Here is a 115,467-nt window from a genome sequence, read left to right on the forward strand (position 1 = left end):
ATTTTTCATAAATTAGCTGTTTTGGAGTCGCTAAGCAAAATCGTATCTCCTGTTAGCTTTGTATGAGGAAAATATAAATACAGAGGCATGACTAATGCTAGCTGAGGCCATAATTGCACATTCATCTGCTTTTATGGAGTCATTCTATTTCAGTGGTTCCCATACTTTTTGCCAACCTTTGTCATCTGAAGAAATTTCCTGGACTCTTCATTTTTTATAGACAAGTTTCGTGTTATTCTATTAGATTAGTTTATTTTTAAAACATTTTATAATTAAGACTCCCAAAGGAACCAAAAACAAAAAAACCCTCTGCAATTATTACAGGTTATCACATCACCCCTTTTTCACTTATAACTAAAATTTTATGATGTAGTCTTGAAGGGGCAAGTACTGGTAATACCACAGTGCCCCTCCCACCAGCATGATTTCTTGTGTGTGAGAGGTAACACTGTGCAGGATGTGCTAAAAGTGCCTGAATGCCATTCTGGGTCCACTGCAGTACTCCTTAAGGGACAGACCCCCTGCATAACACATGGTGAGACCCCACTTCTGGAACCACTATTCTATTTTGTATATCACATGCACAAGCTACATTAAAAGAACACTAAGACTGCAAAGTCAAGCTCTCAAAAGTTAGGAACTACCACTTTTAAGAGGGCCTATGCAAGGAGAGGTTGGTACTTGTACAGTAATAATTCTTTGACATATTTGGTCTGTAGGAGTGGTTCACATGAGGGATGTGCACAATCCTGTGCACTCAAATGTGTTAGGGAAGTCTGTGCCTGTGCTGTACATCTCCCCTTGCTTGACTACAAGGGCATATAGGGAGGAGAGGACCTGCACCATTCTAGTTCCTTCTCAGCTGTAGAGCATGGTAGACTCTGAAGCAGAGGGGAAAGAGTGGGATAGTGGAGCACCCCATAGGGACAAAATATATCAAAAAACTCCAGTTATGGTACAAAGTAAGTAACCTCTCCTTTTTCAGTTATCGTTCCTTGGGGTGCTCCATGTGACAAGACTCCTGAGCAGTACCTTAAGGAGGAGGGTGATCCAGTATACAGTGTAGAACAGCTTCACCAAAGGCCATGCCCATTCTGGAAGCATGGAGTAAGGCATAATGCTGTGAAAACTTGTGAACCAAGAGCCAGGTGACTGCCTTGCAAATGTCATTAATGAGTGCCATCCTATGGAGGGCAATTGAAGTGGATTGAGCTCCAGTACAGTTAGCAGTGAGACTCTAGGAGGTGGGGTGTACACCAGTGGACTCATAGCATGCCAAAATGCAACCTGAGGACCACTAAATCTGAGAAGAGATGTTTGACCTCTCAGCAAAGGAAACAAAAAGCCTTCATGGGGAACTCTGAAGAGCTCAGTTCAGTGAAGGTAGGAAGCCTGGGCTCATCTTCCATCCAGTAGGTGGAGGCTGGTCTTTTCCCTGAGCAAGTAGGGCTTAGGGAAAAAGCCAGCAGTTAAATATCCTGATTGATGGGGAACTCTGACACTTTAGGTAGAAGTGAAGGTGGGGATGCAATATAATTGTCTGGCTAAACTGTATATGGGAGAGGAGAAGTCAGCTTGAGGGCTCCTAGTTCCACTAGCCTGGCTGAGGTGATTGCCACCAGGAATGAAGTCTTGAAGGACAGATGGAGCAGTGAGCTGGTCACCTTGGGCTCAAAAGGAGGCCCTGTTAGGTTATGTCTATGCAGCAATTGAACACCCATGGCTAGCCAGATCAAGTGGCTCTGGGGTTGGGGGTAAGGGGGTACTGCAAAATTGCTGTGCAGCTGTTTGGGCTCAGGTGGGAGCCCAAGCTCTGGGGCGCTGCAAGGGGGGGGGAAGGTCCCGGAGCCCAGGCTCTAGCCTGAGACCAAACATCTGCACAGCAATTTTTAGGCCTACAGCCTAAGCCCCATGAGCCTGAGTCAAGCAATCTGGACCAGCCATAGCCAGGGTCTTTTATTCTAGTGTAGATGTACCCTTAATATGTAAGGCACTGAATTGAGGTCCCAGGGTGGGGTAGGGTCCCACACTGAAGGCAACAGGTTAAGGAGTCCCTCGAATTTTGCTGTAGGATATGTGAAGAGTGAGAAACAGTCAATTGACAAGTAGAGTGCAGTGATGGCAGCTAAATGAATCAAGGTCAGGGACAACCCTAGCAATTTCAGGTCTAGGAGGTAGCTGAGGATGGATATCAGAGGAGCACAAGTAGGAGATATGGAGCGTTGGGTGTACTTTCTGGAAATGCTTCCACTTCTGCAGGTAAGTCTTTTGTGTGGTAAATTTTCAATCTAATAGCACTGACCTGGACGTCAGGAAAACATCCCTGCTTTAGGCCTGAGAATCATCAGGAAGCCAGGCCTTGTGGTGGGTTATGGAGTTCAACTCCTTGGGTTGGTGGGGCTTTCACTAGAGGAAAGCAAAGAGGCAGACATGTTGCCAGGTCAGCCACATCAGGGCTATGAAAATGGTCACTACTTTCTCATTTCAGTTTGAGCAGGGCTTTGTGGATCAGTGGAATTAAGGGGAAGGTGTATAAGAGACCCAAAGGGCAAGGAGGGGGCTCCCAAGGAGTTGCAACCATGCTCCACCACCTTAAGAACTGATGACATTTAATATTGGAAAATATGGCGGCGACCTACAGGAGACACCAGGTAAGGCAGCTCTTGCCTGTGGTCTTGATGGAAAAATCTGCTCAGCAAGTCTGCAATCAATCATGTTCTATAATGCCATCAAAGAGACTGCTAAGATAAGTATTCATGGAGCTATGCACTAGTTCCATAGCCTCACCAGCTCTGTGTATGGATCAGGATTTTGCTCCTCCTTGGCAGATTATATAATACATGCTCATTCAGTTGTCCAACATCACTGTGGTTGGCCTTGAAGGAGATGGAAGTAATGCCTAAGGTACTGCTCAAAGTTTGAGGACTGATGTGTAGCAACAACTGTCATGGAGCCCATCTGTATCATCTTTTAAATGAGTGCCACAGCTGAGAAAAGAGGTGGATATGAGAAGGGGATTCCCATGCAGACTGACATCCTTGCACCTAGGTGTCTCAAACTGGGTACCCAAAAACACCTTCGAGGAGTTTTTGGTTTAGTGACTTGCCTAGCATCACAGGAATAGGACAGAACCCAATTCTCCAGAGCAGCATTCAACTGCCTTAACCATAAGACCATCCCCTCTCTTTCTACCTTCCACTGCCTTTTTCAGTGTATGCTTTCCAACTTCTGCAACAAATGAGGCTGGGTCCTATCGGCAATAGCCTCTTTCACTACACAACTCTGATTCATTGCCAAAGGATGTCTATCCTGTGCACTGACAGGAGGAAGGGGTTCCTGTGGAAAAAACAGAATGTGATCATGTAATTAAAGACTCTCCCAATGCATGCACACAAGGGGAATGAACTGACATTGCACAGGAAACCTTAATTCTGGCATTTCCTAACTTGAGTATTTGACTCTGCAAGGTTAATGTAGTTTGTGTATGTAGGTTCCTAGGTTTTTAAAAATCAAAATTCCATCATGTGGCATATCAACACCCACACAGGTTAGCAGCAGTGTTGGAACCTTTACATCTACCACACCAACCTCTGCCAGTTCAGCTAACACAGTAACTGATTAGCAATAGTAGGGTCTCCTCCTTTCTGTGGACCAGTGCTAGATGGGGACTGGACACTCAGCCAGTGGGTTTCCCAGATATTAGCTGACAGCTGAGGAAAGCAATCTTGGGTTCCATTCCTGACTCTGGAGGAGACTGTTCTCTAATGGTCACAGACTCCTTTCCATCCCTTCTGTGTCTCAGTTCCATCTCTTCCCTGCTCCTAATCCCACTCCCATTTTCCTTACTTAGCCATTCCCAGTGTGCCCATCACCTCCAATCATTGTCCCAGTCTCCTTGTCCAAACAGTCCCACTTCTCCCACGTATACATGCTCGTTCCTTATCTGATCTCATTCCCCAGCTCCACTGATCTTCAGTTCCATTCTCCCTCACCACTCCAACTCCCAGTTTCAATTTCCCTCTCCCCCTTCAGTCCCAGTTTCTGTCCCCCTCTCCTGAGCTACCTGTCCTAATGACAGCTTTTGTTCCCTCTGCATTCAAATCAGGCAACTTCCTCCTATGCGTGGGGGTGGGGGTGCGTGGTGCGAGTACAGAATTACCCAATGCAGTCCAGAGCTACAATTGCATAGATAGTCCTGCCAACACTGTGCTGGAGCATGCCCAATGTGGACCAAATAGTCAGGGGATGTAGCTGCTAAAATCTATTGAAACTGAGCAAACTGTAATTTTTCAAAATGACTTAACTTGAACAAATTTGGGCAGATTTTCATAGGAAAGGCAAATGGCACATCCCTGACATAAAGGCCACCTGCCAAATTGTGTGCTAGAGATTTTCAAAGAAAAAGTCATCAGAAATGTTTTAAATGTGTGCAAAACAATGTACATTTCCCTAGCTGTGTTCTTGTAAATGGCTGAATCATTTGGGCTGAAGTTTTTCAAACTAATTCAGCCTGAGGCACATTAAAGTTTTGGCAGAGTTGTTTAGAACTCTGAAAACAAGGTCTTATAATGAGAAGGGTCAGGTAACCTTATTAGGCAGAACTACCCGTTCCACCTGAAACAACATGGCTACCTTCTAGCTTGTCTTTTTTTTCCCCCCCTAACAAATGACACACAATGAGGTTTCAGTGCATTCTCAGCCCGTGCTGCTTTATTGCTAAAAAAATTGTATACAGGTGCAGAGTTTCCAAGTTCATTTTTAAACAGTTCCTCTTTACAGTGTCAAAAGAATAAAGTCTTTTCTTCAAATCCCCAAAGATGCATAGATATAAAAGCAAGCTGCCTTTTGGAAAACTTCAGCTATATACAGGGAGAAATTTTCAGTATAACCACATAAAACACACTATCCAATGGAGTAAATAGGTTCCAGTGTTGCCACTAAATTCCTTCTCTAATCTTTCCTGTGCATGGTCTATTGAATACAATAAAAATGTGATCATGCTATTAGACGTTCAGTATTCTCTAACCTAGTTTCCAAACTTAAGGACTAAACTTTTTTTTTTTTTAAAGGCATCTACTCTATCCCCTTCCTATGTTGGAGCTGAAGACCACCTTCAACATTTCTCCTCTGCTCTTCCACCATGCTCCTCAAAGAGATTATTTACAAGGAAGTTTTATTTCCTTTTTGTTTAGAAGGGAAATAAGTGTGTGTTTGTAAATACACTAACTGCTTACCGCTCAGGCAATGTCTACACTACAAATACTACAGTGACAGAAAAAACTCTTCCATTGTTGTAATGTACACTACAGTTGTGCCACTGTAGTGTACATTACAACAATGGAAGAGTTTTTTCTGTCACTGTAGTAACTCCACCAACTTGAATTCTTAACCTCGCTACTGTCACTCTTCTGTCTACCTAGCCATAGGGGGTTTATGTCAGCATAGGTGCAACATTCAGGGGTGTAGATTTTTCACACCCTGAGTGTCGTTACTATGTTGACCTGAATTTTAAGTGCAGACCAGTCCTTATTTGTGGTGGTGGTGGTGGGGGGGGGGGGGGGAAGGGAGATACTAATGCAGGATTTTAAACTGAAGAGTAGTCCTGAAGGATGTCCAGTAGGGTTAAACATGTTTTAACTATTCCTTTTTGCCTACAGAAGTTGGCCCAGAGGAAAAATTTCAACCATATTCTGATACTATAAAATACAGTCATCACAGATTAAACCTTAATATTCCCTTTTGCATTTGGCAACTACTGTATATCTAAAGAAAGAACAATGAGAAAAAAACATATGGCCCCCACACCAAGCCTGCAGTGTGGGTGTGCTTGTATTACACTGGCTAAGAATGTAGACAGGTGTTAACTTGACCCATAAACCCTTCCTCTTGCCCCATTTTGTTTCTTCAAAGAAACAGGAGGGAATTTCTGACAGAGGGATTTTCACATAAACTAGGTCCTCCTGCAAAGTTAGATGTAGCCATAATAAGATAGAAGTAAGGAATCTCGCAAACTACTTGTCTCAGTCTGAGAGCTTCTATGAGTTTACATGCTTCAGTCTAGGAAAAGCAGCATTAGTTCTTGTGCTCTGCTACAGATACCATAACTTTTTTTTTTGTACATTCTCAGCAGAAATTTTCCCCAAACACCCACAAAATGGCTCAAGAAATATTCTTTACAGAAAACATAGTAAAAATTTGCAAACAAATAGATGGCACCTGATTTCCATTAGTTCTCTCATGTCACTCTTTTTAATCAGTGAAATTAAGAACAAAACATATTGTCACCTATGTTGCTAGAGGTCAGGACACCCATTGAGCAAATCTCATTTTGTAACTTTTTAAAAAATTTTAGTCTCAGAGCTCAACAAAATAAACACACAAGTTTGTCAAAAATTTCAGGTTCATTCTTACAGGGTGCCATTACTGCTGGTTCATACCAGTATGCTTCAGTACAGCAGCCTATGAGGCTAAAGAGTTACCTGAAAATACTATTAAAAAGCTATTCAACACCTGAAATATGTGGACTGTGCTTATTGATTTCAACCCCCTCCAAAGAATTTACCTCCCTAGGTCAAGACCTCTTTCACCTATTGTCAGGCAAATCCTACACTCAGTTTACTATGAGTCAGTTTTTATGTTATCCAACTTGGATTTCACCTGTTGCCCTCCCCACACCCTGGGAAACTCTGCACCTTTCTGTTTGCTACAATTGCAGCAGCTGAGAAACCTCATCTCGCCACTAAACATGCTTAGTTCATGCCCTGTTTTTTACATGCTCAGGGCACTAATGTGAACCAGGCAAGAGGTTAAAAAGGCGAGTTCTGATCCTCGTTCCTGATATGCAGTTTTGGTGCCATGCTTCTGTCCCTATCTGTATAATCTGCCCCTTTCTCTACAGAGGCAGTGCATTCTCTAAAAACAACATTTGAGAATCAAAGCAGTAAGTTCAAGCTATTGGTATATTAGTTCCTATTGCTTCATTATGAATAAATGCATATCTGAATTTACTGGTAATAACTATGTAACACTAGACATTTTGAATCATGCATAATTAGAATACTAGCTCTATAAGACTTGATTTGTGGGCCTGTGCCACTCTTCCTCATTTTGTCCATGCAGTTCTTTGTGCCTAGGGCTTCACAAATGAACATTCTCTTAGTTGCCCTGCAAACACACATTCAGTTTGAGAGAAAACAGAATTTACACAGGACATATGCTACAGCAAGTTAGAACATCTGACAGTAAAGATAAAAGGTAAGCCTTAGAGAATTTGGGTATACTGTGACTGCTTGGTACTTAGGTTTAGTGCCAGACATATCCTTTATTTATGCTGTGTATGTATACACATTATTCTGAAGTCAAACTTCAGGAAAAAGTGCAAAGCAGACTGAAGGAAAACGTATGTGTGTGGGGGTGTCCATAGGTAGCATTCTGCACTATGTGAGACACCCAGGTACCACTGTTGGCCCTTCGTGCCTTAGCCTGGCCATACTGTGGAGGCAACATGCTGAACCTTTGGGAGGAAAGGCTACACCTTGAACTGCCCAACATATAGCCCTCTGGCTCAAGTAAAAAGCTGTACGAATGGACTTGGGAGGAAATCTCAGCTAGACTCCATTCACAGCTGAAAGGATGGTCACTGCAATGCAGGGGAAAAAGGGGTCTCTAAGAGCACTGACAAACTTCCCCAGAAAAGGTTCTGTTCTCCCATTATTACGGAGAGGTAATTCCATAAAACCCTGAAAATAACCTTGACAGCAGAGCTGGTAGTGAAGTCCTGTTTAAAATATCGTTGTCCTGAAACTTGCCACAGCTCTCTATTCCCAAAAACTTGCCACATGGATTTCTTAGTGCTGTGAAGGTCCTTAACAGCCAGCTGTATCAAGCAGGAGCTGCAATTCACAGCATAGGTACTGGCTAGAACTTCTCCAGCAGCACCAATGAGCAAGAAAGCAGACCACAGGTTCCTGCACAGTCCACACTTCTGATCTAGACTTAGCACTGCTTAGACCTAGTATTAGCATGGCACTACTTGACAACCACCACATTATCTGAACTTTCTGCTTTGTTTTGCAAGCAAGGAAATCAAGGGCTTGGGGGGGGGGGGGGGGGGAGAGGAGAAAAACCATACCACAGCTCAGTGGCCTTAGGGCAGCAGGATCTCTGACATTGCTGCTATGAGCAGTCTTTGGAAATTTAGTCACCCCTGGAGAATAGTACACCAGAAAGTCTGCACTGGCAGCAACAAGCCGATAGCCTTCAAGTTTTCATTGTAACTGTGTAACACAGTCTTGCAAAACTCTACTCAGCTAGGAAAGTACATATTCTGGAAATATGAGCAAGATAGTGTTTTCATTATTATGGTAAAAGACTGGCAATTAGACTTTCGTAATTGTATAAGGCTGGTCTAATACCATCTAGTATGTCTAGGACATGATCAAGTTAAGGTCTTCTCTGGGTATGTTTCCTCTTTTAATAATAATTTAATGGCTGGAATTTATTTCAAATCACCATCTTTTAGATCACAGGTTTTCATGTCCAAGACTACTATTGGATATGCCCTACTTGCCAACATTTAACGACTTATCCATACATCCATCTTGGTTACATTATATTAGTGGTGCCCACATTTTGCCTCAACAGAGGGTCATGTTATCAACTTGCCAGGGGACAAATGGCCCCACCGAGTTTACTAAATAATGAAGCAAAGTTCAGCCACTCTCAGACACTACAGATGGTAGCATGCAATATCCCATCCTGATCAAAGATATTAAGCCACCACATGGATCAATACACACTTTGGTTTAATAATTCAATTCAGGACAGAACATGGCATGCTGAGCTGTATATTCTCTGCAGGCTACACTTCTGTACTGAAGACAAGGTCAGCTGTGGGTTATATTTTAAAACTCCATGGGCTCTTTTGAGTGCCCCTCCAATAGTTGCCAGGGACAAATACCGCAGCAGCAGATCAATTCTCCTCTGCCTTACCAGAGAATCTACTGCAATTGGCTTTGCAAAACTCAAAGGGTGAACAGAAAACAGTTTTAATCTTAAATGGAAGCATATGGCCAGTTTGTACTTAAAATTTTAAAAGAGGAAGTAGGATAGTCTTTTGAAATAAATAAATCCTGCAATTCTGTCCCTGCAGAAGAAACATTTGGGTTGTCAACATTTTGCAATACTTTCTTTTCAGGACCTGTCACAGCTCTACTTAGTTTCTTTTTACAAAAAACAAAAACTCCGCTCTCCAATAAAAGTTTGAATAAAAGCTTTCCAACTGTGGGAAATGGGTCTTCTTCATATCTCAGCACTTTCCTCTCAGAGGCACTGCACATGCTACACTACAAAACAAACAACAGGGAAAACAGTCACTCATACACAACTGCCCAGTCTTCCCCTATATGCACCAATTCTGACGCATGACCTATAGTTACCCAGGTTTTATACCAGGCTCATCACCATGGTATTCAAGCGCCATATTCCCTCAAAAGAGGGGAACAGTAAAAGGAATTCTTCCATCTTCTTAAAAAGAGAGACACTGTTCTCTTCATGCAACTCCCTGCAGCACAGACCACAAACTTATTTGGTTATTACCACTTATTCTACTGTACAATCTTGGTAATGCAAGTTAGTTACTATTACATGCAAAACAGTTATTGCTACTAAAATTCTAGTTTTATTAAATCTTTTTATGGCTTTGTTTGCATCAGGGATATTTCCCCCTACATACTGTGCTATTTTGCATTCCAGTTTCAGAGGTATTTTTTATCAATTGATTCCCCCAAGCACTAAACTACTTGATTCAATGGTATAGCTACTTTTGTTCAGAACTGAACTAGCTTTGAGCACAGTTCCCCAGAGCTCTACTGTAAACAGCCCACCTGCCCAATATACATGGAGAGACGGAATATGCAGAGACTCTGTTTTTTATTACATAATTAACTCTGCAAGAATCACTGGTTTTGTATCTCAATACATTTTGCCCATTTAATTAATCTAGATCAACTCAGAAACCCAAACTACCCATTTTTCCCAGGTGGCCATTTACAAGCAGGTCTCAAGAAAAGATGCAGTATCCTCTCTTAGCTGACAGCAGCCTGTTATTTTTAAAACAGAGGTGGATGAAAAACAATAGTGACAGAAATTAAAAAGCTATTCCAGGAAATCAGATAGATATGATACACAGATTGTTGCAAACCTGGGTTGGGAGTCATTTCCATCTCTTGCTTCAGTAGCCTAAACTGCCTGTTTGAGAAAGTGATAAATAAAGTTAAGATTTTGTCACAGTTATTTTTAGTAAAAGTCAGGGACAGGTCATGGGCAATAAAAAAAATTCAGGGAAGCCCATGATCTGTCTCTGACTTTTACTGAAATAATGGGGATGGGGGAACTGACCAGGAGACGACTGAAGCCCAAGCCCTGCAGTTGGAGGAGGGGGGAGCTCCAGCACCCACTGCGGTTGACAGCTTCAAGGCCCCTGCAGCTGCTGATGGCTCCAGTGCCAGTGACTGAGAGCTCTGGGGCCCCCACTGTCCACAGCGGCTGACAGCTACAGGTCCCCTCTGCTCTCAATGGCTCAGAGCTCCAAGGCCAGTGGCTCAGAGATACGGGACCCCCACTGCCTGCAGTGGCTGACGGCAGTGGGGCCCCTGCACCCGCAGCGGCTCAGAGCCCCCGCCAGCTGACAGCTCTGGCCCCACCACCCCAGGCACAGGGCTGAAGCTGAAGGGAAAATGTCACAGAGGTCTCTGAAAGTCACAGAATCTATGACTTCCACGACAAAAAATCTTATCCTTAGTGATAAACCATTTGGATTTCACCTAGCTCAGCTTTAGTAGAGGGAGAGGCGTTGTAGAGAGAGAGAGAGAGAGAGAAAATTGCCACGCAGTTAAAAAAAGAAATCAGATAGCTGGGAAAAGTATTGGAAGGGTCAATCTATAATTTAGGATTCTAAGTGTACAAAACTGACAAAAAACGTATAGACCTCAATTTGAATGTAATGATTTAACTAGTCTTACTAATTAAGATTAACATTAGTATCATATTTTTTAAACAGAGTTATTTCTGCAAAATGTTACTCTGCTCAATAGTTAACAGAGCTCATTAATTATACCCATATGAGAAGGCAGCAGAGTTGCCTATAAAACACGTACAGTGGCTCTTCAGCTTCTGTATGATGGAACGGATGGGTAGTAATGAAGCGGTCTACATAAAGATAGAATCTGCAAGAACAGTTTAGGGTGTTTCATTAAGACTAAAAGGAAACAAATGCCACTGTCAATTTGGTGTGTGTCCTGGATTTGTCTTGCAGTTCACCTTATATGGACGAAGAGAGGATTAGTCTGGATGCTCACAGTCTACTGTTTAGCCTAGATGGACTTTACCAAAAACAATACAAAAAAGTCAGCTATTATTCCACAAAGCCCATCAATTTAATAAATTCTGGTTCCAAAGATAACCTTGTCACTACGACTGCCTAAGAAGGATACTGCATCTTTAGACCACGTTCATAACATCTGTTACTGTCTGCTTTCTACTGTTAAGTTACATTGTTTATTATTGTCATTAATAATTTGCCACTCTGAAATTGTAAAAATACTACTAGGCTCATGCACTGATCCTAACATGGCACTACAGTTTGCTACAAAGCACTAATGCTTATGGAACTATACACATCTCAAAATGGAAGACATTGGTGATTTTGTTGTTTTCAAACAACTTGTAACATCATTTTGTCCACAAGTATTAAAATATATATATGTATATATATATCTATTGCACATGCCCCTTATTTATTTGTTTAACCTTTCATACGGGAAGATTTCCAACCAACATGGAGAAACAGAAGCGGAGCAAAGAGTAAAGTCTAAAGGCTGAGGCAGTATTGCTTGGCACAGCAGTTTCATAAAGAAGCTGGCAGGAAGCATACTGCAGTGGGGTCTTTTGGGCATGCACAACTGCATCCTGTGACAGCCACAGAACATTAGCCCTATTGTAATTTTATCTTAAAATTTAATCAAGTGGTTACATGTTAGGGGGCAGGCAGGGAAAGTCAACATTTGTTTCCATTTCTTGTTATCAGGCAGAGCTTGGAGACAATTATTCCTATCATGTGGCAAAGTGGGCTAAAGTGTATCCACCTTCTCCAGAATCCATTCTCTGCCTTTTACAATATATAGAAAACAAAATCAAATTTTCTATCAAGCTGTGCTAGAAACAGCTGCAAGTGGTTAAGTCAGAAGGGGGACAAATAGGGGTCAGGAAGGTGAAAAGAAGAATCACCAGGCTTAAGACGACATATTTGCCATAATGGATGCCTTCTAATCACATTTAAACCTGTGAAATTGACAGCAGATATTTTCCTCACTAATGGTCTGAGCCTGCCTCTACTTAAATAAATTCAAAAATCACATTGACTTCAGTAAGAGGCCCTAAAAGGGAACGTATTTTTCCAGTTGTCTTTAACACTCAAAAATCTGAATTCTGTTTGGCAAGGGACTGCACTGTATTGAAAGGAAATCAGCCCAACTGCCTACCCATGACGAATATAATCATTTCTCCAAGTGAACAGATAAACACAGCTGACTGTGCTGTACTGGTGCTTTTTATATTCTGATGCCATTACATCTTGTGTTATTTTCAGCATAAAATGTACAGCTCAACATTCCCTACCCAATGAGACTGATTTTCTCTCCAAGAGAGCACAAAACAGGAAAAGATGTAATTAAACCTTATTGTCACATCACAAGTTCACTGTGGCTCTTCACAACTTTATTCCCAGGAGGGAAGAGCAGGACCAAAGCCAGTGCATGGGTTTGTTCAACTCCAGAATTTGTTCTCCTTCAACTTCCACTATGATAGATTACACAGATATAAGAAAAAGTTTCTTTAGAGATTCTCTCTTCCCCATCCTTATATAACCCCTTCCCTTCTCTACCAGTCTTAAAATGTTGCTCTTGCTACTTGTCACCAGGAGCTAAGTAGAATTTCGTGGTTTTTTTTTTGTTTTTTTTTTTAAGCCATTTTTAGGCTGCCTGGCTCTCTCCAGTGGTTTTCTAAAAGAAAACAAAAAATAATTTAAACAGAGCCTATACCCCTTTTTTGATCCAGATTTGAAATTGTATTATTTTAAATCAGCAAATCACATTTGCTAAATTCACATTAATACAAGCTTGGAATAAGGTGCACTATGAAGAGGTCCAGGTTCAAGTGGAAGAAAACACAAACCAATTATGGCCTTTCCACCAAGAAACCTCATTGACCATACAGACTACCACTGCAGGGAGCAACTAAACAACATAAAGCTTCTATCTAAAATGGAAGGAAAACATCCCGTATAAGTCACAAGTGATGGAGACAAAGAATCTGGTGTAAACACGTAAGAACCATGATCTCCTCCTTAGTTTGGGATGGAGATACAGGGGGAGCCAGAAAAAGAGCACACTTCCTTCAGCATTTCTGCTCTCTCTGAACTTGTTTCTCTATCAGACCTCCCATCTACACCCTGGAAGAGTACTCATCCCAGTTCTCCAGTAGCCAAAGGAGAGTTAAAAACCAACTCCATCAGCAGTATGAAGTTATAAACTGCACTCAGGACGCTGAGGGGATGAATTGGAACATTATACTTGTAGCCTCTCCCATCCCACCAGAGGCCAGTTCCTTTATTAAAAAGATGAAGTTCTGTCCCATCTCTTGGATCACAGAGTTTTTTTGTTCCTTTTGCTGCTAAAGCTGCTGGAGAAGACTGGAGATACAATGTAAACCCAACACTATAGGATTAACTTTAGCAGTAGGAGGTTCTCAAAGATTCATCTTCTTAGGGAAGGGGTTTGCTACAAAAAGAGACAGTGCAGAGCAACTTCTTTTCCTGGTGAAAGCTCTTCACATTCACTAGTTATGTGGATTTACACATGCAAATGCTTTTGATCACAGAATGTGATGATTCATTCATCCATGATGGACAAGGTAATTCTGTATTTGTTTTTGTGCATTAGCTGCTTCACGAGGTGACATTGAGACATTTATCTACAAAGTCAGTTCTTTGTTCTGGATTAGGACATCTTCGTTATGGGGATTTTTCAGGATTGTGGTTTGTTTTTTTTTAAGCTTGTTCCTCGTTTCAGGGTGGAAATGTATTCTTGCTGCAACCTTTCACACATGTTGAAATAGCTTGGCACAGCATCACATGCAGATGCATTATCCATTTACTTGGACACAGTTGGAGAAGAAGTTACCCTCCTAAGATACAGAAAGGAGACTGGTTTCTGTGTGAGCATTCTTGTAAAAATCTTCTCTAGGGTGCAAAAACAGAGCTCAAAAACTCTGAAGACATCACTTCAGGGACATATCAAACATTGATTTCAGTTGCTCGCTTGTAAGGGTTGGTAAAATGCTTGCTGTGTGCTCCTATGGGGGAAGCCAGCTGCTGCAGGCTCCATACTTCAAATGTTGGTTTAAGAAGTTGAAACATAAAGAGAAGAATATTTCCTCATTACACGCCATGGAGATAAGGAAAAGACTTTTCTTCACCAGTAGTGGAGCATCCACCATTCACTGTCTCTGATCAGTTTCTAAGCAAAAGGAACAGAGTAACTTCTTCTGGGATGCCAGGAACAGGCCTGAAAACACAAAAGGAAAAACAGAAGGAATAACTGAGAGAACAGAATGAAATTAACTCAAAATTAAAATGCTCAAAAGTTCACTTCTTCAAAATCTGATTTCAATTTATACAAGATCAGAACGTTGCACAAACGGCAATGATAGCTAGACTTGAAGTTCTTAAGAGTTCTAACTTTAGAAGTCTCTAGGCTGGCTAAGTAAACACTACAGATACACCTCTACCCCGATATAACGTGACCCAATATAACACGAATTTGGATACAACATGGTAAAGCAGTGCTCCAGGGGGGCGGAGCTGCGCACTCCGGTGGATCAAAGCAAATTCGATATAATGCGGTTTCACCTATAATGCGGTAAGATTTTTTGGCTCCTGAGGACAGCGTTATATTGCGGTAGAGGTGTATACTGAACTAAAAACTTACTTGCTCACACAGAAGCAGTGTGTCCAGCAACAAATATCACACTGTTGGGAATGTGGTAGGTAGCTATGTTGTTTCTTAATTGTGACACAGAAATATACTGTAGCAAGGGAAGTGTGGTGCCGGGAAAAGAATACACATATTGCACCTTGATTGTGTATTTGGCCACAAGTTCAAAATGAACAGGTACCATAAACCAGGAGCTAATTAACCACAATCTACAAGTCTATGAATACCACAAGTGAAGAAAGGTGTTCATAGTGGCTGTAAGATCACACAAGTTAGGTACTTTTCCTGCTCTCACTTGCTTTTCTTCATTCACTCAAGAGTGAGAATCCCAGTGCGACTACACCTATGCTCCTGCACCAATAGAACTTCCTTGACATCACTGATCATTAGTGGCAGTTTGAAATGAAGTTTTTGTTTTAAACTGATGATGCCAGTGTTGCTGGCAAGATGAAATGGTGTAGGGTCACAACCATGTTGCTACCAAGAGATCATTTTTCTCTTCTATAGCAGGAAGCCCATCAATCACCCTCTCTATGCTGCAATGTGGGAAAGGGGGAAGATTTCATATACACACCAGTTTTTATTCTTCCTCCATTATCCTCTTCCCCCCCTTTATCTGTTTTTTCCTTGCCTATGTCTCCCTCCCTGCTCTATATCACTTTCATTCCTTGCTTGGCAGGTAGCTGAAATTAATCTTCTCGTTAATATTTTAGGGTCCCATATTGAAAGACTGGGTGGATATTAGGTGGATAAGAAAAACACAACTATTGTACACATCTCTCTAACTTTCTCACCAAGAAGCTCAAAGCACTTCACAAATATTAATGAATTTCACATCATCATACCCATATAAGTAGGAAGGTCTTATTATTCTCATTATACAGATGGGGTAACTGTGGCAGAGAGGATGAGTGACTTGCTTAATGTCACACCAGAAGTCAGTGGTGACCTGGAAACAGAATCCAGTGTTTCCTGACCCCCTGTTCTATGCCTTAACCGCAAAAACATCTTTCCTCATTGCAAGAGACAAAAATGAAATCAAAGCCCTGGAATTGTTTAGTATTTGACATTTTGACTAACAATCAGCATAAAAGAGAATGCAAATAGCATTTATTCTTGCTGGAATAAATCATTAAATCAGGCTCAGTTATCAGGAGCAGCCCAAGCAGACACTGTGGTAATAGTCCAGTACCCCTATAGCATCCCAAGGAAAGCCAAATTCCCCTGGGACTGACTTAAAAAAAAAAAAATCAGAAACCAAAAAGAAACAGTTTATACTTACCCTTAACTTCATGGCCACATATGCCATCATTTTCCACCAAGAGCCCTTCCTTTTCAGTTTGCTGATTGGCACTCAAAATGGAATACAAGTGAACCTGACTGGCACAACAAGGTGGATAATAAATAAATAAATAAAACAAAAGAGCAAAGCAAGAACAAAATTTCTGTCATTCTGACATTTTGCAGGGTACAAACAACACTAGGAAAAGAGCAACAGTGGTATCTTTCAGGGATTAGTTAAGCAAGAATCATGATGTTACTCCATAAATTATTATACAGATGAATTAGTCTTTCCTCCCCCCCGATAGGAAAAAAGGCCTACTGAGCCACCCTAGAAATAGCTCATACATCCCAACAAAGACCTCATTCTAAATAGTAGCAAAATGCCATTGGTTTTAAAGTTTAGTTTTCAATGGATTAAATGGGAGCAAATCAACTTTCCCCTTCACTTCTGGGGAGAAGAGCACCTACCCAAGACACTTACAAAACGTTTTTGTTCAGAAACCATTCTGTACCCTGAGGTAAGAATATGCATGTTATTCAATAGATCAGTTGGTGAAATCTTTCATGTCAGTCAGTTTGTGCAACACTTACTCCTGGGGGAATTCTGCGCTACTGCGCAAGCACATATTTAATGAGCCCAGCAGATTTATAATTTTTCACACAGAAAAAAGCTGCTGCCAAAATGTTGCTGCAGCTTTGCCTTTTGCGCACCAGAGGGCGCTGTGGCGATAGAACAAAGTTGCAGCTCCCTGCAGGGAGGGAAGAGACAACTGCTTTCGCAACCCGCGTCAGGCCAGGTCAAGAGATGAGCTGTGGGGTGCTGGGTGGGTGAAGGGGGTCAGACAGGGGCTCATAAGAGCTAGTGGGGGAGGACAGGACCTCTGGGGGAGGGAGGTGCAGAGACACATGGGGATGGGGAGGGGGCAGAGCTACACAAGGACAGGGGAATGGCTGGGTGAGGGAACAGAGGCACATGGGGACGGGGCAGATGTGCCTGACTGAATGGGAGAGGCTAGGGTCAGCCAGGATCTGCAAGGGGAAGCTCCCCAACAATCCTTCCCTGCCCCTCCACCCCCCCAAAAAAAACTGTTCCATACTTTTCCACCCATACGCAACAGCTCTCCAAGTTCACACCTAGACTCTTTCCCAGCAATTTATTTCCCTCTCCCTCAGCTCCTCCGTTACCCCTGACTCCCCCAAGCCTTTGCTCTGCTTCTGAGGAATGTGGGAAATACGGTTCTGTATTGTTGTTTAAATGAATTATTACTCAGAGTTATGTATTAATATGCCTAGTAAGGAATCTATTTGTCAAAAAACATTTCCTGAATCTTTTTTGTTGTCTGTATTGTTACAGACATACTTGCTGATAGGTATTTTGAAATAAATGATCAAAAATAATTGAAACTTGGTGTGATTATATTGTGTTATTTTGACAAATAAAATATGCAGACTTTTGCAGAATTTTAAAATATTGTGCACAGAATTTTTAATTTTTTGGCACAGAATTCCATGAGGAGTAAACACTGTACTCCTCAGCCTCCTAAAATGTATATACCCATAACTCATGTAAATCCATGCACAGAAGAGCTCACCTAGAGAACTAGATATACAATACATTACTGCCCACATTGCTTTTAATTGTATTTGTTCTGTAAGAATTTTTTTTTTTATGGTGATAATTGCTCAACACACTGGGACTGAGATTTTCCTACAGACATATGTCCAACTCCATTTCCTTAGAAACTGGGGTGAATGGAATTATTGCAGATTGATAAAACAAATACATCTTTAATGCCTGTCTGAAGAGTTGGAGGGGGAAGGAATAATATCAGGCCTCAAGAATGTGATGCTGACAACCCAACTGGTAGAATGATGGATCACCTGTAAGCAGGGTTGCTTCATTACACTGAGCTTACACAATTAAAACACACTCCCAACAGACACATGAAAGCATTCTGATCCTTTTTATTCTCCTCCTCCTGTACTGCAGAACATTTTCACAGGCAGAGAAGAGCCAGAACCTTTAGCCAAGATGCAATCCACTGATCTATTATGATTTCTAGCTCTATTTTCTCAAGCTAGTCCTTACATTTTCACATTGTAAAGGTCAGAATTTGACAATCTCAAATCAAACTACAATAACTAAATACACAATAGATAATTTGAGAGCATGTGAACACAACATTAAATCCTTCATTGAAGGATTCATTTGAGAAAGAATAGTGATCCCAAGCTCTCAGAAGCCTATGCATCATGACCAAAGAGGAGACAATTTCCAAGAGATGTTAGAATGAGCAAAGTAAGACCCGAGACTACAAGTGAGTGAACTACATATTAAAATAAGTCACATTTTAAATATTTCATCTGCTGCTGCCTTTTCATAACTACATCATGCAAATGAGTGCCTCAACTAGTAATGTACCTCAATTTGCTAGGGGCAAAATTTTCAGACATATTCACTAACTTCATATTCAATTTTTAGGGTGCTCAGCTTGACATCCTTTCTACCTGATTTTCAGAGGTGATGTGGAACCATTCATCAAACTAACATCAATGGAAACTGCAGGTGCTCTGAACTTTTGAAAATCAGGCACAAGTGAATGAAGTTTATTTAAAATTAGTGAACACTTCTTTAAAAAGTTGCTACTTACAAAAAGAGGATTGTTTGGTCATAAGATTAGTAATTTACAGGTATGTTGCATAGGATTTAATTTTAGTTGATAACTGTCAGTAAACATCCATTTTAGCTGACACTGAAATCAATGGAAAAAAACAAGTCCTCTGCACCCCTGGTGTCACAGGAGTAAGAGGTGCAGCTGAATCCCTGTGCTGCCTCAGGGCCTGTGACACCTGATCCTTGCAGGCATAAGGTGTGGGGGGAGGTTGCGGACCTGGAGGGGCAGAGCAGAGACCCCTGGCTAGGACTACAAGAAGAAGGACTCACCTAGCTGAGGGTGAGGTCACAAGGTGCTGAATGGCTCCTGCGGCAGTGGAGGGAGCCCTCTGCCCCGCTGCTAAAGACCCACTCTCTCACTCACCATCAGGGAATGCCAGGGGTCTCTGCTCTGCCCTGACCAGACCACAGCCTTCCCCACAATTTGCACCTGCAGGGATTGGCAGCTCCCCTGTGGCAGAAGTGTGGCCATGACATGAAAGGTGCAGACGGCTCCCTACATGGCTGCAGAGATGTGGTGTCCAATCCCTGTAGGCACAAGGTGCGGGACAGGCTATGCTCATCCTGGCCCAGCGGATCAGAAACCACCCAGCCAGGGGTGCAAGGAGAAGGACGAGCTTCCAGCTGCAGAGGAGGCCATCCTGCTGCTGAACAGTTCCAGCCCAGGATGGCTTCCACACATTGGCCAGTGAGGTAGGGAGGGAGTGAGTGGGGCCGTGACACCCAATCCCTGCAGGCACAAAGTGCACGGAAGGCTTTGGGTCCTGGCCCAGCGGCGCAGAGATCTCCAGCCAGGACTGCAAGGAGGAGGAGGACGAATTGTCCCCAATGACAGAAGAGCCCACCCCACTGCTGAATGTCTCCATCCCCGGGGCAGGAGCCATTTCAGCAACAGGGTGATCTCAACCATGGCTAGGGACTCATGGTCCTCCACGGGGGGGTTCTGCTTCACCCAGCCAGGATGCCAGCCTCCCCCACACCTTCTGCCAAAGGGACTGGGTGTCACCAGCCCCACAGCCATGCACAGACCACTCTGCAGCTGCATTGTCATGACCGCACTCCCTCACTCACGTGCCAGGAAGGTGGGAGCCATCTCTGGTCAGGACTGTTCAGCAACAGGGTGACCTTCCTCACAGCAGGGGAGGAGCGGGGGGGCCTGGCTTGTCCTCCTTGCCGCTCCGAACTGGGAGTCTCTGCTCCACAGGCCAGGACCACAGCCTCCCCCGCACCTTGCACCCTGGTGTCTTGGACCCCTCAGCCACTCAGGGAGGGGCCTGTAGTCCTGCTGTTAGCACTGCCCTAATCCTAACCCCAGCCTCACCCGCCACAACTGTAAAAATAAAAATACTTAAAAATGGGGGCGGGGGAGGAGGTTAAATTGATAAAAACTGTCAAAATTGTAAACTAAGCACATCTTTTTTCTAAGACAATCAGATTTTCCAGCTGCCAGCACTGAAAACTTAAGGTGGTTTCTAACATACCCCAATTTGCATGCAAGTTCTCTCACTCTCTCCTCCATACAGCATAATTAAAAATTAAAGTTAGCCAGCACATACGGAAGCATGAGGCAGAATAAGATACAGCTCACCTTTAAACTTAAAGACTTATTTTGTTGCCAGTAAACAAAGCAGTTACAACTTGAAAGCTCTGTATGGAACACATATAATAGTAAGGTGTCCTTTTTATAATTACTTTTCTGTTAATTATGGAGGGGTCAATAGCAACTCCAAAGTTAAGATTAAGTAGCAATCACAACACAAAGCAGAACTAAAATTCCTCTGTTTTATACTTTTCATGAGTGAATATAGTCTATACATTTGGAACAATAACTCACAAGACAACTGAATTGTCTATGTAAGTTTTGCAGTAAAAACATTTACTAACTGTTGCTATGGAAATATTTTTAAAGTGTCCTCTTTATGGAATGTCAATCTGTTTCCCCATATATTTCTTTGGTTCTCTCTGCTAAACCACCCTATTCCCCCACCAATTCTAAAAGTCACACTCACACAGGTAGCATCTTGGACATAAGCCACTGTTGAAATTTCAAAATTAAAACACACATGAAGAGTTGGAGCTTATTTACATGGGAAAATTTACCAGCATAATTATACTGGTATAACTCTTCATATGGACACTCTTATTAAGGTAAAACAGTGCACTTTTCCAGTTAATTTATGTTACTTTGGAAATGGTATAAGCTAAACTGGAAAAAGGTACTCATACTAGAACAAGACTGTCCACACAAGCAGTTATACCAGTATACAGTGGTATAATTATGTCAGTGAATTTCCCTGTGTAGACAAGCTCTTAGTCTCCTAATTCAAGACAATTTAATTAAGTTTTGTCCAGATTAGCCAACAGAACTGTTCAGATCCACCAGGTACTTGTTTTTCCAATACCACCTGCCTGACCAGCTGTGCTTTGCCAAGCAGGGCAGCAAGGGCTGATATCTGTGGAAGAGAATGGAATTGGAATGGCTGGGGGTGTGGGAAAAGTAGTAACATAGGTTTGTGAGTGCACACAAAGGCATAGTGATTGAAGGTCATGTGTGATGGATGTAGGCAAGGAAGTGTGGAGAATGCAAAAATCAAGATTACAAGAGACTGCTAACTACGGATTTCCTGTTTTTCATGGTTGCACTGGTGGCATGGTCACATGAGCAAGTTAAACCAGAGCTGGCATGGTATTTATGAGAGGTGGTTTTTACCACCATGGGAAAAAGCAGTTAGTCTCAGTTTAAGGCATTTTCTATTTCTATTTTCTGTTTCTTCAATGCACACCTCATTTCAATTAGTTTTAGATACATAAGGCAGTAGATTTGTAATTAATTTAGGGTAATACAAATAAAGTAAAACTGCAGTGGGCATAATACAAATATATGTAATTATAATACTAAATATCAGAATGTTTGTATACAATTTAGTTTGGTATTTTCTCAAGGAAGTTATACGTTATCACATATTTCAGTTTTCATTATAATATAAACAAAAGTAAAAAACATTTGATTATCTGAAAGTGACAATAATGCAGAGTTGCACGCTTGAAGCATTAAGCGATCAGAAGCACACAAAGTTGCAGACTACCAGTCTAGATCCATTTGGTCAGGCACCATTCTGTAGCAGAAGACTAACTTTGATGTAGTGGACAGACCAAGCCTATTCCTCCGTTTTTAATGGATGTAGCCATAGTTTCAAAAGATTCATTCTGTGTTTGCTGAACTTGCTGGACACCAGTACAATTATTTTTCCAGTTCAAACCAAGTTTAAGACAGTATTTACCAGCACCTTGTCCTAAACTAGTTTTTCCAGGAAATTGCCAAATGGAGTTTAACTGCTTTTTAACCATGTTTTTGATTTGAGGGAATATACATGAGAGCTACACTACCTGCTAGGCTCTAATGGTTTCATAAGCAATGGTCCCCAGAGTTAATTTTTCCTTCAGATCCTCCTTTTCTATCACAAGTATTGATTTAAAATGCAGTTTTGGTCAGAAAACTGAGCAACTAAAAATGGCAGCTTCTTGATTGATCTGCTTTTTGCATTGCTTCTAGTATTTTCTACTGTATTCTTTGATAAAAAGATTTTGCTTGTGTTCTCCAGCAGCATAAGTTGGATTCCATTCTGCCTTGTGCATCAGCAACAAAAAAGTCAACAAACTTCCAACTACAGATTTATTTATTTTTACTGGCAATTAGGTAAGAAGGAGTATCTTGATTTTCACATCAGTGCGGAATGGAAACAGATATGGAATCACATAGTAAGGGGAAAGTTCCTGTAAAAAACACCATCTGAACTAGGATTCCATTTTTTCGCTGAAGAAGTTAATGGCATCTCAAGCACTTGAAGCCTGGCCACAAAATGCTCCAATAGGAGCTTACAGTCAGTACAGAAATGAATGTCCTTCACTCTCCTGCCATTGTATTCTAGAGAGAAGTTTTAAAAAGAAGCCAGAACACCATTCTATGCAATAATGGGGAAAAATAAAACAGAAGCAAGGTCAGAAAAAAAGTTTTAGAGAACTTCCCTTTCTTTTATTTTTCCTTCTCAAAGACTATGTTGACCTATGAAGGTAGGGGGCTGGACATAGATAATCTCCTGAGCTCCTCAAACAAATCCTCCAGACGGAAAGGAATGTAGAAATTGCTCAACAGCAACTCTTCAGATTCAGGCAGCATTTTTAGCCCCAGCTGGCCAGGGGAGTTTAGAACACAGACAGTCAGGTCCTCGGTCCCCCCAACGCCTCGCCCAGGGGAACAAGATTATTAGGTTTTATTTTCTGCAGCTCTTGGGGAGCCAAGGCAGCTAAATATAACCATTAATCCATGTTCAACGTACCTACTGCTATCATGGGTTGAATGGAAGTGGTGAGTGCACGCATGTGAAGGAGAAGGGAGTTACTTGGCTTATTATTATTCTGTTAATTCTAGTCAGAAGCATTACCATATTTATTCTGGAATATCCAAGCAACATATCCACTTCTTGCAGAATTGAAGAGAACAGAATCTAAGCTTTAATTTGAAAAAGAATGATTCTCTCAGTTTGTATTAGGAAGATTTACTTACAAGAAATCTATGTGAGTGCAGTCTTCCTGAATATGCACACAACCTAAAACAATAGTTAACTCAAACTTAAATACAGTATAATTTAATTATGGACATGGATAACTATTTCACTTCTAGTTATTTTATTAGTAACATGCATCTAATTTCAAACTCAGATGTCCAAAACTCCAAATGTCCTCTACCTACCAAGACTTCCACCTTCCTCCTGACATGTACAATGTAGTTATGTATTTTCAACATCAAATTCTACAGCAAACTGAAAATTTAATGACTGCATTAAACAACACTAAGAATTCTATACTTATTGTATTAATCATTTACAGATTTAACTAAGTAAAAATTGTGGAAGTTCTTTCGATGGAGGTTTTCAAAAGGAGGCTGGATAGCCATCTGTCATGGATGGGTTACACAACAAATCCTGCATCTTGGCAGAGGGTTAGACTAGATCAGGGGTTATCACAACATTTTTGGGGACCTCAAGAGTGTGGCCACCAACTCTTGCTGGTGGCTGCTCTGACAATTTTTCCTAAAATACTTAATTAACTTTAGGAAAAACAAATAAATATGCACATACACACGTCCGAATCGTAATTTATTTACGTAGGGTTTGTTTTTTTTTGCAGATTCAACAATAAAAATTAGGTCCAGTAAAGAATAGAGACAACTGTACATTAATAAAATAAAAACTCAAATAAGGTGTCAGATTACAATCATTACAATCAAATAAGGTGCTTTTCATGTTCTTGTCTTTTGTTATTATTTCTTTTGCTTTTTTTTTTGGTTGCTTTTTTTTTTTTTTTTTTTTTTTAAGACTTGCTAGCTAGTAAGTCTGCCGCTGTGAAAAGTGATATTTGTATGGTTGTTAATATCACCTTTCACAGCTCTCAACAAGCTACCAAGTCTGCTGTGGAAAGTGATATTAGCAACCATACAAATATCGATTTTCACAGCAAAGTCTTCTTAGACCTGGCAAGCCAAGGAACAAACTAAACTCTGGATGGGGAGGTAGGTAGGAGGCAGCAGGGGCCGGGGTGATGGGCAGTGGTGGTGAGCCTGTCATGTGGCTAGGGTCAAAGCCTGGAGCCTCATGGCTGTAGCCCAAAGCCCTGCAGCTAGGGCCTGGAGCCTGCAGACTATCACACCCAGGCTAAAGCCCAAAGCCTGAGCACCAATGCCCCCAGGAACTCACACTGGTTGCCTGCTCCTCTGGCATCTGTGGCTCCAGAGGGGGACAGGGCCCAATGCCTGCTGGCAGCCTTGGGGGAGGGGCCACTGTGTGGCCCCTTCCCCAGTCACCACCACCCAGGAGGCTGTGGCAGCAAGAAAAAGCCCTTGCTCGCCACATTTGAGACATGCTAGACTAGATGACCCCATAGTCCCTTCTAACCCTATGATTCTATGAAAAACGTTCTTTTATCACATCAGAGCAAAGGCCTAGGTGCATAATTTAGTAAGTACATTGACCTTGGCAACAAGTTACAAATCTGGAAAAGGGGAAGCTTGTTTTTAAATAATATTGTATTAGGTGAATTTTCTCATTGTTTTTAGAATACTTTCCTGCTTGCGGTCTTCAATAATCATTTGGAAACTTGAAACTGAAATCAATTTTCTTGTTAACATTTCCCTCTCTCCAGGGTGCATAAAATCTCCTTTACTGCTGTAGGATTGCTTGTGAATCCTGACTTTGAATTTTTAAGCATCTGAAATCCATTCCCTTGTGTGCACCCCTCACACAATGCAACACGCTCACAAAAAAAATAGAGGAAGAAAAAATAGATCAAGTCATCAATTTAACAGAGTTCCGCTAAGATCCAGACTTCATGAATCTTTTAATAGTGTAATTTTCAGTCCTCTCTCTATTTTTATAATCTGAAATAGTCAGCACTCTTTTCACCAGTTGAATAGACTAAATTCAAATTATGGGTTTTGATTTTTCTGCCACATGCACATCCACAGTTGCAGCTGTTCTCTGAACATAAATTATAGCTGATTTACTATGCAGGAAATATGTTCTTTTAACCATCTGCTGCAGCCTACTAAGAACTCTGTATCTAATGCATTACTCTGGGTTATCCATACTTCCAGCGTCTCTAAAGTTATTCAGATTTCTTCAGGGTGTATTCGAGCTCTCCTCATTCAGACAGACTTGAATTCAGCACCCTTTAAACCAGCACTCCTAACTATTTCTGCTATGGTTTTCTACGAACCCTTGAACTACAGTAATATTAAAGTACAACAGTGACAAGCCCAAAGATAGACAGACGATATAAACCACAGCAGACGGGTAGCTTCTGGAGGAGCATTATCAACTTGAGTAAACTACCGTGTGTGTGTGTGTAACATTCAGATACGGGGAATCTAATTAAACACTCCCCCTGGAATGCTGAGGCTCCAGTTTTGGAGCATCGCTAATGCACACAGTCTGCCAGGCCCAATCCGATTCGGGGGGTTGAGGGAGTGGGGATGAGATGGTGAGGAGGGGGCACGCAGACACCCATCCCAATCAGGGGAACACCGTACACACAAACACACACACGGCGCGGGAGGGGACTGGAGACAACGAAGACGTACGTGCCCAGGCCCAGCGCGCTCAGGGATTAAAGGTGGGGGGCAGGTACTTAACCTGAGCGAGTACCAGCCGGAATTCGAACACGGCCAGGCCCAGCCCAATCAGGGTGCAGGAAGGGGAGGCGGGTACACACACACATACGTACCCGGGCCCAGCCCAAGCAGGGAGCGGTGAGGTCCCGCCACTAGCCAGGCTCAGTCTCGCTCCTCAAGCAGTCGTTCCCCGCTCCGTTTACCTGCCCCTGGCCGAGGCCGCCGGGCCGCGGCCGGCCCTCTCCCCTCAGCCTCCTCCTCTCACTCCGCCATCTTCCCCCGCTCACCTCGACCACCCGGCTGGGGGCTCAGGCGCCCGCCGCCTCCAGCCCCACCCACTCGAGAGCTAACCTATCGGGCACCGCGTCGTCATCCTTCCGCCTTCGACGAGCATTGGTCAGTGGACGCATCCGTCAGAGGTACTTGGCGCCCGCCTGCAAAACTCTCTCCTCTGATTGGTCAGAAGAGGAACACCCTTTGGCGAAAGTATTGGTTACCCCGTGGGATAAGACCTCCCCTCTCACTCATTCTCTCACCCCTCCCCCGCACCTATATTTAAAGGGGCCGTTTCGAATTAAACGTGTGTTCCTGTGACTGCGATTCCAGCTGGCTGGCGCGTGGGAAAGGCACCGGGGGCGGGGCGGGGCGGGGCGGCACCGCTACTGGGGAGCGAGGTCATAGGACCGGAGCCCAGCCCTTACCGGAGGCGTCGAAGGTTATGGCGCCCCCCTCACCCAAGGCTGTTTTACCGCGAAAGCCCCACGCTGCCTAGAGCACGTGGAGCCAGCCCCGGGGGACCTGAGCTGTTCGCCCGCATGGGATTTGAACGTGTAGTACCACTAGCAGCGCCTGCCCCACCTTATCAGCTGGGACAGACATCCCGGAGCCGTCCTGGCAGCTAGGCCCGTATTCCCCTCAGTGATAATACGAGGGAGGGGTAAAATTATGCGCACTTGTGCCCCATTCCCTCCTTTTATAAAAAAAAAAAAAGCTAAAGCTAAATCCTAGATTGGCTCTCTGCTAGTTTTTCCACAGGAACGCCCCTGGGTTGTTTTAGACCTTTACCCACTGTCTAAAATACAGTTGTCCTGATTACTCTAGACAAAAAGTGTTAATTTTTTTAAGTATATCAAAAGTAGGAAGCCTGCCAAACAATCAGTAGGGCTACTGGACAATCAAGGCACTAAATAAGTACTCAAGGAAGATAATGAAATTGTGGGAAAGTTAAATTAATTATTTCCCTTGGTCTTCACTGCAGAGGACCTAAGGGAGACTCCTATACCTGTCATTCTTTTTCAGTGACAAAGGTGAGGAACTGTCCCAGATTGAGGCATCAATGGAGGTGGTTTTAGAACAGACTGAAATTAAATAGTAATAAATCACCAGGACCAGATTGCCTCTGAAGCATCTTCCACTGGAACACCATTATCAGAAGACACTGGGATAGATGGATAATTAGTCTGACCCAATATGGCCATTCTTATGAATCCACCATGGTCGGTGGTAATTTGTTCCCATGGTTAAATTAACCTCATTGTTAAAAATGTGTGCTTACTTTCTGATTGGAATGCATCTGGTTTCAACTTCCAGCCATTGGTTCTTGTTATGCTCTTCTATATTAGATTAGAGCACTTTTAGAATGCTGTATTCTCTCCCCAGGAAGATATTTCTACACCAATCAAACCATGCCACCCCTCAATCTTTTTTGATAAGCTTATCAGAATGAGGTGTCAGTCTCTCATTGTAAAGCATTTTCTCTAGCCCTCAAAAATCACTTGAGTCTTTCCAGTTTTTCCAACATCCTTTTTTAAAATGCAGACACCAGAACTATACATGCTATTCTAGTATCAGGATCAATGCTATAAACAGAAAATCTTCCTACTCACTACTTCCATTTATACATCCAAGAATTATTTTAACCTTTTGGACACACAAAGCAGTAAGGGCTTATGTTGAGTTACTTGTCCACTATGACTCAAATCCTTTTTAATCTCTGCTTTCCAAGATTCACTTCCGCCCTTCGATAGGTCTGGTCTGCATTCCTTGTTCCTAGGAATCCAATTTTGTATTTAGCAGTATTAAAATGTATTATTTGAATAGGCCCAGGTTACTTAGCAATCCAGATAACTTGGTATGACTGCCCCATCCTCAACATTGTTTATCACTGTCATCTGCAAATGTAGTGATTTTATATTTACTTCCAAATCATTGATGAAAGTGCATCAGGCCTATTACTGATCCTGCATAACCCCACTAAAAACAGACCCATTTGATGATTTGCCCTTGACAACTGGTAGTGTAGTGCTGTTTTTTAATCAGTGTGTCATCTGGTACTAAATAGGTCTAAGAATCTCAGAACATATCTACCCCGATATAACGCGACCCAATATAACATGAATTTGGATAGAACACAGTAAAGCCGCGCTTGGGGGGGGGGGGGGGGCGGGGGGGAGAGAAGAGGGGGACACGACATGGCTGCACACTCTGGCGGATCAAAGCAAGTTTGATTAACATGGTTTCACCTTTAACACAGGAAGATTGTTTGGCTCCCAAGGACAGCGTTATATCGGGGTAGAGGTGTATATTGTATCTATGCAGTTATCACCTAAAATTGTCATTTCCTCACAGAATGAAACCAGGGTAGATGAGCTTTCCCTGCTCCTGCGCTCCAGCCGGGGAGCGGGGTTGGGGGCTTGCCCTGCTCCCTGTGGCTCCCAGGAAGCAGCCGGCAAGACACCCCCTTCCCCCGGCTCCTACGTAATGCAGGTCTGTCGCATCTTACGTGCATTTAACATGCGCAAATTCAGCTTTACGCGGTCAGCAAAAACAAAATAAAAAGAAGAAAAATAATTTAAATACTATTCCTGCAGTGCTGGCGATTCCACCCACCATTACATTCAGTGTAATTTTGACTATATGCAGTTTTCGCTTTAGGCGCTGACCGTGGAACGTAACCCCAGCGTAAGATAGACAGACCTGTACACGCAGGCGCAGCCACGCGGTTCTGTGCGGTGCCCCGCCTGCAGGCACTGCCCCCGCAGCTCCCATTGGCCATGGCTCCCGGCCAATGGGAGCTACAGGAGTGGTGCCTGTGGATGTGGCAGCGTGCAGAAACACCTTGCCATGCCTCTCAGCCCGAGAGGGGACATGCTTCCGGAAGCTGCTTGCTAAGCGCCACCCGGAGCCTGCACCTGAGCCCTCCGCCCCAGCGCCCCAATCCCCTGCCACAACACTGATCCCCCTCCCACCCTCCAAACCCCTCAATCCCAGCCCAGAGCCCTCTCTTGTACCTCAAGTCCCTCACCTCCCCCCATGCCCCATCAGCCTGTCCCATCCCTGATCCCCCTTCCCACCCTCCGAACCCACTGGTCCCAGCCCGGAGCACTTTCCTGCACCCCAGCCCCACCGAAGCCTGCACCCCCAGCCCCAGCTGAGCCCCCTCCAGCACCCCAAAACCCACATCCCAGAGCCCTCACACCCCATGCCCCAACCCAGAGCCCCCTCCCACACCCTGAACTCATTTGTGGTCCCAGCCCAGAGCCTATACCCCCAGCCGGAGCTCTCACCCCTACCCCCAATTTCATGAGCATTTATGGCCCGCCATACAATTTCCATACCCCAATGTGGCCCTCAGGCCAAAAAGTTTGCCCACCCCTGAACTAGTGGGATGGTGACAGGAAGGAAGAAAGGATAGTTTAGAACAGTGGAGAGATTAGTATAAAGCAGTAGGCTCAAGTTACTTACATGGGTAAGTACACCTCTACCTCGATATAACACTGTCCTCGGGAGCCAAAAAAAAAAAATCTTCCTGCGTTATAGGTGAAACCGCGTTATATTGAACTTGTTTTGATCCGCCGGAGTGCGCAGCCCCACCCCCCCCAGAGCGCTGCTTTACCACTTTATATCAGAATGTGTGTTATATCGGGTCGCATTATATTGGGGTAGAGATGTACTGCAAGTCTTCCTTTTAACCAATGCCCTATTATGGAGCTGAGGCTTAGAATAACATTTCTCTCAGTTTGAACTTCCTTGCAGGGTGGATAGGATGGCAAATGACAGCTTGTTTCAAAGTCATGACTGCTTCAATTAATTACAGGATTTTTCATAGATAATCTTCTTGAACAAAGGAGATCACTTTAGGTTTCTTTCTGAAGTGTGTAGAATCAGACTAACTGTAGAGCCTAACAGCAACCTGTGCAAGTGAAATGAATATTAAAGAAATAGAATGAATTAAAGAATGCTGTATGTTCCTTTAAGTAGAAATGAGAAATGCTACAATCCAGGTGTCAGGAAAGCAGACATTAACTGTTAATCAGTTGCTCCACTTAAGGGCGATTGGTGAAGCATTAGCCTTAGATCGATAAGAGTTAATAAGGAAGCAGGATATGCATATTGTGCCCCAGGCAAATTTTACAATTTTGCTCTCTCTGACCCTTTGTTTAGTTTGCACCCTTTTATCTGTATAAATAAGACTGTTTGAATCTTGCATGGTGCTCACATTATCTGAGTGTTATTAGCAGAGTGCTGTGCTAGTAAAACAGAGTGATCTGACAAACTGAGTCCTGAGTCTAACTTTGACAAACCTTAAGATTGTTCTACAGGGAACAGAGACCGTCACCACCACACAGGCACAATTTTTACAGTGAAGAGGTTTATTTATGGATTGATAAATACAGTATATGAACTCATTGGGACAATAAGGCACAACTGTTGACTACAACTACACAGGCAGAAGAAAAAGAGAAACACCTACTTTTAAATAAGCAAATCAAAGCCTATAAAATCTTGTGTACCTTTCCATGTTAATATTGTCACATTCCTTTCCTTTTTACAATTCCTATTTTACATAATATGGTCATAAAACCAGAATGTTTCCTTCTTGTACCGAACAGAAATCTTTTACATTTCTCCAGCCTTACTACTAAATTGCAGTCTGAAAATTTCAAAGTGCAACATTTCTTTCTGCAATTCAATTAAAAACAGTGTCTGAAGAATCCACTGAAGGATTCTTTAATATAATTGAGTAAAGGAACTAAAGAAATCAATTTGAGGGTTGAATCTTAGCTCAATACTTACAGAAACTTATGTTAACACATGATGTAGAGGTGGGTGGAAGCACTTAAACACTGATTCTTCAATAGAGAAGGACCTCCAGGCCAATTCAAGACACTCCACCTGTACTGGTTGTCAGATCATTTGTTGACTTATCCACATAGTGCACAAAAAGCTGTGTAGCCAATGAATTTGGAGGTTTACAGCTGGACACATTCATTGCTTTTGATTCTTGATTTAATATAGTCTTGCTGTTAAGTTTTTAATTTAAAAATAGTTATCCTTTCAGTTGTGTTAGTTTCATAAAGATTTGTGCAAAGTATCTGATCAGAATATTATATTCTAAAATCTCACCTTTTAATCTGAATTGGGATATATTAGGCAGTTCCCTAAAAACACTTGTATCTAAACTTTCATGAAAGTGTTCCAAGTGCAGCTAAACTAACACCTACAGTGCAGATCCACCAGCCAGGGTGGGGCTCTGATAGATGTTAAAAAAAAAAAATCATTGGTTTTCAAATTATCCAAGGATTAGTATGAAAGCAGCACAAGGTGTCATTAGTGTTATCACCACTGGACGGTGACAATGACATGAAATCAAGAAAAGTAGCCATGCACAAAGTTTGAATGATAAACACTGGTAAATAAATCTGCACTAATTAAAGCAATAAGTTGTGATGGTGGAGGTATGAGTGCCCTGTGGGAAGGAACGGTCATACAGAAAAGCAACCTAGGGAGGGGTGCTTTGTGGTCCACTGGCAGTCAGAGCCTGCAAGCTTAAGGAAAACACCCACTTCTGCACCTGGTACTGGGGTCGTTTGAGGTTATGAATTACAGTGTGGAGTCCAGTTTGTTCCACAGAAGTTGCAACCTGCAATCATGACAGATTCCTCTCACCCCTGTGGATTAATTCCAAAGAATTCAGTCATAGCATTTGAGACTGCTCAGACCTGCCACTACTCCCAATCCTACAGTCCTGCAAAAGAAGCCACAGGACTTAAATTAATCATTTAAGATAGCTCTAAAGGGCAGATCTGGAAAGAGGGAAGAAAGTTCTTGAAAAAAAAACAAGTGGGGAGCAAAAAAAATACAGCTCTGTTGTACTAGCATGGGAGGGAATAAGGCAGTGCTACTCTGACACCTACCACTTACTGAAGGAATGATTTAGCTGAGGTTTGTTTCACACTATACACTACTCCCAGTAAAAAAATTCAGATGGCTTTTCTGTGGGATATTACCCCCTCTTGGCTTCCCAGATGTAGAGCTCCAGAAGAATAAGTCTGCAGCAGCAATACATAGGAAGGAAAGGCAATCACAGTCATACAGCAATGGAGAGGAAGAATCTGAAATAGGGAATTTTTAATGCTTCATTCCGAGCTGCACTGCAGCCACTTCCCTTTGTTCCTGCTACACAGGGAATATTCACCTTGGTGGAACAAGCTGGTGAGGGGTTGCAGATGTGTTTTCCATGCACCAGTAACAACACACTAAGGAAAGATGATGGGGAGAAAATGGTGTTCTAGTCCTTAGAAATTAGGAGTGGTAAGAAATGGGTCTCCCATCCATCAGTGAAGAAATCGAATGCTCATTTTCTGCTCTACATCCACCTTCTCCAAAACCTGCAATAAAACCCAGAGACAGCTGGTTAAGTCACTTATGTACACAGTTCTGTTCCAGTTAAAATGTTGAATGATATTAAAAAGCAAGCAAGAGGAGTATGGGGCAGCCTGGCAAGCCATTCATTCATCTGGAGGCTGCTAATGCTGTGCCCCAGAAGCTAAGCTTTCCTTTTAAAAATTAAGAAAACCACAATGAGAATTAAGTGTAACTCATCTAGCAATATCAATCTCCAGACAGCCAGAAACCGCTAAGAGAAGTGTGGACTATCCTCATTTGTTAGAGGTTGTTAACCTTTAACTCACGTGACAAGTATGAACACTGCACAGTAGAACCTCCGAGTTATGAACACCAGTTACACAAACTGACTGGTCAATCACACTCCTCATTTGGAACCAGAAGTACGCATCAGGCAGCAGCAAAAACAGGCAAATATAGTACAGTACTGTGTTAAACTACTAAAAAAATGAAGTTTAAAAAAGATTTGACAAGGAAAGGAAATGGTTTCTGTGCTTGTTTCATTTAAATTAAGATGTCTGAAAGCATTTTTCTTCTGCATAGTCAAGTTTCAAAGTTGTATTAAGTCAATGTTCAGTTGTAAACTTCTGAAAGAATAAACATAACATTTTGTTCAGAGTTATGAACATCCTCCATTCCTGGAGGTGTAAGTAACTGAGGTTCTACCGTATTTCACTACTGGACAAGGCATAAGGACTGGTCTACATCAGGAATTTGACTGGCACAGATAGTGTAGAAGAATAATTACTCTGCTTTAGTTATGCTAGTATAATTCCCCTGTGTGACTATTTAAGAATATGGAGTAATTATTCTGCTATAACTGTGCCAGTCAATTTCACCATGTAGGCAAACCTCAAGGAATGAAGTGGATTATCCTTTTCTGATCTAGTGTGATTAGAGTCTCACTCTGGGATCTCAAGTGGACCTTGGAAGACCACCACTGTTTTTTCCCTAGTTTGACTCCTGGCAAAGGCTATTTAACTCTCTCCCACAAGGAAGTTACCCTTGTGGTGGGCCTCTTGCCTGCAAATCTACTTGACTGAAAATTCAAAACAGATCCAGCTACATAACCTCAGAAGAAAAAGCTGGCAGAAGAAGAGGTATATAGGCTGATTATGAGTGATTATACACTGACAGCACAGCCCCAGAAGTGAACCCTGCCCTTCAAGAGGCTATGATCTCATTCTCTCTGCTAGGGCACAGGGGAATCATGATATACTGGGAAGGGCTGCTATAATAAATGCAAAAGTGAAGAGTAGTATCTTTTTGGCTCATTTCCAACTGTTTATGTGACTGCTCAGTGATGACCACGTTCAATCACTTCTGTTATTCAAAAGGTTAATTCCCGACCTTGACAAACTCTGTGAAGGAGATGGCACTATCTCCATCCTGATCGGCCTCCTGGATTGTCCTGTCAGCAATACTGCCCAGCTGCTCGTCTGAAATGTTTACACCAACCATCATCCGCAATACCTGCAAGATACAAAAACCCCAGGAAGTCTGAATATCCCCTTTAATAACCTTTAAGTTAAGAGTGTTATGGGAAGATGATTCTGAAAGTCTCGTGCAGAGTTTATTCACAGTACTCGGAACTAGGATACCATCCAAGTACCAACCCTGTATAGGCAGAACTCAGGAAGACCCTTGTTAACTGTCTGGAAATGTTTTCTATGATCAAGATTTTCAGTTCCTTTTGTACACCAAACCTATTGGCCAAAACTGCCTCCACACAAATACAAGATATACTAGGGTGCCTTTGTGCACCCCCTGAACACAAGTGCTAGCTTCTTCCTCATTCCCAAAAAAGTGGAATTCAAAATGGCTCCTACAAAGTGAGTGAACAGGATTCTCGGAAGTTTCAACTATTTTTCACAAGATTGACAACTGCTTGATTTGACCTTTCACTGTTTAGGATTGTTTGGTTGCTTTCTGAAGCCTTGCAAGTTGCAAACAGGCAATCAAAACTGGACTAGTCAGCTCTTCTCCTTCCTGCCAGTTTGTAAGGTGCTTTTCTGTGCTGCAGACAGAAGTGAGCACTTTTGATCAAATGCAGTTCCTTGCTCAAGGTGAGCCACAAATTACTATGTCTACTTGGCAGGATTAGTAGAATGCAGTTACTCCCAACTCAAATCTAGCCTGATATGCACATCCATGCCATTACAGTAATGATTTCTTGTTGCTTTTCTCCATCGAGGAGGAAGGCAACAAAAGCTTTATCCCCATGGGAAAGAACTGGTCAGATACTAATCCACCTCAAAAAACAGACTCTTATCTAGTCTTTTTGTCCCTGCCATAAAAACTAAGTATGGTGTTTTTTTGTAGTGGCAGGTTACATCTGCTGATGTCTTTGTTCCAATGGAAGTATAGTCATCCATAAATAATCAAACATGTTAAAAGTTAACTTAATACTCTGTTGAAATTTCTGATGGAGTAGGAAGTCTATGCTCTTAACGGAAATTGAAAGACAAAAGTCACCACATATTTGAAGCTATAGGTAGGCAGAGTCCAGTCAGCCATACATTTTAGAATGGTCTGTAAGACTGGTCTAACCACGGTCACTTGCAGATGCATTAACTATTGGATCAAAGGCTGCCATTCGACATTTTCCATATTCTGAAGCTGTTTTAGGTGAATGGCACTTTTTTTTGGGAAAGGTCACCCAAGTACCAATAAAATCTTTCACAAGTTATCAATGCAATGAGCATGTCAACTTCATTCTTTTACAAAAAGCATTCATAGGGAAAATTTAAGGGTTAAAGTTGCAAGCTAGATCGTCTAAAGACCAACAGACTCATTTTAAGTCCCATGTTAGCCCATAGTGCTCTTTACCTGAAGCAGCTCATCTCGGGATATCTTGTCATCTTTATCCAGGTCATATAGTCGAAAAGCAACTAGAGGGAAGGTGAGAATGAGTCAACTGAGTTCAGGTACTATTTGTTCATCTTCCCCATCCACATATGTAAACTTAAATGTTATGCAGTCAAAAACACTGTTGTCTCAAAGCTGGCAGCAATGTAGGTGTTGGGTCATTTTATAATGACTGTTGATGTAAATATTAGGCTACAGCTTTTATATGATCCTGTTAAAAATGTTTTATTGAATTATATAATTCAGAGTTCCCACCTACCATGAAAATCAGTTTGCTCCTGCAATTTGCCAGTGTCAATATATATAGTCCTCTTCAGAGGATTGCACATTATTGTCAAGAGACAACAGCCACTTAGAAATTACCTTTCAAGATCAAACCAGTAGTCCATCTAATTGAGTACCCAGCATGACAGTGGTCAGTACTAGATTTACAGGAAGTCAAGAGCGTCCCTAATGGACAATTCTATAAATAGCCTGCTTGCAGGGGAAGTTTCTTTCTAACTCTGAAGCATGAGAGTTTATCTATCCCTCCTAAATGTATTTAATTCTTTAATTCCATAAGGAATCTTCTTTGCACTGTTACTTCTCTGACTGGCCTACACTTTGCCTGAAGTATATGGTCAAATCAGAGCCTAGAATGCGGATCAGAAGACTGTGCAGACTATCTAGGAAAGTGGATTACTCCTATATACACTTTGACCATATGCTTCAAGCAGAGTAAGGAACAATCATGAGGGGAGAGTGGGATGGAGGTGTGAAGCTGAGTGGCAATACCACATCACATGAAGGACTAGAGAAATAGCAAGTGGTATGAGGAAGGGAACTGGAAGGCCCATTCCAGGGAGCATCTCTCAGAACTGCTTTGACACCACAGCATCCTATCATGAGACATTTAGGAAAGAGCTGAAATTAGTCCAGCATAATCAAGTCTCCAGTGAGCTATGAGAATCCCTGTAAGTAACTCTCTTTTACTGAGCTTCAACATATCCCAGTAGCTTCTGAAAGGTCTATGGCAGCCTCTGTTACAATCTACTACTTACAGGTTTTACTAAGTCAGTTTGTGTTTAAAAATAAGTACTGCAGTATGTCAGTTCAGACAGTGTCTTTGTGTAGGGTCACTCTCTCAGGAAACATAAGGGTGGAAGACTAAAGAGAGGCAGGAGGCCAAGGAATGGAATTGTCCAGGTAGACTGAAGTTCCTTACAGTGCAGCTTGTTACTCCTGCTGTTGAGTGGTTCTGGTCCATTCTGGTCTTTGCTTTTTTCATTATCTTCAATGGGTCGGAAGTGGGCCAAAGTCCTCATGAATCCACGGAAATTCACCTGGTCCTCTCTGCATGGTATTACAACAGGTCAATTGTGTAAAATTTAGCATAATACATGTTATCTATTGCAGATGTGAACACAAGCTTCAGTGACCAAACAAGTCCCTTCATGACATTTCTGTAGGGGCAAGTTAATTGAGTGTTCTATAGAGTTTTTATTTAGATCCAGCAACCCCTTGCCTTCTTGGTCTCCTTCAGTAGAGGGTGACCACAAGAAATTTCCTTGTGGTCATCCAGGAACAGCAAGTGTTTTCAAGAGCGGTAGCAGAATTACTGGTAGATACATGATACAATGTAGAGAGGAGATGTGGTGTGATGTAGTAAAAAGAATCAAGATTTCTTAAGGTGAGGTTTGATAAGTCACTTAGTTTCTATAAAATAGGTATATTTACTCACCTCAGAAGCATTGTAAGGGGTTTACGGTTTCTAAAACATTTTAAAGTCTCTTAGATGAAGCACAAAATGTGGAACCAAAATTTAGAAATGAACACAAAGGTTCGTGCAAGTAGAATCTCAAAATCTCAGGCACTGGTTCTTAAAAATGACTACTAGCTTTGGGTGTCAAATTTGACACCTTAAAAGAGCTCTAAATTCAGGAAGTGTGAACTCCCACTCTCTGAAAATTGTGCCCCTTTAAGGTGCCTCAAGTTGGGCAGCTCAGAAGTTCCAGATCCCCAAAATAAATTAAAGTTTTGTCCAAAGCTTTTTACCATAGGAAACCACACTACCTATGACCACCTCTTCTCAGGCCCTTTTTATCCAACAAAAGAGGAAGAAAGGCATAAGCCAATCTTGTTTTTTCCTTAGTGGGTCAATGCTGAGGAACTGGGAGAAGGGTGAAGATCTGACACACTGGACCAAAAAGGGAGTTCCAGGTGCATAAGACAGCTTGGTAGGAAAAAGGAGAACACAGAATGATGCAAACATGCTCTGAACAAATTGAAGTGGTTAGGAGACAGATGAAATGCAGTTTATGCTAGACATTCAAGGCAAGAAGCTTACTGAACTGGAGGGTGAGAAGCCAGTGAAGCAACTACAACCTGTGCAGAGTGTAGTCAGAGTGACAGGCAAGAAAGATTTTGCAGCAGATTTCTGTACAGATCAGCTGGGTGTGTATGGGAGAGAAGAACATCAGTGAGCGCAAAGGAAATTACAAAAGTCAAGGCAAAAGACATCCAAGGGCTTGGACAAGGGTCTTGGTACTGGCAATAGGAATGGATAATTTTGGAGATGTAAAACAGTTTGAGGGGAAGAGAAAGAAGAGTCTGGTTTTAGTCATGTTAAGTTTTAGCTGGTGGTATGGTATCCAAGATGTCAGATGCAGATTTGAAAAATCAGTATTCAGGTGGCAGCAGAAGCCATGTAGCAGGTTGACATTACCTACTGAGAGAAGGCTAAGGACAAACCCCTACAGAGAAAGGGAAAGAGGAGGAGCCCCCAAAGAAGATACTGAAGGATCAGACAGACACCGAAGTAATTTAGAAGAGCAGTGTCTGAATCCCAGAGAAAGTGTCTCTAGGAGGGTCCAACTGACTATGTCAAGACAGCAAGAAGAATGAGGACAAAGAAGAGGCCTTATAGCTGATGGATTGACAGTCTGCCAAGCTGGAGACTGGGGTGCAGGATAAGGCAACTTACACTTGAATGTCACTTTTCATTGAAGTTTATGATTCTGGGAGGAGGGTAAGATGCTTTAAAGAAAATCCAAAGGTGGAGAACCAGACAATTAGGGAGTAAAGCTGCTTGATAAGAGATACTAGTGCTAGAAGTGAGTTCGTAGCTGATAAGTCACTATTGGCTCCTCTATGCAGGGTTGTTGTTGCCATGTTGGTCCCAGGATATTAGAGAAAGTGGGAGAGGAAATATCTTTCTTTGGACTAACTTCCGTTAATGAGAGAGAAGTTTTCAAGCTTACACATAGCTGTTCTTTAGGTCTGAGAAATCTACTCTGTCACAGCTAAATACAAGATGGAACAGATTGTTTAACATAAGTAAACACATTTCAAGGCTCCTGGACTTTCACCAGAGGCATTCAGCAGCATGACAACAGAAATGGAGAATAGGTTGACATGTGAACCAGAACTGAGTATTGATTAAGGATCATAACACCCTGGTAAGGTAAGCAAGTGTCCCCATATTACCAGATGGAAAACCATTCAAGAGAGGTTAAGTGACTGCCCAAAGTCTCACAGCAAATCCATGGCAAGACTGAAGATAGAATCTAGGTATTCAATTCCTACTCCCATGCTTTAGCCATAAACGTACCTCTGATTAGAACGTCACAATGTTTGTCATAAAACTTGTAGACCATTTGGAAATGCATTCAATAGGAACTTACCCCTCTGGGAAAAAGGCATTGATAATCCGGTCTCCCAGGGGGTTGATGGCAAGCTCAGGAATCCGTTGGAAGTCTTCACGGCTAAGGGAAGCAAGAATGAGAGTCTTCATAAACTTAGCTGTAGAGAAAGTTGCAAAGACTGAGTAAAGTCTAATGAAAGGATCCACAATACAGCATACCCGTTTGGATTTTACTTCTTCGGAAAAGTACTTTGCTGTTTGCTTTCCAACCATAATAGTGCAATAGCTGTTAAGAGTTTATTAATGGCACCAAGATAAGGAGACTAGTACTGAGCTTGTATTACATTACACGCCTATAATAGTGCTAATTTATCAAGTTAATACCACTTCTCAGATACAGCAAATACCAATTTGTGCAAGCAATTCTACCAAAGAATTTTAGTTATCCCTCTAGAATGATTGGGCAATACGCAACTACAGTAAAAGAAAGCAACATAATGAAAAGCAAGTAACAACTAAAGTAAATTGTGTTTAGGAACAAAGTCACTTGAGTTGGAAGGAACTTTAGATTAATTCATCTGGAGCGATGTATCATAGCCTTGGTATCCCCAAAAGCCACTAATCAATTTTCAGGTTTTAAATTTTAATTTCTTTCTGTCTGGACTCTTTGTTGTATGAGCAAGATATTTATATAATGCCGTGGAAGTTAAAGCTGAGCTTGTTTCTGTATCAAACAGGAAGTTTTCCCTACTTTAGAACAGTAGCCATTTTCTATAGGCGCCCATCTAAACTAAATAGCTGTGCTGCTTAAAAACTACACTGGTGGATGAAGTTACATTAGTATCAAAGAGTGCACTTGTATAGCTTATTCAAATTAAGAATGCAAAATAAGCAACAATAAAGCACCTCTATAGTTATATTGCTATGTTTGTAACAAAAAGTCTGACCAGTATAACTGTCAGTAATTGGTACAAGACTTCCTTATTCATTTAGGCCTGTAGCTGGAAAGGTATTCATTAGTGGTAGAGATCAAGATTTACTAAAATGCTGGCTGAAAATGTAAACACATTTCTGCCAAGCAGCAATAATTTCAAACTCTTCCTTGTTGGGTGCCCAATTGTGACCTTGTGCCAGATTTGCAGAAATACTAAACACCGACAATTCCACTTGAAATCAACAGGGGCTTTGGGCACTTAGCCCTTCTGAAATTCAGCTAAAAAGGTCTCAAGTTGGGGACCGAAGAATTAGTTGCTTTTGAAAACTGTCTTAAGCAAATGAAGTGGCAATACCAGATGACAGTCAGTTCAAGCTTCTCTAAGCACCAAACCTAGTACTGCAAGAACCTGAACATGAGGATATTCTGGAGGCAATTATGAGCTACCACTTCACAGAACTATAAACATTAGACAGAAAGACCCATGGAGTCTAATCTCACCTATTGCCAGTGGGGAACAACTCCCCACAATGTTCTCTAGTGCTCTTCCAGTCTAGTTTTAAAATTTCTCCTCCTGCTGATATACTTGAGGACCCAGCTGTAGTGTAATTATTGCTGGGATCCCAATTTAAGTTCCCTCTAAGCTGTGCGGTCATGCAGCTACCTATTAAGCCTCGAGCAGGGGCTCAGGGCTGCGGCAGGGAGAGATTCCTCTCCCCCAGCACGGATCTGCTGCAGCAGGAGAGAGGAGCCCCCCGGGCCAAGGCTACCGGAGCTGCCGGGGAAAGGAGCCCAGCCCTGCCAGTGCTGTTGTAGCCGGGGAGAGGCACCTCTCCCCTGGCCCGGAGCTGCTGCAGCAACAGAGGACTGGGGTGAAGTCCTCTCTCCCCACTGCAGCCCCAGGGCAGCCTGCATCCCAAACCCCACATTCCTGGCCCTACCCCAGTGCCCACACTCCAACCCTCTGCCCCAGACCTGAGCGCCCTCCTGCATCCCAAACTGCTCATTCACAGCCCCACCCCAGAACCTGCACCCCCAGCCAGAGCCCTCATCTCCCCCACATCTCAACCCTCTGCCCCCTCCCACACTCCAAACCCCTCGGCCCCACCCCACGTATTTTGTTACATGCACCAATATGGAGGTGATGGGTCACACAGCACCTCCATACTTGTGCACATAAAATTCATTCCGCACATGGATGTAAAAAATTAGAGGGAACACCGGTCCCAATTATAGTATATTTGTCACAACATGATTAAAACAGACTATGGTCTTATAGTGGTGAAATGACCAGGTTTTTTGACCATCTCCGAACAATGCTACTGACCTATGCATGCCCATGCCTGTGTTATGCTTCAGAGACATGATTAAGAACCATCTATACATCAAAAATAGTCATGTTGTAACCCAAACCCCTCAATACTGTTCTATTTGAAACAGATGAGGAACACAACATATTAGTGATTTAAACAAAGATGTAGTGAAGCATCCACACTGGGGTAAGAGCCATTTTAACTAGTGCTTTGGCTCCAATTTCAACGTGTAGGGCCCTACCAAATTCAGTCCATTTTAGTCAATTTCACAGTCATTTTAAAATTGTAAATTTAATGATTTCAGCTCTTTAAATCTGAAATGTCATGGTGTTGTAATTGTAGGGGTCCTGACCCCAAAAAGGAGTTGTGGGGGAAAGAGGGTCAAAAGGTTGTTTTGGGGGGGTTGCGGTACTGCTACCCTTACTTCTGCGCTGCTGCTGGCCGTGGTGCTGCCTTCAGAGCTGGGTGCCTGGCCAACTGCTGCTGCTCTCCACCCAGCTCTGAAGACAGTGTTGTAGTAAGAGTGGCAATACTGCAACGCCCCTAAAATAACATTGTGACCCCCTTGCAACTCCCTTTTGGGTCAGGACCCCCAATTTGAGAAAAGCTTGTCTCTCCCATGAAATCTGTATAATATAGGGTAAAAAGCACACACAAGACCAGACTTCACGGTCCGTGATGCATTTTTCATGGCCAAGAATTTGGTAGGGCCCTACCAATGTGTACAAGCCACTGAAAGCAACTACTCCCACATCCTGTCTAGAATTTTCCATTGACATAACATCAGATTCCTTGCTTGTTAAATTTCAGCTTCAGAGAATTTACATTCAACAGTTCAGCCTCATGTTGTGCCTGGTTTATGGCAAGAGATTAAAAATTAACTACAAGTAACCCCTAGGTTTCAAATCCACTTCTATTTTTGTACATTAAGGGGACATTATGGGGTAGGGATTATAATTGGAATAGCAGCAACAGTCATAAAAATAACAATGCAGAAAGGCAAGTTGTACTTTTTATACACCAAGGCCCCTCAGAGTCATTAGGGACCTACTTCACCTGGCTAAGGCTGGAGCCTACAGGAAACTGGATGTTCTATTTCTTCCTTGTTCATGTGCCATAGCAACAGGCTTCTCCCAGTGAGACTTTCCAGGAACCCTGTTTCTACTAAAAACTTGCTTAAAGGTTGCTTTGCCTATGATCTTTAACTGCAAATTGGTTAGTCTGCATAATAAAGAGCATCCATGACATTTTTCAGTACTAAACAAGCGTTTCTGCTGCAAACAATTAGTAGCTTTTAGATAGGCTATGTATTTCTGAACTGTGGGATGTGTCTCCTGAAGGGAACACAAGAGCCCAACATGGGGGAAAGACACCCACCTCATTGCCTTGTCCCAAGCAGTTGAAGGGCCATTACTGGCCACTCATTCTTTCACAGGCTACTGCTCTTATGTTCTGTCTTCCTTGACTAGGTGGTTATACAGAGTGCTGTTTCCCTGATGTCTGACAAGACAGTGAGCACCCCTGTGTAGAACAGAGTGTGACAGTGTACCCCATAAGGCTTTATGGGGAGGGGGTGCTTATAAATGTATGTATGACATAACTGGAATATGTTTTGTGCTGCCTGTGCCATGTAATATATCTCCGTAAAGGTTATGGTCTACTATATCTATTCATCCTATTTGTACATATATATCATTTTCTACTTGAGGTTAAGAATATGGGCTGTATGCTTGCTTGGTTTCAAAGTAAGCTTTGGAAGGCATTTGGTCAGCTTCTTTAGGAAGGAATTTGCCAGGTTAAGTACCTGATCAGGAAACACTTGGAGAACAATGCATCTTGGAATGCTCCAATCCACATAAGAAGTCTTCCTGGAGACATGCAAGATACCATGTGGACAATGGCTTCGGCCTGTAAAGACTGAGTCATGCAGGGACATGTGACTTGCCCAGGTGACTCCAGAACTCCATCTTGGAGCTGGACTTTGCATAGGAGGAAGGAAGGGGATCTCCACCCACGAGAGAGAGAGAGAGCGAGAGAGAGAGCGCGAGCGAGCGCGCCTATTTAAACCCATGGGAGACCCCTCCATTTTGTCTTCAGCTGGCTAAAGAAGGAGCTTCTCCACCCCCCCCAGGATACTTGAAGGAAACTGGAACAAAGGACAGTAACTACAGGGGTTGTGAGTGATTGCTGGACCCAGGCTAAAAGGAGATTAGCTTGTAAAAGGGAACATTCTGGAACTGGTGAGGAACTTATCTGTATTTAGTTTGATTAGACAGATTTGCGCATTTCATTTTATTTTACTTGGTGACTTACTTTGTTCTGTCTGTTACTACTTGGAACCACTTAAATCCTACTGTCTGTATTTAATAAAATCACTTTATTTAGTAATTTACTCAGAGTATGTATTAATACCTGGGGGAGCAAACTGTGCATCTCTCTCTATCAGTGTTATAGAGGGCGAACAATTTATGAGTTTACTCTGCATAAGCTTTATGCAGGGTAAAACGGATTTATCTGGGTTTAGACCCCATTGGGAGTTGAGCATCTGAGTGCTAAAGACAAGCACACTTCTGTGAGCTGTTTTCAGGTAAACTTGCAGCTTTGGGGCAAGTGATTCAGACCATGGGTCTTTGTTGGAGCAGATGGGAGTGTCTAGCTCAGCAAGACAGGGTGCTGGAGTCCTGAGCTGGCAGGGAAAACAGGAGCAGAGGTAGTCTTGGCACATCAGGTGGCAGCTCCCAAGGGGGTTTCTATGATCCAACCCGTCACACCGAGGAAAACTGAAGAGAGAATGTGACAGCAGTTGTGGGGGTAGATAAATGGAAGACAGTTCCCAAAAGTGAGGAAAGGGGAAACAGGAGGAACTACTGGAGTAGTGGGGAGAGATATAAAAGTGAAATAAAGGGAGGAGAAAACTGGCAAGGAGATTAAAGCTTGCTTTATGCCAGTTTAAAAAACACAAACAGAATTTGAGGGAAGTTTCCCTGTGCAGACCAGGCCAGAGAGCTAGGAAACAAATGTCAGAAGTGGAAGAGAACTAGGAGAAGAATAATGGGGAGAGAAAATGAAAAACAGAAAGCAAAGCAGAAAAATACAAAGGAGATCAAATGGGTAAATGAGTCAGGTGAGATGGGGAGTGGCACTACATGCGAAAGCAAGTATAGAGTCAAATATAGTAAAAAAAATTAAGTGACTGACACTACTGTAGAATCTCTAGAGATAGAAATTCCATGCTTGAATAAGGCGACTAGCAGTAGGAATATATTACAGCCCACCTGACCAGGATGGTGATGGTGAAATGCTTAAGGTGATTACACTGGTCTACAATTTTTGAGAAGTCGTCTGCTTTAGAGATAAAATGTGCTATTTATTATGTATTTTGATGTGCTGAATTCAAATGACAATTAAAACAACTGATTGGCTACTGTTTCTAAGATATTTAAGTTTTTACATTTTATGTCTATGTATATTGTGTAGATAGAGTTTTAATCATAAATTGTAAACCTAGGTCTTTTCATGTGTTTATGGTTGCTTTACATGATAATATTTCACCTGTCCTATTTATGTAACACTTTAAAAATCATCAAAAAAGGGTTATATAAATATAATTTATTATGAAACAAAAAGGCAAAACACTATTATGTATATAGTTTAGTCCTATTCAGTGTCTACTCGGTGCTTCTTGGCTTGTCTCTTGTATTCATTAAATGGAGCATCTCTTGTCACTGTCCAGCAATAGTCTGCAAGCATTGATGGGCTCCATTTGCCTTGATAGCATCTCTCCATTGTTGCAATGTCCTGGTGAAATCGCTCGCCGTGCTTGTTGCTCACTGCTCCGCAGTTCGGTGGAAAAAAAAAAAAAAAAAAAAAAAGATCTAGATGAGAGTGCAAAAAATGTATCTTTTAGTGACGTTGCAACCAAGGCTTTTGTATGCCTTGAGGAGGTTTTCCACCAACAACCTGTAGTTGTCTGCCTTGCTGTTTCCGAGAAAATTTATTGCCACTAACTGGAAGGCTTTCCATGCTGTCTTTTCCTTGCCACGCAGTGCATGGTCAAATGCATCCTCTCGAAGAAGTTCACGAATCTGAGGACCAACAAAGACACCTTCCTTTATCTTAGCTGCACTTAACCTTGGAAATTTTCCACGGAGGTACTTGAAAGCTGCTTGTGTTTTGTCAATGGCCTTGACAAAGTTCTTCATCAGACCCAGCTTGATGTGTAAGGATGGTAACAAAATCTTCCTTGATTCAACAAGTGGTGGATGCTGAACACTTTTCCTCAGAGGCTCCAATGACTGTCAGAGTGGCCAATCTTTCTTGATGTAGTGGGAATCTCTTGCACGACTATCCCATTCGCAGAGAAAACAGCAGTACTTTGTGTATCCAGTCTGCAGACCAAGCAAGAGAGCAACAACCTTCAAATCGCCACAAAGCTGCCACTGATGTTGGTCATAGTTTATGCACCTCAAAAGTTGTTTCATATTGTCATAGGTTTCCTTCATACGGGCTGCCTGACCAACTGGAATTGATGGCAAAACATTGCCATTATGCAGTACAACAGCTTTAAGACTAGTCTTCGATGAATCAATGAACAGTCTCCACTCATCTGGATCGTGAACGATGTTGAGGGCTGCCATCACACCATCGATGTTGTTGCAGGCTACCAGATCACCTTCCATGAAGAAGAATGGGACAAGATCCTTTTAACAGTCACGGAACATGGAAACCCTAACATCACCTGCCAGGAGATTCCACTGCTGTAGTCTGGAGCCCGACAGCTCTGCCTTACTCTTGGGTAGTTCCAAATCCCTGACAAGGTCATTCAGTTCACCTTGTGTTATGAGGTGTGGTTCAGAGAAGGAGGATGAGAGAAAATGTGGGTCCTGTGACATTGATGGTTCAGGACCAGAAGTTTCATCCTCTTCCTCATCTGACTCAAGTGAGAATGATTCTGGTGCATCAGGAACCGGCAGTCCTTCTCCATGGGGTACTGGGCGAATAGCTGATGGAATGTTTGGATAATGCACAGTCCACTTTTTCTTCTTTGACACAGCTTTCCCAACTGGAGGCACCATGCAGAAGTAACAATTGCTGGTATGATCTGTTGGCTTTTCCTGTTCAACCACTGGCGAAGATTTGTTGCACAAGTGTTGCAGCATATGTGTGGGGCCCACCTCTTGTCCTGATCTCCAATTTTGCAGCCAAAATAAAGGTGATAGCCTTTCTTAACCATAGTGGTTATGCTGTGCTTTTGTGATGCAAAAGTCACTTCACCACAAACATAGCAGAAGTTATCTGCACTGTTCACACAAGTACGACGCATCTCTGCTCACTTTGGCTAAACAGAAATGTGTCCCTTTGCAAAATCAAACACTGACAAATAAGAGCACAAGACTGTATGATTTCTAGATATAGGGGCAATTTGTTCAGCAGAGTGATGTAAGCTTCGTTATGATTGCATCATCCATGACTTCTAGGAATAACATGATGCAATTCATATAATGTATGACGCAATACCAGCTTCAGATTGCATCATTCATTGTTTTGCCTAAAAAGCAAGTACTGTCCAAACCCAGTCATAGATTTATTCATAGATCCAGTCAAAGATGTATTTTAGTCATTTCTGGTTTAAATTGAGATCCCTTCCCTTTATAACTCACTTATCCCCCACCATTCCCAAGTCAAGGGTTGTATATACTGACGCAATAGCATATCTTGAAAACTAGAGCCAATCAACAATTTTAAGCATCATTTTCGTTCTCAGTGACCCAGAATTAGTACAGTTTAACTACATTTATTTCAGAAGCATTTTGGCTGTAGAGCAGTGTTACTGGTTCTGTTTTTGTAGCCTAATGGGGGATTTTAGCGGTTCCCATATTGAATGGGAACATGTCACCTCAGTACTGGATACAGAGAAAAAAATTGTACACACCATTAATGAGAGCTTCTTGGAGCAGCTAGTCCTAGAAGCCACAAAGGGAGAGGGAATTTTTGACTTAGTCCTAAGTGACTCAGGATTTGGTCCAAGAGGTGATTATAGCTGAACCACTCAGTAATTGTGACCATAATGTAATTACATTTAACATCCTTGTAGAGGGGAAAATACCAAAGAAACCCACCACAGTAGCATTTAACTTCAAACAGGGAAACTACATAACATTGAGGTGGCTAGTTAAACAGAAACTAAAAGGAATAATCACAGAAGTAAAATGTCTGCAAGCTGCATGGAAACTTTTTTAAAAAATACTGTAACAGAGGCTCCAACTTTATGTATACCCCCAAATTTAAAACAAAGAAACCACAGTATGAGGGTCAAAAAATGCAACCATGGCTAAACAAAGTAAGAGGTTGTTAAAGACAAAAGGACATTTTTTTAAAATTTGAAGTCAAATCCTACTGAGCAAGAAAAAAGGAGCATAATCTCTGGCAAATCAAGTATGATTAGGCAGGCCAAAAAAAGACTGAACAACTAGCAAAAGACCCCAAAAATTAACATAAGCAGGCTTCCTGCTTAACAATCAGAAGGGCCACTGGACAATCAAAATGCTAAGGAAACACTCAGACAAGTCCATTGTGAAAAACAACAATGAGTCTGGTGGCATTTTAAAGACTAAGATTTATTTGGGCATAAGCTTTCGTGGGTAAAAACCTCACTTCTTCGGATGCAAGTGAGGTTTTTACCCATGAAAGCTTATGCCCAAATAAATCTGTTAGTCTTTAAGGTGCCACAAGACTCGTTGTTGTTTTTGTAGATACAGACTAGCACGGCTACCCCCTGATACTTAAGTCCATTGTGGAGAAGCTAAATGAATTCTTTGCATCTGAGGTCACTGCAGAGATTGTGAGGAGATTCCCACACCTGAACCATTCTTTTTAAGTGATAGTTCCTCAAATTTATCCCAGATTGCAATAGAGGTGGTTTTGGAACAAACTGATAAAGAGTAAAGGCACCACGACCAGATAGTATTCATCCAAGAGTTCTGAAGGAACTTTAATATGAAATTGCAGAACTACTAACTGTGGTACGTAATCTATTGCTTAAATCAGCCTCTGTACCAGATGACAGATGTGTAGCTATGATACCACCATTAAAAAAAAAAAAAAAACACACACACACCCTCCCCAATTTAGGCCAGTAGGCCTAATTCAGTACCAGGCAAACTGATTGAAACCTATAGTAACTAACAGAATTATCAGACATAGATGAAAATTATATACTGGGGAAGAGTCAACATGGCTTTTGTGAAGTATGATTTCCCTTTACCAATCTATTAGAATTCTTTGAGGGCAAAGGTGATTCAGTTTATATACTGTACTTGAACTTTCAGAAAGCCTTTCAGAAAGGTCCCACACCAAAGGCTCTTAAGCAAAGTAAGGAGTCATGGGATACATTGGAAGGTTCTCTCTTGGATCAGTAACTGGTTAAAAGGTAGGAAAAACTGGTCAGTGGAGCAAGGTAAAGAGTGGGGTCCTCCAATAATCTGTACTGCTCAGCATATTCAAATGATCTGGGGAAAGGGGGTAAATAGTGAAGTGGCAAAGTCTGTGGACAATACTAAATTGCTTGAGAGTTAAATCCAAAGCGGACTGTGAAGAGTTAAAGGGAGCTCACAAAACTGACTGACCAGGCAGGAAAATGGCAGATGAAATTCAGCATTGATAAATGTAAAGTAATGCACATTGGAAAAAATCATCTCAACTATGCATCTGAAGCGATGTGGTCTAAATTAGCTGTTACATCTGAAGAAAAAGATTTTGGAGTATTTGTGGATGGTTCTCTAAAAACATCTGCTCTATGTGCAGCAGCAGCTCCGCACCCCCAAAACCCCAACAATGTTAGGAACCATTAGGAAAGGGTTAGATGATAAAGACAGAATATCATAATGCCACTGTACAAATCCATGACACCCATATCTTGAATACTCCATGCAGTTTTGGTCAATCCATTTCAAAAAAGATGTTTGCCTTTCTCAATAACTAGGGGTATGGAACAGCTTCCACATGAGAAATTAAAAAACAGACTGTTCATCTTAGGAAAAAAAGATGACTAAGAGGGGATATGACAGAAGTCTATAAAATCATGAATGGTGTGGAGAAAGTGAATAAGTAGTGTTATTTACTCTTCACAGCACAAGAACCAGGGGTCACCCAATTAAGTTAATAGGCAGCAGGTTTAAAATAAACAAAAAAGGATTTCACACAACCACAGTCAGCTAGAATTCATGGCCAGGGGGTGTTGAAGACCAAAAGTATAACTGGATTAAAAAAATTAGATAAATTCCTGCAGGATAGGTCTACCAATGGCCATTAGCCAAGATGGCCAGGGATGCAAGCCCATGACCTGGGGCAGGAAGAATCACGCGATAATTGCCTTGCTTGTTCATTTCCTCTGAAGCATCTGGCACTGGCCATTATCAAAAGACTGGATACTAGGCTAGATGGATCATTGGTCTCATCCAGTATGGCTATACTTATGTTCTAGATGTGGTATTTGCATCAGTGCATGAAAAAAAAAAAAAAAAAAAAACAGTAAATTTGTTTATTTTAGACAAAACTAGAATCCTTCTTTCCCCCAGTACATTTGTAAAACAGGTCATGTCGGACACAAGTATTCCAACCAATTTCATAGAATCATAAAAGATTAGGGTTGGAAGAGACCTCGGGAGGTCATCTAGTCCAACCCTCTGCTCAAAGCGGGAACAACCCCAACTAAATCATCCCAGCCAGGGTTTTGTCAAGCCGGGCCTTAAAAACCTCTAAGGACGGAGATTCCACCACTTCCCTAAGTAACCCATTCCAGTGCTTCACCACCCACCTAGTGAAATAATTTTTCTTAATAGCCAACCTAGACCTTCCCCGCTGCAACTTGAGACCATTGCTCCTTGTTCTGTCATCTGCCACCACTGAGAACAGCCTTGCTCCATCCTCCTTGGAACCCCCCTTCAGGTAGTTGAGGGCTGCTATCAAACCCCCCCTCACTCTTCTCTTTTGCGGACAAAATAAGCCCAGTTCCCTCAGCCTCTCCTCATAAGTCATGTCATGTTCCCATCACCCTAATCATTTTCATTGCCTTCTACTGGATGTTCTCCCATTTGCCCACATCCTTTCTGTAGTGGGGGGGCCAAAACTGGATGCAATACTCCAGATGTTACCTCACCAGTGCCATGTAGAGGGGAATAATTACTTCCCTCAATCTGCTGGCAATGCTCCTACTAATGCAGCCCAATATGCAGTTAGCCTTCTTGGCAACAAGGGCACCCTGTTGACTCATATCCCCAGGTCCTTTTCTGCAGAACTGACATTTAGCCAGTCGGTCCCCACCCTGTAGCATGGGATTCTTCCATACTAAGTGCAGGACTCTGCACTTGTCCTTGTTGAACCTCATTTCTTTTGGCCCAATCCTCCAATTTGTCCAGGTCACTCTGGACCCTATCCCTACCCTCTAATATATCTACCTCTCCCCTGAGTTTAGTGTCATCAGCAAACTTGTGAGGGTGCAATCCACCCATCATCCAGATCATTAATGAAGGTGTTGAACAAAAATGGCCCTAGGACAGACCCCTGGGGCACTCCGCTTGATACTGGCTGCCAACTAGACATCGAGCCATTGATCACTACCCATTGAGCTCAACAATCTAGCCAGTTTTCTAGCCACCTTTAGTCCATTCATACAATCCATACTTTAACTTGCTGGCAAGAATACTGTGGGAGACAATATCAAAAGCTTTGCTAAAGTCAGATATATCATGTCCACCACTTTCCCCATATCCCCAGACCAGTTCTCATCATAGACGGCAATCAGGTTGGTCAGGCATGACTTGCCCTTGGTGAATCCATGTTGACTATTCCTGATCACCTTCCTCCCCTCCAAATGCTTCAAAATGGATTCCTTGAGGACCTGCTCCATGATTTTCCCCAAGGACTAAGGTGAGGCTGTAATTCCCCAGATTCTCCTTCCCATTGTTAAAAATGGGCACTACATTTGCCTTTTTCCAGTCATCCGGGACCTCTGATTGCCATGAGTTTTCAAAGATAATGGTCAAAGGCTCTGCAATCACATCAGCCAACTCCCTCAAATGCATTAGATTTGGCCCCATGGACTTGTGCATATCAAATATTGACAAATATCCCAGAAACAACACCCCGATGAAGGCAGTAACTACTTTTATTGATTGCATCATGGTACCATTCTCTCATTTTATAGGACTTCATTGTGTTTCTCCCGTTTCTAAGTTAAAATAACTTAGCTGACTAACTTGTTTTCTGTAATAAGGCATAATTATTTAAGACCGAGCCTACGGGAGACCATAAAATCATTGTTATTGTTATTGTTCTAATAGTGCTTTAAAATATTTGATAGGTGAACTGACCAACTCTATTCTGTACCATGAGCAAGTGTGCTGCACATCAGTGCTAATTTTCAGAATAGTAATTTATTCAACAGATTCAGTTTGATCTGAACCAATTTCTCTTCAAAATTTTCAAAACTGCCACTTAATCAAAAAACCCAAAACCAATTGTTTGCCTAGATGTACTACAGAGCCCACAGCTTGTGAATCTGACCTGGAATTGTGTATTTTTTCCCTTGCTGGTTTAGTGGGAACTTATCTGTCTTATAAATTAAGTGTTTCAGAGCCTCACGTTTTGAGCACTGGAACAGAAGGGGAGTGCAATTCCATTATCCATGAAGTCACTACTCTGTGACTAAATGTATTTAGAAAGTGGGAGATTCTACCTGTGTCATTGTTTGTTCTGGATGATTTTTCTGAGCACAGAGCTTCCTACTTCAGACTCCAAGACCTTATTGGCACTGGAAGTTAAACTGTTTGCTACAGTCATGTACATACCCTTTGAAATCAATAGTTAGGCAACAGATGTGACAGGAGTTTGACACTGCAGGAGTAGTTTAGTAATTATTCACCCTAGTAAAGGCAAATTAACTCCCTTTTCCACAAAAGCTTCTACTCTTAAGCTACACACTATTACAGACTGGGCCACAACTAGCAGTAATATATTTGTATAAATAGATTAATTTTAAGCCTCGACAGAGAAAATAGGTGTGAATTGATCCCAAAATGTCTACCACCTTCGCATGCTAACTTTGATGTTTAAACTGTTGGGTAGTGTAAAAAAGGTTTATGTTCATTTGTGTAGGTATTCAAGATTAACATGAAAATAACTGGGGTTAGAAATGGTTTCCCAACACAGTACACTTCCCTGTTTAGCTTGAAGTAGAACTGGCAAACTTATGGATCAATGGCTTTTCAACTCATATGAAAACATTCCTGAAAAATTCTCATTCTGATAGTCATTTTTTGTTAGAAAAAATTAGTTTCTAAGAGTTTGGTTCTGTTTGTGCCCAATGCAACACTAAAACTTGCATCAAAAGGTTAACCTGTTTTCAAAGTTTGCCTGTGAAAAGTTGCTAATTTTAGAGGAGTCTAGCTTCAATCATATGTCCACTCCATGGAAAATGACAGCTTCAACAGCCTTCCCATTACAACATGACTGAGGACAAAATACTAGGCTGTTGAAGCTGTGCACAGCCTTTTTCTCTGTAAGATATCTCTGTTGGATATCTATTGGTGTGAAAATTTTTGACAAACAGATTTGCAGACCTCCAGGAAGAGCTCCATAGATTGCATTCAGTGGACCACTGTCTCAGAATGAATAACCTAGATCACTGACTCATTGATCTCGGTTGAATTAGCCAAGTGGGATCCTTGCAAATAGCTCTAGTTCAGCCTTTGTCTTAAACTTCAGAGATATGGTTTACAGTAAACCATAGCTTTTGGGGGTTTGCGTCCTGAAAAGATGAGTGCTAAATCTGTTTTGAATTATTTCAGCTCCAAGCAAGATGTTGTCATGATCCTTATTAGAATAAGAAGGTAGAATGTCGTGTTAGTCTTATTTTTTCATTGGCAAAGACATTCAAGGCTCCCACTCTCGTTTGTTCTTTTCTGAGCAAAGTATATAAAATACATTTCAAAGGTGCAAATGAACTACAAGTGAATGATTTGCAGATCAAAACAGTATCAAGTTAACTAGGCACCACCAAGACAATTAATAGCCTGTGACTCAGCAGCAATACAAACAATCCTTTTAGTCACAGAAGCAGCTGCAAAGAGGGTATCATGGAACAACTTTTGTGATAAGTATTTATAAAAGTTAGAGGTGACCTACAAAAGAAAATATGGGTCCTTATAATAAGGCTTGACATTTTTGTTGTTGTTTAAATCTTAGAAATCTCAGGAATGTTAAGTCTGGTCTTGTATTTTTCGGAGAGATTTCTTGCATGGCTCAGACTGTATATTCACATTTCAACGCTATGTAGCTAGAAGAGTTCGTAAGTCAGTTGCAGCTTTCTGAAATCACTTCTAAAACATTTTGGTTTAAAATACGTTTCCACAAAGCGTCAGGAAAGTTTTTCTTCAACACTTATATCTGCAGCATGAGGGACCCACAAAACAGCAGCTTCCATAGTTAAATCTTCCACTTATAGCCTCCTCTTAGCTTAGAGGGCCCTGGGGACAATGAATATTTAGAAGGATCTCAATTAAGTTCACAGGTGTTAGAGCTTTAAGCAATCTGAACAAAAAAAAAAATTGTATCTCAATCAGGTTCTCACTTGCATGGTTTACCTGATGCTATACCTATCAGTTCTCCACAGAATTTCATACAAGACAAGACCTGAATTTAATGTAAACAGGCAAAAAGAAAACTTTATAACTGTCTTTTGCACCTTCTATAGAGAAGAAAAAGAATGGCAGCAAAGTAGGGCTGTCAATCACATTTAACTCATGCAATTAACTCAAATTAATCGCAATTAATTGCATTTTTAAAATTGCACTGTTAAACAGAATACCAATTGAAATTTATTAAATATTTTTGGATGTTTTTCTACATTTTCAAATATATTGATTTAAATTACAACAGAATACAAAGTACACACTGGTCACTTTATATTTTTTATTACAAATATTTGCATTGTAAAAAATGATAAACAAAACAGTATTTTTCAATTCACCTCATTCAAGTACTGTAGTGCAATCTCTATTGTGAAAGTGCAACTTACATGGTTTTTTTTGTTACATAACTGCACTCAAAAACAAAACAATGCAAAACTTTAGAGCCTACAAGTCCACTCAGTCCTACTTCTTGTTCAATCACTAAAACAAACAAGTTTGTTTGCATTTATGGGAGATAATGCTGCCCACTTCTTCTTTAAAATGTCACCAGAAAGTGAGAACAGGCATTTGCATGGCACAATTGTAGCTGGCATCGCAAGATATTTACATGTCAGATGTGCGAAAGATTCATATGTCCCTTCATGCTTCAGCCACCATTCCAGAGGACATGCTTTCATGCTGATGACGCTTGTTAAAAAATAATGTATTAATTAAATTTGTGACTGAACTCCTTGGGGGGAGAAGTGCACGTCTCCGGCTCTATTTTACCCACATTCTGCCATATATTTCGTGTTCTAGTACTCTCAGATCACTTAGCATATGTTGTTCATTTTACAAACACTTTCATTGCAGATTTGACAAAACGCAAAGAAGGTACAATAGGTGATTTCTAAAGATAGCTACAGCATTCGACCCAAGGTTTAAGAATCTCAAGTGCCTTCCAAAATCTGAGAGGGATGAGGTGTGGAGCATGCTTTCAGAAGTCTTAAAAGAGCAACACTCTGATGCGGAAACTACAGAACCCGAACCACCAAAAAAGAAAATCAACCTTCTGCTGGTGGCATCTGACTCAGATGATGAAAATGACCATATGTCAGTTCACACTGCTTTGAACTGTTATCGAGCAGAACCAGTCATCAGCATGGACGCATGTCCTTTGGAATGGTGGTTGAAGCATGAAGGGACATATGAATGTTTCGCACATCTGACATGTAAATATCTTGCGATGCCAGCTACAATTGTGCCATGTGAACACCTGTTCTCACTTTAGGTGACATTGTGAACAAGCAGCAGGCAGCATTATCATCTGCAAACATAAAAAAACTTGTTTGAGTAATTGGCTGAACAAGAAATAGGACTGAATGGACTTGTAGGCTCTAAAGTTTTAGATTGTTTTGTTTGAGTTTTTTTTTTTTTTTTTTTAACATAATTCTACCTATGTAAGTTCCTTTCATGATAAAGAGATTTCACTACAGTACTTGTATTAAGTGAATTGAAAAATACTATTTTATTTTTCGTGCAAATATTTGTAATCAAAAATATAAAGTGAGCACTGTACACGTTGCATTCTGTGTTGTAACTGAAATCAATATATTTGAAAATGTAGAAAATATCCAAAATATTTAAATGGTATTCTATTTTTTAACAGTGTGATTAATCGCAATTAATTTTTTTATTCGCTTGACAGCCCAATAGCAAAGTGTTTTAGTTAGAAGTTTAGCATGTCTTGCCCCCATATCTGTCTCTAAGAGCATTGAGTAAGTGGCAGAAAATTTCCAAAACTCACAATAAGTGGAAGATACAACTATGGAAGCTGCTGTTTTGTGGGTCCTCGTGCTGCAGATATTAGTGTTGAAGGAAAGGCTTGCTGAGGCTTTGGGGAAGCAATATTTTAAGCCCAACAATGTTTTACAAGGAGTTTCAGAAAACTGCAACTGACTTATGAACTCTTCTAGCTACACAGGGATGCAATGTGAATAATTTCTGTAGGAAAAAGAAAGTCTGCATAGCATCATTAGGGGTGCATAGTGTTTTACAAACATTAGAGCAGGGGTCGGCAACATTTGGCATGCTGCTCGCCAGGGTAAGCACCCTGGCGGGACAGGCCAGTTTTATTTACCTGCTGACACGGCAGGTTTGGCCGATCGCGGCCCCCACTGGCCACGGTTTGCCGTCCCAGGCCAATGGGGGCAGCGGGAAGCAGTGCGGGCAAGCGATGTGCTGGCTGCGGCTTTTCGCTGCCCCCATTAGCCCAGGACGGCTAACTGCGGCCAGTGGGGGCCGCGATCGGCCGAACCTGTCGCGTCAGCAGGTAAATAAAACTGGCCCGGCCCGCCAGGGTGCTTACCCTGGCAAGCTGCGTGCCAAACGTTGCCGACCCCTGCACTAGAGCCTAGAGGACCTTTTCCCCCCTCCCCCACCATTTGCGTTAGGTATTTAAACAAAAATAGCCCCTGCTGCAGAGAGTTTATAATCAAAATGGTCAAGACTCAGTTGAGTGTAGAACACAGCTGCAGAGGGAAGGTAAGGTAGAGGGATAACAAGGGTGACCAAATACAAGGTTGCATATATTAATCGGCATGCTTTTTTAAAAGTTAAGTGAACAAGATATATTAGTGACTGAACAACAGGTTACTTGTCCCACTGCCATTAGGCCATTAACATGGGCAGAGATGGGTCTTAAAGTATTTGAGAGAAATCAAAGCAGTGGCTCTGAAAATTGATTTGCAGGAAGAAGCCTTTTGGTAGGGTCGGGCATTTAACTGGTCAAAAAATAATTGGTTAACTGACTGAGTCAAACATTGATCAAATCTGGTCAGTACTGTCAAATATTTTAAATTACTAGTTTATTAGAAGAGTAACAAAAAAGTAAGACTTTATAGTCTCCAATATGCATAGCCATGGATAGACATTTATGCCTAATTACAAGTTTTCTTAACTGGGTTATTTAACTCAGAAAAACTGACTCAAGCAGTAACAGAAGGAAAAATAGCAGGAAGGGAGGGGTCTCTCCACTCCCCTCACTAGCACAGAACTTTTAATATGATCAGCAATGTTTGGCTGGGGACACAGGTAGGGCACGAGGATTATAAATGGGATATTTGTTGAGGGGGAGAACTGGGTGTTTATTTACATAAGCAAACAACTCTGCATTAAATCACTATGAGGGTGGAAGAGTTAACAGTTGTGATGCATTTGAGAAGAAAGAGCTTTAATGGCTGTGCCACTTTTCTTGGTTTTGGGAAAGGTTTAGTGACTGAACCCTTCTTCTCTCCTCAGCTTCCTTCTGAGTTAATTTCTGTGCGTCTAGTCAGTTTAGATCAGATTTTAAACTCTCAGGAGCAGGGAATGACACCTTTTAAAGGTGGTTTATAAAGCACATGTACACTAAAGGCTTGATATTCAAATAAATAACATGTTTGAGAAAATTCCAGACAACCAAGATGCTCAACTTTCTATTAGTTCACCTTCTCCCCCCCCCCGCCCCAACAGCATGTAGTAAGTGATCAAGACATTTAAGTAGGCTTGCTAACAAACAGTACCATAATGCAATCCAAAAGGTAGGCCATCATCAACATCAGGGCATTCTTCCTAGAATATCTGACATTATTTGACCAGCCAATTGACTGGCTTGTCAAGCTTACCATTTGGTATAATTTTTTAAAAAGATGTCTGACTTTTGTTGACACTGATTTTTATATGCATTTTAAAACATTGTCTGGTTTACTGTGCTTTAATTGTAATTGTTTGCTGCTCTCCAAATATCTAACTGCTTTATACACATTTAATACATAAATTTAAAAACTGCTTTATTTTAAGATGTTCATTTTAGGTCAGTAGAAAGACGACTCCTGATTTATCAGGTGGGAAGATCTGTGTACAAAATCTTATTACATTAACCATCATAACTAACTTGAATTATCACAAGCTGAATGGTAGAAAGTACCTACCTAAGAGTCCCATTCTCTCCTTTGTCCAGGCTGGTGAACCGACTGTACAGACGCGTGATCTGACTGTGGGAAACTGGAAGGAAAAAGGAAATTAGACAAATCAGTTAAACAATAACCTCGTACCCAGATTGGTTCATTACACTGAACAAGTCATCTGCAAACAGACATATGACAACACTAGAGCACTGGCAAGCTTGTCAGCAGTCTGAGCTACACTGCCCCTTCCCACCTCTCCCAATAGCAGGGAGTAAGTCTGGGGTTCTCCCATGAAATCAAAAGAGTAGAGGCCAGTGCTGTACATCTGGTAAGGGGGATCGGTTAGCCTGTGGTCTTTAACAAAAATATCAGTGAGAAGTTTTCAACCCTGGCAATCTGCTTAGTTTACATTTTCAAGGCTAAAAATGTAATGATAGCCAAGATCAACCCCAATATGTCTCTCCCCACCCCTAAATTGTCAGAATCCACAATCAAAAGCCTTTCATGCCCAAAAAGTCAGTTCTGTTCACTGCATCAACCCCTTCCCAAATCCTCACTCAAGTTTGAAGAGTGGAAGTTCACATTTTTATAAAACTACATTGATACAGATTAGACTTGTAATTTGCTTTCAAATTCACTTTCTAAATTCATACAATGTGAATATCCTTCAATTGTATTTTCTGTATTGCCAAGCTAACAAACCAAAGCTCTTATCTCTTGCATATTTCTGATGACCAAAACATTTTAAAATCTGGCTTACAGCTAGGGTAGTTCCTCTGGAAAGCTAGCTGGCCATGCAAGGGAAAAAAGGCAGCAAAGAATGCATCAAACCTACTTGCCTCCTCCCGCAAAAGTCTGCCTGAATCTGAATGCAACTAGTTTCCAGGGTTCCCTGCTGTACTTGTTTCCATCTCTAGGACTCATTCAAATTAAATAAAAGAGACCATGCAAAAGAGCTCAGTTTTGAGAGAGCAGAGCAATAAAGCTTTCAGATCAGAAAGTTTAAGGGCACCCATATGCAGACAAGACAAACATTACATACCCAACAAGTCTACAATTAGTGGTAGAAATGCCAAATTCAAAACAAACTATTCAAATCAGGCCAGGTATTGGAGGCAACAACTGATATGGCGCTGCCAAAGAGGTTGTCTAACATCTTACAAAGACACTAGTGAGGGAGTTCTTTCTCTGGAGTCCTGATCCCCCAAGTCAACAGGCAGGTCTGCATTGGCAGCACAGCTCAGACCTTGATAGGTATTTCAGATGTGTACTAATTTAATACACACCTAGAGAAGGCGTTTCCTAAATCCTTATGTTAGTCTACAGCCCTCTACAAGACTTAGTTATAAAAGTGACAGTAAGGGCAACTGTACACTACAAAATTAAGTGGACTTAAGTTACGTTGACTTACAGCCACCACAATAATTCAATTGGTTTTACACATCCACGCTACACTCCTTGTGTCGGCGGTGTGCTGTAAGGAAAAGAGCTTTTCCTGTAGCCATATTATATGGCCGAAGGCCTTTGTCTGCAGCCATATTAGGAGAGCAGCAGCCATTAGCCAAGCAGCAGAAAGTTGCATCTTCACATTCCATCTAAATTACATTAAAACAATGTAATCTCAGGCTGTTAAGAAGGCGACCCTGTCCTAATAGCAACCACCATCACCAGATAAAGAAGCTGATCTTAAGATGGTTAAAGAAAATTTAGTTTGATAGCATTCTGTCTGGCAAGAAATCACTTATCAATATTTGTGATTGTGAAATCCTCATTTCTTTACTGTTTGGTCTTTACGGTCCCCACTTCTCTATTATGTGTCTGTATGATCTTGGTCTGGTTCTTCGATTGTTTCTGTCTGTTACATAATTTTGCTAGGTATAAATCAATTAAGGTGGTGGGGTATGACTGGTTAAAGGATTGTTTTACAGTATGTTAGGATTCGTTAAAGAACTGTTAACCAATCATTTTACGAAAATATTGCTAAAGGTATAGCTAAGCAGGACTCAAGTTTCACTATATAAACTGGGGTCCAAGGAGACCAGCAGAAGAACTCACCTCTAGACTGACATGCAGCAACCAGAATCCAGATGAGACTGGCCTTGCCTGGCTAACAGGGAAAGTCTGCCTACATGATCAGGATTGGTGAGCATAGCATTGCATGCTTAGCATGTGTATTTAGCTTGGTGATTGTTAATAAATAGAAGATAAGGATATTACTGTGTAAGGCTCTTTCACTGGTAAAAGGTCCTGAAAACCTGCAAAGAGTACACCTTGAGCCCTAGGAACTGGATAAAGGTGGGCACCCCTGGAGCAGTGGTGGGCAACCTGCGGACCACACGCAGTCTGTCAGGATAATCTGCTGGCAGGCCACAAGACAGTTTACACTGACTGTCGGCAGGCATGGCCACCCGCAGTTCCCAGTGGCCACGGTTTGCCGTTCCCAGCCAATGGGAGCTGTGGGAAGCAGTGACCAGCATGTCCCTGCAGCCCACGCCGCTTCCTGCGGCTCCCGTTGGTCGGAAACGGCAAACCACGGCCACGCCTACCGATGGTCAGTGTAAACAAACTCTCACGGCCTGCCAGCAGATTACCCTGATGGGCTGCAGGTTGCCCACCACTACCCTAGAGTGTGCAAGTAACAGAATTTTGTGCGGGTAACAGTGCGTCCTCACCAAGAGCACTTGCACTGATTTAACTGCCTGTGTGGGGCATTGTGGGATGGTTTCTGAAAGGCAGCATCAGTTGCTGCAAGCAATGCAGTGTCTACACTGACATTGCATTGACCTAACCACATCAACTTAATAACTCCACCTCCAACATGCCCTTAAGTCAGTGTAGTGAGCAAGTTACATCGGTGGGAGCTACATTTTATTGTAGACTAGTGATACTCAGATCTCAGTGGTTTAGGAGCCAAATTAACAAACATTACCCAAGCGAGCCACAGTAGTGTGAATTCATTTTTTCCATTTACTATTGTTTTTATATACATCTTATTCCCACAGCAAAATGACTGACCAAGTATTCTACAATTGGTCATTATAAAAGCATCCTGATTAGTTAACTGTTTTATCATCATGTGCTGCAAAAAGCTTCAGGAGACACATTAAAGAGATACTTATGGCTCCCAAGCCTCAGTGAGTATCACTGCTGTAGACGCTTATGTCAACCTGACTCTGTAGCATAGACCAGGCCTTGGTGTGCTAATAAATAGGGTTTATTAATAGCAAATGTTTATTCCTACCTGAATAGGTTGCACAGCAGGTATCAAGTCTGTATGATTGGGACACAATAACTGAATTCTTTTATCAGGCTTCTGCTTTCACTGAGTTATTTGTTTTAACTCTGCTGTTCACTTCTCTAGGATGGGCTGCCAACAGCAGTTTGCTCCATGTTTCCTTGACAACCTTGTGTCTTAGCATGGTTGGGGAATATGACAATTCCAAATAATGCAAGCACATAGCAAATTGGCTCTGGTGTTTCAAATATTGAAGTTCATTGTATTATAGATGCAGTCGATAGGTCCCAGAGCTTTAAATATTTACCAGATGCATACTTTTGAGGAGTAAAGTTAAGTGATGGGGAAAGAGGGATGCACTACCATCTAAGTCCAGGCCAGCGTCCAGAATTAGAAGCCACTGGAAAGGAAGAAGGTGCCAGGATTTCTACTCAGGTACCATCTTTTGGATCACCTTCCAACTAGGAGAAGTTTGATAAATTTGAAAACTGTGTCCTTGCTACTAGCTGGGTTAGAGAGGGCATTGTCTTCTCCCCATTGAGAATCTCATGACTGCTGCAAAGGGGAAGCAAGTCAGGCCTCTGCTAATATGTTCTGCCCCCAGCTTATCTTTTTGGCTGACTTTCTGAGTTCCTGGAGGGGGCTTGACCCCCGCTCCACCCTAGGCCCCATCCCTGCTCCTCCCCTTCCCCACCAGCACCTCCTGTAGGCCACTAAACAGCTGATCATCAGTGGGTGGGAGGCGCTGCGGGGAGAAGGTGAGTAGCTGATCAGCGGGTGGTGCTGAGCACTCACTATTTTTTTTCCATGGGTGCTCCAGCTGCAAGTTTATCATGGAGGTCATGGATTCTGTGACTTTCTGTGACTTCTGCAGTGGCTAGTGCAGCTGGCCAGCTCAGGCAGCACCATGGCCAAACACACCAGGCTATGCTGGGGCAGTCTTGAGCCACTGCATCCCCCTGCCCCCCCCCCCAGCAACAGCAGGAGTTTGGGTCTGAGAGATGGCTCAGGGCTGGGACACAGGAGGGGGTGAGGGCTCTGGGAGATGCTTACCTCAGGGGTCACCACTTTCGGGAAGCCATGTCCCTCCCTCAGTTCCTAGCTCGGCCTATTGCAGCTCCTGCAGCTCCCACTGCCTGCGGAGTCATCTGGCAGAGCCAGCACTTGGGGCGGAGGCAGCCCACCTAAGAGGAGCTTGCCAGCATCAGCAGGGGTCCTGGGCCATGCACTGCTGAAATTAGCAGGGTCCTGCCCCCCTCCCCTCCTGTTTTAGTCAGAGGTATATAGTACAAGTTATGGACTGGTCACAGGGACGTAAATTTTTGTTTACTGCCTGTGACCTGTCCATAACTTTTACTAAAAATATTAAAAGAGCCTTACCTATGCTCCCCCATAAAAATCTGCAGTGCTCAACTCTGCTGTCCTCAGCATTCTTGAATGGCAGTGTGAGAATGACAAGATTCTTGGCATATTCACTACTATCCACAAAATGCTGAAAGGCAACAGTGAAACTGATTCGAGTTGTGTTAATTTCACTTTGATTTTAGCTTTACCAAGCAGCATCAGTGGTGGTCCTTGAGCAATCTGCAGCCTCAGGAAGATAACATTTCCTACTTTAGTCATCCTTATTCATAAAATTTAAATTCTACAAGTGATCTTAAGTGCTTTGAGGTAGAAACTGTGTCTTGTTTTTTCCATTAAGTACTGATGGTGCCCCAGGATATGCTATCACTTGCGTATGTTTACATTTGTTTCATGTTTGGAAAGGCCCTTGCAATCAAGAATCCACTCGAACTTTTCTATTAAAAGTTACATTTTACACATATCTACAAACTCTTGCACTCTCTTTAGGGAAATCCCCGCCCCCCGTAGCCAGTAAACTGCTTTTAAACACCCTGATTGGGACTACTACAATAATCCTTTTGGTGCACTTAAAAACATGTGATGCAGAAATATTAAATGTAAGAGTCTTATAGTACAGATGTATTGTTTACATACAAGACTCTTAAAAACATGTGATGTTTTGAAGTGCATTTTGAGAAAGCAGGTTTTCCGTGTAACAGATATTCATTTGAAATGAGTTTTCCCAATTAGTTCTCTTTTGTGAGCTTCTGCATACAAGCCTAACTTGCTCTGTAATCCCCGCCCACTGCACATAGACACAAAGGAAGGGGACAGATCAATAGTAATCTCTGATTAGTCATGAAACAAGATAATTATGTGATCAAAAAATTCAAAGACACAGGTCACAGGCAGGGCATAGATATTCTGTGATCGAGGTTATACCCTAAGTGTTTAGGTGCATTACTTCAGCACAAGGGGGAAAAGGGTGTGACCTAATAGTTCAAGTACTGTAACATTCCTATGTCTATTCAAAGACCTGTAAAAACCAAATGTCAAACAAACAACATTTTCCAAACCAGGCATCATTCCAGACTTCTCCCCTATTTCTTACACTGGCTACTGAAATTTGCACTTCAGGGGGGATTCTTAAGATAGTCTTGAAACAAAGTTCCAAGCAAATTTCCAAGTTGATCAGCGTGAACTAAGGGGGGGAGGGGAAAACAGCAGTACTGTAAAATGCCATGTAAGTTCTTAGCATGGTACTACCACTACCTTGGACTAAGGAATTCAGGGAGCAAAAGTTCAGAAGTTACTGTGGTTACACAAGAATCTACTGATGATTACTTGTCAGATGGCTGGGTTTTAAGGGACATTTAACCCTTTTTCCTTCTTGAAAGCCTTAACTATACAGGTATAGCAGAATTACTATTATGCACAGAATGAATCTCAGACTGTCAGCACAGACTCTAAGGCTAGGTCTACACTACCCGCCTGAATCGGCGGGAAGAAATCGATCTCTTGGGGATCGAATTATCGCGTCTCGTTGGGACGCGACAATCGATCCCCGAATCAATGTGCTTACTCCACCAGCGGAGGTAAGAATAAGCGCTGTCGATGGGGAGCCGCGGAGGTCGATTTTGCTGCCGTTCTCACAGCGGGGTAAATTGGCTCCAATACGTTGAATTCAGCTACGCTATTCGCGTAGCTGAATTTGCGTACCTTAAATTGACCCTCCCCCCTCACCCCCCGTAGTGAAGACCTGCCCTAAGTATGAAACAATCCAAAACTTGAACCGAAATTTTAAATTCAACATGTGAGGAAATAAAAACAGGCTGCCACAAAGATATTTTTATCCACTCCAGGTACAAAAGCTAATATGGACTATTGTGTAGTGTTAATTTAGCTATCAGCTGTGGCTTTGCATTGCCTGTAAGGGGTCCATTTTCAGTGGTGGGAAAGACACCCACAATTGAGAGAACGGCAAATATCCACCAATAGACAATGTTTAAACCAAATTCACTTACTTCTTCCTATCCAACAGAAACTGGAGAAAATACAGTTTAGTAAAATGGAGACAGACAAGTATAGAGTCCTCAGAGTAATTAATAGTGTTAGCATTTCTCAAGTTGGACATTTAGTCACAACATGCTGTTCTGCTTTAGCTGGGTTCACTTTAAGAACTATTTAGCAGAGGAAGTATCAGCTGCACCAAGCTGTTAAGAGTTGGTGGATGTTACAGAACCTTCAGAATGACCCACATTCACAGCAATACTAACAGTGTTTTTCCACCAAACTTTGTTCCGGGTACTTTAGGATTGCTTTTTAACTGCCCTTTACTTGTGTAGACATTTACACAGGTGGAAAGCAAGAGTAAGGTGCTAACCAACCGGTGGAATTTTCCATCTAGTGTGCAGACTACACAAGGTAGAGCAGAATTAAGCTCCTAGTCTATAATTAAAGACTAGAAAAATGAAAGATTACTAAAGTGAGAAAAAATGTAATAGCCTATGACAGTCCATATAGACATGAATCAATGTAAATTAATCTCACTGACAGCACAGTTTTGTTTTATAAATCCTTAAACAAAAATTAAATCCTAAAAATAGACATTAACATTTGAACTTAGACCACAAAAAACAGAATCTGAAATTTAAGTTGCAAACCACAAATATAAGTCTCACACTAAAAAAGTTAAATGAAGCGTTTAAGGGTAAGGAGGGCAGGAACTCTCCTAGCACCGGTTCTGTCACTTAAACAGTCAGTCTCTATACATATTCTAAATGTTTATCAACCAAGCCCATTGCTCAGTAATGATTCTCCAATATTTGCTGAAATATTAACAACAGTATAATGCACCAAGTGTCAGGGGCCTGTCGGAGAATCATTCCCAAATATTTGCTAGTGGTACTGGGACTAGCTAACATTCGGAATGTCTAGAGGCTGACAATTTAAGTTAAACCTTTGCTTGCTTTTAATTTTTGCTCTTTTTAGTGAGAATACACATGCAATGATCCGCTGGGCAGCGCAAATTCCGGCTGACATTGTGCAGGGCGCTGCATGATAAGCTGGTAATAAAGAAAAATGACAGTTGATGAATCCAACAAGCATGGAAACAGTCTATGTGCTCAAACTATTTGTGACAGTGTACCCCATAAGGATTTATGGAAATATGCTTATGAATGTGTGTGTTATATATATATATATATAACACACACACACACACACAACTGGAATATGGTTTATGCTACATATGCCATGTAACATATCTCTGTAAAGGTTATGATCTATTGAATCTATTCATTCTATTTGTATGCATGTGTCATTGTTGTATTTGAAGTTATGAATATTGGCTATGTACTTGCTTAATTTCTAAGTAGCCTTAGTAAAGCTTTTGGTCAGCTTCTTGAGAAAGGAATGTGCAAGTTAAGTGCCCAATCAAGAAACACTTAAAGGACAATGAATCTTGGAAGGTTCCAATCCACATAAGAAATCTACCTGAGGATGTTTAGGGTAGCATGTAAGCAAGCAATGGCTGCTGCCTGTAAAAACGGCATCATGCCTGGACATGCGACTTGCCCATGTGACTCCAAAACTCCATTTTGGAGCTGGACTTTGCATAGGAGAGAGGAGAGGGTCTCCACCAACAAGAGAGTCTATTTAAGCCCGTGGGAGACCCCTCCATTTTGTCTTCAGCCGACTAAAGAGATAGCCGCTTCACCCCCAAGGATACCTGAAAGAAACTGGAACAAAGGACAGTAACTACAGGGGGTGTCAGTGATTGCTGGACCCAGATTAGAAGGAGACTAGTCTGTAAAAGGAAGCTTACTGGAACTTCTCAGAGGGTAAGATTTTATCTGTATTCAGTTTTATTACTGTATTAGGCATAGGCTTGCGTGTTTTATTTTATTTTGCTTGGTAATTCACTTTGTTCTGTCTGTCACTACTTGGAACCACTTAAATCCTACTTTCTGTATTTAATAAAAATCACTTTTTACTTATTAATACCTGGAGGGGCCAAACAGCTGTGCATCTCTCTCTATTAGTGTTAGAGAGTGAACAATTTAGGAGGGTAAATTTAGAAGGAGCTTTATACAGGGTATAACGGATTTATTTTGTGTTTGGACCCCACTGGGAGTTGAACATCTGAGTGTTAAAGACAGAAACACTACTTAAGTTGCTTTCAGTTACGTCTGCAGCTTTGGGGCACATGGTTCAGACCCTGGGTCTGTGTTGGAGCAGACTGCCATATCTGGCTCAACAAGACAAGGTGCGGGAGTCCCAAGCTGGCAGGGAAAACAGGGGCAGAAGTAGTCTTGGCACATCAGTTGGCAGCCCCAAGGGGATTTCTGTGATCCAACCCGTCACACTACTTGTGTCAGGAATATGTATGTGGTGGAAATGCATCTTTCTGGAAGATACTGGGAGAGAGACCATACCCTCGGAGGCAAAAACAAGAGGTAGGGAAATGTTTAATTTGGAAAGATCTTAGTTCTCTGCAGGGACTTAGCAGCAAAACGATACCTTGAAAAAGAAATGAAATCCTGGAAGTCAAAAATGTGATTTCTTAATTCTCGGGAAGGTGGCTGCAGTGAATGATTGAAGTTCTCAGAGCTGCAACCATCATGTCTAGTCCACAAAACACCCAATTTTACCAAGACAGTTTCATTTACTAATACATGGACGATTAGTGACACCACTCATATTTTGCCCAGATTCTGTATTTATGGAAAGGCAATGGTTCACAACTAAAGGATGAGGTAGGCTATACAGAGCAGTTTTACTACAACAGTTCTTAAAATGGTCCATCTGAATTCATAGTACAAGGATTTGCAAACTTTTCTGTTGTTGACCACATCTTCAAGTCTAATGGATCACCTCCCTCGCATACCTGGCACTTTCAACCTCCCTCTTATTTGCAATCGTAACATTCCTAATGCAACTATGCAATCACTTCAATGGCAAAGTAATACTAGGAAGCTATTTACTGTATTTTTAGCCTTTTTAAAAAAGTTTAGTAGCTAGAAACAATGAAAACCAGAAACATGCAATAAGCCAGTTCTCCAATGACTACCAGAAATTACCCCATCAATTTATATTTTGGTAAATACAAAAGTAGATTGACTGCTGTCTTCTCCCTTTGCATCTCAGGCAATGCAAAAGCAAAAACTATCTGCATCTTCTAATGTCCATAGTAACAGCTCCTGTGCTTCCTCCCTACCACCCTTGTTGTATTCCTGATATTTGCTCAATAGCAATAGGCCACTGGTGACACCTGCCTTAGGTTGGTGCAGTCCCTATTCAGCACTTACATGTTACCTGAGCTACAACAGAGAATCAGAGATTTGTACCCAGCTCCCTGGCAGTCTCTGCTTTCTATTATGCCATGCAGGTCTCTGCCACAGCAGAGAATCTGTCTTGCTCGTTTAGGCCTATCAGGTTAGGAACTCTGCTAGCACTAGGAGTTAAACAATGGCTGGTACTAGCACAGTTTACCTATGAGGCGGGTAGGATCTGTGCAGACAAAAGGAGGCTTCTCTGCAAAGGTAATTGATTTTTACAAGAAGTGCTGCAGTGCTTCCACCCTGCGTGTTCCTCCTTTACAAACACCAAATAATAGGGGCGGTGGGGTGGAGGTCGCGAGTGTAAAGATCTCCGATCCCCTACTGCAAAACCCCATAATCCTATAGTGATGGTCGGCCTCTTTTGCTGGGATCGCATCCCCCATCATGACGGGTTCACACGGGCCGGTGAGTCACATCCCTCTTCCCCCCGGGAGGGTCGTTCCCGGGACGGAGGGAATGACCAGGGCGGGAAGGGGCCTGGTCATGCAGAGAGCACCTGTCCACAGGCGGGCGAGCGGTCCCCGCCTGGCCGGAGCGGGAAGGGATCGAGCCCCCGGCGGCCCAGCCAAGGGAAGACAAGGGGCTAGCAGCATGCCGGAGCGGAGGATTGTCTTCCCCGGCACCCAGAAGCTGCTGTGCCCAGCCGGGGAGAGCCAGAGGCGGTGAGGCAATCTCCGCACTGCCGCTGGGAACAAGCCTCCAGCCCGGCAGACGGGCTCGCAGTACGATTGCAGCATGGAAGCGGCGCTCAGGAGCGCAATGCCCCGACCCCCGGGCCTGGGCTCAGGTGACCACCAGCCCGAGTCTTCGCCGGCGCCGCAGCGCCCCCGCTGCTCCACCAGCGCCACCTCCTGCAACTCCACCAACCGCGTCGCCCCGCCTGCCGGCCAGCCCCAGCTGTGGGGCAGAGACCGGCCGCCCGCTCCCGTCCAGCCCAGCCCAAGCCCGCAAAGCCCCGGCCGGCAGCCCGCTACTCACAGCCCGTCTCCTTCTTGATCTCCTCGATCTCCTCGTCCCGCAGCAGCGAGGATGCTCGCGAGCCCATCTCTGGCCGCCGCCTCTGGCCGCAGCGGACCGCACAGAGAATGGAGGGAAAGGCAACGGCGGCCTCAACCAATCAGCGGCTCCCGGACTCTGCGGCCGGACACCGACGCGGCTGGGCGCCTGTAAGGAGAAGGCCGGTCAGAGAAAGCCCTGCGCTTCCTCTTATCAACCCCGGGCGCGGGGGGTGGAGCGCCCCTCCCGCCCCACGCTGTAGCCCCGCCCCGCAGCTCCTCGCCTCTCACAGAGGAGAGCTCATCAGCGCCTGCGCGGAGCGGCTCCTGTCTTCCCGCCCGCTAACGGTCACACTTAGGACTGTTTAACGTCATCACGAGAGGCCCTAAAAGCGCGGGCCATGGAAACTACTACTCCCAGCATTCAGCGTTGCGCGTAGCACTGATTACTCACCGCAAGGTGCCGCATTGTACTCTGGGAGTTATAGTCCTCAACACGGCTCTGATGCCAAGCTAGGAGCAGGGAGTTTGTATGTTCTAAGGTGCCCGCCGCCCTGCCTGCGCTATCTACTTGCGAGTCGCTCCGTGCGGGTCCGGGGGACTCGGTAGTGGGGAGGGAACTTAGGAGCTGTTCCTGTGGGGTCCGGGCCCCTGGTGTGATTCCTTGCCCCATGCAGTGACCTTAGTGGTGACCTATTTACCCCCAGGGCTGTCTATGGGTTCCCCCTGCCCCGCGGGCCCCAGTGCGAGCCCTTCCCGGCTGCCCTGCACCTGCGTGCGGGCTGAGGGGCTCCCGACACGCGCTGTCACTCCAACTGGGTGAGCTGCGGCTCGAGGTCACTCCCAAGGGCGGCGTTGAGGTCACAAAAGCAGCCCCAGCGTGGGGCGAGTTAGTGCGCTGCACAATAGGGAGGGCGCACCGGCTGGCAGAGAGGAGGGTTTGATCTGGCAAACCATTAGAGATGTTCGTAAAGGTTGGGAACCGCTGCCGGGCTGGTTGGTCCCTGTATAACTGCTTCTTTGCACCTAACAGTGCACGGTATTTACTTTTTAGTGAATGGATCTGCTTAATCTTAGTGTTAACAGTTCCCATTTAGGAGAGAAACTCGTGATCTGTTCAGCAAAATTTCTGGGATTGTTATACTTTTCTACAGTAATAATAATTTCAATCCTTTAGTGTGTAAAGGGTCTTCAGATTTTGGCATTTATGCTCCATTTGACAGGGAAGCATACAGTACTGGTTTTTAGAGCTAAATGTAATGCATTTTATTACCATTGCCCCATGTATGCAGTTGGTAGACAAATGTGGTGCCTGTATGTGTATTATTATATGCTGGGGTGCTTTCCTCCTCAATCTGCAGCTTTATTCTCCTGGATGCTGAGTGTCACAGCTGGAGAGCATTAAAATGATTCTGTCTCTAGCTTTTCATTTTTCTTCTTGGATTATCCTGCAGAGGTCCTAAGAAAAACAAATCTTTTAACAGAGGAGTTCCCCTTTTCATTTCCTACTCTGCTTTGAGAACCAGACTATTTGGGGAGCTAGTTTGGGGATATACCAGCATGGATCCAAGCAGCGATTACCAGTTCCTCAATGAGATTCTGGGAAAAGCAGTGAAAATCACCTTGAAATGTGGCATCTTCCAGGGAATATTGCAGCATGTGGATTCCAGCAGAAGTATCGTTCTGAGCAGAGGTTTAACTCTTGTTCTGTACTTGTCACCTAAATTAATGTAGTTCTTCAAATGCTGGGGGTGGGGGAGTTCACGAAGGAGTATTTACATATTCTATATTGGATAGGGTACGGGCTCATTGGCATGCTATATCATATGTTGGAAGGGTGTGTGGGTTGGAACCTCATATCACATATTGGAAAGAGAACATTGTTTCCCACATGCGGAAGAATAGATTCATGTGATAGATGTACAATTTTTGATGTGCCAGGACTGAACGGAGTGTTTGTTCCATACCATTCTCTGGTCTTTTTTGAGACTATTTAGACTGAGTAGATGGAGGGCATTGCTTGCCCAAATTCTGAATGTAGTGAACAAATCTGAGATTCTGTTTATTTTAAAGATATCTGAGATTTTAAGTGACATAGAGGCATAATCTACCTTCAGGATTTATCTTGAACAAGTTAAATCTGCATGTAGTCTTCATTTCAAGAGAATAGGAACAGGAGAGGGTTCTGATGTACTTATGCCTTGCTCAGCAATAATTATGTGTAACTGGAATCTGTGCCACTCAAATTACTCAATAGCTGACTTTCACTGATAATGCCAGAATAATTAATCTTCAGCCGTTCAGAAACTAAATAGAACTAGGCTGCTCAGTCTTTCATGCAGACTGCACCTGCTGATTGTACCAGGCACAGACTAACCTTCCATTGATTTCAGCGGGGCATTGTTGTACTCATGCAATGAAAAACAAGCAGCAGAAGAGTGAACACTCTTACTTAATGTAATGTTACAAAGGAAATGGGCCCAGCTGTGCTCTCAGCTTTGGGATTGCAAAAGAATAACTGAGTCCAGAATTTGCCCCGTTGTGTCCACCAGACACTTGCATACTACACACTCATTGTTTTTTGTATCAGTTTTACTCAGTACAGTCATTTGAAATTGTTTATTGCTTTTGCCAATGGTCATTAGCGAGGACAGTTCTCTGGCCTTATTTGGTGTGTAATCAGTGCGAAGTTCAATGTTTCTGATTATTTATCTACCTATCTTTTAATTATTTCAGTGAAGAACTTGGAAACAGGCAGAAGCATGGCAGGTGTGAAGATGTTTTTTGGTTATGAAATTGTGAATGGTGAGAACTTTCTTTGTTCTGCAAGGATGAGGTTCATGGGTACTATCACATGTTTAGCACTTTTGTTTTTCTTTTCTAATGATGGGCCCTATTCAGGCCTTCTTATCTGGATAAAAGTCTCATTTTAGTCATCGAGAGTTTCGGCTGTGTAACTCCTCAGTAAGGAGAGGAAAGATGCCCAGTGGTAAGGGCCCTAGTCTAGGACTTGGGAGATCTGAATTCAAGTCCCTGCTGTGACGAGCAAGTCACTAACCTATCTGTGCCTCAGTTTCCCCATCTGTAAAATGGGGATAATAGTACTAGTTTTCCTCAAAGGGATGTTGTGAGGATAGCTGCATTAAACATTGTGATGTGCTCAGATGCTACAGTAATCAGGGAGGGCCATGTAAGTATCTCAGGCTTTGTCTACACTAGCACTTTCGTCTGCAAAACTTTTGTAGGTGAAAAAAACAAAATTGAAAAAGATTCAGTGAGAAGTCTCTCGTTTAGATTTTCACTTTCCCCTGGAGCGTTTAAGCCAATAATAGAATTGTGTTAAAAATTAAACAGATTATAACAAATGAAACTGACTATAATAAAACTTTATAATCCAAGTGTTGAGTAAATAAAAACTGAAAACATTTTAAAGGGACTCATTAAGACATCATAATTTGAACAGCACATGAGAACTCTCTCTTCAATATTTCATTAAACTCTGCATTCTGTAAAACACACAAAATAGATGATGTTTTCCTGTCTTTCAAAAATGTAATAGTAGATGTTATAATGAGGTCTCTTACTATGATTTAAAAGGACACTGCCAACTTAAAAATCATTCTTCTGTCTGAAAATGTACTTAAAATAATAGATAAAACCTAAGATTACTATAGCTGAGAGGTCAGGGGGAAAATATTTCCTGTTCCTCTTTCCCCGCTTCCCCACAGCTTATTTACTTCGTGCATATAACAGCACTTAGCATATCCTCAATTTTGCTCTGTTCCCTATATAATGAGTCAGTTTTCCCATTTGTTTGTTTTGGGCCTGTCACATAGCAATATAGGTGAGAAGAACATTTAAAAAAAAATAGGAAAATTTGATTATGCAACGATAAAATCAGCAGGGAAGGGAAGTAGTATCCAAAACTGCAAAAATTATAAAATGGGGATAGTAGTACTTGATCATCAATCTCAAAGGGCATTGTTAGGATTAGTTAATGTTTATAGAGTTCTTGAACATATAAAGTGCTATATGGGGCTGATCCAAAGCCCGTTACAGTCAATGTAAAGATGGCCATTGCTTCAAACCGTGGATCAGATTCTTTATTTAAACTACTTTAACGCTTTTTTTAAAAAAATTGACAATATTTCAAGTTGATGGTCTCCCCTTAAGTATTTTTATAAAGTATGCTACATTACATTGGTTAATCTACTGTGCCACATGATACAGATTAATATGCTCTGAAGTACTATCTGAATTAATTAAAACTAGGCAAATTAAATGATCAAAGTACGTTTTGAGATTTATTAGTCTTGTTCACTTCATTAATTCATGGAAACACCTTGTGGAAAGGCTGTGTTGGGGTGATCACTATTGCCTCTGCTTGTCTTCTTCCCCAGATCCAAAAAGACAGAGGAGTCCGAGCACTCCATTCTCAGACAGAAGAATTTTACTGATGAAACAAACTGTGGAGTCAAACTGTCAGATAACTTTATTTTGAAGCCACTCCCACAGATAAATAACTCATGTGCAGTATGCTACTCCTGAGGCTTTTTTAAAGCTTCATTGGGGATAGCCATTGTGAATTTTTTAGAAATGTCCCTAGTGTAGACCGGCCCATCTGTTTCTGTGTACTGCTGACACTCTCAGTTTTTCATTGGGGGCAAGGAGATGGAAGGCAGCTCTGAGGGATCTATGTACTGTACATCCTTGCCTCCTCCTTTGGTTTATCACATTTACAACTAAATTTAATCTGTAAACTGTGGTGATGCAATATTGGCCTTATGCAGGGCCATATAGGTTTCAGTAGAGATGCTGTAGCATCAGTTGGTTCAACTTAAATGCCACTGGTGTAAAATATTTCTACTGCATGCTATTGCCTGTGATATCTGATCTATGATTACTTTTTACAATGAATGCCCCATTTTTCACTATGCCCTGCCATGACTGTGATCCAAACTGGTCAGTACTAGTTCTGGCTCATCTTCAACTTCTTGGGGATTAAATGTAGTTCCTAGTCAAAGAGTTGCTGATGTTAGAGCTGTAACAGAAGTTGTTGTTTTTTATTACAGTGGAACTGCTGGAGGAACTGGAACAAGATGCAGCAAGAGGAGCTGCAACTCCCATCAGGTATGTTGGAAGGGACTTATCTTTCATGACTGGAAAAAGAATGTACCTATTAGAATAGCCAACAAATGGATGGAAAATCTTATGAGTGTAAAGTTAGGTGACACCAAGATTGTGTTGAACTGTTCTAAGAGGGAGTGGGTAAGGAGATGGCTGGGGTGCTTCCATTACTGAAAAGACTCTTCTAAGATGTTCCTCCTTCCTCCACCAATGAATAATGTGTTTGGTTTGTTTTATAATGAACTTGTGGTTTCCAGGGAATATTTCTCACAAAAAAAACCCTTCATCCATGGCCAAATAGTTGTACAGGGGAAGCTACATTTCAAACCTTATCAAATGTAGGTGAATGTGACATCTGGAAGCTGGCACAGATGTGGATTTGTACTTAAAACTCTTTCATTTCTACTCGGAGTTGCATCTCCAACACAAATTGTGTTAGGTTACTTGGTTTTCAAGTATTTCCCAAGGCCATATTTGAAACTATTTAATTTCCCTCATAAGGGAAATGGGGATTGACTGGCTTTTGCTAACTGCTCCCTTAAACTGGAGTTTGCAAGGCGAATACCACTCTGTTTAGCAGCAATCTTTTACATGTACAAAAAGTCTAACTTAGTCTTTTAACAAAACTTATTCCTGTATTCATCAATCCTTTAAATAGAAGCTTTTTGATAAATGATCCTTTATGTCTTTAGGGGCTTGTCTTCTCACTTGTACTGCTTTAATTATACTGGTGTAGAAACAGATATTGTTCAAGAGGTATAACCCTCTAGTGTGGATGCAGTTATAATGGTGTAACAACACTTATAGCGAGATATCTTATAAACACCATGAATTGTACTGATGTAAGTGTTTTGGTATAAAAGCGTACCCCTAACCAAGATAGTTAAATCCATAAAACTGTGTGGATCAATCCTAAGCCAGGTGCTTCAGTATTCCTTGAAAATACGGGTAAGATCTGATGAGAAACAGTCAAATGAAAAAGAATCCCATTCAATTACATCATGTAATGGTAGACAGCTAAAAAGTGACAAGTTTTTAAAGTGCTTTTATACAAATGCTGGAAGTCTAAATAATAAGATGGGTGAACTAAAGTGCTTCGTATTAAATGAGGTTATTAATATAATAGGCATCACAGAAAATTGGTGGAATGAGAATAATCAATGGGACATAGTAATACCAGAGTACAAAATATATTGGAAGGACAGAACAGGTTGTGCTGGTGGGGGAGTGGCACTCTATGTAAAAGAAAGAGTAGAATCTAATGAAGTAAAAATCTTAAATGAACCAAACTGTACCATAGAACCTCTATGGATAGTAATTCCATGCTCTAATAATAAAAATATAGCAGAAGGGATATATTACCGACAACTTGATCATGATGGTGATAGTGACTGTGAAATGCTCAGGGAGATTAGAGAGACTATACAAATAAAAAACTCAACTATCCCCATATTGACTGGGTACATGTCACCTCAGAACGGGATGCAGAGATAAAGTTTCTTGACACCTTATAAATGACTGTTTCTTGGAGCAGCTAGTCCTGGAACCCACAAGAGGAGAGGCAATTCCTGATTTGGTCCTAAGTGCAGCACACAATCTGGTCCAAGAGGTGAATATAGCTGGACTGTTTGGTAATAGTGACCATGATATAATTAAATGTAACATCCCTGTGGCGTGGAAAACACCACAGCAGCCCAACACTGTAGCATTTAATTTCAGAAAGGGAGACTACACAAAAATTAGAAAGTTAGTTAAACTGAAATTAAAAGGTGCGGTGCCAAAAGTGACATCCCTGCAAGCTGTATGGAAACTTTTTAAAGGAACCTGAATAGACGTGCAATTTAAATGTATATCCTAAATTTAAAAAACACAGTAAGCGAATGAAAAAAGTACCACTGTGGCTATACAACAAAGTAAAAGAAGTAGACAGAGACAAAAAGGCATCCCTTAAAAAGTGGAAGTTAAATCTAAGTGAGGAAAAATAGAAAAGGAGCATAAACTCTGGCAAGTGAAGTGTAAAATACAATTAGGAAGGCCAAAAAAAAATTTGAAGTACAGTTAGCCAAACACTCAAAAAGTAATAGCAAAAAAAAATTGTAAGTACATCAGAAGCAGGAAGCCTGCTAAACAACCAGTGAGGCCACTGGATGATCAGGATGCTAAAGGAGCACTCAAGGATGATAAGGCCATTGCGGAGAAACTAAATGAATTCTTTGCATCAATCTTCACGGCTGAGGATGTGAGGGAGATTCCCAAACCTGAGCCATTCTTTTTAGGTGACAAATCTGAGGAACTGTCGCAGATTGAGGTCATTAGACGAGGTTTGAAACAAATTAATAAACTAAACAGTAAAAAGTCACTAGGACCAGATGGTATTCACCCAAGAGTTCTGAAGGAACCCAAATGTGAAATTGCAGAACTACTAACTGTAGTTTGTAAACTATCATTTAAATCGGCTTCTGTATCTAATGACTAGAGGATAGCTAATGTGACACCAGTTTTTAAAAAGGGCTCCAGAGGTGATCCCGGCAATTACAGGCTGGGCAACCTGGTTGAAACTATAGTAAAGAACAAAATTGTCAGACACATAGATAAACATAATTTGTTGGGGAAAGAGTTTTTTGTAAAGGGAAATCATGCCTCACCAATCTACTAGAATTCTTTGAGGGGGTCAACAAGCATGTGGACAAGGGGGATCCAGTGGATATAGTGTACTTAGATTTTCAGAAAGCCTTTAACAAGGTCCCTCACCAAAGGCTCCTAAGCAAAGTAAGCTGTCACGGAATAAGAGGGAAGGTCGGATCGGTTCCTATTTAAAAGATAGGAAACAAAGGGTAGGAATAAATGGTCAGTTCTCAGAATGGAGAGAGGTAAATAGTGGTGTCCCCCAGGGGTCTGTACTGGGACCAGTCCTATTCAACCTATTCATAAATGATCAGGAAAAAGGGGTAAACAGTGAGGTGGCAAAATTTGAAGATGATACAAAACTATTCAAGATAGTTAAGTTCCAAGCAGACTGTGAAGGGTTACGAAAAGATCTCACAAAATTGGGAGACTGGCCAACAAAATGGTAGATGAAATTCAATGTTGATAAATGCAAAGTAATGCACATTGAAAACATAATTCCTCCTATCCATATAAAATGAGGTCTAAATAAGCTGTTACCACTCAAGAAAGAGATCTTGGAGTCATTGTGGATAGTTCTCTGAAAACATCCACTCAATGTGCAGTGGCAGTCAAAAAAACGAACAGAATGTTGGGAATCATTAAGAAAGGGATAGATAATAAGACCGAAAATATCATATTGCCTCTATATAAATCCATGGTACGCCCACATCTTGAATGCTGCATTCAGATGTGGTCGCCCCATCTCAAAAAAGATATATTGGAATTGGAAAAGGCTCAGAAAAGGGAACCAAAAAGGATTAGGGATATGGAATGGCTTCCATATGAGGCGAGATTAATAAGACTGGGACTTTTCAGCTTGAAAAAGAGTTGACTAAGGGGGGATATGATTGAGGTCTATAAAATCATGACTGGTGTGGAGAAAGTAAATAAGGCCTGGTCTACACTAGGAGGTTATGTCGAATTTAGCAGCGTTAAATCGAATTAACCCTGCACCCGTCCACACAACAAAGCTATTTAGTTTGACATAGAGGTCTCTTAAATTCGACTTCTGTACTCCTCCCCAACGAGGGGAGTAGTGCTAATTTCAACATGGCCATGTCGAATTAGGGTAGGTGTGGATGGAAATCGACGGTAATAGCTCCGGGAGCTATCCCACAGTGCACCAATCTGTTGACGCTCTGGACAGCAGTCCGAGCTCGGATGCTCTGACCAGCCACACAGGAAAAGCCCCGGGAAAATTTGAATTCCTTTTCCTGTCTAGGCAGTTTGAATCTCATTTCCTTTTTGGACATCGTGGCGAGCTCAGCAGCACTGGCAACGATGCAGAGCTCTCCAGCGGAGATGGCCATGCAATCTCAGAATAGAAAGAGGGCCCCAGCATGGGAAGTCTTGGATCTGATCGCTGTGTGGGGCGATGAGTCCGTGCTTTTGGAGCTGCAATCGAAAAGACGGAATGCAAAGATCTATGAGAAGATCTCAAAAGCCATGACAGAGAGAGGATACAGCCAGGATGCAACGCAGTGCCGCGTGAAAATCAAGGAGCTGAGACAAGGGTACCAGAAGACCAAAGAGGCAAATGGACGCTCCGGATCCCAGCCCCAGACATGCCGTTTCTACGAGGCACTGCATTCCATCCTAGGTGCGGCCGCCACCACTACCCCACCACTGACCGTGGACTCTGAGGATGGGATATTGTCGACGCCCGCTTCCTCGGAGATGGTAGTGGACGGGGAAGATGAGGAAGGAGATGAGGAGGACGAGGCAGTCGACAGCGCTTACAACGCTGATTTCCCAGACAGCCAGGATCTCTTCATCACCCTCACAGAGATCCCCTACCAACCATCCCCAGGCGTTAACCCGGACCCAGAATCAGGGGACGGATCGGCCGGTAAGTGTTTTAAACATGTAAACATTTATTTTGAACAGAACATTAATATTAACTGTGGGTTTTTCATGATTAGATTGTCCTAGGCACTTAAAGTTTTAGTCTTTGGCAGTGCAACTGCTGCAAAAAAATCAAACAATGTCCGGTTTCTCTTGATTGGTTTGCCCTAGGCGCTCTACTGTTTAGTCCTTGCCAGTGCAGCTACAGTAAAATTCGGTCTATATGTCCGGGGATAGAGCAGAAATCCTCATGGGACATCTCCATGAAGCTCTCCTGGAGGTAATTGGAAAGCCTTTGCATGAGGTTCCTCGGGAGAGCGGCCTTGTTGTGTCCTCCGTAGTATGAAAAGTTTCCGCGCCAGGCTATCAAGTACTCCGGTATCATTGCCTTGCACAGCATGGCGGCATAGGGCCCTGGTCTTTGCAGGCTTTCACGAAGCATGCGTTCTTTATCGTTGTCTGAAATCCTCATCAGGGTGATGTCGCTCATGGTCACCTGCTTTGAATTAGGGGAATGTTAGTATTGGAACTGCTTGCCTGTTCCTTTACAGAACTGCAACCAGTGGTTTACAGCCATGCGGTGGAGGTGGGAGAGGGGCAGCATAGAGGGATCTTTCCAGGGGACAGCCGCGAAGGGGTGGGATAGGGGCACAGTTCATGCTTGCCGGATTGCTGGCAGCAGGAACTGGCCAACGCTAGGAGCATTGCTTTGAACGTGAAAGTAGGGCAGTGGTGTTATTAAAGTTTTAAGCTGCCACAAGTCTACGGCTTACCATGTCAGCCTGCTACCCAAATTCCGCTGTCCTGTTCCGCTTGTGTGATCTGCACTGCAAGACCCCAGGGACTGAATGCGAAGGCCGAAAATTTGACCTTGTCCTGAGTGCGCATGTGATAGGTGCTGTGAATGGTCTTGTTCACAGAGAAAGACTATTTTCTTTGTTCACCAAAAAAATTATCTTTCTGAGGAATTCACTCCCTTTTTCCCATCCCACAGCTGTGACTGTCTCCCGACCTACCCAGTCATCAGACTCCCAGAGGCTGGCGCAGATTAGGCGTAGAAAGAAAAGGACACGGGACAACATGTTCTCAGAACTTATGGGCTGCTCCCGAGCCGAGGCAACCCAGCAGACCCAGTGGAGGGAGAACATGTTGCAATACCAGCGAGCACACAGCGAACGGGAGGAGAGGTGGCGGCAGGAAGACCAGCAGGCGACTCAAACGCTGCTTGGACTAATGAGGGAGCAAACGGACGTGCTCCGGCGCCTTGTGGATGTTCTGGAGGCAGGAGGATAGAGCCCCGCTGCAGTCTATCTGTAACCACCGTCCCCCGCCGCAAAGTCCCATACCCCCCTCACCCAAAGTACCAAGAAGGAGGGGCTGAAGAGTCCGTGAAAACTGTCACTCTACCCCTGCAGAGTGCTCAAGTACCAGAAGGCTGTCATTCCCCAAAATTTGAGAAGTCCTTTCCTTCCCACCTCACCCAAGCCCCCATCCCAGTTTCATCCCCTAACTGTCTAGTTGCTAATAAAAAATAAGTTTCTGTTAATTACTGTTTCCATCATGTTTTTTTAGAGGACACTCTGTTTGAAGGGGGAGAAGGGGGTTGGTACAGACACGGGGGCAGGTTCAGCAGCAGGTCACACACACAGTGCAGTCACTAGGCACCCTGGTCAGTCTGGGAGGTGGTTTTCATTTTCTGTGGGGGGGGGCGGTTACAGATCTTATGCAGCGGTCCTTATCCTGGATCACAGAGCCATGCAGCAGGGGATCTGTAACCGCCCTCAAAGTCACATAGCCCCCACACACAGAGTCCAGAACAGGAGGGGTGGCAGGCTCCGTTGAAACAATCAGTCCACCAGTGCGGACCACTGTAGAAGCAGGAGCGTGTCATTCCTTGAGTTTAGAAGCGTCCTTTGCAACACTACACTACACCCGCTCCCCACCACAGTCTGTGTCCCAGTTTCAACACTTTACCGCGAAAACAGTAATAAAGAAAACATTGTTCATTAACAAATTTTCAGTGATTTTATTTTTAAACGTGGGTTGGAAGGGGGTGAATGGGGTATGAAACTGGAGAGGATAGTGAACATTCACTGGGTAAAGAAACGGGGGCAGGTTCAGCTTCTCTGTAAACAAACGAAATAGTCATAGGTTACCCTGCTCACTCAGGAACCTAGCTTTCAGAGCCTCCCGGATGCACAGCACGTCCCGCTGGGCTCTTCTAATCGCACGGCTGTCTGGCTGGGCGTAATCAGCAGCCAGGCGACTTGCCTCAACCTCCCACCCCGCCATAAAGGTCTCCCCCTTGCTCTCTCAGAGATTGTTATTGCAGCTTGCTGTGTGCTCCACAATGGGGATATTGGTTTCGCTGAGATCAGAGCGAGTCAGTAAGCTTCTCCATCTCCCTTTGAGACGTCCAAAAGCACACTCCACCACCATTCTGCACTTGCTCAGCCGGTAGTTGAAGAGTTTCTTTTCAGTGTCCACGGCGCCTGTATAGGGCTTCATGAGCCAGGGCATTAGCGGGTAGGCTGGGTCCCCGAGGATCACTATAGGCATCTCCACAGCCCCAACAGTTATTTTGTGGTCCGGGAAGTAAATACCTTCCTGCAGCCGTCTAAAAAGACCAGAGTTCCTGAAAACACGAGCGTCACGTACCTTGCTCGGCCATCCGACGTTGATGTTGGTAAAACGTCCCCTATGGTCCACCAGTGCTTGCAGCACCATGGAAAAGTAGCCCTTTCGGTTAATGTACTGGCTGACCTGGTGGTCTGGTCCCAGGATAGGGATGTGAGTTCCATCTATAGCCCCACCGCAGTTTGGGAATCCCATCGCGGCGAAGCCATCTATGATGACCTCCACATTTCCCAGGGTCACTACCTTTGACAGCAGTATATCAACGATTGCATTGGCTACTTGCATCACAACAACCCCCACGGTAGATTTGCCCACGCCAAAGTGGTTCGCGACTGACCGGTAGCTGTCTGGCGTTGCAAGCTTCCAGAGGGCTATGGCCACTCGCTTCTGGACAGTCAGGGCTGCTCGCATCCGGGTGTCCTTGCGCTTCAGGGCAGGGGACAGCAACTCACAAAGTTCAAGGAAAGTTCCCTTCCGCATGCGAAAGTTTCTCAGCCACTGGGATTCATCCCAGACCTGCAGCACTATGCGGTCCCACCAGTCCGTGCTTGTTTCACGTGCCCAGAATCGCCGTTCTACGGCATCAACATGACCCAGTGCCACCATGATGTCCACGGCGCGGGGTCCTGTGCTTTGTGACAGGTCTGTGCCACTCTCAGACTTCATGTCCTCATCGCGCTGCCGTAGCCTCCTCACCCGATTTCTCAGCATCTGCCTCTGGAAAAGGTGGCTGATAAGGTGCGAGGTGTTGACAATGGCCATAACTGCAGCAATGGTCCCAGCGGGCTCCATGCTCGCAGTGCTGTGGCGTCCGCGGTGTCACTCAGCAGAAAAGTGCGCGAACTGATTGCCCGCTGGCGCTTTCAGGGAGGAAGGGCGGGAGTGACGGTTAGATGATGACAGTTACCCAAAACCACCCTAGACACATTTTTTTCCCCAGCAGACATTGGGGGCTCGACCCAGAATTCCAATGGGCAGCGGGGACTGCGGGAACTGTGGGATAGCTGCCCACGGTGCACCACTTCCAATGTCGACGCTTGCCCCGTGAGTGTGGACTCACACAGTCGAATTACTGTCCTTAGTGTGGATACACACGTTCGACTTTGTAATATTGATTCCACATATTCGATTTAAGTGAAATCGAACTACTCTCGTAGTGTAGACATACCCTAAGGAAGTGTTATTTACTTCTTCTCATAAGACAAGAACTAGGGGTCATCAAATGAAATGAATGGGCAGCAGGTTTAAAACAAACAAAAGGAAGTATTTTTTCACATAATGCACAGTCAATCTGTGGAACTCTTTGCCAGAGCGTGTTGTGAAGGCCAAGACTATAACAGGGTTCAAAATAGAACTAGATAAGTTCATGGAGGATAGATCCGTCAATGGCTATTAGCCAGGATGGGCCGGGATAGTGTCCCTAGCCTCTGTTTGCCAGAAGCTAGGAATGGACAACGGGATGGATCACTTAATGATTACCTGTTCTGTTCATTCCATAGGCGCCAACTTCTCCTGGCACCGGTGGGTGCTCGGGCCCCCCCCCAGCCCCGCCCCAACTCCACCTCTGCCCCGCCCCCATTCCGACCGCTTCCCTAATGTCCCCACCCCAACTCCACCCCCTCCCTGCCCCTGTTGGATCCCTTTCCCAAATCCCGGCCCCAGGCCCCGCCTCTTCCCCGCCTCCTCCCCTGAGCGCACCGCGTTCCTGCTCCTCCCTCCTGCAGCTTGTTACGACATGTGGGGCAGCTCACCACATGTCTGTATGTATGTGTAGGATACTGGATGAAAGTCAAACAATGCCTTAGAACATATTATCAAGTTTATGTTGTATGTCCCAATGTGTGTTCACTGCAGCACTGTACGTGATATCTTACACTGTTTTCTTGTGCAGGGACAGTCTAGTTACTGGAGGAACTGGAATGCACAGGGGAGAACCAGCAGAGCACAGCCCACAGAGTTCTACTTGCATTTCCCCAGAGAGCCGGTTCACCACCCTGAGTAACTTAAAATATACCCTGGCAGGTAACTGTGGTATTAGGAATGCAAGTTCAGTCTTTCTGCAAGCCAAACACTTAGTATGTGACACTAGCTCCTTTCCCAGGTTCTATATCCTTTTCACACTCTATATACAAATTGAATCCAAAATAACTAAATAGGTTTTTTTAAATTCTCACCTTTAGTTATTTTAGGGCAAATGTGTGTATGGACTCCTATATTTTGGAATAAGAGTGCTTGTCTCTTAAGTCAAATTGAAATAATTTTCAATTTGTTCCAATGTATGGCAGTCCACACACAGACTTGCCCTGAAATAACAAACTGTGAATTAAAACCGATTTAGTTATTTCATTTCCATTTTGTGTGTAGACAAGCCCTTATTCATGAAGCAGCTTGAAACCTTAAACAGAAGTGCAAGTTTACATCAGAATGGTACAAGCTCCTTGGCTTGTCATAAACGGAAAACAAGAAGATGGCACTGGAGCGGCTATTAAAATACTCTCCAATTTGTCCTGGCTAATGAGGAAGAAAAAGTTCTCTCCATAATAAATGTATTTTAGTACTTGTGCCTTCAAGAGGCACTTTGAATAAACTTCATTAAATGGGCTCCAATTATCTCATAGATCAGTTAACACTAAAGCCTAATGATGCCAATTTAAATGTCAACTTTGCTGACTATTTCACTGTTGATTGTTTCAGCATCAACATGCAGCCATTCTGGGACTGTGGCCCTGTAGTCTCTCCCTCCTCACCTTTTGAACTCAAGTGGTTCACAACACCTTTTCCTCCCATGTTCAACTGCAGGCTCATAAGGAGCAATATGAAAATATACAATATATATTATATAAAAGGAAATCTTAGTTGTCACATTATACATTTTTCATAACACTTATACTATGGATTTCTCCCAGCTGTAAAATGACTCTTTTACAAAGCAGCACAACTACGCTTGCACAGAAGTCAAAGTATTTCATACAATAAGCAATACATCTTGTGAGTGTGTTAATCTGATGTTTCATTATTTTGTGGTGTCAACTAAAAACTTAAGCCTGATTGGCCATTGATGATCAGCATGAGGCTGGTTATTATACTTGGAGAATACTTGCAGTGCGTTGGTATTCAAGTAGAGCAGCTCCTGCTTTGTGTGCAAGTAGTCCCAGGTTCAAAATCTGGCTAATGTCTTGCAAGGGGTTCAGATACCATGGCACTACAAGAATCTTCTATTCTGTTCAGTATTGGAAGTACAGTTACAACAACCCAGTAAGTGGAAGAATGGAGCAAAGTTTGAACATGATGACTTGCAAAGGATTTTTTAAAGTGAAGCTTATGTTCTTTTTCAGTTCTTAAAGATGGACAAAAATACTGAAAGGAAGGGTTTTTTTAATCTCCTGCATTTAAAAAAAAATAGAAATGTCAGGATTGTGTCAAGTCCAGTCTTTCCTAGCTTTGCTAGAAGATCTTCAGGGGGTGTCAGAGGTGTGTGTTGTGAGCTCTCACACCTTAACTGAAAGAAAAGGGAGTGCTCAATCTTTTCAAACAGAGCCTTTCTCTAGGTGTTTGTTAAGCATTATTGTTAACTAGGTATTAACAAAAACAAAAATATCAGAATTTTAAGACTGGCTAAAAATCCCTTTCTCTCTTGATTGCTTAATTTTCACTCTCTTGTGATGTCATCACTTAGTAGTTCTGCCCTCATTATAACATGTTCCAGGTTGGACAGAAGCTGAATTTTTAATGTTAAAAAATCTTTTTACAAAACTTTTCCTGCCTCCTCTCTATTTCATAACAGAAACTAAAATGGGCACCTACCTATTTTTTTTTTACATTTAAAGTTTACTTTTAAAACTCATTAGTGGTTTCTGTTTCACATTGAGATCAAAATCCTGGAGGCTGGAGTTGCTGCTGACAATCATTGTGCATTTGCTGGGCATAGTTGCAGCAAACTTGGTTTGGAAATGCAGTAATGTACTTGGACTTTTTTGTTTTGGAGGAAAGGGAAGATGGGACTGTGTATAGCTATTGTAAAAAATGGGACTTGAGTGTGGATATGAAATATACGTCCACTGTGATTACTGATGCAGGAGAAATCTCTAATGTTGTGTTTTTCATTGCAGAGGAGGAAGAAGAGGAAAATATGGAGTACATAGTCATTGATCAATTCCAGCAGAAATTTGGTCCTGCTGTGAGTAGTAACAATGATAACATTCAGGCTATGTCTACATTACAAAGTTAAATCAACTTAAGTTACATCAACGCTCATCCACCGCTGTAATTCTACTGCTTTTGCAGTCCACATAACACTCACTATGATGGCGGAGCGTGTCCACAGTTGGCGCTCTTGCATCGACAGACAGAGCAGTGCACCATGGGTAGATATCCCACTGTGCAACTCGCCACCATCTGCCACTGGGTGTTCTGGGAAGGGTTTGCAGTGCCTTGTGGGGGGGGATTCACCGTCCCATGATGCAGTTTTCTCCATCCCATTATTCCATGGGCTTCCAACTACATTTTGCACGGCTTTTCAACAGCCACTGTAAACTGCGTGCCTGCCATCTCTGTCTCAAAGCATGGATCCTACACTGCTCTCCAGTATTGTGATGAGCATTATGAACACAGTATTTCATTAGCTGTGAATTCGATGATGACTCCTGCTCTATGTCATGGAAAGAAACAATTCAAGATTGCTTTTGGCATTCACGGAGCAACTGCACATGGTGGACTGTTGGTTCTGTGCGCAGGAAACAAGCACTGAGTGGTGGGATTGCATCATGATGCGTATATGGGATGATGAGCAGTGGCTGCAGAATTTTTGGATGCACAAAGCCACCTACCTGGAACTGTGTGTGGAGCTCGCCCCTGCCTTTTGGCGCAAGAACACCAAAATGAGAGCTGCCCTAACAGTGGAGAAACAAGTGGTGATCGCTGTGTGGAAGCTGGCAAGTCTGGACTGCTACTGCTCAGTCACAAATCAGTTTGGAGTTGGGAAGTCCACTGTGGGAGTTGTAGTGATACAAGTGTACAGAGCCCTTAATTGCCTCCTGTTATGAAGGACTGTGAGTGGGAAATAGTGGATGGCTTTGCAGCAATGGGATTCCCAAACTGCAGCAGGGCGATAGATGGCACACACATCCCCATTTTGGCGCCAGACCACCTTGTGACGCAGTACATCCACAGAAAGGGCTACTTTTCTATGGTATTGCAATCTCTGGTGGATCACTGGGGTTGTTTCACTGACATCAAGGCGGAATGGTCAGGGAAGGAGCATCGAGATGGATTGTCAGTCTGCTGATTTTGAGCAGCCAGATACTAAGGCTATTACTTAGTACTAAGGATACTAAGAGGGGTTCAACGAGGGGGGCTATTCAAATCAGAGAAGCTTTGAAGGAACATTGCCACTGGGTATGAATTTCAGCAGCAATCACTGTTTGTAGGAGACAAATGAAAATTCCATATCTTTCTATAAATACATTTTTTATTCAACAGCAATACAAACATTTATTTGTTCTGCATGGGATATGAAAATGAAGAGCACATTTTCAAATGAGGTTCTCACAGTTGGGTATATGTCCAGTTGTCATTGTGATACATGTCCTTCGGGGCGGAGTGCATGGGGTACTGAGATGGCCTACGAACATACGAGGAGTGTGTGTGGGGAGGGCATGGAAGGCAGTTCTCTGTGGGCTGCAGGGGGAGGCAAACATGCATTTGTTCCATCTGCAGTTCAGTCAGGGACCTCAGAATGTCTGTTTGGTCCTGTAGCAGCTGTATCATCTGCTCCTGTCCTTGTTTCCTCTCTTGGCTATCCATATGCATTTTCTCACTGATATACTCTCCGCTAACAATCCGAAGTATCTGAGGATTGCTGCACTTCCCGGAACATGTCTTCCTTATTCCTCCTGTTTCATTTCCTTATCTGACAGAGCCGCTCAGCCGGTGTGCAGAAAGAGACCGTCAAGGGCACATCTGCAGAAGCTAAAGAAATAATAGGCAGAGGCACTATTGTGAGTGCATTCACAGCCTTGATTCAAACTAGTTAGAAACACCACTTTCTCACTTCCCCTTGGCAGGCACACAGCACGGCGGGAGCCCCAGCCATGGTGAGTTTGGCCCTGCGGTAGAAGGGGCAAGATGGGACTAAGGGTGGGGGGCTTCAGAAGGGAATCACTATAAGTGCCTAGGGCCACTATTCTGAATACTGGCACCATTTTCCACAGGCTGGGGTGATAGCAGCTGATATCTTGCTCCTGAGGGTAACCGAGGATGCAAGATTGCAGCTCCTGCTTACATGTGGCTGCAGAGCAGGTCCGTATGCTGCTTGCCTATTTGCTGCTTTGTTGCCTGCAGAAATTATTGCTGATTCGTGCAGCAAAGTTTCCTATAGCAGGGGGGAAAACAAAATAGCCCTCCCAGGCAACTTTTGGCAGAGGATTGCAGAGAACCTACAAGAAAGTTTCCTAGCGATCTCTAAGGAGGATTCCTGGGACATCCTGGTGGGCATCAACAAACTTTTCCACAGGACCCCCTCTGCCTAGGTGCATAGGGGAATGAGAAGCATATACTGTGCCTGTGTTGGTTATTTAAGTCCTCCTTTTACCCTGATTAAAAAAGCAGAGCTCTACTTCTTGTCTCCCTGCAGTATCAAAGAACAAAGTATTTTCCAGAGCTCCCCTTTCTTGCATCAGGCGTGCCACAGCCGGAGTGCTGGGACTGGCTAGGTCCCTCTGGAGTTAAGAAGAGGTCCTGGCTCACCATGCCACCGGACGTCCCTGTCACCTGTCCCAATCCTCCTCTAACTGCACTTCCTCTTCCACCACATCTTCCTCGGGGTTGACTCCACTGACCACTATCTCCAGCTCCCGTAAAGCTCCTTGTAGAAGCAGCAAATCTTTAGAAATGCACCAGACCAACGAGTGGCCTCCCTTGCCTTCTGGTATGCCTGCCTCAGCTCCTTGAACTTGGCATGGCACTGCTGCGTGTCCCTATTGTGCCCCTTCTTCTCCATGCCATGAGCAATCTGCCCATAGATATCAAAGTTCCTGTGGCTAAAGTGGAGCTGTGACTGCACAGCTTCCTCTCCGCACAGACCCAGCAGATCCAACCACTCAAGTGTACTCCAGGCAGGCTCACGTTTTGTTTCAGGGAGCCAGCATGGTCAGCTGGGCAAATGCTATGTGAGCTCTCCATGCTGAGCAAACAGGAAGAGGAATTTCAAAAATTCCTGGGACTTGAAACTGGTGGTCAGAGCGGTCACAATGGGCTTTGTGGGACACCTCCTGGAGGCCACTTAGGGTGACATAAGCAACACAGTGTTTACACTGACACTGCGTCAGTCTAACTACATCCCCATAAGCCCTATACCTGTTGCCAAGGTGGTTTTATTAAGTCGGCGTAGCAGGGGAGTTAAATCAGTGGGAGGAACATTGTAGTGTGTATACCTCCAGGTAGGTCCATGTAAGCTGCCTTATGTTGACTTAACTGTGTAGTATAAACATGACCTTAGAGAGGTGATCTGTGACCCTATCTTAGTCCAATAGCCAGTAGATTTTGCTATGCAAGATCTTGACCAGTTCTCCATGAGATCTTGTTCTGGAGTACACTTTACAGCTTGTGTTCCCTAACTCCTATGGAGATGTGGTAACCACTGTTTGTCTGAGCAAAGTGGCAATGACCTCTTTGATGACCACCAATGACTTCTTACACCAGCATAACAATGATGTGGAAAGGTGTATGCACATGTATCAAATGTGGTGGGGTTCTGTGCATGTTGGGGTTTGTAATCTTTGTGAAGTCTATCAAATATGGGGGTCTATGTCTATTTTGTGTGTGTGTGATTTATATCAATTGTGTATAGCAGTTGTGCAAGGGGCCATGTGTGTATGGGGGTCTATCAATTGTTCTATCAATATTAAATTGATGTGTTTTGTAGGAATTAAAATTAAATGGCCTGTGTTGTGGGGAGCATCAGAATTACTTGGTGTTGGATGACAGAATCAGCTGTTGGTCTTTTCAGTGGTGTGTGTGGCTTTTGCAAGTTACCATCGCGTTCTTCTTCTTTTTCTTTTTTTCTCCCCAATCTGCCCCGGTCTGGAAACTGGCTTTGCTGCTCTAGATCAGTGGTTCTTAAAGCCGGTCCACCGCTTGTTCAGGGAAAGCCCCTGGCGGCCCGGGCCAGTTTGTTTACCTGCCGCATCCACAGGTTTGGCCGATTGCGGCTCCCACTGGCTGCGGTTTGCCGCTCCAGGCCAATGGGGGCTGCGGGAAGGGCGGCCAGCACATCCCCTGGCCCGCCCTGCTTCCCACTGCCCCCATGGGCCTGGAGCGGCAAACCGCGAGCAGTGGGAGCCGCAATCAGCCAAACCTGCGGACGCGGCATGTAAACAAACCGGTCCGGCCTGCCAGGGGCTTTCCCTGAACAAGTGGCAGACTGGCTTTGAGAACCACTGCTCTAGATTCAACAGCAGGCTTAAGTAGCTGGTGGTGAGAGGGTTCTGTCATAGCACCCTTTGAACTAATGGCAGATTCGTGATTAAAATCCTTATTTGGGGGAAATGATCTTGTCCCCTATATTTATGTTATACAAACGGCTATTGTTTTTACATGGCAGTAGGACCTGTGAGGGCCCCATTGTGCTAGGCCTTGTACACACAAATAGCAAAAAGATTATCCCTGCCCCAGAGAATTAATCTAAGCATTGTTTGAAAAGGAAGGTGAGATTTTTTTTTTCTAAAAAATTATAATGTTGGCCTTTGCTGCTGTGAATGGCCTGTGCTCTGAGACTTGCTTTATTATAATACTATAATGGTCCAGACCCCTTTTCCTTCAGTGCCTCAACTGTGCCTCTCTTCAGTTGCTTTTTGTGATATTTAGTACTGCAAAAGATATTGAGAGAACTTGACAGTGGCTAGGCTGCTGGTGTACTGAGACCACTGACAGTCATGCTGACCAATATTGTGTCATTGTTTCCTTGTACTCCACCATCTGTTTGTCTGAATCCATTTTGCCTTATACTTAAATTGTAAGCTCTTTGAGGCAGGGACCATCTTTTTTTGTTCTGTTTTTGTACAGCACCTAGCACAGTGAGGGTCTTGGCCAGGAGTAGGCTCCTGGGTGCTACAACAATATAAATAATAATATGTACAGCTTTAGAGGATGAACTCCTTTTAATCCATGGGCACTGGGTATCAGAGGCCAGGGAAGGCTGAGCCTCCCCAAACAGCCCTGCGTGGCCCGGACACACTCCACCCCTAGGTCCTCTCCTGCTTCCTGGCACTTTGCGTCTCTTCCCCTGTGGCCGAGACCCTGGGCGGGGGCTGGCCTGTGGCCAGGGACTCTGGACATCTGGATCCGGTGCTCGCAACACCTGCCCCACACTCTGGAGGGGACGATCTGGGTTCCGGCAGGGGAAGGCGGGCGGTAGGGGTGGGCCGGGGGCTAACCTCACTGAGCCTGTGGTTCACCCACCACCCATGTTTTAATCCATGGAAACAGGTAAAGTACAGGGAGCAAACTTATCTATACTATCTCAACAATATGCCTCAAACCTCCTCTAGTGATGAGAGTTGTTCATTATCTATGCTCCATACAGTCCTTGAGCTCTCTGCTGAGCCTGTTAATGAGGGCACTGATTATAGTATATGTTGTGCTTCATATGGCTGTCTTCCAGTAATTGGACTGAAACCTCCAGTGTATGTCTCACAGGCCACTGAACACCTGTCAGATGCAAATTACTTTTGGTCACTAATGACTTCTGTTGAATTTGAACCAATGACTGAGAGGTGAAAGACTCCCTGTTTTTATGACCAGTCTCCCAAGCCATCCAATTTCTATATTCCTTTCCTTTTTGTTCTCCCTAGATGCTGCACATCAAAAAACAGAGTGTTTTTGGTGTGGCAGCAGAGGGTGTTAATCTGTGTCGTCATGGAAGACTCTGCTGGCTTCAGGTAAGGGGCAGTTAAAGAAAGAGAGAATGTGTTTTTCTAGATGTTCCACTGTTAAGAAGGCATAATCTGGGGGGAAATCTTGGGCAAGGTCTACACTTAAAAAAATATACCTGTATAACCCACATAATTAAGCTGGAGAAAGACATTTTATAGAAGCGATGATACCGATATAAAGTGTTTCATATTGGTATTACTTATTTTACTTTGCTGAACCAGAATAAGCTATACCAATGTAAGCAATTCGATATAACTGCATCTACACTAGGAGGGTTTTGCTGCTTTAACTATGCAGGCATAAAAGCAGCAAAACTCTTATGTGCAGACAAGGCCTTGATGATAATTGATCTTGAAACAGGTCAGAATATGGGAAGATTAGCTTAAAAATTTGAGTCCAGAGATGTTTAGATTCATGATAGTAAGGCCTTATCTAAATTAAAAGTTGCATTGGTTTAACTTTCAAGATTTAAAAAACAATTTATTTAAATGTGTCCAAATCCTGTGTGGATGCTCTTAATTCAATTTTAAATCTGGTTTATGTAAAATTAAGTGTCCACACAGGGTTTGAATGAGTTTCATTAAATTGGTTTAAAATAAGCCAGGGCAACTTTGAATATAAGCAAGGCCAAGCCTTGTATCAAGGTCTGGTGGAAGAGGACAGGATACAGTGTTTTCATTTTAACCCTTGCAGTGAAAGGGGAGACAATGAAAGGAAAAGTTCAGGGGGGCTGTTATTCGCTTTGTTTATAGCCAGTGAAGGAAGTGAGGAAATGGAAGGTTGGTTTAATTCAAGCATTGTGGATAGGATTTCTGATATGCATGTTCTTTGCATGTCTGAAAATGCCCATTGTGTAACTGCACACAATAAACTACTGAGTTTGATCCCTTATTGCAAACTTGTCTGCGAGTATCTGTTTGAAAACATCTGGGATTATCTCCAGATTAATATTCATGAAACTGTAACCTACTGTCCTCAAGGTACTTTTTGTGAACAATGTTTTTTTACAAAGCTGGGTAACAGCAGACCCTTCCCCTTCTTTTAGATCCCTCTCTGGCCTCCCCACCTGCAAATAAATTGGGATTGGTTTGTTTTAGGTAGCCACAAGGAGTCGGGTTTTTTTATTTGATATTTTCCTTCTGGGGCCTCGAGTTTTCAAAAATGGACTGCAAATGGTGCTGGAAGACAAGAACATTTTGAAAGTAAGTGTTCAGAAGGGTGGCAGGGTGCGTGTGAAATGGTTGAACCACATCAGTAAGAAATTGCAATTGGATATTGAATCAACAGCCATGTTCAAGCATCTTTCTTCGGTTCTTCAGGTCATCCATGACTGCCGTTCGATCTCAGACTGCCTGTCACATCAGTATGGAATCATTCTTTCCAACGTGTTTGATACACAGGTACCCTGCTAACTAGTTTGGTTTGTAACCAGAGAACAGTTTCAGCAAGAGAAAAGCTTATTGGCTTGGTGTAAGGGTTTCTTCTGACTCGGATACAAGCAGGGCCGGCTCCAGGCACCAGCAAAGGAAGCAGGTGCCTGGGGCGGCCAATAGAAAAGGGCGGCACTCCGTCTGTTTTTGGGGCGGCACGTCGGGACTTCAGCGGCAGCTCAAGCGCTCCGATTTAGTCTTCGGCGGCAATTCGGTGGCGGGTGCTTCACTCCGTCTCTTCCTCTTTGGCGGCAGCTCAATCTGGTTTTTCTTCTTTTTTTGCCGCTTGGGGTGGCAAAAAAGCTGGAGCTGGCCCTGGATACAAGCATTTTGCTTAGAATGTATTAGCTGTCACGTTCTAACTAACATACTCTAACACTCCAGTACAGGCAAGGCAAGCTGTATATATGTGTGAACAGATGGTCAAAGGCTTCAATTTGACCAGCCAGCATGTGCTAAAGCAGGGGTAGGCAACCTATGGCACGCATGCCGAAGGCAGCACGCGAGCTGATTTTCAGTGGCTCTCACACTGCCCGGGTCCTGGGCTCTGCATTTTAATTTAATTTTAAATGAAGCTTCTTAAACATTTTAAAAACCTTATTTATTTTACATACAACAATTGTTTAGTTATATATTATAGACTTATAGAAGGAGACCTTCTGAAAACATTAAAATGTATTACTGGCACGCGGAACCTTAAATTAGAGTGAATAAATGAAGACTCGGCACACCACTTCCGAAAGGTTGCCAACCCCTGTGCTAAAGCATAGCTTGCCTTGTCTATATTGGACTTTTTGAATGTGTTAGTCAGAACGTGTTAGCTACAGTTCTAAGTCCTCCCCTCACCTTTTTATCCTAGTCAAGAGAAATCTTAACCTACGAAAAAGGTGTTTTGTTTGAGCGCTGGTTTAAAAATATGTTAGGACTTAGTGTAGACAGGTTTTAACACCTTTAAAGATATGTTAGTTGATCATGATCAACCTTGGTGGGAGCTTGAGGCTTACTCCCACTTACATGGGGTTCAGATTGGCCCCTGGATACAGTCAGTGTAAATCTATTTTTACTCTTTCCATCCCTGTTGTAAGTGCAAAAACAGAGTAAATGAGTTAGGCCGCATATGTCTACTGCTGGTGCAGCTCCACAAATGCTAGCAACAGTGAGAGTGATAGAGTAGACCAGGCAGCGGTAAAAGCATCTGGTTCCACAGTTGCTAGCTGTGATAGAGCTGCATCAGTACTACACATGAGGCTTGTCTTGACTACAACATTTTATTGTATTAGAACTTGATATTGAAGAAATGAATTAACCAACACTATGCTAACTATGATTCCACTCAGTATAGACAGGGACAAATTGTTTGGCTAGTCATTGTGCTAAGCATGACTTGTGAAAAGACATAGTCAGCATAGTATAACTTGTCTCAACTCTTAAAATCGTAGTCTAGCAGGATAATTTTTCTTAGTGTATGCAAGGCTTGTCTCCTAACCCATCCCCAAACATATTTAAATGCCTTTTGGAGCAGATGGATGAACTGTTATTGAGAGTCACCCCCAGCAGCCAAATATCAATCAGAATCACCAAGCCAGTGGTAGGCTTTGTTTGCACAAGCAAATTTTTGCAAAACATTTCCTTCAGTACCTACCATCAGATAACCTGCTCTAGCATGGAAGGTTTTCTGGCTCCTGCATGGTTAACTGACACATTGTTGAAAACAATTGGCAGGGCCATCTGCATAGTGAGTGTCTGGTCTAAGCAGACAAGTTGCACTGGAAGTGGGCTGTAGCCCACGAAAGCTCATGCTCAAATTTGTTAGTCTCTAAGGTGCCACAAGTACTCCTGTTCTTATTTTGGTGGGAACTAATATGCTCAATATTCCCTCCCTCACCCATTGATAGATCTCTTGACTGATTCATAATTAGCCCAGCTCTGTCTTGGTGGGAGGTAAATTGGTTTAGTGGCGGAGTAGATGCATTTCACATCCAGTATATCTAAACTGATGCAAACAGTCCTTCCACTGCTGTCTCACTGCACCAGTCACTGAAGAATCAACTTGTTTTCCTTTCTGCACTCCATTGCACTGGGGTCAAGGTGCCCAGAAGTCATCACATCTTAGTGCAGGCAAACCCACATAGACCTCATTTATGAGTTACTTTATAGCAAGCAAATACCAGTTCTTACAGAGCCACAACTTTTCAGAGGAAAATTCAAAAGGTGTATCAGTATGCCTCACTCAGTGGCATGGTCCCGCTGTTACGAACAGCTGGGCAGATATTAGGAACAATGAAATTATTTGTTTACAGAAAGAATCTCTAGTGTAGACATGGCCCAAGTCTGCCTGGCTTGACAAAAATATTTTATTTATCTTCTACCTGTGAGATGATTGTTGCAGTAACTACCCAATCAGGTGCTATCAGTTAAGTGATATAACATTCAATGCAGCCCATTTGTGCATAGCTATGTGTGGCTTTTTAATGTACTTTTGTGAAAGTATTGATTCTGTAGCTTTACTACTGTGTTATAATACCAAAGCTTATAGTTTTTGTTTATAAATTTGTTTCATCATATTTGTCCTCATTTTTTGTTTAATAATTTAAGAAACAACAAGTTTAGTGAGAAAGGAAGAAATCTATCAGGAACTTTCCCTAAACAGATAACTGTAACATTTTAAAGGGAGTGGGTAGAAAACTGTTAGCTCTGAGATTGTACACAGCCGAAATAAGGATTAATTTGATGGCAGCAAACTTATCTAGAGGCTGTGCAAAGAGTGGCCCAGGAGAGACAGGGATGGCGGAGCCTTGTTCATGCCCTAAGCCACATTTGAAGGCATGGGAAAGATTCCAATTTGGAAATTTTATTTTTAATTTACTCTCCAGTAACAAACTTCTATATTCTCTGCTTTTTGGGCCAACAGATGCTGGTCATGACATACTGATCCCTTTCATATTCCCTCTGCAGGTTGCTGATGTCCTGCATTTCTCCAATATAACAGGTGGGTTCCTTCCACATCGCATCAGCTCCCTACAGGAGTGCTTGATGCGACACCTCGAGATGTCCCCCAAAAAGGTGTCCTTCCTGGTGTACAGGCAGCAGGCTGTTCAAGTGAGTGGCTCAGCCAGTTCAATACCAGTCATTGTCTCTAAGGAGACAATCAAGAACTGTACATTGCCCCTTTTTAAATGTTTGTCTCTCATGATTGTCGATTGGAGAAGGAGCTTGATGGTAGGAAACTCAGATTTAATTGGTGCAGTTTGGGATTGTAACTGAGGGAGTTTGACTCTAGTTGGTATTATCCAGGCAATCTAACCACCTAGGGAGCCCACTAGATGACTGGTGCCACCCATACTCAGGGTCACCAGCTAAAAGGGGAGGACATGTGACCTCCTCACGTGACTCCTCCCTGCCCCACCCCCAGCCCGGGGCCCCTGCGCTCTCCCTGGCCCTCCCCACCCCACGTTAGTTGGGTGGGGGACTCTGTCCTCCTGTTGTCCTGGCTCCCCCCAGCATGTTTGGTTGCTCTCCCTAGCAGCCAGGCCCTGGAGCCACTCCCAGATTCTGCCCAGTACAGCACAGCAGCTGCCTGGGAGTGTGCCTGGCTGCGGCAGCAGCAGGCTGCCTCCCACCAGGGCTTGGCTTCTGGGACAGCGGCTGAGCAAGTTGGAGGCCCCCCGCCCTCCCCGGCATGCTGTAAGCAACAGTAGCTGGCTGCAAGAGAGCTTGGCTGGGGTGGGGGCAGCAGCAGCCTGCTCTCTGCCCAGGCTTGACTTCTGGGACACAAGCCAACTCTGAGTATGCCAGGGGGTGCGGGGGGCCTCCAGTTCGCTCGGCCGCTGTCCCCAGAAGCTGAGCCTGGGTGGGGGGCAGCCTCCTGCTGCCACAGCCAGGTGCTCTCCCAGCTGCACCGGGCAGCATCCGAGCAGCGTGGCTGGAAGAGGCTCCAGCCCGACTTGGGCTATTCTCTTTATCAAATTATAAACCCTAGTCTTTGATTTAATTCTGTTACTCCTTCCATGTATTTTAAACCGAATTAGCTCATGATCACTGGAGCCCAAATTGTCCCCTACTACCACTTCCTCAACAAGGTCCTCACTACTTGCCAGAATCAAATCTAAAATGGCCTCCCCCCTCGTCGGTTCAGTTACCACTTGATGGAGGAATTGATCAGCAAGCACTTCTAGGAACATCTGAGCCCTGTTATTGCTACTAGCGTTTGTTCCCCAATCTATATCCGGGAAGTTAAAGTCCCCCATAATTACACAGTTTCTGTTAGTAATTACTTCTCTAAACACATTAAATAGTTCCTTATCCATATCCTAGGGTATGTCTAGATTGCAATAGTTAAACTGGCACAACTTTTGTGCACAGAGAAGATCTTAGGGGGTGCTACTGTAATGGTATAGCTAACAGGTTTCAGAGCAGCAGCCGTGTTAGTCTGTATCCGCAAAAAGAACAGGAGTACTTGTGGCACCTTAGAGACTAACAAATTTATTTGAGCATAAGCTTTCGTGAGCTACAGCCCACTTCTTCGGATACTAACATGCGCTTCAACAGCACTGGGAATATTATGAGCATCTGGAAATACAGTGTGACCAGGTGAGAAAACAAAGCACAAGGTCAAAAGTTGCTCTTAACTTTGCTAACATTTTTGCTAGGTTAATTGTTTGTGTTTTTTTTTCATTTATATTTGGGACATGCAGGAGAATCCTGATATATGGTTTTTGAGACCTCTTCCACCTTCACTGCTGAAAGTATTGGCTCTGGAAACCGTTTACCTTCTACCTCTCCGCTTGTTGCTACTGGATGAGATGATGTCTGACTTAACAACCTTGGTGGATGGATACTTAAATTCATATCGGGAGGGGTCTGCAGATCTGCTGGGGAGCACAGAGGTAGACATTATCTCACTGGATTCTCAGATTGGCTGTATCACTTAGTGTCATTTTGCCTACCTCCCACTCGTAACTACCACAGAGTTACTATTCATGCATAACTATAGATATGTAGGCTATTCTGTGCATCCGCAATTCAAATACACACAGTCTTCCATTTACCAAGAAATATTTCTTTTAAAACTATTTTCCTTATCTTACCTCCTTGAGACATCTTATTAGTTCAAATTCAATAATAGTTTTCATCCTTGCTTGCAGAGCTTGTCAGACACATCCCAGAATTCCTTGCAGTGGCTCTTGTGATACTTGAAGAAATGTGGAAGTATCCATCTTGAAATATTCATCAATGGCTGTTAGCCAGGATGGGCAGGGATGGTGTCCCTAGCCTCTGTTTTCCAGAAGCTGGGAATGGACACAGGGGATGGATTATTTGATGATTACCTGTTCTGTTCATTCCCTCTGGAGCATCTGGCATTGGCCACTGTTGGAAGACAGGATACTGGGCTAGATGGACCTTTGGTCTGACCCAGTATGGCCGTTCTTATGAAAGTGGTTCTGGGATGTGGGTTGTTGTTGCAAGACTCCTGATATCCGGAGGAAAGAATTGTTACACAAACCAGAAACAGCAAGGATGCTCGAAGGGCTGCTGACCTCAGGGAAAGAAGTTGTAATACTTTTCAAAATGATCTTGCTACTCATTGTGCATACATTCTGGTGCATATATTCCTAGGCATCTGCATTCCCGCTGCTATCATTCCATTCGCTAGCACCTCCATAACCCTCTCTGCAACAATTCTCTTAGATGTATTCTCCAATTCCCTTCATAAAACCCCACCTATAGGCCTCAATCTTGTAAACATTTATGTGCATATAGTTAAACATATCCATGAACAGTCCCATTGAATGGCACTACTCATATGTATAATTAAGCACCTGCATAAGTGTTTGCAGCATCAGGGTCTTCATTAGTATTTTATCCCTGGTTTACAGTAATAAAGGTCTGAGTTACCATCAACACACGTTTCAGTAGAAATCATGTAATTTGGGCCTGGGATTGAAGGTTTAAAAAACTTTAGTCTTGGATGTGTCAATATTTTAAAAAAGTATGCAGATTTTTTTCTTTCAGTGTATAATTTTAGAAGCCATTGTTTTAAAAAGTATACGGTATACTATAATTATAATCTTTAATCAATGCATAGAAAACAAATATGAAAAATCATATCTGAAACCCACATGAACAGGATTTCCTTTGGCTTTTGACTTGTCCCCTGCATGAGAATCACTTTGGGTCGCTGAGATTTTTTTTCTTTAAGCCTCATTAGAATCTCTGCATTGGATTCAATATCTGAAGGGTATGTCTGGAATTAGACTCACTGAAGAATTCAGATGATTGACATTGGAAAGGACCTCTAATCCATCCTTTTGCATCACTGGATCACACTTTCACGAGGACTTGGGGCTTGGAATACCTACTCTGGAGTTTATTGAATTAGCTATTACCATTGTAAATAAGAAATGAGGCTGGGATATATCCACAGAGGAAAAATGTTCTAAAATTACAGATAATATTCTACTGCCCCACATTTAAATGGGAAACATGAGATAAGGAATAATAATGTAGCTCCCCTTTAAGAAGGAAACACGATCTAAACTTTTCCTGGTCTGGCCCCAATTCAACAAAGTGCAAGTTTAAATCCCTGGGACTACTCATACGCTTCATCCACTAGATGTCACTGTTGCTTCACAGATGAAGGGGAAGATGTCATAATAATAAATATTTCTTGTAAAGGTAACCTGAAAAGGAAGAAAAAGGTATCCATAGTCTTCAGGAAAAATAGGTCTGAAGAGACCTGAATTTCTAATGTAAAATACATGCAAAAAAAAGGGTGGGGACAAACCCAACCTTTTAGACCATCATTATATGTAATAAAGAAGCAAAAAAGCATAAATTTATTTTCCCCTCCCCACCATCTTATCAACCCCCCCCAAAAAAAAGTTAGTGGGTTACTTTAATGGAATACCTATACTAACAAATGCAGGGGCCCCGGGCTGGGGGTGGGGCAGGGAGGAGTCACGTGGGGAGGTCACATGTTCTCCCCTTTAGCTGGTGACCCTGAGTATGGGTGTTAATCTTTGGTCAAATCTTTGCTGTTAATCCATTGACTTTATAGGATTTAGATTGGGAATTAATCTGGCCATGTTCATTTAAAAAAAATCCTTACCTATTTTTTTTAATTGTTGTTAAAATCTAAATAGTTCTCACATTTAATGATCTAATTTTCTTCTATCTGTTTCCTTTTTAAAAAGCTCTCAGCTTGGACAGTGAAAATAGTTGGTTTCACTTCTGTTTCTAGTCATTTCATAGTCATGCCAAACCCACACAAAAAAATGCAGAAATTGGGCTTGTTTTTGGCTTAATTGGTTTGTGAGTTGCTTGTTGGCTAGTTTTTGGCTTGTTGCTTGTTTGGCTGTTGCTTGTTGTAGCTTGTTGCTTCTTTTTTTTTATTGGCTCCTGGACAGCAGGGGCAAGGGGGGGAGAGAGTCGGGGTGCACAGCAGGCCCACCACAGTCCCAGACTGCACGCTGGGGGGATCTAGTCACATAGAGTGTTGGGGTTCTTAGGGACTGGCTTGTTTTGGCCTTGTTTTGAAATGGGATTAGCTTGATTTTTGGCTTATTGTGAAAGTTGGGGTGCTTATTTACCGCGTGAAAGTTGGGGTGCTTATTTACCGCGTGAAAGTTGGCAACTGTGCTTTCAGCTACACTTACACTAGCAGAGGTAACCTCAGTGTGTGGGAGGAACAACTAGATGTTCAGTAGTTTATGGCCTTCTGTTAAACACAAAGTTCTACCAGTTTAAGTAAAATCTGTTTAAAAACTGATTTATTTAAATCAGTGCAAAACCACTGTGTAGACACTCTTGAATTGAATTAAACTTGGTTCCTTAAGTAAATAAATGAAACCAATTTAAAAGCATCTGTGATGGCCTTCCCCTTTGAATGTTTGAGCGCTCTTCCCTCCCCAGTGCAAAGCCTCACTTTCCTGCTATTTTCAGTTTTGCAGCCTGAGTAATAAAGTAATAAGCTCCCTTTGTGTCTATCTCCTTCTTCGCTGGGTTCAAATATAACATTTTGAGATGCAGGATTCTACTGCTGCCTCTGCCTGAAGAAGAAACATTAAGCAAATAATATTATGAAAAAAGGGGGAAAGTTTATCTAGAGGCTCAAGGTGGCAGACTGCTGATTTTGCTGCTGGGACAGTGTGAATCAGCCAGCTAGAGAGGGTGAACTGGCAATTAAAAGCAGAACAAAGGAATAGGTTGCTTCCTGGAGCTCCTGCAAACAAAGCAGTGAGGGAAAAGCAAACAGCCATATTGATTGACCACATGCAAGCGTCAGGCAAGCAGTTTAAATCTGCATTGAGAGCCTAAAGCCAGCAGAGAGAGCCCAAGTACAGACAAAGGAAGAATAGTGCACTAACAAAAAGGTAACAGAGAGTCCTGTGGCACCTTTAAGACTAACAGATGTATTGGAGCATAAGCTTTCGTGGGTGAATGCCCACTTCGTCAGATGCATCCGACGAAGTGGTATTCACTCATGAAAGCTTATGCTTCAATACATCTGTTAGTCTTAAAGGTGCCACAGGACTCAGTCTGGATCTGTAAAAAGTAACAAACACTGTTACCCCTAGAATCATAGAATCATAGAATATCAGGGTTGGAAGGGACCTCAGGAGGTCATCTAGTCCAACTCCCTGCTCAAAGCAGGACCAATTCCCAACTAAATCATCCCAGCCAGGGCTTTGTCAAGCCGGGCCTTAAAAACCTCCAAGGAAGGAGACTCCACCACCTCCCTAGGTAACGCATTCCAGTGCTTCACCACCCTCCTAGTGAAATAGTGTTTCCTAATATCCAACCTGGACCTCCCCCACTGCAACTTGAGACCATTGCTCCTTGTTCTGTCATCTGCCACCACTGAGAACAGCCGAGCTCCATCCTCTTTGGAACCCCCCTTCAGGTAGTTGAAGGCTGCTATCAAATCCCCCCTCATTCTTCTTTTCTGCAGACTAAACAATCCCAGTTCCCTCAGCCTCTCCTCATAAGTCATGTGCTCCAGACCCCTAATAATTTTTGTTGCCCTCCGCTGGACTCTTTCCAATTTTTCCACATCCTTCTTGTAGTGTGGGGCCCAAAACTGGACACAGTATTCCAGGTGAGGCCTCACCAATGTCGAATAAAGGGGAACGATCACGTTCCTCGATCTGCTGGCAATGCCCCTACTTATACAGCCCAAAATGCTGTTAGCCTTCTTGGCAACAAGAGCACACTGTTGACTCATATCCAGCTTCTCGTCCACTGTGACCCCTAGGTCCTTTTCTGCAGAACTGCTACCTAGCCATTCAGTCCCTAGTCTGTAGCAGTGCATGGGATTCTTCCGTCCTAAGTGCAGGACTCTGATACTTGACACCATGCAAGGCACTGCATTTAGCCTGTATGGAATGGAAATCTATCAACCTCATGAAGAGACATGCATCCGACGAAGTGGGCATTCACCCACGAAAGCTTATGCTCCAATACATCTGTTAGTCTTAAAGGTGCCACAGGACTCTCTGTTGCTTTTTACAGATCCAGACTAACACGGCTACCCCTCTGATACTTAACAAAAAGGTGTTTCTCTGTGGGACAAAAGGTGTTCAAAAAGGTGAAGTCCAACAGGAGAGCAAAGAAATGGAAACTTTTGTGGGCATTGCTGGTGAATTTGGTGACAATCCAAATAGTGAATGGTGTTGTACCTCAAATGTTTTGAGCAATTTTAACCTGCAACATCATTCCAAATGAATGAGTTTCAACCTTGCTGACAGTGATGGGTCTGAAGGCATATGAACTGCTATTATCTCCAACTGTGTCCGGAACCGCTACGTCCACAGCATTTTTCTTCTACCCCATCAATGATAGCAGAACATTATTGGTTCCATCAAAGAAGTGGAGAGTTGGTAGCATAGTTTGTTGCTGTTCTAAGGAAGTTGTTCGAGCATTGTCAGTTTGGGTAAACATTAAGTGATGCCCTGATTGATCAATTATTCTCTGGATTAAGCAATGATCCAATTTGGAAGATGTTACTGATTGTATCAATGCTTACATTCAAGAAGGCTGTTGAAGTATCAATTGCAATGGAAACTGCAGTGAAGAAGTCTCTGGAATTTAGTGTGAACCAAGAAGTTCATCTCATGAATCGGTGAGACAGAAGACCACAGGAATGGAAGGAATTTCCATGTGGCCATTGTGCACAAACTACATACACTGAGAAGGATTGCTGGCCATGCCAGTTTATTTGCAGAAAGTTCCAGAAGAAAAGAGATGTTGCCATGACCTGTTGCTCAGCTCAGCGACCAACACAGAGTAACCATCCATCCAAGAAGGCACCTATGAAGATTGAACGTAAGAGAGGATGGAATTCGGGAATTCATAACGTGGAAAAAGATGAGCCCTAGTGACAATGACCGAGACCTAGCATTACATTTTGTTATCAGAAGCTGGAGTCAGCGATGGCATCTGGGTCATACCTTTGATCAAAGGAGTTCATACAAGAATGGAGCATGATACTGAAGCTGCCATCTCTACCTATCACCAGACTTTGTCACTAGTTCTTCTGGAATCAACTTACACAGTTCTACAGACTTATACTGGGGAAAAGTTTGGTCCCAAAAGCGGTACTTCAGGTAAAGTTTCAACTAGATGGACAATTAGTTGTTTTACACTTTTACAATACGTCATGGAAAGAAAGTATCCACTATTATTTGGTAGATCTTGGCTTGAAACACACTCAGTGTGAGTTGGATTGAGATCAAGGCGATCATGAAAGCACCTAAAAATCTTCAAAAAGAACAAGGAGTACTTGTGGCACCTTAGAGGGTTTTAGCCCACGAAAGCTTATTAATAAGACTAAAAATAAATTTGTTAGTCTCTAAGGTGCCACAAGTACACCTCATTCTTTTTGCTGATACAGACTAACACGGCTACCACTCTGAAACCTATCAAAATCTTCAGGAAATATTTGACAGACATTCTAAAGTTTTTGAAAAAGAACTTGTACAAATGAGCAACATGTCAGTGAAGCTCACTGTTAAGTGTGACAGCCAGCCAAAATACTGTCAGTGCAGAGTTGTGCCTTATACTCTGAAGCCTCTAGTGGAGGTTAATTTGGACTGTTGAGTGAGAATATTGGAATCTTGTCACTGGTTTCACACAGTGAGTGGGCTATACCCATTGTACCAGTGATCAAGAAGCATGGCTCAGGTCAAATTTGTGGAGATTTCAAAGTGATGCTGAATCCAGTTTTATGTGCAGACCAGTGTCCACTATCTTCTATTGAAGATTTGTTCACTACTCTTAGTGGAGGACGTTGTTTCAATAATTTGGATTTGCTCAATGCATACCTACAAATAGAAATTGATGCAGCTTCTCACAATCAACACACAAAAAAGGTTTATTTTGTTACAACAGGTGGCTTTCTGGTATCACATCAACACCTGCCCTGTTCCAGAAAGCCATGGATGAGATCCTGAAGGACTGAATGGCATACAATGTTATTTGGACAATGTCTTTGTTACAGGAAATGATCAAGAGCGCTTTTTGCTTTTTTCCATTTATATTTGGCAAACATTTCTTTTGGATGCAGACCTGTCACAGTCTTTTGTGTAGAGACACAGGAAACCATGGCAGGTCACTTCTAGAACAGATTACTGCAATGTGCTCTGTACAGCTACTCCTGAGAACCACTTAGAACGTTCATCTGGTACAGAGTGACTGCCCATTTACTTCTCATTGGAAGCATGCTATGCTTGTGCTCCACAGATTGCACTGACTTCGAGTTTGTTTCCAAGTGACCCAGCCCTAAATGGTTTAGGTCCTGGCTTCCCCTCTCCCTGTAGGATATCTCAGCACTTGACATGCTAGACACATGTCCTCCAGGTCAAACAGGACAGGGCTGGTGACAGGACATTTTCAATTAAAGGCATTTTACACTAGAATTTACTACTGCCACCATTTTGATCCAGTGGAGCCAAGCCAAGCCATTGACCTTCAGGGCAAGCTAGGAGTCTTATCTATTTCTCTAGGCCTTTCCGAGGGGGTGGTTAAGTGGGTGAGAGTGAATTGAAAGGAGAAGAGTTGTGGTCCTAAAGGGCTGGGTAGGTATTAATGTAACATTCTTTATGTATGTTTATGTTATGTAGGCACTTAGAGCAATGAATAGGGGATTTTAGCAATATATACATAAAGGCGCTAAGCCAAGACCACGTGTAGAATGTACAAGGATGGCCTGAAACTGCTTGCTTCATATGTTACAAGTATTGGGGATTGCCTTCTCTCTGGTTTAGTTAAAGGACCTACTTGATGTCTCTGAGCATGTTAGTGAACTTTTTTCACCTTAATTTAAAGGGTGGAGGTGTGAATCTTTAGCAAAGATATCCTCTGTCCAGAATGCTAAGTATACTTTTGTGACAATGTAGCCCTGTGTCCACACGCTATACACTATTGTAATAAATGATGTACAAAGTATGCCTTGAGAGATATAACACTGATCTACAATTTTTGAGAAGTTGTCTGCTTCAGAGATAAAATGTGCTATTTATTATGTATTTTGATGGGCTGAATTCAAATATGACAATTAAAACAACTGATTGGCTACTCTTTCTAAGATATTTAAGTTTTTACATTTTATGTCTATGTATATTGCCAGGTTTCAGAGTAGCAGCCGTGTTAGTCTGTATACGCAAAAAGAAGAACAGGAGTACTTGTGGCACCTTAGAAACTAACAAATTTATTAGAGCATAAGCTTTCGTGGACTACAGCCCACTTCTTCGGATGCATATAGAATGGAACATATATTGAGGAGATATATATACACACATACAGAGAGCATAAACAGGTGGGAGTTGTCTTACCAACTCTGAGAGGCCAATTAATTAAGAGAAAAAAAACTTTTGAAGTGATAATCAAGATAGTCCAGTACAGACAGTTTGATAAGAAGTGTGAGCATACTTACAAGGGGAGATAGAATCAATGTTTGTAATGGCTCAGCCATTCCCAGTCCTTATTCAAACTGGAGTTGATTGTGTCTAGTTTGCATATCAATTCTAGCTCAGCAGTCTCTCGTTGGAGTCTGTTTTTTAAGTTTTTCTGTTGTAATATAGCCACCCGCAGGTCTGTCACTGAATGACCAGACAGGTTAAAGTGTTCTCCCACTGGTTTTTGAGTATTTTGATTCCTGATGTCAGATTTGTGTCCATTAATTCTTTTGCGTAGAGACTGTCCGGTTTGGCCAATGTACATGGCAGAGGGGCATTGCTGGCACATGATGGCATATATCACATTGGTAGATGTGCAGGTGAACGAGCCCCTGATGGTATGGCTGATGTGATTAGGTCCTATGATGATGTCACTTGAATAGATATGTGGACAGAGTTGGCATCGGGGTTTGTTACAAGGATAGGTTCCTGGGTTAGTGGTTTTGTTCAGTGATGTGTGGTTGCTGGTGAGTATTTGCTTTAGGTTGGGGGGTTGTCTGTAAGCGAGGACAGGTCTGTCTCCCAAGATCTGTGAGAGTAAAGGATCATCTTTCAGGATAGGTTGTAGATCTCTGATGATGCGCTGGAGAGGTTTTAGTTGGGGGCTGAAGGTGACAGCTAGTGGTGTTCTGTTAATTTCTTTGTTGGGCCTGTCTTGTAGGAGGTGACTTCTGGGTACTCGTCTGGCTCTGTCAATCTGTTTTTTCACTTCAGCAGGTGGGTATTGTAGTTTTAAGAATGCTTGATAGAGATCTTGTAGGTGCTTGTCTCTATCCGAGGGATTGGAGCAAATGCGGTTATATCTTAGAGCTTGGCTGTAGACAATGGATCGTGTGGTGTGTCTTGGATGGAAGCTGGAGGCATGTAGGTAAGTGTAGCGGTCAGTAGGTTTCCGGTATAGGGTGGTATTTATGTGACCATCGCTTATTAGTACAGTAGTGTCCAGGAAATGGACCGCTTGTGTGGATTGATCTAGGCTGAGGTTGATGGTGGGATGGAAATTATTGAAATCATGGTGAAATTCCTCAAGGGCTTCTTTTCCATGGGTCCAGATGATGAAGATGTCATCAATGTAGCGCAAGTAGAGTAGGGGCGTTAGGGGACGAGAGCTAAGGAAGCGTTGTTCTAAGTCAACCATAAAAATGTTGGCATATTGTGGGGCCATGCAGGTACCCATAGCAGTGCCGCTGACTTGAAGGTATATATTGTCCCCAAATGTGAAATAGTTGTGGGTGAGGACAAAATCACAAAGTTCAGCCACCAGGTTAGCTGTGACATTATCAGGGATACTGTTCCTGATAGCTTGTAGTCCATCTTTGTGTGGAATATTGGTGTAGAGGGCTTCTACGTCCATAGTGGCCAGGATGGTGTTTTCTGGAAGATCACCGATGGATTGTAGTTTCCTCAGGAAGTCAGTGGTGTCTCGAAGATAGCTGGGAGTGCTGGTAGCGTAGGGTCTGAGGAGAGAGTCTACATAACCAGACAAGCCACTTTAACCAGACACTTTAACCTGTCTGGTCATTCAGTGACAGACCTGCGGGTGGCTATATTACAACAGAAAAACTTAAAAAACAGACTCCAACAAGAGACTGCTGAGCTAGAATTGATATGCAAACTAGACACAATCAACTCCGGTTTGAATAAGGACTGGGAATGGCTGAGCCATTACAAACATTGATTCTATCTCCCCTTGTAAGTATGCTCACACTTCTTATCAAACTGTCTGTACTGGGCTATCTTGATTATCACTTCAAAAGTTTTTTTTCTCTTAATTAATTGGCCTCTCAGAGTTGGTAAGACAACTCCCACCTGTTTATGCTCTCTGTATGTGTGTATATATATCTCCTCAATATATGTTCCATTCTATATGCATCCGAAGAAGTGGGCTGTAGTCTACGAAAGCTTATGCTCTAATAAATTTGTTAGTCTCTAAGGTGCCACAAGTACTCCTGTTCTTCTTTTTATGTATATTGTGTAGATAGTAGAGTTTTAATCATAAATTGTAAACCTAGGTCTTTTCATGTGTTTATGGTTGCTTTACATGATATTGCACCTGTCCTGTTTATGTAACACTTTAAAAATCAGCAAAAGGGTTATATAAATAAAATTTATTTTGAAACAAAAGGCAAAAAACTATTATGTACATAGGTTAGTCCTATTCAGTGTCTACTCGGCGCTTCTTGGCTTGTCTCTTGTATTCAGCAAAGACACCTTCCTTTATCTTAGCTTCACTTAACCTTGGAAATTTTCCATGGAGGTACTTGAAAGCTGCTTGTGTTTTGTCAATGGCCTTGACAAAGTTCTTCATCAGACCCAGCTTGATGTGTAAGGATGGTAACAAAATCTTCCTTGATTCAACAAGTGGTGGATGCTGAACACTTTTCCTCCGAGGCTCCAATGACTGTCGGAGTGGCCAATCTTTCTTGATGTAGTGGGAATCTCTTGCACGACTATCCCATTCGCAGAGAAAACAGCAGTACTTTGTGTATCCAGTCTGCAGACCAAGCAAGAGAGCAACAACCTTCAAATCGTCACAAAGCTGCCACTGATGTTGGTCATAGTTTATGCACCTCAAAAGTTGTTTCATGTTGTCATAGGTTTCCTTCATATGGGCTGCCTGACCAACTGGAATTGATGGCAAAACATTGCCATTATGCAGTAAAACAGCTTTAAGACTCGTCTTCGATGAATCAATGAACAGTCTCCACTCATCTGGATCGTGAATGATGTTGAGGGCTGCCATCACACCATCGATGTTGTTGCAGGCTACCAGATCACCTTCCATGAAGAAGAATGGGACAAGATCCTTTTGACGGTCACGGAACATGGAAACCCTAACATCACCTGCCAGGAGATTCCACTGCTGTAGTCTGGAGCCCAACAGCTCTGCCTTACTCTTGGGTAGTTCCAAATCCCTGACAAGGTCATTCAGTTCACCTTGTGTTATGAGGTGTGGTTCAGAGGAGGAGGATGGGAGAAAATGTGGGTCCTGTGACATTGATGGTTCAGGACCAGAAGTTTCATCCTCTTCCTCGTCTGACTCAAGTGAGAATGATTCTGGTGCATCAGGAACCGGCAGTCCTTCTCCATGTGGTACTGGGCGTATAGCTGATGGAATGTTTGGATAATGCACAGTCCACTTTTGCTTCTTTGACACACCTTTCCCAACTGGAGGCACCATGCAGAAGTAACAATTGCTGGTATGATCTGTTGGCTCTCTCCAAATCACTGGCACTGCAAAAGGCATAGATTTCCTATTCCTGTTCAACCACTGGCGAAGATTTGTTGCACAAGTGTTGCAGCATATGTGTGGGGCCCACCTCTTGTCCTGATCTCCAATTTTGCAGCCAAAATAAAGGTGATAGGTTTTCTTAACCATAGTGGTTATACTGCGCTTTTGTGATGCAAAAGTCATTTCACCACAAACATAGCAGAAGTTATCTGCACTGTTCACACAAGTACGACGCATCTCTGCTCACTTTGGCTAAACAGAAATGTGTCCCTTTGCAAAATCAAACACTGACAAATAAGAGAGCACAAGACTGTATGATTTCTAGAGCTGATATAGGGCAATTTGTTCAGCAGAGTGATGTAAGCTTTGTTATGATTGCATCATCCATGACTTGTAGGAATAACATGATGCAATTCATATCATGTATGACGCAATACCAGCTTCAGATTGCATCATTCATTGTTTTGCCTAAAAAGCAAGTACTGTCCAAACCCAGTCATAGATTTATTTATAGATCAAGTCAAAGATGTATTTTAGTCCTTTCTGGTTTAAATTGAGATCCCTTCCCTTTATAACTCAGTTATCCTCCGCCATTCCCAAGTCAAGGGTCGTATATACCGACCCAATAGCATATCTTGAAAACTAGAGCCAATCAACAATTTTAAGCATCATTTTCGTTCTCAGTGACCCAGAATTAGTACAGTTTGACTACATTTATTTCAGAAGCATTTTGGCTGTAGAGCAGTGATTTGAAAACTCATAATTTGCTGGTCAATGTTGCCCTGATAAAATGTGTGGCAATATTGTATGTAGAGTTATAAGGTTTCTCTGTATAATGTTGTTAACATGTTCCAAACCACAGCAGAAGTTGGCAAAAAGGCCTGTCTCAAACAAAGGAATGTGTGCACTGCTTAATTTGCATTTAAGTAGTAAACAGAGTCATCAAGCAGGAAGGGTAGACAAAGAAACTCCAAACAAGTGAGGAAAAGTAACAGGGAACATCCTTCTCCGTAGACTTTTGTCTCCAGAATCTCAGCTGGAAATGTTTATCTAAAAAGGAGAGCCAGACACCCCAACGCACCCCTTCCTCTCTGTCCATCAATTCATGTTCCAGAGGTGAGAAAGAAGCACCTATTGAACTGGAAAAGGGGTCCTGGACTAAGCAGTTTGGTCAGTAAGGCTGATGAGAGTATGTGATGAGAAAAACTTTGCTTTGAATTTAACATAGTTTATGTTAAGCATCAGTTGCACTTTATTTTGCTTGTAACCGTTTCTGACTTTTATGTCTCATTACTTGCAGTCACTTAAAATCTCTCTTTGTAGTTAATAAACTTGTTTTGTTTGTTCTAATCCAGTATGTTTAAATTGAAGTGTCTGGGAAACCCCATTTGGGCTAACAAGGTGGCATGTGCATATTATTTCTGTTAAAGAAATATGGACTTTATATGAATTTGTACTGCTTAGGAGAGGGCTGGGCAATTCAAGACGTACATTTCTGGGGGGAAATCTGAGACTGGGATTGTGTAGGGGTCACCTTGCATTATAACCAAGGCTGGTAAGAGCAAAGGTATGGCTGGCTGGCTGCAGCACACACAGATGTAGCGGGGAGTGACTTGCATGCTGGAAGCTGTTTGTGAGCAGTCCAGGGTGGAAGCTACAACAGTAAAGCATTGTAAAGGGCACCCTAAGTGAGAGGGCACGGGTGACATAGCTGCTCATTAGTTTGGATTGTACCCTAGGTATGTCACACCATTGGAATAGGTGTTAAAAAAAAACCAACAGTTTTTAAGCTGTCTAAAAATCCCTTTCTCTCCTAATTGTTTGGGGGTTTTTTTTCTTTCAGTCTTTTTTACTCTTGTGATATGGTCATTTCCTTAGTTCTCCAGTTCACACTAGGGAATTCTACCAACCATGTTTAAATGACATGGCAGTAAAAACCCCATAAGCCACTGGAGTCTTGTCTAAAAGAGAGGCCCCACCACCAGCGCAGCTGAACTGGTGGTATCATCAGACGGAATTTTTTTACTATAATTCTCTAGTGCAGAAAGCCTTTCAGAGTAGATCAGCCTAAATTTCTAATGTAAAAACGAGCAGGACGATTTTTTTTTTAAACTTTCAGTTCTTTATACATCATAAAGAAGCAAAAAAGGGTACAAGCCCAAATACTTTTTCTGTTGTAGGCTGCCTTTAAGAAGGAAGTTTAAAGTTTTTTGTGTTTAATTTCTCTGGAAGATAGGAATTACTTTAAATTTGGGAGGCACTATAATAAACAATTTTAATGACAGGCGATTATTCTGTTGGGCTGTGACTTGTACAGAGGTCTCTCATGCTCTGCCTGTGTTTTTTCCCCCTTGTCTTTTTAATCAGATCTCTTGTATGGAGCTGCCAGAGGAGCTGCAGCAGCTGGCAGATTTCCAAAAGTTGCGAAGAGAGAAAGCATTAAAAAAGTACAAGGTAAATGAGGAGGGTCTCCTGATCATACCACCACTGGAATCCAAAGGAAAGAAGGCAGCAGAGGTGGAAGAAAAACAAGGACAGGATAGTTGTTGGCTTTCATCTGATGGAGCAGCCTTACAAAAGACATCCTTCCATCCCCAAGATCCACTTCATCAAAATGATGATGAGCAGAAGCAAGTGGTAGATCACTGGGAAAATAAAAAGTCTAGAATCGGCTATAAAAATCCATCCTTCGAAATGGAGGCACGAGCAAGAGTCTTGGTCAGCTGGAACTCTGTATCAGAAAATACCCAAGCAATGGGGAAGGGATTCTCTCCAGAGCAGAAACCTCACACACAGGCTGTTGGATCTTTACAAGAAGAGAGAAGTCTATTGTTCACAGGAAACCAGGATGAAGACTTATTTTGTGCAAAGCATAGCACCATTGTGTCTGCCTCTACTCCTCCAAAAATTAGAAATTCTCTTCAAGATTCATTTCAGGTTCCACAGCAGCCCTCACTTTCTGTACTGCCTCCTTGCCCAGTCCTAGAGACTGTTGGTTTGTGGCAGAACCCATCCTTGAAGATGACCCAGACCTATATTTCCAATTTCCCAGTAAGGCCAGAAAGGGGAGGGAGTTCAGCAGTTCGCTTTGCCTTCCCTTCAGGTCTCAGCTGCCGGATGCCAGCACCAAGCCCTGCAGGAAAATAGCAGAGCTATTTTCATTACTCTTTCAAAAAAAGAAAAGATAATTGTCCCACCGTCCTGTCAGTACAAGTGTCTTCAAGAATTTTTAGGTATTGGAGAAAAGTATTTCATTTCTATGTTCCCCACTTGTTGAAATAGTTCTACAGAACTCTCACCCAGTTCCAGCAAAGCTTCTGTAGTGCAGACGAGGCCCTACTGTAGATATAGCTTGCTGGTATAGTTTATATCAGTCCCCTGAAATAAGTAAGCTATAACAGCAAAAGCACTCTTGCGCCGGTATAACTGCATTTTACCTAGGACTTTTGCTGGTATAAAAAAATCACATCCCTAGATGATCTTACTGTATCTGCAAAAATTTCTAGTGTAGACCTGACCTAAGTGTGACAACACTGTTGTAGACTTAGCTCCATCATTTTCGCAAACTGATAAAGTAACTGAGCTGTGTAGCATGGGATTGCTCAAGATTGTCCATGATTTGGTAAATACATATAATTAAGTATTGCATGGTCAGCACTCTTGATATTTTGGAAGAGAAAGTCACCTCATTCCATTGGGAGTGGGGGGAGAAATGGGGAGGTTGTGTTGTGAAGTTTTGTGGCTGGTTGTCTGCAGTAAGATTTCACTGAGCACTAACATTGTACGTAATAGGGAGGAGGTATGGTTCTCTGCCCCAAGAAGATTGCACTCTTGTGGTCCCCTCATTCTTAGATTGCAGAGTTTCATTAATTAAATGTGAGGCTGTTTCACTATCATATGGAATCCAGGGTTTGTGCTTTTGAATGTATACAAATACTTGTTTGAGTTGTGTTGACTGGGACACAAACTTTTGAGCCATTGATTTCCAGTTGTCAGCCTGTGATGTATATGTGCATTTTTGAAGAATTCTTGCCAGGGAAAACAAACTCCATATATTTTTACAAACAATACTAAACTAGCAGTTCTGAAATAGGACTTTCTTTTGGTACTGGCTTACTTTTTTTTCATTGTTGTGGGGAAGGTGTTTCAGAGGTGGATCATGCTCCCTATATCAGTGCATTTTGGGGGCTAAAGAGAGACAAGCTTCCACAAGTTCTCTGAAACATTTACATTATTCTGTATTGAAGAAAAAAATCCAGGTTCTGCTGTCATGGTTTAAATAAAAAAATAAAACCAGTTTGAAACAAGCATTTTAATTTTTTTTAGTTTTTTAAACTTAAACTCAAGGCTCTGAAAACCAGACACTACAGAGTTAAGGTGAACACCCACCTAACCTTTATTCTGGAGCTGGCAGTAACCACTGGGAATAATCTGCATGCACGCAAGCTGTGTTCATTATATTATAAGTTGCTGTATTGAATAATGGAGGGATGAGTTGGAGAAGTTTGGCTGAGCGGTGAGATGAGGCAACTGGGGGAAGAGGGGGTGTCCTGCCTCTCTGAGGGGGTTTGCTGAGTGCTCTGCCTGACCCTTGCCCCATGTGTGTGATAAAAGGAACAGATGCATATGTCCCCTGCGGGCTGCAGTTTAGTATCTCTAGAATGGTGGCAATTACTCAAGCACATACTAGCTTGCATAACAGTAGCAGTGAAGCTTCAGCAGCTCCCCCCTGGATATGTACTTAAGTTGCTAGCTTGTGCTGCCATCCCTGCTAGGGTGGCTCCACTGCTATTGGTATTTGAGCTAACTAAATCAAAGCTGACTTGGGTATGTCAATGCATGCTGTTTGCAGTGTAGACATACCCACAGTAGGGCAGGTCTTCCCCAGTTACTAGCTCTCTGGGGGTGAGGATCCCCTGAATGCCAACACACACAGGAGGCAGGAAGAGGAGTTAGGGCTCCACACATTGCAGCTGATTGGAGGAGATTGGAGAGGGGCTCATAACTCCTGGAGGTGCAGCATCCTCCAGCTCCAGGCTCATATGGGAGTTTAGGGAGAGGGGCTCAGACTTCCTCCAGAGGGGCAGGCCCCCTCAAGATCTTGGCTCACCTATGAGGGGCAGGGAGCGAGGCTGGACCTGCCAAAGGGGCATTGATGAATCAGTGCTGGAACTGTGCTATAATAATCCCACAGGTGGAAAAGTAGACACATGCCTAGCAATCATTCTCACATATCTGCATAGAGCATGTGTAATTTATTATCTTTCAGAAAATAGCGGCTCTTCTAAATTAGCAGGGCAAATTTCCCAAAGAGAAAAATAGTAGCAACATACCTATGGGTCATTCTCAGATTTCTGCTAACCAAAGGGTTCATGTTTACATTGCATGTGTGTAGCTCCAGTTCCATGGACAGCACATCCCCTTGAGCCACACATGTAATGTGAAAATGGAAGGCTGGAAACCCTCTTGGCTAGTCTTTCTGCATGTGTGCTTTTCAATTGCTTTGGTGTGTGAGTGTTTGGCATGTACTATTCTAGAGAGGTAAACTGTTTCTTTTATAAATATTTCAACATTGCTTCCCAAAGGGGCAGCAGGTGACATGCACTAGCTAAGATAAATGTTGCATAACTGAGATCTGTTGGGGGAGGATCAGAGCCATGATTTGAGGCCCGGATGTGTGTGTATGGGCGGAGGCGAGGCGGGAATTGATAAACTATTGATATTGTGAAATGCTCTTCTTTTCCAGGGCCTGTATTTCGGGAACCCCTTGCTCAAATGACTCAAAATTTTGACCACTAACCCTACTCCACACCCTCGTGAGGCACAGCAAATTTCAAGATAATATTTAAACAGAAAGGGCATCTCAACCATTACTATAACAAAGCCGATGCTGCACAATAATAAAATAAATTAAAAAAAACAACATACTTCAGGGGTCTTTCTATTAACACGCTCTTGATTGGATAGAAGTTTGAGGAAAAGTGGGAGGCATGATATTCAAGCAGGCCTTCCCTTGTTGCAATGGGGGAACTTTGCATAGCCATATACTCCTAACTGGAGTTAGGGCGGGAGAGGCACAGAGGAACAGAAACCAATGAACTATGATGTCCAGGGGACTCCCAGACCAATCCTCCCCTTGTTGCAGTGTGTGGACTTTTAGATGCATGCACACCTCATTGGATTGAACTCTGGGCAGGCTGGCACTTAGCACTGCATCTACAAGCATTCTACAAGCATCAGCATTCATTAACCACAACAACCCAGGAGAGTGGTAAATATTATCCCTATTTTAATAACAGGGAAGCTAAAGCGCAGAGAGGCCAAGAGGCTTCCCCAAAACTAGATAGGGAGTTAGGTATGGAACTCTGCGGGAGATATACCATTCTTGAGACACAGCTCTTGAGGCATTTACAAGTGCCTCAGTGGTTTATAATATCACTTGGCTGCAGCCCTCACCACCTGCGATTTTTAAGAAGATAAATTTAAATAGCAAAGTATCTTTGTTGAAGGTTAGCACA

At 42.8% G+C, this 115,467-nt stretch overlaps 2 protein-coding genes and 1 long non-coding RNA gene across 24 annotated transcripts; 1 reads left to right on the forward strand and 2 right to left on the reverse strand.

Moving 5' to 3' along the window:
- Positions 1–12,589: 12,589 nt before the first annotated feature.
- LOC101950258 (uncharacterized) lies at positions 12,590–26,607 on the reverse strand. The gene is made up of 3 exons (XR_255041.3): positions 26,287–26,607; positions 16,333–16,430; positions 12,590–14,621 (listed from the first exon to the last, which is right to left on the reverse strand). It is a non-coding gene; the product is annotated as an uncharacterized LOC101950258 (long non-coding RNA).
- Positions 26,608–30,807: 4,200 nt separating this feature from the next.
- Positions 30,808–69,516, reverse strand: CHP1 (calcineurin like EF-hand protein 1). The gene is made up of 7 exons (XM_005284694.5): positions 69,112–69,516; positions 58,237–58,309; positions 39,391–39,471; positions 36,933–37,060; positions 35,690–35,751; positions 34,211–34,333; positions 30,808–32,844 (listed from the first exon to the last, which is right to left on the reverse strand). Exons 1-7 carry the CDS (start codon positions 69,176–69,178, stop codon positions 32,791–32,793), a joined length of 588 nt encoding a protein of 195 aa, XP_005284751.1. The 5' UTR covers positions 69,179–69,516; the 3' UTR covers positions 30,808–32,790.
- Positions 69,453–113,257, forward strand: EXD1 (exonuclease 3'-5' domain containing 1). 22 transcript variants are annotated; one of them, XM_065593115.1, is made up of 12 exons: positions 69,536–69,670; positions 70,583–70,821; positions 71,865–71,897; positions 74,201–74,258; positions 83,296–83,426; positions 85,514–85,581; positions 91,253–91,339; positions 92,432–92,536; positions 92,654–92,734; positions 95,720–95,863; positions 97,459–97,650; positions 111,317–113,257. In XM_065593115.1, the coding sequence occupies exons 2-12, from the start codon at positions 70,689–70,691 to the stop codon at positions 112,094–112,096; spliced, it is 1,812 nt and encodes a 603-aa protein (XP_065449187.1). In that variant the 5' UTR covers positions 69,536–69,670; positions 70,583–70,688; the 3' UTR covers positions 112,097–113,257. The 22 variants fall into 22 exon arrangements, with proteins under 22 accessions (XP_065449183.1, XP_065449187.1, XP_065449180.1 ...); XM_024106661.3 differs by lacking the exon at positions 69,536–69,670 and adding an exon at positions 69,691–69,947 and having other exon boundaries at positions 71,865–71,933; XM_042849505.2 differs by lacking the exon at positions 69,536–69,670 and adding an exon at positions 69,714–70,124 and having other exon boundaries at positions 71,865–71,933.
- Positions 113,258–115,467: the final 2,210 nt, after the last annotated feature.

Source organism: Chrysemys picta, chromosome 4 (assembly GCF_011386835.1).
Source record: "Chrysemys picta bellii isolate R12L10 chromosome 4, ASM1138683v2, whole genome shotgun sequence".
NCBI classification, from domain to species: Eukaryota; Metazoa; Chordata; order Testudines; family Emydidae; genus Chrysemys; species Chrysemys picta.

Excerpts from the sequence above, each read along its gene's own strand:
- CHP1 (XM_005284694.5), bottom strand. The coding sequence starts at position 69,178 with ATGGGCTCGCGAGCATCCTCGCTGCTGCGGGACGAGGAGATCGAGGAG. Across the intron at positions 58,310-69,111 it reads GATCAAGAAGGAGACGGGCT|TTTCCCACAGTCAGATCACG; the intron begins GTGAGTAGCGGG and ends TTTTCCTTCCAG. Across the intron at positions 37,061-39,390 it reads AATGCCTTTTTCCCAGAGGG|AGAGGACCAGGTGAATTTCC; the intron begins GTAAGTTCCTAT and ends AATACCATGCAG.
- EXD1 (XM_065593106.1), top strand. The coding sequence starts at position 69,844 with ATGGGTTCCCCCTGCCCCGCGGGCCCCAGTGCGAGCCCTTCCCGGCTG. Across the intron at positions 83,427-85,513 it reads CTTAAAATATACCCTGGCAG|AGGAGGAAGAAGAGGAAAAT; the intron begins GTAACTGTGGTA and ends TTTTCATTGCAG. Across the intron at positions 95,864-97,458 it reads ACAGGCAGCAGGCTGTTCAA|GAGAATCCTGATATATGGTT; the intron begins GTGAGTGGCTCA and ends TGGGACATGCAG.